General features: G+C 41.9%; 1 protein-coding gene across 1 annotated transcript; it reads right to left on the bottom strand.

Moving 5' to 3' along the window:
* Nucleotides 1-14661: 14661 nt before the first annotated feature.
* On the bottom strand, nucleotides 14662-91945 carry ssrp1a (structure specific recognition protein 1a). The gene is made up of 18 exons (XM_060927321.1): nucleotides 91899-91945; nucleotides 91501-91563; nucleotides 91176-91361; nucleotides 79031-79136; nucleotides 73636-73829; nucleotides 53180-53280; nucleotides 51612-51741; nucleotides 43554-43657; nucleotides 43240-43368; nucleotides 29705-29926; nucleotides 29466-29538; nucleotides 29132-29249; nucleotides 28920-28965; nucleotides 28678-28810; nucleotides 25655-25822; nucleotides 23241-23341; nucleotides 15332-15497; nucleotides 14662-15231 (listed from the first exon to the last, which is right to left on the bottom strand). The coding sequence occupies exons 2-18, from the start codon at nucleotides 91552-91554 to the stop codon at nucleotides 15154-15156; spliced, it is 2109 nt and encodes a 702-aa protein (XP_060783304.1). The 5' UTR covers nucleotides 91555-91563; nucleotides 91899-91945; the 3' UTR covers nucleotides 14662-15153.
* Between the last annotated feature and the right edge of the window lie 12419 nt (nucleotides 91946-104364).

The raw sequence follows: 104364 nt of genomic DNA, 5'->3' as shown, positions 1-104364 counted from the left end.
ATTTTGTTTTTTAAAACGAAAGCTGAAAGTTAGGTATAGAATATGTTTCTTACAGAATATGTTACAATGGTAGCTGGTCTTGTATGAATTTCTGAGCTATAAAATGAGTTGTGGTCTATTTTTTTACCGTAGCGTGTTATTTGTGTGCGGGGAAGGACACACATTAACAATTTGCATGTGTAGAATGGAATTTTCCACTCCAACAGTTAGAAGTTGATCGTGCTTCCATTTGCGGCCTTTCTGTTACACGGGCGATCTGTTCGGACGTTATCACTGAAAAGGTGAGTTTTGACAGTTTTATTTTGTTTTAGTCTTGCAGTATAAAGCAATAGAATGTTTCTTTTTCATCTTACTTTCATATTTCGCAGTGTTTGCGTATTTTTGGCCAATATTTTGCAACCATGGTCAATTTAGGTCGAACTTTTGATAGAATCTATGGCCAGTCATTTTGCCCCACTCCCGCCTCGTGTTCCATCCAGTGCGGTAGTGATATCCCGTTGCTCGCACGCCGCAGCAGAGACCCACACGACCTTCAGCCGGTACAGTCGCTGTTCTTTTACCACCGCCGTTATTCTCATTTTTCCGGTGTGTTCTTGATTTTTCCATTGTGTCCTATTTCGCCATATCAAATACCCAAAATGTATCATATGATTCATATTTAAGTGAGTAATCAATTCAGTCATCATAACTTGGCATTTTTAACCCAAGCAATCAAAAAGAGGAAATTTATTCAATATTTTCACTCATCTGTGAAGGAGGGGCTTTAATTCTTCGTGATGTAGTTATTTTATATGTAAATCAATTTTACAAAAGCATCTCATCTCATTATCTCTAGCCGCTTTATCCTGTTCTACAGGGTCACAGGCAAGCTGGAGCCTATCCCAGCTGACTACGGGCGAAAGGCGGGGTACACCCTGGACAAGTCGCCAGGTCATCACAGGGCCGACACATAGACACAGACAACCATTCACACTCACATTCACACCTACGGTCAATTTAGAGTCACCAGTTAACCTAACCTGCATGTCTTTGGACTGTGGGGGAAACCGGAGCACCCGGAGGAAACCCACACGGACACGGGGAGAACATGCAAACTCCACACAGAAAGGCCCTCGCCGGCCACGGGGCTCGAACCCGGACCTTCTTGCAGTGAGGCGACAGCGCTAACCACTACACCACCGTGCCGCCCACACAAAAGCATTTGAATTGTAATAAAAAAAAATTCCACAGTGGAGGCCAGATAAAGCAATATACTATCTTTATTCTTATTAATCATGACAGAAGAAACATTGAGTGTTAGGTAAATGCAAAAAAAAAAAAGTAAAATCAGAAAATTTATTTTTTGACCATCATGTCCCAAATGAGAGACCAGTTTCTGAGACGGACCCATATACATATATGCAAATCATCTTTCATCTCTCAAATTCACCCGAATGTGCTAAGTCAAATAACTGACTCACTGGCAAACAACAGAGTACTAAAACTGGCATCAAGTTAAAGGAGAAAAACTCTACACAAAAAATAAAGGTACTAAACCCGACCCTGATTATTTGAATAGGGATAATGAGAAATGAATGACCATTGCGTTAATAAATATGATATCACAGTGCAACAGTGCAGTTGAATTCTCTAATCAGAAGGTGCACATCCATTTTCTATAACAGCAGCTCTGACTGTATTTCCATCTGTTACCTGAATGAAAGGTTTATATGACTGTGCTAAAACAATGTTCTAATACGTGATCATTTCAATATTCGTTATCAAGCCTAATAAACATACGGTTTGTTTACAAAGTGTGTTGTTATTTAACAAAGAAAAACAGCTAATCATTGATGTGATTATACAGTGGTGCTTGAAAGTTTGTGAACCCTTTAGAATTTTCTATATTTCTGCATAAATATGACCTAAAACATCATCAGATTTTCACACGAGTCCTAAAAGTAGATAAAGAGAAGCCAGTTAAACAAATGAGACAAAAATATTATACTTGGTCATTTATTTATTGAGGAAAATGATCCCATATTACATATCTGTGAGTGGCAAAAGTATGTGAACCTTTGCTTTCAGTATCTGGTGTGACCCCCTTGTGCAGCAATAACTGCAACTAAACGTTTCCAGTAACTGTTGATCAGTCCTGCACACTGGCTTGGAGGAATTTTAGCCCATTCCTCCGTACAGAACAGCTTCAACTCTGGGATGTTGGTGAGTTTCCTCACATGAACTGCTCACTTCAGGTACTTCCACAACATTTCGATTGGATTAAGGTCAGGACTTTGACTTGGCCATTCCAAAACATTCACTTTATTCTTCTTTAACCATTCTTTGGTAGAACGACTTGTGTGCTTAGGGTCATTGTCTTGCTGCATGACCCACCTTCTCTTGAGATTCAGTTCATGGACAGATGTCCTGACATTTTCCTTTAGAATTCGCTGGTATAATTCAGAATTCATTGTTCCATCAATGATGGCAGCCGTCCTGGCCCAGATGCAGCAAAACAGGCCCAAACCATAATACTACCACCACCATGTTTCACAGATGGGATAAGGTTCTTATGCTGGAATGCAGTGTTTTCCTTTCTCCAAACATAATGCTTCTCATTTAAACCCAAAATTTCTATTTTAGTCTCATCCGTCAACAAAACATTTTTCAAATAGCCTTCTGGCTTGTCCAAATGATCTTTAGCAAACTGCAGATGAGCAGCAATGTTCTTTTTGGAGAGCAGTGGCTTTCTCCTTGCAACCCTGCTATGCACACCATTGTTGTTCAGTGTTCTTCTGATGGTGGACTCATGAACATTAACATTAGCCAATGTGAGGGAAGCCTTCAGTTGCTTAGAAGTTACCCTGAGGTCCTTTGTGACCGCGACGACTATTACATGCCTTGCTCTTGGAGTGATCTTTGTTGGTCGACCACTCCTGGGGAGGGTAACAATGGTCTTGAATTTCCTCCATTTGTACACAATCTGACTGTGGATTGGTGGAGTCCAAACTCTTTAGAGTGGTTTTGTAACCTTTTCCAGCCTGATGAGCATCAACAATGCTTTTTCTGAGGTCCTCAGAAATCTCCTTTGTTCGTGCCATGATACACTTCCACAAACATGTGTTGTGAAGATCAGACTTTGATAGATCCCTGTTCTTTAAATAAAACAGGGTGCCCACTCACACCTGATTGTCATCCCATTGATTGAAAACACCTGACTCTAATTTCACCTTCAAATTAACTGCTAATCCTAGAGGTTCACATACTTTTGCCACTCACATATATGTAACATTGGATCATTTTCCTCAATAAATAAATGACCAGGTATAATATTTTTGTCTCATTTATTTAACTGGGTTCTCTTTATCTACTTTTAGGACTTGTGTGAAAATCTGATGATGTTTTAGGTCATATTTATGCAGAAATATAGAAAATTCTAAAAGGTTCACAAACTTTCAAGCACCACTGTATGAAATATCAGTGATTGTGTAATATTTATGGAAGGAGTCTCCAGTTTCAGAAAGTAACATTCAGTTACTTTTCAGTACTTTACAGTAACATTTCACCACACTGGATGTATACAGTGGGGTCCAAAGAATTTAGCATTCAAGATCCTGAAGTTTTTCTAGTTCTTGATTTAAATGATAGCAAATTTGTGAGCTCGACCATGTCATGTCAAGTCAAGTCAAGTTGATCTCTAGAGCACTTTTAACAACAGACATTGTCACAAAGCAGCTTTACAGAAAATTAAAGACTTTAAACATCCATCCATCCATTATCTGTAGCTGCTTATCCTGTCCTACAGGGTCACGGGTAAGCTGGAGCCTATCCCAGCTGACTACGGGCGAGAGGCGGGGTACACCCTGGACAAGTCGCCAGGTCATCGCAGGGGACTTTAAACATATGAGCTAATACTATCCATCCATCCATTATCTGTAGCTGCTTATCCTGTCCTACAGGGTCACGGGTAAGCTGGAGCCTATCCCAGCTGACTACGGGCGAGAGGCGGGGTACACCCTGGACAAGTCGCCAGGTCATCGCAGGGGACTTTAAACATATGAGCTAATACTATCCATCCATCCATTATCTGTTGCTGCTTATCCTGTCCTACAGGGTCACGGGTAAGCTGGAGCCTATCCCAGCTGACTACGGGCGAGAGGCGGGGTACACCCTGGACAAGTCGCCAGGTCATCGCAGGGGACTTTAAACATATGAGCTAATACTATCCATCCATCCATTATCTGTTGCTGCTTATCCTGTCCTACAGGGTCACGGGTAAGCTGGAGCCTATCCCAGCTGACTATGGGCGAGAGGTAGGGTACACCCTGGACAAGTCGCCAGGTCATTGCAGGGGACTTTAAACGTATGAGCTAATATTATCCCTAATAAATTTATTTATCCCCAGTGAGCAAGCCTGTGGTCACGGTGGCAAGGAAAAATTCCCTCAGACAACATGAGGAAGAAACCTTGAGAGGAAACAAACTCAAAAGGGAACCCGTCCTCATCTGGGTGACAACAGATAGCATGATTAGAAATAACCTGCTTCTATAACTGTGCCTATATAGTCACAAAGTACAACTGTGTAACCAGGAAATTCATTATAGTTTTAGCATGAAGTCTATTTTGTTGAAGTTACCAACTGTTCACTGATGTGCAAAACTGTTCATGACAACTGCGGTCCTAAAGTTATCATGGTGATTGTAGTCCTCAGCCATCAGAGCAAAACTGTAAGTGTCCAGTTCCATCTTATAAGTGCATCTTTCGGCTGTCCATATGGGGCCGTCCTCCGTAGGAGCAATATGATGAGACTCCAGCTAGACGTAAGGCATCAGGATGGATTAGGCAGGTCCATGTGAACTGCTTTGTACAAAAGGTCAGATTTTCCTCATGTACAAATCACTTTTTTTGAAGTACGTGTTCAGATGACATTCTGATGGATTTGATCTAAAAATGGATCATAAAGTTTTGTACAAACCTGAAAGATAAATGAATAAATAAACAAGTGTTGCCAGGCAAAACAAACCTCGCCCGGCAGCACTTATTTTATACCTATATGTTGATAATGATTTTATATGTAGTATCTCATCTTTCAGATGTAGATTTTGAATCAGAATCGCATACGACATATATGTTTGTGAAAGAGAGCATTACAGTCAGAACCAGAATCACGTGTGTTTGTGAGAAAGAGAAATAGAATCAGAACCAGAAGGAAGATATCACGAAAAAACGATTTTGACCTTTTTGGTGACTTTGACCGGATGACCCTCAAAATGTTGGAGGTTCTATTTGAGACCAGTGAAGACTGGTCCAGCCGTTTCCCTGTAATGCTGCTAACAATAAAACAAAGAAACCCCACCAAAAATAATACCTCGCCCGCTGGTGGACTCCATCCCGGGCAAGGTAATTAATTAATAGATAGATAGATGGATGGATGGATGGATGGATGGATGGATAGATAGATAGATAGATAGATAGATAGATAGATAGATAGATAGATAGATAGATAGATAGATAGATAGATAGAGTTACGTGCCAAATACTAAGAGACCCTGAATTCATGTAAATTATCCAAAGATTTTACTGTTCACTTTAGTTGTTGGCTGGCAATAATATCATTTGCAATGAAAATAGTGTTAAATTAGAAAAGAATGAAAAATAGACACAAGCAGTGTCGAACTTGTGGAGCTCACTGTATGTGACACACATGTTGGCACATAATTGTATTATTATTCTATTGTCTTTATGGTACTCTGATTACTTCAGTTTACTGTATTGTATTACACTGTTATTTTGTATTGTATAACAATGCTGCATTTATTATTTTGATTTATTTCACCACAAGAAATTCCTTGAGAAATGCATCCTGTACTTGGTGAAAAAAATTCAGAGTGCAATATAATAATAATAATAATAATAATAATAACTCAGGATGCTTCAGGTCAGGACATTCATTCATTCATTCATTCACCCAACATTAATACCCTGGAGAATACCAGGTTCTAGTATTAGTATAATATTATAGTATTAGTAATAGTTATAGTATTATTATAATAAGTTTTACCCAATGAGCAAACTGTGTATTTATTGAGGACGGGGAATGCACTTCCACTTATACATTATGTTTGTGGTTATTTATTGAGCTGATTACATGTCAAAAATGCTTTCAAGTTACTGAAGGAAAGGGAGGGTGTCTCTGAAAGACCCTAGGTTCCTGTAAATTACAGAGCATGGATATTGCCATATGCACATTACTGACAGTAACACTGTAGTCCTGCCACACAAGTCAATGACATTCAACAATGTTCACCAGTCAAATGGATGTATAGATGGAGGGAGAAACATTAACATGCACTTGTTCCATTAATGGCATTATTTTTGAAATCCCATACCACAAGAGCTGAAAACAGGCAAAGAGGTTGAACACTCCCCCCCGACGTCCTCCAATTACATCAGCTCTGTGGAAAGCAAAAGGAAATGGCTCCATTTGCCTATTTCCATTAATTTATGAAAAAACCACACTCACTTTTACCATCCCATTTGCCCGTGACATATTAAAGAGCCCACCGGCTAATTCTGCCAAAGCATAGATTAAAAACCACACACTCACTTCTAACCTTATTTTGGTAAACTGGACAAGCTTTTATCTTTTATTGAGTTGCACTGATTCTCTCTCTCTCTCTCTCTCTCTCTATATATATATATATATATATATATATATATATATATATATATATATATATATCACATTCTCTAGCTCACCTTTCCAGGTAAGATCTGAAAGGGAGGAGGCTGTTTGCCTGTTTGGAGGCATGTGTTGTTGGTACCACAATATATAAATATGTATAATTTAAAGGGGAACTGAAGGCAAGTTTTTTATTATCAAAATTCTATTTATTTCATTTTATAAAATGTAGGCATTTCTGACAGCTGTTTTGTCACCGCTATAGCAAGTTGAGTGTTTTGAAATATGCTCTGTAATATATTAGTCCATATGTCAAAGCAATGGCCGTAAACGAGATTCGCTGAGACCTGTGCGAGACTTCGTAGGATGGAAGTAAAACGTACAGCGGAAATCAAAGTGACCAACATCTGCCAATGTTGTCAAAAGACGTGCACGCCCTCCTTCGAATCCTGACGTAATCAAGCCGGAAGTTTTCCCTGTGTCTGAAATCGCTCCCTACTCACTATATAGGGCACTATATAGTGTGGACGCCATTTTGTAGTGCTGTCCGAAACCTTAGTGAGGATTATGTGGGAAATGCGCTCAGTATAATATGCATTTATCACAAAAATACATGCATGTATTTATTATTTTGAAAACCCACCAGCCGCCTGATCTGGCACGTTTTAATTGTGCGACAGTAATGATGTAAATACCAGCGCGACGGACTAGTCCTTATCCTGTCGTCTTTCCAACTCTTCTCTACTCCACGTTGGTTCGAAGTTGTATGGAATAATCTCCATCACTGATGAAGCTGGCAGTTCTCAAAATTAATCTAAAGTGGAATGATCTGGCGATCTGGCCGCTGTGTAAACAGTTTTCAAAATGGCGGCGCTGACACTTCACGTTTGAAGTCTCGCACAAGTCTCGTGAAGATTGCGCGGATAAGCGACGCCTGCTGTGGACCATATGAACTACATTCAACGTGGCTAAAAACCGAAAAGGCCGATAAGTGTAATATAATATGCCAATACAAGTCACAATATAAGGTTAATAAAACCGAAAACGTAATTGAATAACACATTAATTAAGAAATAAAGCAAGTTTAAAAATGACTTCAGTTCCCCTTTAAAGCTGCTAAGACCCTGCAAGACATGGTAGTCACCGTGGAGTGTGCTCTGACCACCCAGGAAATGTGGCAAGTGGGTCACCTTGCATGAACAACCCCAGTGACCCACTGCCACAACCCTGACTCAGCCAGCCCCAGAGATAAGCACAACACAACCCTCAAACCTTGACAAACCCATGCCCACTGAATGGGACTGCACAGGTCCTCCCTGGACCAGCAAGCCCTGGCTAACCTGGTGCGCCATCCACTCACAGTCATCTGCAAGCCTCCATATGGTCACCGTGCCCCTTTTCCACCAAAGCAGTTCCAGGGCTGGTTCGGGGCCAGTGCTTAGTTTGGAACCAGGTTTTCTGTTTCCACTGACAAAGAACTGGCTCTGGGGCCAGAAAAACCGGTTCCAGGCTAGCACCAGCTCTTTGCTGGGCCAGAGGAAAGAACCGCTTATGTCAGCGGGGGGCGGGGCGGGGTGGAGTTGTTAAGACCAACAACGATCGCAAGACCGTGAAAGGTCGCCATTTTTAAGCGCCGAGAAGCAGCAGCTGTACAAACGTGAAGTCATCCATTATTGTTGTTGTTGTTGCTTCTTCTTCTTCTCCATGTTGTTGTTGCTTCGATATTCGTGCCAAGGTTTATGCAAACGCAGCGACGTAACTGACGTATACAGCGACGTAATGACGTGGCTCCCCTTAGCACCACGAGCTATGGAAAAGCAAACTGGTTCTCAGCTGGCTTGCAAGTTGAACGAGTTGTGAACCAGCCCTGGAACTGATTTGGTGGAAAAGGGGTACATGAGGATCAATGGGAACCTGTGATGGTGCTGCTGGACTTGGGGAGCACCATCACCCTGGTCTGGCCTTCTGTCCTCACCAAGTCTCTCCAGCCCTGCAGTAACCTGGTGGTAACCTATGTACATGGAGATGTCAGAAAGGTTCCTGCAGCCAAAGTCTGGATTGGTGGTTACCGTGGTGAGTGGCCACTGCTTGCTCCTGAGGCTGGTTCCTGAGCTGCCAATGCCACTGCTTTTTGGGAGAGATTGGCTGGGCTTTCCTGAACCATCTCCATCTCAGAGAGGAATGAGTCAGAAATCAGGTTGATGTTGATGCAATCAACAACTACCACTCGCACTGCCCTCCTGGCCCAAGGTAAGGACAGTGCTGCAGGCACTAAGGTGGAAGGTGAGCCTACCCCTCCCAAATATCTCTCTGTTCTGTCTCAGCAGGCTGCTAGGGAAAGGAGGGAGGTAGTAGAAGGCCAACATCCATCTCAAACATTGCTGGGGTCAGGTGCTAGAGGTTGACAGACAGTTGATGGACAGCCAGGTGCTAGAGGTTGATGGCAACAACCATAGTGAGAACTTCCAGCAACCTACTTCCTGGTGAAGAAAGGGATGCTGTATTACTGCAGCATCGGGGGGAGGGTCAAGATCCTCGACCTCCTTGTTGTTCCCCAGGCAAAGGTTGACACCATCATGCACCTGGCTCACACCCACTTGCTCAGGGGGCACCTGGGGACCCACAACACCTTGTAAAAGCTGTGAGACCACTTCCACTGGCCAGGCTAGGTAGCAGAGGTGACAAACTTCATCCTGCAGTGCCCCAATACCAGAGGACATCCCTACAAAAGCCAGCCCTGGCCAACCTCATCTCTCTGCCCATCATAAATGTTCCATTTGAGTGGGTGGGTATAGACCTGGTAGGGCTGATACCCAAGTCCACCTGACTATGTAGAAAGTCAAGATATAGAAAAACCTATGAATGAGTAGGTGTGTACAAACTTTTGTACTGCATTTCATCAGCCCACTACTAATGGCTGAATATAAGTTTGGAGTTGGGAAATATGCCACGGAAATACCAATTGTGTAGCACAATTCCGGAAACAATGAGGTGGAGGATAAAGTGCTGACTGAAGATGATTGAGTGAATTACTATGACTCAATACAGTGTATTGCCTCTTCCTGATTAGCTCCATTTTTGCACATTTGTTACAATGAACACTTTCAGCTCTTTTGACCAAACAATACTAGACAATGAGAATGCATTTATTTAAAAAAACATTTCATTCATCAAACAGAAAACAAATAACATGTAGTCATATTACCAGTGTTCTGAACCAACTAAACTGCACTGACAGTGTTCATGGCTTTATTCTTCCCTTTTCCTTCAAAGGAAACTCACAAGGTATCTACTGTACCATTTAACCAGAGGTAATGGGTTCAGTTGTGGGGGTCTGGGGTCCATCCATGGGGTTAGGTCTTCATAAAACAATATCACAAACATTTCAAGCTATTTTGTCTGTTTTTGTTTCCTCTCTGGCACCATTTGCTCGCTTCCTCAATCAAAAGTGAGGAAGGAATTTGAAAAAGTAAAGAAAAGAAAGGAAGAGGTGCAATCAGTGAAAGGAGAAGCAAACAACACGTAATTATTAGAGCTGAGGCCAAAAGTTTACATAACCCGAGGCTAAAACTCAGTGTTTCACAACACATTTCATACTAACATACATTTCCTGAGTTACATTAATTAGTGTACGACTTTATTTACATAAGAGGTCTTTAAAAAAAAAACAACCTAAGACAGATTTGTTTCAGTTTTTATTTACTATTCTATATATTGTACAAGTATTCTCTGGGATTTGTGATGGCCACTCCAGTACTTCCATTTTGTTATCTTTCAGCCATGTTGTTACAGCTTCAAAGGTATACTTAGGATCATTCTCCTGCCAGAAGACCCAATTGTGACCAAATTTTAACTTTCTGGCTGAGGTGTTGCTTCAGTATTTCTAGATAATCCTCCTTCCTCATTATGTCATTTATTTTCTGAAGTGCACCAGTTCTTTTTCCAGCAAAACACCCCAACAACATGATGCTGCCACCCCCATGCTTCACAGTTAGGATGGTGTTCTAAACAGGAGCGCTGCTAGAAACGTTGGGCCCTATGAAAGAATATAATATTGCCCCCCCAAAAAAAAAGAAAGAAAGAAAAAGACCCTTAGTTTTTTTAGTAGTATTAACATGTTAGGTTTTTTTTTTTTTTTAAAGATATTTTTTGGGCTTTTTTCACCTTTATTTGGATAGGACAGTGTAGAGACAGGAAATGAGCGGGAGAGAGAGACGGGGCGGGATCGGGAAATGACCTCGGGTCGGAATCTAACCCGGGTCCCTGGATTTATGGTATGGCGCCTTATCCACCTGAGCCACGACGCCCCCAACATGTTAGGTTAATAGCCACTGAAGGAAGGTCAGTGAATAAATGTATAGGCTACCTTTCTTTGGGGAAAAAAACAACTAGGTGACTAACTGTCAGCCCTTTTTCTCTCTCTCAGCTTTCTGCTGCCTCTCTTTACATTTTTGGTAACCCGACTTCTTCATGATAGTGTCAATCATGACCTAACGTGGTGTCATGCTCTGGCTCTGACTATGCAAGACCGTACCATGTAATGAATAGAGAGAGGGGTGAAATATAAAGACTATCTATTCTAATAATTCTGCAGAAAATGGAAAACCAAACCAGAAGGTTGTTGTATTTACTCAATATAAGATAAAATTATTTAAAAATGTTTTTTATTAAATGAAACAGCGGGCGGCATGGTGGTGTAGTGGTTAGCGCTGTCGCCTCACAGCAAGAAGGTCCGGGTTCGAGCCCCGTGGCCGGCGAGGGCCTTTCTGTGCGGAGTTTGCATGTTTTCCCCGTGTCTGTGTGGGTTTCCTTCGGGTGCTCCGGTTTCCCACACAGTCCAAAGACATGCAGGTTAGGTTAACTGGTGACTCTAAATTGACCGTAGGTGTGAATGTCAATGGTTGTCTGTGTCTATGTGTCAGCCCTGTGATGACCTGGCAACTTGTCCAGGGTGTACCTCGCCTTTCGCCCGTAGTCAGCTGGGATAGGCTCCAGCTTGCCTGCGACCCTGTAGAACAGGATAAAGCAGCTAGAGATAATGAGATGAGATGAAATAGCACGTGGTAATAACATTAATATTGCCCTCTGAGGGCCCTCTGTCAATGCTGGGCCCTTAGAATCATCCTACACCCCCCCCCACCCCCCCGGTTCTAAAGATTAAAAACCTCACTTTTTTTCAAACAGTTCAATTTTTGCTTTATCTGACCAGAAAACACACCTCCAAAAAGCTTGTGATCACCTGCAAACTTCAGTCAGACTTTGTTTTCTTACACCAGTCTTGGAGTACAGGCTTCTTCCTAGCACATCCATGACAGTGTAGGACTCTCTTAATGGTAGCTTTACATATTTGGTACCTAATGTGGTACTGTTCTTGTTGTCTTGGAATCTAGTTGGACTTTATAGACCAAATTTGTCTGTGTGGTCCTAACATTTTTGCATACAATAGTTTGCTTGTGTCATTTTGTATCATGGGTGGCACGGTGGTGTAGTGGTTAGTACGTACTGTCACCTCACAGCAAGAAGATTCTGGGTTCGAGCCCAGCGGCTGATGGGGGCCTTTCTGTGTGGAGTTTACATGTTCTCCTCATGGGTTGCCTCCGGGTGCTCCAGTTTCCCCTACAGTTAGGTTAACATGCGGTGGCCTTGGGCTGAAGTGCCCTTGAGCAAGGTACCTAACCCCTAACTTCTCCCTGGGCTCTAGGTATGTGTGTCTGCTCATTGCTCACTTGTGTGTGTACATGCATGTGTTCACTGCTTCAGATGAGTTAAATGCAGAGGATGAATTTCATTGTGCTTGAGTGTACAGTGGTGCTTGAACGTTTGTGAACCCTTTAGAATTTTCTATATTTCTGCATAAATATGACCTAAACATCATCAGATTTTCACACAAGTCCTAAAAGTAGATAAAGAGAACCCAGTTAAACAAATGAGACAAAAATATTACACTTGGTCATTTATTTATTGAGGAAAATGATCCAATATTACATATGTGTGGGTGGCAAAAGTATGTGAACATCTAGGATTAGCAGTTAATTTGAAGGTGAAATTAGAGTCAGGTGTTTTCAATCAATGGAATGACAATCAGGTGTGAGTGGGCACCCTGTTTTATTTAAAGAACAGGGATCTATCAAAGTCTGATCTTCACAACACGTTTGTGGAAGTATATTATGACACGAACAAAGGAGATTTCTAAGGACCTCAGAAAAAGCGTTGTTGATGCTTATCAGGCTGGAAAAGGTTACAAAACCATCTCTAAAGAGTTTGGACTCCACCAATCCACAGTCAGACAGATTGTGTACAAATGGAGGAAATTCAAGACCATCGTTACCCTCCCCAGGAGTGGTCGACCAACAAAGATTACTCCAAGATCAAGGTGTGTAATAGTTGGGGAGGTCACAAAGGACCCCAGGGTAACTACTAAGCAACTGAAGGCCTCTCTCACATTGGCTAATGTTCATGTTCATGAGTCCACCATCAGGAGAACACTGAACAACAATGATGTGCGTGGCAAGGTTGCAAGGAGAAAGCACTGCATTCCAGCATAAGAACCTTACCCCATCTGTGAAACATTGTGTTGGTAGTATCATGGTTTGGGCCTGTTTTGCTGCATCTGGGACATGACGGCTTGCCATCATTGATGGAACAACAAATTCTGAATTATACCAGCGAATTCTAAAGGAAAATATCAGGACACCTGTCCATGAACTGAATCTCAAGAGAAGGTGGGTCATGCAGCAAGACAATGACCCTAAGCACACAAGTCGTTCTACCAAAGAATGGTTAAAGAAGAATAAAGCTAATGTTTTGGAATGGCCAAGTCAAAGTCCTGACCTTAATCCAATCAAAATGTTGTGGAAGGACCTGAAGCGAGCAGTTCATGTGAGGAAACCCACCAACATCCCAGAGTTGAAGCTGTTCTGTACGGAGGAACGGGCTAAAATTCCTCCAAGCCAGTGTGCAGGACTGATCAACAACAGTTACCGCAAACGTTTAATTGCAGTTATTGCTGCACAAGGGGGGGTCACACCAGATACTGAAAGCAAAGCTTCACATACTTTTGCCACTCACAGATATGTAATATTGGATCATTTTCCTCAATAAATAAATGACCAAGTATAATATTTGTGTCTCATTTGTTTAACTGGGTTCCCTTTATCTACTTTTAGGACTTGTGTGAAAATCTGATGTTTTAGGTCATATTTATGCAGAAATATAGAACATTCTAAAGGGTTCACAAACGTTCAAGCACCACTGTACATGTGACAAATAAAGGTTTCTTCTTGTTCAGGGAATTGCTCCTAAGGAGGAACTGGTTTCTGAAGGTCAGCTATTTAATTAGCCATTGGCCAACTAAAAGGAATCATGGACATTTCTAGAATTTTCCAAACTGTTTAAAATGAACATGGTATGTAAATTCTTGGAATTAATTCTAGTAAATGAAAGTTGCTATAAATCTCTAGTATGAGTAAAGTAGATGCCTGGAACAGACTTGCCAAAAGAAACGCATCGTCACATGAAGCGTGAGACTGAATATCTTTCGCCTGGATGATGTACAGCTTCTTATTGGAATTTGTGTAAAAACCTCACACACAGTTCAAACTTTATTACAAAACATTTATTGATCTTGTGACAGGACAAAAACAGAACATCCATATATTCAAATCAAGCTGCGGTACAGGATCTTCATTAAAAAAAAAAGAAAAAAAAAATGGGTGAAACAAAAACAAGACACCGCTGCTAATGATCCCTGAAATTTTTTTTTTTTGAGTCAAATTTACCTACAAGTAAGAAAAAGATAGTAAAGGGCTCTAGCTGGGTTGTTCTCAGACAACAGAATGTATAAAAAGTTAACACAAAAAAGGTACCCGCCTCTCCATTGTTTGCATTTCTCATATAGTGAATGTATACCAGTTCTTGATGAGGCAGAAAAACTTGGTCCAAAGTTCCGTCAGTGTGTGTACATGCGTCTTATCAGCGATTGCGATGCCTGAGAGGATATGTAAAAAAAAAAAAAAAAAAAAAAAAACGTAAAAAGTAACAGTGATGTTCTGATACACATTGCTGACATTCAGCATGAGCCACTAAAATGCACCGTTTTCTCTGAACGTGAAAAACACCCACACACGAGGACAAAATGAGTGGAATTATAAATATCAAAAATATCACCGATATCTTTGTAAGAGCAATTAATTATTACACCAAAAAATGAGTTTTGTATTAAAAACTGGCTTATAAATGTTTAACCCAGGCTCTAAAAGCTTGATAGTTAACGTACCCCATTTATATTACGTTATGTTTAAAGACCTGGTCCAAATCTTAAAACAAACATTCTGACAACGATAGATTTTCTTTAGCTAATTATCATTTTGTTTCTAAGCAATGTTTGCTTGATTGAGAACACAGTGTCTAAATGATGTTCAGTGAAAACATGGTGCATAGTTTGGTAGTTGCAGCAGCTCCTGTACTCAGAACCCCAGCACACGTGTGCGACTTCAGTCAGAACCTTCCTCCTCCTCCGAGCTCTCTGGTGTCGAGACAATTTCTTCTTCCTCATCATCATCATCATCAGCCTGTGAGGGAGAGAGAGAAAAATATTACGGCCAGTCCTAATCAATTAATAATAAAAAAAAAAAAACTTCCGGTATTATTGCCAGAAGCCGTGTGTGTTACCTTGCGCTTTCTAGCTTTGCCGCGATCAGACTCGGATGAGCTCTCCTCGCTAGAAATGAACTCTTTGCTCTTAAAGCTGTCGTTGCCTCCTCTGTCTCGCTCCTTCTCTCCTCCGCTCTTCCTTTTCTTCTCATCCACTTTCCCGCCTTTCTTCTTCTTCTTTTCCCTGTCGCACAGCAACCTTACTTTCAATAAATTGTGTCATCGCTGACCACGAGGTTCGCTAACGGTATTCCTTGCACTAGCACAAACATCACTAGGGCATTACAATTTCTGTATTAACGAAGCTGGAGTATGTGGGGCTCCTCCCACCTTCAAAACATCCCAGTAGATGAACTGGTGATGTTAAAAGGAGAACTGACGTCATTTTTAAACTTGCTTTATTTCTTAATTAACGTGTTACTCAATTACATTTTCAGTTTTGGCAACCTTATATCGTGACTCGTATTGGCAACTAATCGCAATTAAATATTATACTCACTCATCGGCCTATTCGGTTTTTAGCCGTGTTGAATTTAGTTCGTTTGGTCCGCGGCAGGCGTCGCTCATCTGCGCGATCTTCACGAGACTTGTGCGAGACTTCGAAACATCAAGTGTCAGCGCCGCCATTTTGAAAATTGTTTTCCCAAACGAAATATTGCACAAAAATGAGTTTAAACGACGATTACTGCCTACTTTTTTCAAACTTTCCTGATTGCTATCAAAACAAACAAAACTTCCGGCTTGATTACATCAGCATTCGAAAGACGACGCGCGCGTCTTTTGACAACCCGTGACCGAAAATCGCTCCTTATTCATCATATAGGGCACTATATAGTGGGGACGCCATTTTGTAGTGCTGTCCGAACCCTTAGTGAGGATTTACACCCTATATAGTGCACTCAAAGTATCCCACAATGCATCACGAAAAGCAGTGTACAACGATGGTCACTAACCAAAGCAATATATCCCATCATGCATTGCGGTCGCACTGAAAGAAAAGTCTCAAATTTGATTTAATAAAAGGCAGCGGCAAAGAAGAAAGTATTCAGCCTTGATTTAAAAGAACTGAAAGATGCAGGCACTTTGTATTGATTAATGTGGGAAATGCGCTCAGTATAATATGGATTTATGACTAAAACGCATGCATCAGGCATGAAAACGGGTCGGGGTGAAAAAGGTGAGAAGGGTGCGCGAGTGGTGACGTGGCCTCTGGTGTTGTTTTATTTTGTTTGGGGGTCCTCCCCCAGAACAAATATTATAGCCTCCTTACTAAGTATACTGTATTGACATTTGCACAAGGACATACAGTACAAATACATGTAGTTATAGTGAAATTATGCCCTGGAAAAAAATGCGAATAATAGAACGAAGAAAGTGGAGAACACACAAGGAATCGTGATCATTTTTTCCTTTTATTTGCCTGGACCACCAGTGTCTCCATGGCCCGCTTTCGCCGAGTTGCCACATGTTTCAGCCTTGCCCGCTTCTCTCCTTCAGCAGTCGGTTTCTTGGCCTGCTGAGCACTGCAAGTTGCTTGAGAGCCATACTTGCTCTGCTGCTTTTCCTCCTTGTTCACCCTCTGCTGCTGTTTGTATGTGGCTGCTGCAGAGTTAATGTTCTTGCACAATGTTCTGTCCACTTCCCCAAACTTCACGTCCTCCCTTCTAAAGAGCTGCATAGCTGTCTTCCCCCTGGACATCAGCGTGTACTTGACCGTCTGTATTGCATTAAATGTTTCCACATTCATGTTGCCACTCCTTTGATCAATTACATCATTCATCAGACTAAATGAGGACTCGACTCTAGGTCCATGAAAGATGGAGAGGCAACACTTAATCAGTGCACCCAGGGAGGGGTACTTGTCTGGTTTGTCGAAGACATGACCACACCACTCCACGATGCTCTCTCCCTCCTTGAAGCTGGGGATGGTCAGGTCAACACTGAACCGCACAAGTTCCCTCTGGATATCCTGGTCTGCTGGCAAGAGGTGCCTCAGCATACCACTCAGCCTGCCAAGATATGGAAGTACCTGCAGCTTTCAGTTCTTTTTAAATCAAGGCTGAATACTTTCTTCTTTGCTGCTGTCTTTTATTAAATCAAATTTGAGACTTTTAATTTGATTTCTTTCAGCACAGACAGCACTACAAAATGGCGTCTCCACTATACAGTGCCCTATAGAGGGCTACCGCATGACGTCACCGCGCCGCGAGATTTTGTTAGGCGCCATATTGGAAGACCAAGTACATGCACTCACTATATAAAACAAAAGTACGAGCGAGAGTAAAGTGACACGATGGATGATAATTCGGGTTATGTGAGTACATTACCAGCTGCAGAAAGGGCACGGTATGTGGAGAAACTGGCTGTGATTGATGGGTTTGACCCATATGGTAAGACTCGGGGCAAGGGAGAATGGAAACATAAGGAGGACCGGACACCAATTCTGCCATCTGTTTGCTACCCAGACATTGTAAACTATTTGTTGTTTACACCCAGTGCCTACACTGCTGATGACTTGAAAGCCTATAAAGGGCTACAGGCTTACAATTATGTCGTTAGTGGCTTGGTTCATGATATTACAGCTGTTGTTAAGAATAACCTACACATAGTTATGGCCAAGGTAATCTTGTTGATATTTATCTTTTAATAATATATCTTTTCAGTTGAAAAATTAATACTTTTTGTTACTATTAAGGTATCCATAATTTAGGTTAATTTATCCAAATTATACATATGTATTTATGATATATGCCTACACAACAACTATGCTTTATTTATATAATAGGAGGGAGAGCAAGCCCCAAACCATCCTAAATTATTATTATTATTATTAAATTGTAGAAGTCTGGGAGGCTTGCTCCTCATACAGTTATCAACTTGGGGCCAATTTAGCATGTTTTAAATCTGAATTTCTTGCGTTTGCTTACCTCAAAGTGTCCGCAGATCATGCACAGACTTATCCATTATATCCACAGTTTTTTGCCAAGTCTCACACAGGTTTCTTTCAAGTCTACTGTTGGGCCAATAAATCATAAATAAAACAGCTCAGATTTGTTTAAGTCGTTTGCCACTCCACTTTATTCTCGTGGGTTCACATACCGCTGCCGTTATTTCCCCCTAATCACGAGTTTGTTGGTCTTCCAAAATGGCGCAGGGTCTGTTTACTTCCGGTTTCGGGTGACGTCAGTGAAATCCCTCTATAGTGAGTAGCGAGCAATTTCGGACACAGGGATTGTCAAAAGACGCGCGCGCCCCCTTTCGAATGCTGACGTAATCAAGCCGGAAGTTTTTTTTTTTTGATGGCAAATCAGGAAAGTTTGAAAAAAGTAGGAAATTCAGTCCGATGACTCAATCCAGCTTCCAGCGGTCTGGTCTGCACTCTGACTGATGTGTGCACGCTCTGGCCAGCAGGAGAAGAGGCGCGAAATGATGCTGCTTGCCCTTCGCAGCAAGATGTACTCGTCGCTATGGCGTCAATATCAAACACCCCCCCCAATTTTTTTTCTCTCATCGGATCTACACGATTCACATAGGTCACCCATTTTGGTTTCAAAACGGCGAATTTCGACGAAAGGTGAGGGATTTTCATGCATGATGCATGTATTTTATTTTGAAAACCAACCAGCCGACTGATCCGGCACATTTTAATTGCGCGCCAGTAATGACGTAAATACCAGCACGACAGACTAGTGTCCGAAAGCGTTTTTCGTTTTACCAACGAGCTCACTATATAGTCCTCTATACAGTAATTCCCTATAGAGGGATTTCACTGACGTCACCCGAAACCGGAAGTAAACAGACCCTGCGCCATTTTGGAAGACCAACAAACTCGTGATTAGGGGGAAATAACGGCAGCGGTATGTGAACCCACGAGAATAAAGTGGAGTGGCAAACGACTTAAACAAATCTGAGCTGTTTTATTTATGATTTATTGGCCCAACAGTAGACTTGAAAGAAACCTGTGTGAGACTTGGCAAAAAACTGTGGATATAATGGATAAGTCTGTGCATGATCCGCGGACACTTTGAGGTAAGCAAACACAAGAAATTCAGATTTAAAACATGCTAAATTGGCCCCAAGTTGATAACTGTATGAGGAGCAAGCCTCCCAGACTTCTACAATTTAATAATAATAATAATGTAGGATGGTTTGGGGCTTGCTCTCCCTCCTATTATATAAATAAAGCATAGTTGTTGTGTAGGCATATATCATAAATACATATGTATAATTTGGATAAATTAACCTAAATTATGGATACCTTAATAGTAACAAAAAGTATTAATTTTTCAACTGAAAAGATATATTATTAAAAGATAAATATCAACAAGATTACCTTGGCCATAACTATGTGTAGGTTATTCTTAATAACAGCTGTAATATCACGAACCAAGCCACTAACAACATAATTGTAAGCCTGTAGCCCTTTGTAGGCTTTCAAGTCATCAGCAGTGTAGGCACTGGGTGTAAACAACAGATAGTTTACAATGTCTGGGTAGCAAACAGATGGCAGAATTGGTGTCAGGTCCTCCTTGTTTCCATTCTCCCTTGCCCCGAGTCTTATCATATGGGTCAAACCCATCAATCACAGCCAGTTTCTCCACATACCGTGCCCTTTCTGCAGCTGGTAATGTACTCACATAACCCGAATTATCAGCCATCGTGTCACTTTACTCTCGCTCGTACTTTGGTTTATATAGTGAGTGCATGTACTTGGTCTTCCAATATGGCCCTTAACAAAATCTCGCGGCGCGGTGACGTCATGCGATAGCCCTCTATATAGGGAGTAGGGAACAAGTGAGCAATTTCGGACACAGGGAACGTTGGCAGATGGTCACTTTGATTTCCGCTGTACGTTTTACTTCCGTCCTACGATGTCTCGCACAGGTCTCAACGAATCTCGTTTACGGCCATTGCTTTGACAAATGGACTGATATATTATAGAGCATATTTCAAAACACTCATAACTTGCTATAGCAGTGACAAAATAACGATCAAAAATGCATTCCTATATTTAATAAAATGGAGATATAGAATTTTGATTTAAAAATTTGCCTTCAGTTCCCCTTTAAGTGTTAATATGCCCCTAGGTGTGAATAAATGCATGATGCTCTGTGGACAGGCAGGGGATTTTCATCGGACAGTCAGACCTCTACAAGTTATGAAAACGACCGAACTGCACCAGCATGACATGAGGACAAACTCTTCTAAAGGCTGCATGCTCAAACTTCAAAAAGGCTCGAGCTGCATTCTCCTCACGTACACGAGGACCTTCAAGTACGACATCTGGGACAGGAAATGTAGCCTTTATCATTTCTTTCAAAGATTACTCAATACAGTAAAACTCTTTGGTTAAATCAGTATCCTTGTAAACAAAGGGAAACTCCTTTGTACGCGCACACCGCGTACAAGATGATATTTTTACGAGACTGATTAACTGGTTAATTCAATTTACAGCGAAGCGTCTATATTTCCTTGTATGTGCCTTACGTTTCTAGTGCTTTCTGTGTAAACGGCCCCATTTCCCCACAACGATTTCCATAATTAATTACCGTGACTTGTTACAATACATCAGGAAGAGGCAATTTGTTCCACTGAATAATTTAAGCTCTATTCACAAAATCCTGCACCATGGCAACACATTTACTGAAAAGCTAAATCATTTCTCAAACACCCAGGAGCACCTTGATTACTCAGTCAGCCCATCAGATTATTGCTGTGTTCACACTTATACCGGTACGAAAGTGGTATAACTGGATCGATACAAAGTATACCGGTACAGTTTAGTGCATCTGTCCACACTAGCGAGAAATGTTTGCGGTTTTCTTTCACGGTAGTTGAAACGCGCGTGCGCGAAATGTTTCCGTGGTTACCGAGTAACTTCCTTCCGAGAATATGGCGGATGAAACAACGTGTGTGTGCGCTTTTTGTTGTCAATGTACAGTCTGTATTTCTGGTGGTCATTTATTCAGTCGAATTGTATAAAACGTAGCCTGGGAAATCCCATGCTGCTTTGCACAATCGTTCCGATCTGAAAAGACAGCATGGAAACTATGGTCTAAAGGCTCGCCTGAGTTAGGGAGCCAATCAGAGAGTGGGGAGGGGTGGAAAGACGGTGACGCGTACTACTCGACAAACGGAAGCTTGTAGTTTATTTGGGACTGTTTACAGATCACATTTAACATGGCGTCGAGCGATACGAACCAAACTTTCGATCAAGCTTTAGACACTGTTCTGAATAGTTTAGAGCGAAAGTTTGTTTTAAAAAAAGAACAGCGTTTGGCGTTACAGTCTTTCTTCGCCGCTCTAACTACGTCACCAGGTACAACTGCCATGATTGGCCATGGGCTACGTATACGCCAAATGATAGACATTCGCAACGTCCAATAAACGGCCGTTGACAATCGTAAACCACACCTCCCCTACGAGAAATTCAATAGGCGGATTCCAGACCATATTTCACTTGTGATATGGTCTGGTGTTAACCAGACTATATAAAACGCGCGAGGCAGTTGAGAAAGAAACAAACGAATCTCCGTTCTTCACTATTTTATTCAGAGAAGACATCGATTGAGGTGTGTGACTTTGCGCATGCGCATTATATTTGTATCGATACAGAGCCGCTTCATCTGTCCACACTACAGCGAAACGCTACAGTACCGATACTGTACCGGTACGAAACCCATACATTTGTGGGTTTCATACTTATGCAGTTATACCGCTACAGTACCGGTATAGTTGCGAGTGTGGACAGGTGTTGCGGTACGAAAGTAGTTTCGTATCGGTACAAAATCCCTAGTGTGGACAGGGTATATATTTAACCGACTCCAAATCAGCCGATTCAACTACGACAGCTATGCTGTAGCTGCATTCTAAACCCCAATCACCTGACCATTGGCGTGCTGTAGTTTCTACAACCATGCCATGCCACAATAAGAAGAAAAAGATGGGAGAAAACTGGCTTAAAGTGCATATCACGGGTAAATTCAGGAGCAAGATCAATGTAATTCTCCTATTTTATATTAAACTTTGGTCAAATATCTGTAACATCCTGCATTCTCTGCAAATTTTTTTTTTACCTTGCGCAATACCAGAAAAATTCAGTTGAAATCGAGCCATTTGAGGCGAATTGGTCCGCCTCTGAAAAAACTTGCCATTTGGATTTCCCGGGAAACATTGATTTTCGTGACGTCGCGTGCGGGACGCCTCCTTCTGAATCCTACGTCAGCGCTGGTTTGTTTATGAGAAAACAACCTGGTGGTTTTCTGCAAAATTCTTCAACGTTATCGCGTAATTATTAAAAAGGTTAACAGATGTATCGTAGGAGGGTGTAGCAACACCAGTCACGATGGGATTAGTACTTATTTTCCAAAAGACCGGACAATGAGGGAGAAATGGGAGCGCTTGGTCTACACAGGCTGTGCACTGAAACTGCGCAAGCTCTCTCAGCCTGCTGGAGCTTCCGCAGGTGACGTCACGAATCTGGCTCCAGACTCCCTTGGGATTTTTCCAGACGCGTTTTGTTATTTTATTTTTTTCTGCTGTAGACAGATGGCCTTGTGCAAAATTACCCTTCTGGATGAGTGTGTAAAGGGACATACTTTTATATTAAAAAAAAAAACGAAATTGGTCCAGAATATGCACTTTAAACATCTTGACGGGGTAATCATATCTAGAACCCTGAGACTCCATCGAACATAAGAGAAACTGATTTATGATTTTGTTTAGGAGTTACGTCATCTAAAAAGACCTGAAAATGATTCCATGCGACAAAAGTAGAAAGGAGGTGGAGGGCAAATACTTTTATACAACCCTTTGAGTCCAAGTAGAGAGAGAGTTCATGGAGATGTGGTGCATCGTGCAGAGACCTAGCACGTTAATAATTTATGTACATGTACTTATGCGTATGCAGTATATACAGTTCGCTCACTTGACCGCTGATGATGAAGCTCCTCCTCCTCCGCTTTCTTTATATTCTTTCATTGCTCGATCATATTGTTTTTTAGCTTCTTCAGCCTTCTTTTCCCACTCCTACACACACAGACAGACAGAGAGGGTTCAGGGAAGTGTGTTAGCTAGAAAAGAAATTCATCAAATCGGTTAGTGCTGTTAAACTCCACTGTACTCTTCCCCCAAATGCGTTTTGGTCAACCGAAGCTGGTTTGTTCCAGAAAGCGAGATCAGACAGAGCACACCCTGGAGCGTTTGTGGGTTTCAGTAGGCGGAGGCGCATTTTAGCTGTGCCATGCATTGTGAAATAATTATTCATTCGGGTCGTATAAGGATAACTTGGGTAAAATAAACAGCTTTTATTTGTAAAACATAACAGCACAGTGAAATTCTTTTCACATACGCCAGCTTGTTAGGGTCAGAGCACATGATACAGCGCCCCTGGAGTAGAGAACGATAAGGGCCTTGCTCAAGGGCCCAAACAGTGGCAGCTTGGCAGTGCTGGGGCTTGAACCATGACCTGATCAGTAACCCAGAACCTTAAAGGTCCCATGGCATGAAATTTTCACTTTCTGAGGTTTTTTAACGTTAAAATGAGTTCCTCTGACCTTCTTAAGTCACCCCAGTGGCTAGAAATTTCATAATGTGTAAACCAAACTATGCTCACCCTTTGTCAACATTTGAGAATGGCGCGTCAAAATGGCACGTTGATAGGCTCTTCCCTTTACTACGTCAGCAAGGGAGATGATCCCCACGCCCCCCCTCTGGATTCCCACCCACTGTATGGATTGCCCGCCCAGTTGTAGTGAGGAGACCATAGAGGACACAACAACATGGCATCACCTAAGCGAGCGAAACATGGAAATTGCGCTGTACATGGATGTGACAACACAGAAAGGAGTCTGTTTTTACTGCCGACGGGAGAGCCCCTGAAGACGCAGTGGCTTAATTTTATTTACTTCAATAACACGCCGTCGAGTCTACCTAAGACGGTGTATGTTTGTCGGAAGCATTTTCCTGAGGAATGTTTCCACAACTTGGGACAGTACAGGGCAGGTTTTGCACATCAACTGTCACTGAAGCCTGGGTCCGTACCAAGCATCCCTGCCGCATCAGCAACAAACACTGAACAAGTGTATAACTGTTAAGTCATTTTGCCGTGTTTTAAAATCGGTGCCACGTTAGCCTTGCAATGGCTACATTAGCTGTGCAGCTAACCGCTTCCTGCAGTTAGCCAGGTACTCTGCGCTACAAAACCAAAAAGCATGCAGCATGCTCTGTTATAACAGCCAATCAAAACAGTTTTTACAAAGACACCCACATTCTTTTTTTTAAGTCACTCGTTCATTTTATTTGTTTGTTTGTTCAGTAAAAACCCAAACATTTGTTGAATTTATTTTATTTCCTCGCGTCGCACCTTAATGACGTCAGCGCGCGGTATTTTTCCCTTCGCGGTTTGTTCCTTCTCTCTCGCCATAGTAAGACACCCACATCCGCTTGTTCTGACCCACTGGAGGTAGCGTCACAGTGCTGTTAGCCAATCAGAGGTAACACGTTTACATGTCATTAATATTAATGATAAGAGCTGAAATCCTGTCGCTCTCCCACCAAACTAGAACAGCCTGAAACAGGAGAACCACAGCATTTTTTTTTCACCAAAACCGGCTCACAGGGCATTCATTCATACTAGAGACCACCGCACAATTAATGAAAAAATGATGCCATGGGACCTTTAACTGTTGAGCCACCACTTCAATTACGTTTTCGGTTTTAGTAACCTTATATCGTGACTCGTATTGGCAGCTAATCGCAATTAAATATTTCCTTATCGGCCTGTTCGGTTTTTAGCCGTGTTGAATTTAGTTCGTTTGGTCCACGGCAGGCGTCGCTTACCCGCGCGATCTTCACGAGACTTCGAAATGTGAAGTGTCAGCGCTAGCATTTTGAAAACTGTTTTCCAAATGAAATATTGCACAAAAACGAGTTTAAATGACGATTACTGCCTACTTTTTTCAAACTTTCCTGATTGCTATCAAAACAAACAAAACTTCCGGCTTGATTACATCAGCAATTGAAGGCGGGCGCGCGCGTCTTTTGACAACGTCGACAGATGTCGGTCGCTTTGATTTCCGCTGTACGTTTTACTTCCGTCCTACGATGTCTCGCACAGGTCTCGGTGAATCTCGTTTACGGCCGTTGCTTTGACATATGGACTGATATATTACAGAGCATATTTCAAACACTCAGAACTTGCTATAGCAGCGACAAAATAGCGATCAAAAATGTGTTCTGATATTTAATAAAATGAGAAAAATAGAATTTTGATAATTTTAAAAAGAAAAAAAAATTGCCTTCAGTTCTCCTTTAGTTACTCTGTAGTATCATAGTACCAACCTCTTTGCGGCTCTTGTCGATCTGTTTCCACATCTCTCCGGCTTTCTTGGAGATCTCCGTGACGGAGATTCCAGGATTCTCGGACTTGATCCGCTCTCTGTTCGCATTCAGCCACAGCATGTAGGCGCTCATGGGCCTCTTCGGGGCTCCTGCGTCCTTCACCTTCTTCTGTTAGTGAAAGAGGCAACATGTTATTTGTGTTCGATCACTATGATTTTGTTGATATTTTCTCAGCTAGGCGTGTTATATTCAGGTCTTATTAATTATACAAGATCAACTGTGAGCTACTGCTCACTTACGTATCCCCCGCGCTCTTGCTTACATCAGAATGCAAGCGGTCGAAGGAATAGGACACTTATCATGAACGTTGACCTCAACAAATAATTAACCCTGAAACGAGTAAGTAAAGAGCAATGTTCTCCACAGGGATTTCACACAGCATCCTGGTAAACTTATTTGCTTCTTGAAATAGCGTCAAAATCCATCCTATATGTTTCGTAAATACATTCAGTCGGTAAACAGGAAGTTGATGTGCGACAGACCTGAAAACGGTATACACGGTATACTAGTGCATCTCAAAAAATTAGAATATTGTGAAAAAGTTCAATATTTTCCATCAGTTATTTAAGAAAGTGAAAATGTTATATATTAGACTCATTACACATAAACTAAAATGTTTCAAGCATTTTTCTATTTTAATTTTAATCAGTATGGTATACAGTACAAAAACATAAAAAAAACCATCTCAAAATATTAGAATATTTCATTTCGAGTTTGAGTAAAACAGTATGAACACAGTGTATCTCTCGGTCTAGTTCAGTACACACAACCACAATCATGGGGAAGACTGCTGACTTGACTGTTGTCCAGAAGATGATCACTGATGCCCTCCACAAGGAGGGTAAGCCACAAAAGGTCATTGCTGAAAAGGGTGGCTGGAAAAGGTGCACAAGCAACAGGGATGGCCGCAGTCTTGAGAGGATTGTCAAGAAAAGTTGATTCAAGAACTTGGGAGAGCTTCACAAGGAGTGGACTGAGGCTGGTGTCAGTGTATCAAGACCCATCACGAACAGACATCTTCAAGAAAGGGGATACAACTTTCGCATTCCTAATAATCAAGCTACTCCTGAGCCAGAGACAATGTCAGAAGTGTCTTATCTGGGCTAAGGAGAGAAAGAAATGGACTGTTGCTCAGTGGCCCAAAGTCCTCTTTTCAGATGAAAGTACATTTTGCATTTAATTTGGAAATCACGGTTCTAGAGTCTGGAGGAAGAGTGAAGAGGCACAGAATCCAAGGTGTTTGAAGCCCAGTGTGAAGTTTCCACAGTCTGTGATGATTTGGGGTGCCATGTCATCTGCTGGTGTTGGTTCACTGTATTTTATCAAGTCCAAAGTCAACACAGCCATCTACCAGGAGATTTTAGAGCACTTCATGCTTCCGTCTGCTGACGAGCTTTTTGGAGATGCTGATTTCCTTTTCCAGCAGGACTTGGCACCTACCCACAGTGCGAAAACTACTACCAAATGGTTTGCTGACCATGATATTACCGTGTTTGATTGGCCAGCCAACTTGCCTGACCTGAACCCCATAGAGAATCTATGGGGTATTGTCAAGAGGAAGATGAGAAACACCTGACCCAAAAATACAGATACGCTGAAGGCCACTATCAAAGCAACCTGGGCTTCAATAACACCTCAGCAGTGCTACAGACTGATCACCTCCATGCCACACCGCATTGATACAGTAATTCATGGTAAAGGAGCCCCCAACCAAGTATTGAGTGTATAAATGAATATACTTTTCAGAAGTTGGACATTTCTGTATTGTAAATCCTTTTTTTGATTGATCTTAGGGAATATTCTAATAATTTAAGATACTGGATTTCTGATTTTCATGAGCTATAAGCCATAATCATCAAAATTAAAACAAAAAAAGGCTCTAAATATTTCACTTTACATGTAATGAATATAGAATATATGAAAGTTTACCTTTTTGAATTAAATTATGAAAAAAAAAGGAACTTTTTCATGGTATTCTAATTTTTTGAGATACACTAGTTAGTAGAACCCCAAGTGGCTATGATTTGAGGTTGCTGAGGAAAAAAAGGGTGTTTCGGACAGATGGAGAGATATGGACAGAGGTATACCCCCGCTCCAAAATTTCCTGACAATGCCTTCTGCTGGAAGAGTCGTGTTTGTGCTTATACACGTCTACATAAAAACGTGCAAAAGATGGTTGATTTTTATTTGGAATGGAAAATCTAGCGAAATACAAAACCGAGAATAAATCAAAAATCAGTCAAACAAATGAGAAACGTAATTTTTGTACGATTTTATCATTTTCTTTGCGCAGTTTTCACTTTCTATGGTTTATACAATACCAACCCCAAGCCCGAGAGACAGAGGACACCTGTGTTGACTGTCTAGTAGAATAAAATATTTCTCACGTATATTTACATGCATATTAGATACTACATGCGTGCAGTCACAAAACGTCAAACCTAATGTTAAAGAACATTGTCTGTCCTAATATAAACAGTACATTGGTCAGTTTCTGAGGCCAGGAAAATGTGCTCATCTGTGCATCGCTAGAACTGCACATTTCACAACACACCAGGAAGTAATTATGCCGCACACATGGATTGTATTAATTAGGTTTTTATTTATTCCCTCGGACATATGCGGGGTTGTGTGCCCAAAACGCACAAAAAGAAGAATGGACTTTTTTTTTTTTTCTTTCTCCCCAGCTCTGTGGGAGTCTGGTGTCTGGGCATCATCAACACAGGGCTACGAAATGACTTGCAAACACACACACACACACTAGGTTAAACGGTAACAGATTTGGATCCTTTTCTTTCATTGAGTGTTCAGTGGTAAGGCCACCATGTCTGATCACAGCCAAATAACTGTTCCACTAAAATGACCAACACCACGACCATATACGGAGTTTGGACCAAGGAAACAATTCAGAATCAAAACGCGCACACACAAAATTTTCATTTGTTTAACTTCATAGAATTTACCTCTTTGCGTGGTTTTCTCTCCTTTTTCTCCTTCACGGGTTTCTTGGGCTTCTTCTCGACTTTTTTCTTCTTCCCTTCATCCTCGCTATCATCCTCTGCCTCACTGTTGCTCACCGAGGCATTACTGTCATATCTGTGAGAGCACGCATACACACAAGGGAGGAGAACAAAACAGGTTGTTAAGAAAACCCGATCAAAAGTAGTAAAGAAAACGAGTTAAAAATAAATAAATAAATGCTCACTCTTCAGCAATATCGTCATCTTCCTCACCAGGATTGAAGGACTCGTCTGCAGAAATAGATTTTTAACACAGCATGCTAGTCCGATTTAGCTACAGCTAATTCAAAGTATTGATATGGTCCGGAAAGATTTGCACGGAATTCCATAAATGAAAACACTCGTTTATCTAACAAAGCATGCGTTTCAAATGCGACACACCGACGGGGTCACTTACCGCTATCACCTTCGGACTCCCCCTCCTCTCTGATTTTACCCTCCTCCTTCATCCTCTCCAAATAAGCATCGTGTTCATCCTCGTCGGAGTCACTGTAGCCGTCGGCTGCCTTTATGTCCTGTACACACACACACACACTCAAAGACTGCAGTATACTACCCTGTCCATAAGACGGCGGTAAAGAGCTACAAGTCGTTCAGGATAACCGGTCCGAAAACGTTCCAACCCCTGAGGTGGTTAGATGGTTAGGTTCAGCTTTTATTGTCTCTAATGAGGCCAGGTCACGCACACACCCAGGCTACATCTGTTTATATACACCATGTGATTACTTTACCTCCTTTAAGCCTCTGTTTTTAATGCTCAGCTTCTTGGCATTAACAAAGTCGAACAGCTTGCCGTATTCCTCTCTACAAGACAGAGAAACACGACAGGCGGGTTTTCCACATTGGAAAATGGCAACATTATCCATTACTGATGCTTGTATTCGTTAAAAATAAATAAAAACACCATAACGTAGGTACTCAACATGCAGTACTGTACAGGGAATTCTAGGTACTATATAATGTACTGTACCTCTCTATGCTGCTGAATGTGTACTGGTTGCCCTGTTTAGTCTCAATCTCGAAGTCAAAGGAGCGCGTGGTGGTGGTGCCTCGGGCGAAGTTCACACAGGAGATCTCCTCGAAGCGCAGGTGCACTGGTGGTTTGTGAACATAAATAAAGCCCCTCTCCAGAGGATACAGCAACCCCGATGTAGCCTTGTATGAGCAGGTGATGCACTGAGCACCTGAATGACTGCGCAGAGATCGAGAGACAAAGAAAAAAAAAAAAGTATGAAGATAAACATCAAGTGACAAAATATAAACTATTACGATTGGCCAGAGAGGACCAGAAGCTGCAAGACAAATCACAGGTTTATAAATCAAGTATAAATTATGATTATTAGGTTTAATCATGGGCGGCACGGTGGTGTAGTGGTTAGCGCTGTCGCCTCACAGCAAGAAGGTCCGGGTTCAAGCCCTGTGGCCGGCGTGGGTTTCCTCCGGGTGCTCCAGTTTCCCCCCACAGTCCAAAGACATGCAGGTTAGGTTAACTGGTGACTCTAAATTGACCGTAGGTGTGAATGCGAGTGTGAATGGTTGTCTGTGTCTGTGTGTCAGCCCTGTGATGACCTGGCGACTTGTCCAGGGTGTACCCCGCCTTTCGCCCGTAGTCAGCTGGGATAGGCTCCAGCTTGCCTGCGACCCTGCAGAACAGGATAAAGCGGCTAGAGATAATGAGATGAGATGTTTAATCATTCTAAATTTATCCATTAGCCTAATGATAAAATGTGTCGCTATTTAACCCTTTGATGCAAAACATGTGCACACCCCTTCTAATGCACAACATGGGTCAAAAATGACCCGCATTCATTTTCCAGGTTATTTCATGCTGACTGAGTTTTTCTTTGCTCTATCTTTTGAAATCAATTTATTTTATGATTGAATATTCCAAGTATTCTTTAAATATCTTGTTTTTAATTACCACAAATCATTAATTTTTTCTTTCCTACTTTATGAACAAAAATACTTTTTATATATATTACTACACATGGGTCATCCAAGTGGGATTTAAAATTAAATGTCTTAATACTATAATAATAATTTGTTTCAAGTAATTACTTTAGCAGTGAACGGGGCCAGTTATTTATTTATTAACTATGCAGTTAGGGAAGCCAACTACAATAAAATTAGCTAACTAAAGTAGAATATGTCAACAGCTCGGTAGCTAATAGTAATTACTTGTAACTTTCTGACAAGTAATCTACTCACTCTCAAGGTAACCTAAACAATCAAATTTTTTCTAAGGTAATGTTAGAACAATTGAAAAACATTACATGTATTAGATGGGCAAAGGGCGCTGTGTGTGCTGAGCTGTGAAATCTCTGACACAAGCACGATTCACAGTTCCCACGAAACGCTGGAGTAAATGCATGCGGGTCGGTTCTGACCCGTGTGTGTAAACTTGATGTAGAATTACAAAAGCTGTGCTTGTTCATAACTTAAAGGAAAAATAAAAATGATGATTTGTGCTAAACAAAACCAAGATATTTACTGCATATTTGGAAAAGTCAATGACAAAATGAATTTATTTCAAAAGTATAGCATAGAAACACTCAGCCGTAATGAAATGAAATAACCTGGAAAATAAATGCAGGTCGTTTTTGACCCATGTTGTGCATTAGAAGGCTAGTGATACAAAAAGGGGTTTTATTCAAAAAGTAAGAAAGGAAAAAATAAAATAAGGATGGATGATGATCAAAAACAAGTTAATTGAGGAATACCTTGAATACTGAATGATGGAATTAATTTATTGCAAAGATATAGAAGATAAAAACTCAGCCGGGTCACTTTTGACCCATGTTTTGCATCAAAGGGTTAACAAAACCAAGACATTTATTCACAAAGGACTCTCCAGGGTCAGAGCTTTGTAACAGTCAGAAGTTTTTCAGCACTGGGAAAGTTTTCAGGATGCAGGATGTTGTGCTTGGCGGTTGCTTGGTAACATGACAAAGCTGTGGGGTATTTTTTTTTTTTTGTCTTCACAAAGCACAAGCGTGGGGGAGAGCTGGTGAGGGATTGAGTGCTTATACCAGATTTAAATATATTATTCGCTTCTGCATCATCTGTCTAGTATTAAGCACCATAATTAAATCTTTTTGGAGCCCCCCCCGCCCGTTTATTAGTTTCAGGGACATTTTGAGCACGCATTATTTTATGTTTGTTTATACTGGCCTTATGGAGAAGGTCTTGTGGTCTAACAGACTGCATAGATGACATTTCAGGGTGTACGACTGGAGACATGAAAGGAGAACTGAAGGCAAATTTTCTAAGATCAAAATTCTATTTCTCTGATTTTATTAAATATCAGAATGCATTTCTGATAGCTACTGGGTCACCGATATAGCAAGTTATGAGTGTTTGAAATATGCTCTGTAATATATCAGTACACATGTCAAAGCAATGGCCGCGAACGAGATTCGCTGAGACCTGTGCGAGACATCGTAGGACGGAAGTAAAACATACAGCGGAAATCAAAGTGACCGACATCTGCCAACGTTGTCAAAAGACGCGCGCGCCCTCCTTTGAATGCTGACGCAATCAAGCCGGAAGTTTTCCCTGTTGTCTGAAATCGCTCCCTACTCACTATATAGTGTGGACGCCATTTTGTAGTGCTGTCCAAAACCTTAGTGAGGATTATGTGGGAAATGCGCTCAGTATAATATGTATTTATCACAAAAATACATGCATGTATTTATTTTGAAAACCCGCCAGCCGCTTAATCTGGCACGTTTTAATCGTGTGACAGTAATGACGTAAATACCAGCGCGACGGACTCGTCCTTATCCTGTCATCTTTCCAACTCTTCTCTACTCCACGTTGGTTCAAAGTCGTATGGAATAATCTCCATCACTGATGATCTAAAGTGGAATGATCTGGCCGCTGTGTGAACAGTTTTCAAAATGGCGGCATCGACGCTTCACGTTTGAAGTCTTGCGAAGACTGCATGGATAAGCGATGCCTGCCGTTGGACCAAACGAACTAAATTCAACATGGCTAAAAACCGAAAAGGCTGAATGGTCAGATCTAATTGATGTACTCTCCGGCTTTGGTTTCGGTGTTTACTTTAGGCAATGGATCAAACTCTTATACTCAGGACCATGCGCAGAGATTATGACCAATAATATTTCCCAACCATTCAATCTCCATCGTGGGACCCATCAGGGTTGCCCCTTGTCCCCCCTGCTTTTTATTTTAGCGCTAGAACCCTTTGCCATCTCCATTAGAAAAATCAGCCTATTATTAAAGGAATTCAGACTGCAGATGTAGAGCATCGCATAGCTTTGTTCGCAGATGACATTACTTTTCCTGACGAACTTGGAACTGTCTTTCTCAGCCCTTGCTGACGTGATCAATAGGTTTGGGAAGTTCTCAGGATACAGAGTTAACGAAACTAAATCCTCTGTTCTCTTCCTCAATGAGCGGGAAAGACTCCATCCCACAGTCCGGCACCTGTTTATGAACGCGCCTCAAGGATTCAGGTATCTTTATTACTCCCAATCTAAACTCATTAATCTCTGCCAATGGAGCCCTTGCATGTGACGTCACAGCCGATCCAGATTGTGACAGACGCCATCTTGTCGGTCAAACGCCATATTTCTGCCTTCTACTTCTACCTTTTCTTCTGGAAAACCCTACTATATACAATTCTACTACAAAGGCTGCGGCTACAAGCTCTCCCTACCTGTGCACGTTTTTTATGTTTTTTGTGTGTATTTTTGCATGTTGTTCGTCTGTACCGGACTTCAATATCCATTACAACCGTATGGACTTGCTGGACATTGGTTTCCAGCAGAAAATGACGGTTTGTAGCGATTTCCATCGCATGCACAACATTCCGGACGAGATAGCGAGACCAGTGGGGTCTCTGTGGATTGTTATCGGAAGCAAAGCGAAGGAGGCGGCGTCGGGAGCGGAAGCAAAAGCGAGGCTGCAGAGCCGGCCTGTTGACTAAGCTCAGAAAACAGCCACTCAAACCTCCACTGCTAAGCCTCTACCTCTCCAACGCCAGATCCATGGTAAACAAGACGGATGATTTGGAATTACAGCTGGAATTACCTTATTCTATTCTATAATCGGCTGGTCAGTGCTATACTCAATACTTAAGTGACTTACCCGTCCAATGAGGATTGTTATTTTTCTTGTTTACAAGATGCCACATCTGAGTCGCTGACAAATCCTGAATTTCTGTAAAGATAACTGTCCAGAGATTTATAAGCACGCAGTGCTTCACCACTGAACAGCGAGGGAAAGTTAATGAGGTAATTATACACGTCCGGGTATTCTGCTGGCAGTTCAACATCCACTGACACGGTCGTGAAAACTACGTCCGGTAAGCCATAAGGGTCACTAATCTGTAGGTCGTTTATTTTAGACATATATCTAGTTATCTGTTCATTAGAAAAATGAGCCGTGTAGTCCGTCGGTTGAAATTGATCCATTCTGTATACGAGTGCAGCAATATTCAGCTGTGTTTTTTACCGACAAGATGGCGGCTGTTAACTTTCCGGTCACGTGACTGCAAGATCTCTATTACAACCCTGTTATTTCAAAAGTCAAGGAATCTCTCAGCAGATGGATCTCATGTCCCTTGTCTGAGATTGGACGAACAAGTGCTTTCAAGATGAACGTCCTCCCCAAATTTCTTTATCTGTTCTAGTCAATCCCACTCCCGCCTCCTCCTAAATTCTTCCAAGATATGAAAACAACTCTTACCAAGTTCATTTGGAAAAGTAAGCACCCGAGACTCCGACTTACACTACTATACCTTCCATTTGACAGAGGAGGACTAAAGGTACCAAACCTAGTATGGTACTACTGGGCAGCCCAGCTCAGAGCTGCCCGTTTATGGTTCTCGTCACATCCAGACTTACCTTGGGTAAAAATGGAAGCATCGTCCACAAGAGGGCTAGCGTTAGATTCATATTTATATTCTGACTCTCTTAATAACCTGAAGAAAAATACACTAAATCCATTTGTTAGAAACACCTTGATGATATGGCATGAAGCTCATAATGCTGTAGGTGACAATCCACCTTTGTCCTGCCTTGCACCTATCGGAGTTCAAACCTGGCACGAAAGACTTGGGATTCAAACAATGGCCACACAAAGGGATTAGAAGGATCATAGACCTCTATAATGGCGATACACTGATGTCCTTTAACGAAATCAAAGATGGATTCAACATTCCACAGGCTCACTTTTTTTTTTAAAATACCTACAGCTGAGAAGTTTTATCCACTCAAAAGGGGTGTTCACACGGCACACATTTGCATCGATGCTGCACTGATGTATTTTGTTGCGATATATCTTACACCGGTGTAAATTTTGTGGAGCGTTCACACGTCACAAACCTGCTTACTAGAGAGAAGCGTGTTAGCACCGGTGCAGCCCCACTTGCGTTCACACAGCCAGCAGTCTCAAAAGTAGCCGGTCACTGGCGGCAAATCGCCGGCTATGGCTTGTTATGCCGCCGGCTATTGTCAGTCGAGTCACAAAATTTAATATTAAATATTTCTGACAGAAAAAAAAAAAAGTTGTGAACGTAAATTACATCCACTATGTCATGTATGTCCGTTGCCGCGTCAACTGTGTTTACATCCTCGACACGAGTGCAGCCATTACTGCTGCCTGTGTTGCCAGATTGCACGTTTTCCCGCCTAATTTGGGCGGTTTTAAGTGCATTTTGGCGGGTTTTGAACATATTTTGGGCTGTAAAACGTCAGCAGTATCTGGCAACATATTTTTTTTACTTAATACAAGAAATTAATGGATGCCAACGTTTTTGCCAAAATGGTATTTTATTTTCCATTGTTTAGGTAGCTTCAGCATCATACTGTGAGATTCTGTTCAAATTGTTTTTTTCTTCTATGAATCCTGAGCCATTTATTTTTAGTTTATAATTATTGTTTAATTTAGTCTTCAGGAGAGACTGCCTGCACACAGTACTAGTATTAATAGTTTTTTTTCTTACATGAAAGCTGAGGCATTTATATTATATTTTAAGGTTCATGTTGTGCTGTGAGGTTCTCTGCACTTTAACTTTTGAACCAACAGGTGCATTTGGATAAGTAAAGCCTATTTTTCTGCATTTTTGTAGTCCTGGTAATCTTTTATATTGGTAAAGTTGTTTATAGGACCATTTCTCAGTGTCTGTTTTTTTAATCAATAGTTTTTCAGTAATAACTTAATATTTAACATATCACTCAATTTTAAACAACCCCCGCGCCTCCCCCATAGTCTCCAAAATTTCTATGGGAAACACTGGCGTGCGTAACAACGCTAATCAAGCTTAAGCTAGACGACCCGCCTCAAATACCCGTCCCGGGTAAATGTTATCCCAATTTTAGATGGCCTGTTCCAAACCATCCCGCCCCATGAAAAATTCGTACTTGCATATCTCTCTCTATATCTAACTATTTATATTTATATATATCTCCATCCATCCCTGCACGCTTTGCATGCATTATGTCTGCCGCTGGCAGACATTTTACCATTTTGCACCCTGCTGTAAATTATTTGTACCCTGCTATTCTCCCAAACTTTGAAGCCCCTGCACGGCAGTTTTTGCGACCGTGCTACACGATAGTAATAATGCGGAAATGAAATATGCGCATGCGTGAAAATGTACTTCCTTTTCCCGGTTGTCATGGCATCACCAAGCGCCGGGAAAACAACGTGGATGAAGACACCAGTGTTGCCAGATACTGCTGCAGCCCAAAATATGTTCAAATCTGCCAAAATGCATTTAAAACCGCCCAATCTGGCAACACTGGAAGACACGCAGTACTGTTGTTGTTGATATTCGCCATTTAGGAAGCGCAAAATACCAGGATGCAAATTATGCAATGCCCGTATGTAATCAACTCTCCTCACGCGTAGCGAGTCTACCCCTGTAGCGTTCAGACGTCCCATTTTATATCGGTGCTGCCCCGCAAACTAGCATTTACTCCGGAGTAAATTTCTTAAACCACCTCCCGAGCAGGGTTAGATTTGCACCGGTTTAAGCAGCTTTCAGGGGCTACACCGGTATAACTTTGTACCGTGTGAACGCTCTACCGGGGCAGCCCCGGTGCTACACCGGAGTAAAAGTTGCCGTGTGAACACCCCTCAAGTTAAATCACTCATCTAACTGTCCCTCTAACAGTGTTGGAACGGTTTGCAACCCAGCGTCAGCGAAGCAAAGGCCAGATCTCTACACTTCACAATATATTCTCAACTCATTCTAAACATTCATCTGACTCAAAGAGGAGGTTATGGAGTGAGGACTTACAGGAATGCGTGCTGGACAGTGAGAGGAGTCAAATATGCTCAAAGGCCCAGAGCCTCTCCATTAACTCTAGACTCAAATTAATACAATATAATTGGATAATGAGGACCAACATTACCCCAGTAAAGCTGAACAAATTTAACCCAGACATTCCAGACACTTGTATGAAATGACAAACTCATAAACGCACCCTCTTCCATTGCATCTGGGAATGTGAGAAGATGCAAAAGTTTTGGAAGGAAGTAATACATATAATTTCCCAAATAATTTCCAAACCCTTTCCTATCTCCCCTAAATTCTGTATCTTAGGCCTCTATCCTGAAAATCTTTCCTTAAAATCGCATGAAATCAAACTGATTAACAGGGTTCGTGCTAGGGATGGCGAAAACTAAAAAAAAAATCTCGACCGACCACCGAGCCTCATTAGCCGGTTAACCTACGGGTTTAAAATTCTAGAATTGGAATTATTAGAATCTATTCTAAATCTAACCGCAAGCATCCGCACATTCAGTCCCAGTCGCTGCCCTCCACTCACATTACCTTTTCTACAGCGCAAAACATTTAGTCAAACGCGGCACTGATGTCGAGGGGTTTGTATTGGAGCGGAGGACAAATGGCTCCAGCTTAGAGACGGTTTCAGTTGGCCATGATGGCGTTGAAAATAAAGTCAAGTGCTAGAAGAAGTACATAACATTCAGTGATGGGAATAACGGCGTTAAAATAAAGGCTGTTATAACGCCAGGTAATCTAATTAATTAGCTACAATCATTATAACGCCGTTACCAATATCAGCACGCCATTACTGCACGGTATTGAAGTTGCTCTGAAGCCGTCACCGACTTGGCTCACAGACATAAAAGCTGCGTTTGTCACTCCCCCTCCAGACACCGCTGTCATTTCATTCTCTCCCCTTCCCTCCAAAAGTCGGCATCTGCGCCTTTAGTTTGTGTGGAGAGTAGGGCTGTAACGATACACCCAACTCACGATTCGAATCGCGATTTTTGACCCACGATTCGATACGCCCACGATTTTTTTTAAATGTTTTTTTAAAGTAGTAAATTTGACTTAACATTTACTTACTTACATTAACTATTTAATAACAAATAATTCAGACCACTGCAGAGAATGAGTAATATGTATTCAAAAATGAACAAATGTATATCCAAAGATTGTTTTATTTCTCAAAATAATACTGTTGAGCCGGAAGCTCTGTTTTTTTCGGTTCTGAAAAAGTCATTTTTCCAAATCGTGTAAATCCGTTAAGATTTTTTTTGGGGGGGTGGCTCTCTCACTGTCTCACTCTCATAGGGCCAATGATTTTCTGTGATCGCGGAAAACAGATGGAAATTACGGAATTTTTATGGTGAAACATTGCTCGCGTGTCAAAATGTAACTGCCGCAGAAGGCTTCCGCCCAAGCAGACATGCCTTCAGTGTTGCCAGATATTGCTAACGTTTTCCACCCCAAAATATGTTCAAAACCAGCCAAAAAGCACCTAAACCTGCCCAATCTGGCAACACTGCATGCCTTTCCGGTCAAGTGATTGTGATTGGCTTGTGGCACACCTAGCCAGCCAATGAGCTGCTTGTTTACAGATTCGCTCCCCGCGTCGCAACCAGAATACGACCGCTTAAAAGAAATGAATGCTCTGCCAGTGGCGAGTGTGGACGTTGCGTGACTCGCAGAAGATTGTCGCAGGTCGGCGAAAAAACGACTTACTAATAGATATAAAAAAATAAAAGTAATTTAAGTAAGTTTAAAATGTAATTTAAATAAAAAGTAAAGTATTCATAAATTGAAGTTTGGAAGCGCCTCTGTTTTTGGGCTGAGGAGAAGTTTGAAAGGGTGTACCGCAATTCTGCCTTCTTGTATCGCGATACGGATCGTGGCTCTGCGTATCGCGATTTCGATACGCATATCATTACAGCCCTAGTGGAGAGATATGATCTGCAATAACATGCATTGTTGGCTACAGACCGAAACGTACTTTCAGAATGCACTGGCCAAGGCAGGACTAAACTCGATGTGCCTTCTAATAATAATTATAAAAAAACAAAAAAAAAACAAAAAAAAACAGAATAGTAATTTGTAAGCTAAAAAGTCTAGCCTGATACTTTATTTTTCACAAATACAGTCAACTTCTATCAAGGGTCACACAAAAAACAGTTGTTCTTGGAAATACATAGGCTAACAAGTTAACAGGTTTAAACAAGTTGAAATAGAAAACACTGGTCTACAAAATACCCCACTCCGAAAATCACCAATTTTTATTCCTAAACACAAGCATGTCTACATGCTCTGGGGTCAAACGCGTACGCAGGCGATTGACTACAAGGCCCGCAGCAGAGAAAACCCTCTCTGATGGAACAGAAGTCCCGAGGATGCAAAGGTGTCGCTCTGCCAAGCTTGCAAGTCTGGGAAAGCGCGACTGGTTTGCTCTCCACCAATCAAGTGGAATACTTTCGAGGGAGGGGCGACTGTCTTCAACTGGGGCGGGACATGACTGAATGGGTGTTTCTGATTTGTCAGCCGTCGTCCTTACACCGCATGGCATGCCCCAAGCGTTTACAACACAGAATTCCAGGTTCTCCGCTCCAAAATCGGCAGCTTCAAAACGATTGATTTTTTTTTTTTAACCGACAACCAAAAAAAAATTAACCAGTTGACGTTGATTCGGTCAACCATCGGTCAAGCGGTCATCGGTTAACATCCCTAGTTCGTGCAGGATTTTTCTGAAAACATTCAAGGACGTTTCAAGAACCAAAATCAAAATTTTTAAGGACCACATCACGATGGGTACAATCAGGATAATGAACATTTGATTGAGGAAAACTGGCGTTTTGGGTTGCAAAAACCTTTCCAAAATACTCCACAACCAGTTTCACAACCATGATATCGACATAGTTTGCGTTTATATTTCGTATTCTTTGCTTTTTGAGGTGTTTCGTTTTGGAATTTACGATCGTTAAAGTCGCTCATGGTTTGAAGCTTGGTAGCCGAGCCTTTTGTTTCGTTTGTTATTAGAAAAAAGCGCGGCCTTTGCACGGGTGTTACATTTTATTCGTTTCTTTTATTTTCGCTTGTTCTATTTTAAAACAGATTTCGAAAACAATCGTTAGAAACACGGTCACTGATATAATTGGAATCTGTTACATTTCAACAACAAATTTAAACATGGAAAACTTTCTAAAAAACTGTATACGGCAGAATTTGTTTGCAACAAACGGTCTCTATGTAATAGCAATGTAACCGTTGCGGCTAAGCGATTTGGTTCACTCAAAATTAAAAACGTTAACGCTTGAGCTTCTTCTTTAGCACCTCAAGTTTGTCGTTTAGCTCATTAGCCTCGAGTTCCATATCCTTTGTCCTCTTGAAGCGGTTAGCTTTCGTGACATGCACTATCTTGCGTTCTTGTTCTGCTAGTTCCATCAGCTTGTCAACACTCTCTTTCAGTTGAGACGAATCTCCTAGTCTCCTTGTTTGCATAGTGAAAATTTCATCGCTGACATCCTTGTTCATGCGCTCTTTCTTTCTCTCCTTTTCCATTTCTTGTTTCCTTTGCTCACTTCGATAAATGGATGACGCATTTCGTGCAGCATTTCTTAAATCCTGATCGATCTTCACATTTAACACCCCTCTACACTTCTGAATATGGTCATATATTGTGCACATTGCAATCATTGACTTTTCTTAGAAATTATATTGCATCAACTCACCGTTGATGCTAAATCCTCTTTCAACGCCCGCCTGGCCGTGGGATAACACGAGTAAGCATTGCACAAGCTGCCATAATTTGCAGAAATGACTCTTGCCTTTCAAAAGACTTGCTAATAGCGAGTCAATTTGTACATGTGCATGCCTGCACGCCCAATACATAGTTTTCACTGACGTCACGGCATTCCAGGGAAAGCCCTCCAGCCGCCATCTTGTGGGTCAAACAAAACGGACCATCGCCATTACCGGCTACGTTATCTCGGACGAATTTATGAAGTTATATAGTCAGTTTTCTAAAATAAAGATCAATGTCGGCAAAATCAAGCAAACAGAAGTATATAGATACATTGGACGACATCTCACGACAACGGTATGCAGCCAAACTGGCCTTGATTGGGGGAATTGACCCCTACGAAGTGGACAAAGATGCATTTTCAAGTGACTATGCAGGGCTGCCATCCATATCGCACCCTGATATTGTGAACTATTTCGTGAATAGTAAAAGTGCCTACACACTTGACGACCTCAAAGCATACAAGTCGCTGGAGTCATACAATTATTTTGTCTGTGGCTGGGTCCGTGAAGTCCACCATATAAAAACAAGTGACAGTCGTGTCCTAATTACAGCCAAGGTATGTAAACATTGGAAATAGAAAACGTGAAACGAGCGATATTAAGTGTACATTACAATGTAAACGTACACTCAGCGGTTCCAGTTAGGCATTCTCCAGAGATTGTTTACACGATGTTTTGGTTTCCAAAAACAAACTTAAACACAGTTGATTGTTTATTTAAACAACTTACCACTTATAAAATGATCGGAGCAGACTTTGCGGTGTTTGGAAGGCTGATAATCCTTGCGGTTGATTCTCGCAAGCCATAGATTTCTCCTTTGTATGCCGAGTTTCTTTGTTTGCTCGCCTTCGTGCTCCCGTACAGTGGGAATTCCATAAAAGCTCCACTTGACGTCATCATCTGACCTATTATGACAGCCGTGAATACAACAGGTGTGCACCATTGCTAGCTTTAAATAGCCTGCTTGGGTTCTTTTGAAGACTTTGTACTCGCGCGTTACAATGTGTGCTCACTGACCCGCACGGTAAGCTTGACCCGCAAGATGGCCGCCACTAGGGAATCCCCGACTCTGTGACGTCATGTGCAAACTATGTATAGGAGAATTCAACATGGCGCCAGAGAACCAAAGCGCATGTGCGAAAACACAGGAAGCCCAGAGTGTTCATTTTAAATGACAATCGCGTCATCGTTTTTCTATATTGATTCCGCTTCATTTCTCTAATTTTTCCTTTTTCATTTATTACACCTAAATACATGGGAAGAATTTAAGTATTTTTTTCAAGGAGTATTTACGATTTTTCAAGGAATTGTTCCTATTTTCAAGTGCCCTTGAAATGAGTTTTCAAATTCCAGCACTTTTCAAGGACCTGCACGAGCCCTGATTAATCTTTGCCTTGTCCGTTCAAAACGTCTAATTGCCATTTATTGGAAAAATATACATGTCATGTCCCCTGATTAGTCATTGGCTTAAAGAATTCTCATTGTGTCTGGCTTTAGAGAAGCTAACTTATAGTATTAAACACAGGCTTTGTGAATTCTACGAAACCTGGGGCCTTTTCTTGAAAGCGCGGATCTGCACTGTGCCCTTGACCCTTGAATTTTATTGCTCTACACTGGCTCTGTAATCGTCTGGGTGCTGTCGCTCTGTTGTCTGTGCATTTTTTTTTAGTGGCGTTGCACTGTGTTTGATTTTACGGCTCTATGTATTCTTACTTTTTCTTATTTCCCATTCGTTCATTTCTTTTTCCTGTTTTTTTCTTTCTGTGGACCTTGATGGATGAGATGCTTGATGGGTGGGGTTGTTCAAGTTCGTGTTCTGTGTTAATGTATACTCTGTATAGCTAACTCAAAACGTCAATAAACATGTTAAAAAAAAAACCCGAAAAGGCTGATAAGTGTAATATAATATGCCAATATGAGTCATGATATAAGGTTAATAAAACCGAAAATGTAATAACACATTAAGAAATAAAGCAAGTTTAAAAATGACTTCAGTTCCCCTGGAAAACAAAACTGATCAGAAACCAACCAACCAAAAGCCCTCAACATAAAAATGTGTGAAGACCCTAGCCCAGCCAGACTCGATTAGGTGTCTTCCACAAGGTCAAACCGCTTCCCTTCTGTCCCCAGGACTTCAGTCAAGTAACCCAGCTGGTATCAAAGACACCCAAATCCTCATCCCTAGAATTTTACTCAAGACTTACGACCTTGAGTGTTCGATTCAAAGCAGCTTTAATGTTTTTATAGAGCAGTTCTTCCTTAAAATAGGGGGAAAAACAGCACAGCTGACTGAACAAATCAAACATCTCTTATTTGCCCACTTCCTAAAGCTCACAAGCCATTAAAGAAAAAGCGTCTGCTTGCTTCAAGACGCCGAAACCGCAGCTAATGTTCTTATAACCATGGTGTGATGTGCCCGAGTGTGGGTGAGGACGCATGCGTGGTCTCACCCCTGAAAGTTTCCAGGCACTGTGATCTTTCTGTTGACCAGAGCCTTCATGACCCTGCTGACCATCTCGTACAGAGAGCCAGACATGTGCTTGTTCAGCTTTCCCTCAAAGCGCCTCTCCACCTCCTCCCTGCCGAGAGATCAAGAGAGAGATTAAAAAGAAACAAATTCTCTATGTTAGAGTCTTATGGAGCTAAGGTTTTAAGTATAGCTGACAATCATTTTAACTGTAACCAGGGGGCCTTCCCCCACCCACAGACCGGCAGACATAAAAGCTGGGTTTAAAAAAAAAAAAAAAAAAACCAAGCTACTCACTCGCTCATGCTGAGAGTGAGGTTAACATCTTCGTCTTTGGAGAAGAGGAGAATGAGGAAATGATAGCGTGTCTGGCCCTGCTTAATGGGTGGATCCAAGCTGATCTGAAAGACAGAGCATCAAAGGATACAGCACAGTAAGTGTGTGTGTGTACCGTAGGTCGCGTTAACCGACAATTGTCCGTCATTGACGGATTTTTTATTTTTTTTAGCTATGACGGAAAAATCTGAAGGCCGTCGGTCATTTTGACGGATGTTTACCGTTACCATTACCAATAACAATAATAGCCTAATAATAAAACATAATGAAACACACAATTGAAATGATTGGCAAGCTGTGGCAGAGTTTTCTTACATACAGTATACATCGTCTTCACTGTCGTCACTTTCGATCTGAGCCGACGTTGCGGCAGTCTTGATGTTCAGTGCATAGGCTACTCATGCATACATTGTAGCCACTGCGCAAGGCTGTTCCCCCCATCGCGCTCCTGACCGCGCTCTGACTTTTCTACCACTAGCACAGTGAGATGGATTAATGTTTCCCTTCTCTGCAGAAGACACGTCATTTTTGCTATTTAAAAAAAAAAAAAAAAATGCATTGGGTTGTGTCGTTTCCCTGCCTGTACGTCTTAATGCAATAGCGCTCATTTAGGCTAGTTGTTTTCTTGTTTTTAAAATGAAACAAAATGTCGATTTATTGTATTCTTCCCCAGCAAGCTTAGGAACATCACTGCTCGAATATCTGCTAAACTATCATTTTAATGAGAGCACGGGTAGACAAACTAACATTTAAACATAACTTCGTTTTATTTAAGACCTTCCGTGTCAGGTTCCAGGCTCTGCCGAGCCGAGGCTCTTGCCGGCTTCTGATCACTTCCCTGGGAGAAATGTTTCCCGACTTCAGAACTTTGGCTGAAGTGGCGCTGGTTATTCCAGTCTCCAGTGTCGCAGCAGAGCGCGGGTTCAGCCTTCAGAATAAAATTAAAACGTCAATGAGAAGTCGTCTGTCCGAGGCAAAGACGCAAAATTTAATGACAATTGCCTCGGCAGCAGCATTGTCGACTTTGATTATGCGCAAGCGAGCTCCCAATTTAAATCCATGCGGGCCAGAAGGAAGGTTTGAGCTCACGCAAACAGGTCAGATTAGATTGTCACTTAAATCGTTGTCGTGGACTGTTCATATTTTAACTGCAATTGTCTTGCTACGTTGTAAAATAACATTGTTCATATGCCCGTTAAGGCACAACAGCCGCAATGTTTTTAGCGGAGGGACAATGGGTTCACAAGTGACCGAACGTCAGAATCTCTGTTCATCTTTTTGCATCATAAATACATAAATAAATGATTAAATAATACAAGCTTGTTCTGTGAATTAATTTTTAAATGAAAAGGAGTCCATGAAAACACAACTTATTAAATATATAGCATTTATAGCCGATATACATGGTCATTTAAAAGCTAAAATAAAAATGACAGATAATAATGCACAATGACGGAATTTTTACGACCCTGTCCGTCAAAATGACGGACAATGAAAAAGTCTAACGCAACCACTGGTGTGTACACACGCACACACGTGTAGGGGTGTCAAAGAAAGGCACGCTGCGATGCCATAACCATTCAAAAATCTCTTACGGACACTCCGGCATCACTTTCCACACCTCAGTGCTTACCTTTACGTTTAGCCAGCCTTCCATTTCCACATGATGCACTACATAACGTTAACTTTTAACACCTTTTATGGCCTCAAAAAAAAATTTCTGCCCCCCGAGTTTCCGTTTGCCCTAAAATTTTGCGGTATTTCGGCAAGTTTTCGAGTACACGGTTCAAGGCAATACTGATATGTTTTCTAGGGGTATAACTGAGTTATTTAGACAAAAGTACATGTTTTTAAAATTTTTCAACATCTATTTCTGCAACAGAAGAACACAAGTCCTGAAAACATGAAACATAAATCAATATCATATACGCAAGGACTTACATACGGTACGAGTACATAATACATCTTTTTATATAGAGTTTAGGACACAAAAACACACTGTTTTGCCTAGAACAATTTTGCAAAGATGAATTATAAAACGAAAAACATTATAAAACAGGAGTCTGTACTGCAGTACTGGCTTATCATTCAGTTTGCCGTTGCATTTAGGAGGAAATTAAACAACCCGTCCTGCTCGTCTACATCAGCTTCCTGTGCAGCCTCTGCAAATTGTGGGTGCCGTTCATGCTGTCCCTCCGTCCACCATAGGTAGACTGCCCTCTCAGCATTATATGCATCAAGATTCCGGGCCCTGTAGAGCAACCTTTTCTGCTTTAAGGTCCACCTGTTCATACTTGTACCGAGTCGAGGCCCATTACAAAAAGATCCCCAATTATTTTGGCTCATCTATTCTATTAGAATTTAATAAATCTATTGTAAAGTGTATTAAATGGGATGCAACCTCACTCCCTGTTACAGATGGGAATTTTGTAGGTATTGTATTTAAAACTAAGGATGTGTCAGAAGCCAAACCATGCATGCAGGGCATTCTCAAAAGGGATTAATGATCCAAAAGTGGAGTCTGGTCCATTAACACAAGAACTTCTTGCCATGTTTGGACAACCCCAATTCCAAAAAAGTTGGGACAAAGTACAAATTGTAAATAAAAACGGAATGCAATGATGTGGAAGTTTCAAAATTCCATAATTTTATTCAGAATAGAACATAGATGACATGTCAAATGTTTAAACTGAGAAAATGTATCATTTAAAGAGAAAAATTAGGTGATTTTAAATTTCATGACAACAACACATCTCAAAAAAGTTGGGACAAGGCCATGTTTACCACTGTGAGACATCCCCTTTTCTCTTTACAACAGTCTGTAAATGTCTGGGGACTGAGGAGACAAGTTGCTCAAGTTTAGGGATAGGAATGTTAACCCATTCTTGTCTAATGTAGGATTCTAGTTGCTCAACTGTCTTAGGTCTTTTTTGTCGTATCTTCCGTTTTATGATGCGCCAAATGTTTTCTATGGGTGAAAGATCTGGACTGCAGGCTGGCCAGTTCAGTACCCGGACCCTTCTTCTACGCAGCCATGATGCTGTAATTGATGCAGTATGTGGTTTGGCATTGTCATGTTGGAAAATGCAAGGTCTTCCCTGAAAGAGACGTTGTCTGGATGGGAGCATATGTTGCTCTAGAACCTGGATATACCTTTCAGCATTGATGGTGTCGTTCCAGATGTGTAAGCTGCCCATGCCACACGCACTAATGCAACCCCATACCATCAGAGATGCAGGCTTCTGAACTGAGCGCTGATAACAACTTGGGTCGTCCTTCTCCTCTTTAGTCCGAATGACACGGCGTCCCTGATTTCCATAAAGAACTTCAAATTTTGATTCGTCTGACCACAGAACAGTTTTCCACTTTGCCACAGTCCATTTTAAATGAGCCTTGGCCCAGAGACGACGTCTGCGCTTCTGGATCATGTTTAGATACGGCTTCTTCTTTGAACTATAGAGTTTTAGCTGGCAACGGCGGATGGCACGGTGAATTGTGTTCACAGATAATGTTCTCTGGAAATATTCCTGAGCCCATTTTGTGATTTCCAATACAGAAGCATGCCTGTATGTGATGCAGTGCCGTCTAAGGGCCCGAAGATCATGGGCACCCGGTATGGTTTTCCGGCCTTGACCCTTACGCACAGAGATTCTTCCAGATTCTCTGAATCTTTTGATGATATTATGCACTGTAGATGATGATCTGTTCAAACTCTTTGCAATTTTACACTGTCGAACTCCTTTCTGATATTGCTCCACTATTTGTCGGCGCAGAATTAGGGGGATTGGTGATCCTCTTCCCATCTTTACTTCTGAGAGCCGCTGCCACTCCAAGATGCTCTTTTTATACCCAGTCATGTTAATGACCTATTGCCAATTGACCTAATGAGTTGCAATTTGGTCCTCCAGCTGTTCCTTTTGCGTGCCTTTAACTTTTCCAGCCTCTTATTGCCCCTGTCCCAACTTTTTTGAGATGTGTTGCTGTCATGAAATTTCAAATGAGCCAATATTTGGCCTGAAATTTCAAAATGACTCACTTTCAACATTTGATATGTTGTCTATGTTCTATTGTGAATACAATATCAGTTTTTGAGATTTGTAAATTATTGCATTCCGTTTTTATTTACAATTTGTACTTTCTCCCAACTTTTTTGGAATCGGGGTTGTATACAGCAAACAAGCAAGTTATTAAAACCAAGAAGTGGATCTAGAAACCACTCAATGGGATTAGATCCTTACACATTAACAAAGTAGGATTTTTCCTACGAAAGAAAAAATTGCTACCTAAACTTGACATCAGTAGAATAAAATTTGATCATATTGTAGCCGGAACTAAATACAAAGACGATAGTTAAGCAGTAGGGCTGTAACGATACACCCAACTCACGATTCGATTCGTATCGCGATTTTTGACCCACAATTCGATACGCCCACGATTTTTTAAAAAATGTTTTTTTTAAAGTAGTAAATTTGACTCATTAACATTTACTTACTTAAACTATTTAATAACAAATAATTCAGACCACTGCAGAGAATGAGTAATATGTATGCAAAAATGAACAAATGTATATCCAAAGATTGGCTTGTGGCACACCTAGCCAGCCAATGAGCTGCTTGTTTACAGATTCGCTTCCCGCGTCGCAACCAGAATGGCGACCGCTTAAAAGAAATGAATGCTCTGCCAGTGGCGAGTGTGGACGTTGCGTGACTCAAAGAAGATTGTCGCAGGTCGGCGAAAAAACGACTTACTAATAGATATAAAAAAATAAAAGTAATTTAAGTAAGTTTAAAATGTAATTTAAATAAAAAGTAAAGTATTCATAAATTGAAGTTTTCTGATTCTGCCTTCTTGTATCGCGATACGGATCGTGGCTCTGCGTATCGCGATTTCGATACGCATATCGTTACAGCCCTATTAAGCAGACTATTAATTAACTTAATGTGAAGATAATTAACAGATTAAAGTTTTTTTCCCCAAAAGATTGTGTATATTTTAGTCTTTTGTATCTGTACATGCCTGACCCCACCACCTCTACTGATCAACTTACTGCGTTTAAGTAAAGTTATTCATTCGTTATGAATTGGAAAATTATCTATGCATTGAGCTCCTCGACATCTCAAAGTACCTGGTGCCGCAGACATCGTTCGACATGGACACACAGAAGAAAACCTGGAACAGTATGAAGGAGAACAACGTTTTATATGTGGCTGGGTTAAAAGATCTGGGGACCAGGACACTACAAGGTAAACCCTGTATCGTTTTTGCCCGGGTAAATAGGAGTTTGAGCTTTTTGCCCGTGTCTTTACGATGGTTGCTAGGAAGCTACAAGTTTTGGTATCGGGTGTAAACAAACGACTGCCACTCAAGTCCCAATTCTCCCTGCTCTTCTCTTCCAGCAGGCATCACAGATTCATATAATTACCCACAAACGTGCATCTCTCTCTCTGTACGCATGCATGCTCTGTGTGCACGATCTCCAGTCACTTGATTCTTCTGACAGCTGAGAATCCCCAGTCACAGATGCTACTTGATCGGGGGATGGTAAACACTATATGCACCACTTTAAGAACGCGCACACAAATGCGCCTGAAGCGAGCCAATCAGAATCGCCATTACAAATCGGGAAGAAAAAAACAAAATGATCACAGGGGAGGCCAGGATGCTGGTTAATACGTCTTGTTTTTTGTAACATACTCGTTCGAAAATCATTCATCTCATCTCATTATCTGTAGCCGCTTTATCCTTCTACAGGGTCGCAGGCAAGCTGGAGCCTATCCCAGCTGACTACGGGCGAAAGGCGGGGTACACCCTGGACAAGTCGCCAGGTCATCACAGGGCTGACACATAGACACAGACAACCATTCACACTCACATTCACACCTACGGTCAATTTAGAGTCACCAGTTAACCTAACCTGCATGTCTTTGGACTGTGGGGGAAACCGGAGCACCCGGAGGAAACCCACGCGGACACGGGGAGAACATGCAAACTCCACACAGAAAGGCCCTCGCCGGCCCCGGGGCTCGAACCCAGGACCTTCTTGCTGTGAGGCGACAGCGCTAACCACTACACCACCGTGCCGCCGTTCGAAAATCATTTTTGTGCTTAAAGAAGCAGACCATAGGTGTGCCCGAATGGGCCTAACTCGCTAAAATATTTCTGCCTGGCATTCGGGCAATGCCTGGTGTTGAGGCGAGCACAACATCCATTTTAACCCTCACAGCAGCAGCCATTTTTAAAAATTTATTTACTGTTGGTTGTTCATTCTCCCCTAGACAAGTGATACTTCTTTTCATGTTGCTCAGATCAAATGTCATTATTTTAAAACGTATCCTAAAGTAGTATTCGGAATATTTTTAGAAAACGTGAAGACTCAATAGCAAAAGACACCTTTGGCATCTCAATTACCACCAGCGATTTAAAAAAAAAAAAAAATCCTACAATTTTATTTCAATAATTTTTTTCTTTGCTCATAAGAATGAGCAGAACGTACAAATTCTGAACTTTCAACGCATTTGTGTTTTTAAGCAGACGAGATTATATTCCATCAGGAATTGAATTTCCTTGAAAGGATTGCGGTGTGTACAATCTTATGATCCAGAAGTTGATCATTTTAATACTTTTTTTTTTAAATGGATCAAATCCAAAATGGTAGTTTGTGAAATACAGCAAGAGCTGTAAATGACCCCTATCTAAATGTCTGTTATATGGGGGGGGGGGGAGATTTCAACAAAATCAAAGGAAATCCGGTAAAGGCATAGATAGTTTCAATACAAGTGAGGGTTTTATTCACAACTATTTAAAAAAGGTACAGTAGTCAATGTTTTTAATTGGTTACTAGTGCAAACAATATGTATGGAACAATATATCACATTATGATAAATTGCGATACAAATTTTACGTACACGAGACGAGGCAATAAAATAAACCAATCACATTCATCAGGCCGAGTACTCTTAGTTTTTCCCGAGGCAAACGACGCAATAATGCAAAATAGCAGGAATATAAGACTTCACTGTAGGCGGAAGGAACACAGCTCTAATGCTGTGAAAACGCACCAGAACAGATCTAAACTGAGAAGGAGTTGCAATGCAAATGACGGTACAAATAGATTGAAGAAGAAAGGAGAGCTCTTTTTTTTTTTTTACAGACTGCAGGAAGCTTAAAAAGGAGAAAACAGTTGGAGGTAGTACAAAAGCCGATTTAGAAAAAGCCCATTTGTTATTAACTTTAGATAATAGGTTATTATATATATATTACTCTAACCTTTACAAATATGGGGGAAATTGTTAAGAACATATTTAACAAAATAAAAAATTGTTAAATTAAAAAAAAAAAATTTTTTTAAGTTGATAAAAACGGAAAATAAAATGACATTTTATTGCCCCCAAAAAGCACTTCATCTATTTATTTTATTTTTTTTTAAACTCAATATTGTGAATCGAATCTTGACCAGAATGTTCGTTTAGCTTTTGACTGGCCTCTTGCCAGTCTTCGTGCTAACTCTAGTTGAACCAATGTAAGTTTTGGGGTGGAGCTTTGTGTACATGGGGGCATTCGAGACATTTTGTCCTCCACAAATTTTTACCTAATGCACCTTTAACCCACCTATACATCTGTGAACATTTACAAACGTGATTCTTTAAACACGCATACTGACAATTTTGTTTTACGTTCATTCTAGGCTACTAGCAGCTGTATAGCTTACTGCATTGACAAAAAGATCAGAGTTCTTGCTGTTAAAGGTGAATTAAAAACATACCAACAAAAAAAAATACCAAAATCAACCCAGGAAAAGTACAAGGACTACAACGAAACAGCAAAAGGCGAGACACGTGTCGTGTACACAGACACCCGAGTTTCTTCTTAGAGCCAGCAGGTGGCAGTAAAGCCACAAATACATGCTTAATTTCTATTAATACCGTCTTCAACTGTCATTCGGCTGCCTATGAAAAAAAAAAAAAAAAGACATTCATCAGTTTTCTAGTATGGTTTTAACCAGTTAATATCGACACTCACCACAAAGAACATCTGTCTCTGATCCTTATGTGGCAGCAGGAAGAGGCGCAGGACGGTGGTGTAGGGAATCTTGTAGTCAAACGTCTTACCATGCAGGTGTAGGAAAGTGGGATAGATGCGAATATCGTATCTGGAAGGGAGGTGAGAGACAAATGCACACGGGTCAGTTAGTAGCGAGTGGTATAAGGGTGAGAATGAAATGCTAGATGTGTTTCAATTCAACTTCTACACTGATTAAGGGGGAAAAAAAACCCATCATATTTTCCTTAAAGAAGAACTGAAGGCAAATTTATCATCAAAATTCTATTTCTCATTTTATTAAATATACGAATGCATTTTTGATCACTGCTATAGCAAGTTATGAGTGTTTGAAATATGCTATGTAACATCAGTCCATATGTCAAAGCAATGGCTGTAAACGAGATTCGTTGAGACCTGTGCGAGACATCGTAGGACGGAAGTAAAACGTACAGCGGAAATCAAAGTGACCGACATCTGCCAACGTTGTCAAAAGACACGCACGCCTTCCTTCGAATGCTGATGTAATCCGTGTCCGAAATCGCTCCCTACTCACGATATAGTGCGGACGCCATTTTGTAGTGCTGTCTGAAACCTTAGGATTATTTACACCCTATATAGTGCACTCAAAGTATCCCACAATGCATCACGAAAAGTAGTGTAAAACCGACGGTCACTAACCAAAGCAATATATCCCATCATGCATTGCGGTCGCGCCGAAAAATCAAATTAAAAGCCTCAAATTTGATTTAATAAAAGGCAGCGGCAAAGAAGAAAGCATTCAGCCTTGATTTTGAAAAAGAACTGAAAGATGCAGGTACTTTGTATTGATTAATGTGGGAAATGCGCTCAGTATAATATGGATTTATCACAAAAACACACGCATGTATTTATTATTTTGAAAACCAACCAGCCGCCTGATCTGGCACGTTTTAAACGTGCAACAGTAATGATGTAAATATCAGCGCGACGGATTAGTGCCCGAAAGCGTTTTTTTTTTTTCATTTAACCAGTGGTTCGAAGTCATATGGAATAATCTCCATCACTGATGAAGCTGGCAGATCTCAAAATTAATCTAAAGTGGAATGATACGGCGATCTGGCCGCTGGGTAAACAGTTTTCAAAATGGCAGCGCTGACACTTCACGTTTGAAGTCTCGCACAAGTCTCGTGAAGACGTTCGAAGTCTCGCACAAGTCTCGTGAAGATCGTGTGGACAAGCGACGCCTGCCGTGGACCAAACGAACTAAATTCAACATGGCTGAAAACCAAAAAGGCTGTTGAGTGTAATATAATGTGCCAATACGAGTCACGATATGGAGGTTAATAAAACCGAAAACGTAATTGAATAAACGTTAATTAAGAAATAAAGCAAGTTTACAAATGACTTCAGTTCCCCTTTAAATTTCTAAATGGTGGACGTTACTGGTGATTTACGTACTGCAGGGACAGTCAAATAAGATCATTAGAGCACATTTCGGTACAAGTGGACGTCAGGGTGCAGTTACAAACCAAAAATAAAAGAGCCAGGTAGGCGCATGTTTTTTTTACCTTCCTCTGGGTGTAAGGCACTGCAGTTCTTTGAAGATACACACAGCATCTCCGGTAGCTTGAATAACATCTGCCTGAGAGAGAATATTCTGGGAAAAGACCTGAGAGAGAGAGAGAGATCCTATAACTTCATTCCAAATGAGGATTTATTTATCTGTGCCGAGTGTCCGTAGCCTCTGCTCAGAGGTTCTAAAGACAAACAGTCATGGTATAATGAGGGAAATACAGCAGGGGCCTTTTTCCACTTTAAGCAGGTTCCTATCAAGCCCTTGGGGAACTAAAGGCTTCCAAAAGTGCAGGGCTCTACATTAACTTCTGAAACCACTTGTCCTGTCGGGCAAGTTGAAAGGAAATTTACTTGTCCGAATGTGAAGTTGACTTGTCCGAAGAAATATTTGAGGAAAAAAAAAAAAAACAACACTATTTGTAACCCAACAATCTTTATTGAATTTGTTTCCAAATTCACAACTTACACTACGTTCAGACTGCAACCTGAAACGACCCATATCCGATTTGTTGTGAAATCCGATTTTTTTTGTTAAGCCGTTCACATTACCAATTATATGAGACTTGTATGCGATCTCCAATATGAACGGAAAACGACCCAAAAGTGTCCCACATGCGCAAACTGACACGTAATGCAGTCGAGCAGGTCGTAATGTGGACATGTCACATGACACCGGCCGCTTCTTTTGTTGGCATCCTTAGCTTCTTTATATTTAGCACGAAGGCTCTTCACCTGTCGCTGGCACTGAAGCCAGGACCTCGTGTACCCGCGCTCGGCCAGTGCTTTCGCTATCGTTTCAAAAACAGCGCGATTTCGGTATGACCCCTCCAATTTCGCCTGCATAGCTTTATCCCCCCAAATGTTAAGTAATTCAAGCACCTCACAGTCCCTCCATTGGGTGCCCTCGGAGGTTTCTGCAGCATCTCCATGGCCGCCTGCCGAGTTGTCGTCCGCCATTGTTGTTGTTTTCCACCAAAGAGGCGGGATTAGCCAACGTAGAATAGTGACGTTTGTCTCTTGTTGATGACGTGTAGGTCGCATGAATGCGACCTGTCCGGTCAGACTGCAGTCGCATGTGAAAATAACGGATATGCATCGGAATTAGGCCCACATATCCAAGCGGCCTGGGTCGCATGTGGAAAAAAAAAAAAAATCGGATCCGTGTCGTTCAGATTGTCAATAACAAATCGGATACAGGTCGCATATGGGGAAAAAAAAAAAAAAAAAAATCGGATATGGGTCGTTTCAGGGTGCAGTCTGAACGTAGTCATATGCATAATATCTATGAATCAAAAGTAATCAATACTTGATATACTGAGGCAAAAATTCAAAAATATAGTAAAAACAGACTGATTGATACCATAATTCACCAATTATTCTGCTGAAGTTCAGAAGCAATATATTCCAATAGAGTAGAAATTATGAACATAAAATTTTAAGAACAAAATAAGTGAGATCCAGAAACACGAACCATTATATATACACAGATCAGTACTCTGCAGTTCAGTAACAAATATCACAAAAACTAAACATTATCATAAAATTTATGACTTGATGAGATATCACTAGTTTGGACAAGAGAAACAAATAACAATGCTACAAATAAAAACTGATAAAAATCTATTCACTGCAGAAAAATTTGGACTCCATCAATCATTAATTTATTTATGAGAAACTGAAAACCAGAAAATTAAAATTATATATACACACATTTTCGTTTTTAAATTTTTAACTTTGAATATATATCCTCCACTGATTAATTGTTGTCCAATTATTCAGTGTGGCTCCTGTATGGTATTTAATGGTCAAAAAAAAAAAAAAAAAGATTAAGAATTTCAAATAATCCATAATTTTATATATATATATATATATATATATATATATATATATATATATATATATATATATATATCTTATAGAGCCCTATGTTTCAAATCCCTAAACTCCCATTACTAATTAGTTAATTAATACAGCCGGTAACCTAATTAGCAGCCATTCGACAGCTTGGTATTTCATAGATAACTTTCCCCACTCCTACCGCACTCCCCGTCAACCCACACGCATGCAAGCGCACATTCCAAGCCCAGCACACCCCGCCACACGCTCGGCTGTATAATGAACACCATCAACAACAATTCAAAGATTTGGAAATTACCACATACTCAGCGTAAATATACAGTTGAAGAATGATCCCACCAACAGAAATGTCAACAAATCCATGTGTATGACACGATTAAAACCAATCATAAACGACCGTTTACATTTCAGCTCAAATACAGGAAACGGTATTGGCCGGTTTCGCAAGTGGAATATTGCGCATGTGCACATTGCTCTTTCCGAATAGAAACATCCGGCAATTCATCAAAAACAATATGTCGAGTGAGATGCTTCGGAAATCATGTGAATAGACTGATCAATTTGATACGTAACCCGAATATCGGCATATTTTAGCACTTGTCCGATCGGACAAGTAACTGAGACGATGAACTTGTCCGACAAAGTATCACTTGTCCCGGACAAGCGTTAATGTCGAGCCCTGAAGTGTCCTGAATTAGAACAAGACCATCTTGGAGGACTTCCTGTTTTACATTTCATACCACGACCAGCAGAATGTCATTCGTGGTGATTACATTTCAGCATGCGGCTAAGCTACAGGAACATGTTCAGAACTGCTCATTTTGCTTTACTGTAAGGAAATCACGCTGACTAACATAAGTTTCTTTTTTTAAGGAAGTCAATTTCCACCACTTTTTTGGGGTGGAGTGGGGGAAAGAAATCACATCATAATAATAAGAATGCACCTGTGGGTGCAATCAGTTAATTATTGATATTAAGTGATCAATCTCGTTAAATCAGTCTCATTAAATTTTGAAGGTTAATAATTAAAATGAATCAATCCCATTGAATCGTTTAATTTGACTCGTTTGAATTGAATCATACCATAGAATCAGTCTCATTCAGTGAATCATTCAATGAATCGTTTAGTGAATCATTTAGTGAATCGTTCAATGAATCGTTTAGTGAATCATTTGGTGAATCGTTCAATGAATCGTTTAGTGAATCATTTGGTGAATCATTCAATGAATCATTTAGTGAATCATACCATTAATCCTGGTGCTTAATAATAAGTTACCAAACAGCTAAATTATGGTACATTTCCTAATTATTAAGATCACTTACCATATAACATTTGCATATGCACCCTTTTTGAATTCTTTGAGAAAATTGGGGACTTCAGATATTGTTGTTCACACAAATAAACAGTTTGTTTAATAAATGAATTTATTATACAAAGATAAAAAGGTAAAATAATAAATCAATATATACAAGCAGTGTGGTGTGTGTGTGTGTGTGAGAGAGAGAAGGACTTGACCATGTGTTTAGCCTCGTGTAGCTAACTACACGTGGTGGAGGCCTAGCTTGTTGGTAGCTAAACAAAAGAATGTTATCTAAACAGAACAAAGGATTAGCTCTGTGTTTAGCCTTGTGTTGCTAGTGTGAGTTTGCTAAAGGCCCTATGGCCTAGCTAAAGTGTGTTTGTTAAGCCTGGTGAGGCCTACTGAGCACGTGTTGCTAAAGACAAGGGTATTAGCCGTAGCTAACTAAAAGCTAGCTTGTGGATTTCTAGCTGAGGTGTGGTTTATCAGGCCTGATGAGCACATGGTAGGCCTTGATTAGCTTTGTGTTGCTAAGCAGACAAAAGGGAAGCTGTAGCTAACCCACTAGCTCATAACCATGCTGAATCCACTGAAATCTTGAGATCAAGATGTATAATAATGAAATTATATTGTTAGTAAGAATAAAAGAGAGAAGCATGTGCAGCCTATCTATTAAACAATTGAGAGAACATAGAACCAAAATAAATCAACACGCTGCGTGTCTAACAGTGTAACAGATAAACCTGGGTTTAAATTCACACTATTTCAAATAAAAGCAAATTCCTAAGACTATCCTAATTATGCCCAAATGCCAAAATCTTACTTAATCCTGCCTTTAGCAAGATATGAAGAACTATTCGCCGGTGTCGTCTCGGGCCTCGCCGTGGGAGCACGTGAGCCGCTCGTGATGGAGGCGGAGAAAACTTTCGGGTCCAGCGGAGCACTTGGGTGGGTCCCGTGGAAAGCAGAGGATTCTTGGTCCGAACCTCAGCGTTCGTGAGGAAAAGTCTCTGACCAGAATAAGATGCACAGCGCTTTTGAGTTAAAAAGGATTCAATCGCTTCTTAACTTCTGACTGCCTGGGCTGCAGTCGTGACGTCACTTCTAATGCAAGTTGTAACTCAGGTTGAGTTTAAAGATCGCGCGACTCTAGAGTTTACCTTTGCCAAGGGTAAGAAGGAAAATCGCGCTGAGTGATGGATCTTGCAAGAAAGAAGACGTCTTTTTGGGGTGGAGAGCGCCTCTTTATACGTCCAGATCCATCGGAAGCCAGCCGTGAGAGACCAAGATGGAAGCGTTGTCCCATTGTTTTATGTTTCCTTGTATGATGACGTAGATGATCCCGCCCACGCATGACGTAGGTCACACGGAAGTGGACTGGGAATTGTAGTTCTGACACAAGATGGCGGCATGATACCTACAGTCCCCCTTTTGGTCTCAGGGGTATGACGGAGTCGTAGCACTGAGAGCACCTTATCGTATCATCGCCGTGTCCATAGTCCTTGAGGTAGACTTGTCCTGTGCAGTCCATGGTGTCCTGTGAAGACTGTAAACTTGTGAGTTCCAGTAAGACAGTTGGAGACAGAGGCATTTTGGGCATAATATAATCACTATGGGCATTTTGGGCATATAATCACTATCTAACTAACTAGATCAAAACCACATCAAAAAAATTAAACATGGAACATGAAACATGTAGTGTTCAATTTCTTAGGCATAAAAAAAACAAGAAAAGAGAAGAAATGAAGGAAGGAAAGAAGTATTAGTGTTTGGGTTGGCAAACCTAATCTTCTGGGAAGGTGATAGCAGTGGGGGGTCTGGCTAGAAAGCGTGCGCTACTGCGGCTAGCTGTCGGGGACACAGACCATCTTATCTAGCTAGGTGTGTAGTGTTATGTATGGGTTGCCTGGGCAGACCCAGTGGATGTCTTTCGTGAAGGTGCACATCTCTAAGTTTTGTGGATTCACAAAAGTGAGGACAGCACTGCCAAGACTATATGCCAGGTGTATTTGCGATGAATACACACTAGTAATAATGGCGGATTTTAGTATTTTATCTACCATGTTATACTGAAGGGTTATTACTTCATTGGGTTGGTGAAGTCTGACCGGGAATGTTAGTGTACGCTTATGGTTGAGTGATGCGTACAAGCTAAGTGGACAGGATGGGCCTAGCTGTCGTCCACCCCCTTTTGGAGTGAGGACTGTTCAAAAGGTTTGATTCGATTATCATGGAAATCGATATGAAAGCGTTTGATTAGGCCTAGATGTCCTAATGTGATGCGCGACGGGGAACGGTTTTCCCACGATCGAAAGGTCTCGACCAGGGTGGTAGGAACTTCTCTGAGATTCGGGTGTAGTAGGCTTTGTGTCCTTCTACTCTCGAATCGAGATTCTTTTGGGCACCTGTAAAGGTTGACTGTAGGTGGCGTTGTAGGTCGGCGACATGTTGATGTGCGGTGTATGCAATCGCGACGCTCATGGCCTCTGGTTTGTATAGGAGATGCGGGGGAAGAACCGACTCTCGCCCAGTCATCATCCCAAAGGGTGTGCCTTCAGTGGCGCAATGAGGGGTGGACCGAATGGCCCTTAGCACCAAGGGAAGTTTCACGTCCCAAATTTTACCATGGTTTGTGATATACTCTCGCAGCATGCTCACAATGGCTTGAATGGCTCGTTCAGCCTGACCAGAGAATTGAGGGTGGTACGCGATATTGAATTTCACCTCGACGCCTAACATGTTCCACAGCGCAGCCATTACACCAGCGGTGAAATGGGTGTCTGTGTCTGAGTCGATGGATAGAGGGAGATTTTTGCCACTAGGGGGAATCGCGATGTCGGGTGTTTCGACACCGGACTCGGTGCGCAAAGACATGAACTGAAGTTCATACGAAATTTGATCTCGCGTGGTGCTTGGTTGATCAGTGTTCGCACTAATCTCATCGCAATTAGTTTGTGCATGTTTTGTGGGATCCAACGACTGTGGGGTTTTGTTTTGTGTAAAGCTGACTAAGTTTATGTCGCAGGGCTTGGTTGGGATTGGGTCGCCTTGTGAGAGCCGTGTGTCTGAGAAATGGTGGTGAAGACTTTAGCGCACATGAGAGGTGCGTCTTGTGTGTTTGCCTTCGCCACCAGGGGGGGCCCTACATCCTGACCCTCGCCTGCTGTTTCAGAGGGATCTCCTTCCCCCTTTTACGAGATATACCCGTGGTTCCTGGCCTAGTCATGCCAGCAAATAGCTTTTTGCCATTTTTCTTGGGCTCTTTTGTTTTATCTGTTGAGGGGTCTGACGTCTCCTGTAACAGTTCTTTAATCTCAGCCAACTGGGCTTTTAAAGAGTCCAGCTCTGAGTGGAACTCACCAGGTTGGTCTGAGTCACTGTGTTGGTCGTCTCTACCCTTACGTTTAGAGCTACGGTCGGAACGCTTCTGCCATTTCTGGTCAGAGCGGGGATGACGGTTTTGCTGCCAACCGTTTTGTTCCCTACGACCCTTTTCATGTGATGGGCGATTGCCATCGTCACTGTGGACTCGCCCTCGGTCCCTCCTGGCCTTACCTTGTCGATTTTTCCACTCACCATTGTGATGGTTCGGCAAGGATCGGGCTGGACCGGAATTCTTCCAGGTGGGTCCCCCTTTCGGTGCTTCACCTCCTAAGGTTAGCGGGGGCTTGTCCTCACCCTGGAGACTAAGGACTCTGGGTTCATCATCATTTCCGTTTGCGGTTTTGACAATGGTCTCCCAGGTCATTTGGGCTAGTTGCCTAATTTCCCTCATCGAATAGCGACCTTGTCGACACGTCAGTGTGACATGGGTCCGCACGCTTGGGTGGAGGTTATGTAAGAAGAGAGATATGAAACCTCTATCTTCTTCCAAACCTGGTGCGCTACTACCTTGGAAATAGGCAGTACGTAGCCGTCTGTAATATTCACAAGGCGCCTCAGACCGTTTTTGTTTGATTTGTAATGCACACAATATCGCGGAGGTTTCGTCCGTGTATGGCGCATATTCTTCCCTCATGTAATTGCGAAGTTTCGAATAACTATCGCGAATGTTTGGGGGTAGTGTCTCTAAAAGGGCACGAACGCTACTACTGGAGGTCTTCCAGATTAGTCTAAGTTTTTCACGTGTTGTGGCGTTCGGCAGGTCCATCAGGCATCGATCAATTTCTCGTAAATAGTTATTTACATTAGTTCTTTGATTGTCGGGATCGAATCGCTCGACATCTTGGGCAAGTAGGTCAATTTGCCGTAAGCGAAGGGTTTGGTGCACGTCCTTGTGCGACCTTCTTGGCTCTTCTGAGCACTCACTATCTAAGCTACTCTGGTGTTGTTCCCGTTTCGCACTAGATTCGTGGTCTGATTCATCTGAAGATGGATCAGGGAGACTGAAGCGCACTGACCTAGGTGTGCTACGGGCCTGGGCTCGGGATGAGCACAGGGCGGCTCCATCCTGGCTAGACGACGACGGAGTCGTGTAGCGAGTTGATGGAGTTTGGCAGGATGTCTGGTTCTCGACCAGATCATTTACGGTGTCCGGTTCGGACGCCTCTTCCCGCTCCGAGCTTTGGCGCATTGTTGGGGGTCTTTCACGCCCCTCGCGCTGCTCTCGGGGGGTCTGCTCCTGGGCAGCCCTCTTAGCAACCATTTCGGCTTTCTCTAGCCGTTTGGTGCAATTATCAAGGGAGGTCTTCAAGAGCTCACACTCCCTATGTAAATCATTATGATCGGCTGTCAGCTTGGCATTGCTGGTGGTCAGCCTTTCAACCTCTCCGCGAAGGCATCTGATTTCTGAATCAGCATTTTGGAAGTATGATAGGAATAGCTTACCTAGTGCCGCTTGGACACTAACAGTTCTTTTTGGATCTCTCATATGTTTGTTTGAGTTATCTAAGTTGTTTTGGCATTCACTCTCACTCGTGTACTTAATGTTTGCCGTTTCGGAGGCAGAGCAGTGAATGAGGTATGCGATGACCTCAAGGAGAGACACGTCTTGAGCGTTGTCTTCCATTTTTGAGACATGAGGGGATGCCATTTTACTTAGGCTGGATGCTAGATAATTAATCAAGTTAATTATTAATGTAATCATTATTAATTAACTATGTAATTAATTAATAAGGTTTATTTGGAAATGCTCTCTTATCCTAAGTTGAATAGGTTATGAGTATTGGTGATATGGTTATCACACTACTGTTAACCGTTTTAACACACCTGGGGATATACCTTAGCAGTTGCTGAATTAAACTGAGTTTATTTGTTGTTGAACAATAATCCAGAAGTCAACAAACCAATTTCCTCACACGGGGCACCAATTTAACTGTGGGTGCAATCAGTTAATTATTGATATTAAAGTGATCAATCTCGTTAAATCAGTCTCATTAAATTTTGAAGGTTAATAATTAAAATGAATCAATCCCATTGAATCGTTTAATTTGACTCGTTTGAATTGAATCATACCATAGAATCAGTCTCATTCAGTGAATCATTCAATGAATCGTTTAGTGAATCATTTAGTGAATCGTTCAATGAATCGTTTAGTGAATCATTTGGTGAATCGTTCAATGAATCGTTTAGTGAATCATTTGGTGAATCGTTCAATGAATCATTTAGTGAATCATACCATTAATCCTGGTGCTTAATAATAAGTTACCAAACAGCTAAATTATGGTACATTTCCTAATTATTAAGATCACTTACCATATAACATTTGCATATGCACCCTTTTTGAATTCTTTGAGAAAATTGGGGACTTCAGATATTGTTGTTCACACAAATAAACAGTTTGTTTAATAAATGAATTTATTATACAAAGATAAAAAGGTAAAATAATAAATCAATATATACAAGCAGTGTGGTGTGTGTGTGTGTGTGTGTGTGTGTGTGTGTGTGAGAGAGAGAAGGACTTGACCATGTGTTTAGCCTCGTGTAGCTAACTACACGTGGTGGAGGCCTAGCTTGTTGGTAGCTAAACAAAAGAATGTTATCTAAACAGAACAAAGGATTAGCTCTGTGTTTAGCCTTGTGTTGCTAGTGTGAGTTTGCTAAAGGCCCTATGGCCTAGCTAAAGTGTGTTTGTTAAGCCTGGTGAGGCCTACTGAGCACGTGTTGCTAAAGACAAGGGTATTAGCCGTAGCCAACTAAAAGCTAGCTTGTGGATTTCTAGCTGAGGTGTGGTTTATCAGGCCTGATGAGCACATGGTAGGCCTTGATTAGCTTTGTGTTGCTAAGCAGACAAAAGGGAAGCTGTAGCTAACCCACTAGCTCATAACCATGCTGAATCCACTGAAATCTTGAGATCAAGATGTATAATAATGAAATTATATTGTTAGTAAGAATAAAAGAGAGAAGCATGCGCAGCCTATCTATTAAACAATTGAGAGAACATAGAACCAAAATAAATCAACACGCTGCGTGTCTAACAGTGTAACAGATAAACCTGGGTTTAAATTCACACTATTTCAAATAAAAGCAAATTCCTAAAGACTATCCTAATTATGCCCAAATGCCAAAATCTTACTTAATCCTGCCTTTAGCAAGATATGAAGAACTATTCGCCGGTGTCGTCTCGGGCCTCGCCGTGGGAGCACGTGAGCCGCTCGTGATGGAGGCGGAGAAAACTTTCGGGTCCAGCGGAGCACTTGGGTGGGTCCCGTGGAAAGCAGAGGATTCTTGGTCCGAACCTCAGCGTTCGTGAGGAAAAGTCTCTGACCAGAATAAGATGCACAGCGCTTTTGAGTTAAAAAGGATTCAATCGCTTCTTAACTTCTGACTGCCTGGGCTGCAGTCGTGACGTCACTTCTAATGCAAGTTGTAACTCAGGTTGAGTTTAAAGATCGCGCGACTCTAGAGTTTACCTTTGCCAAGGGTAAGAAGGAAAATCGCGCTGAGTGATGGATCTTGCAAGAAAGAAGACGTCTTTTTGGGGTGGAGAGCGCCTCTTTATACGTCCAGATCCATCGGAAGCCAGCCGTGAGAGACCAAGATGGAAGCGTTGTCCCATTGTTTTATGTTTCCTTGTATGATGACGTAGATGATCCCGCCCACGCATGACGTAGGTCACACGGAAGTGGACTGGGAATTGTAGTTCTGACACAAGATGGCGGCATGATACCTACACACCTCATGAGTTTGTCGCTGTGTCCGAAATCACTCATTAGGGGTGTTCACACGGCAACTTTTACTCCGGTGTAGCACCGGGGCTGCCCCGGTAGAGTGTTCACACGGTACAAAGTTATAGCGGTGTAGCCCCTGAAAGCTGCTTAAACCGGTGCAAATCTAACCCTGCTCGGGAGGTGGTTTAAGAAATTTACTCTGAGTAAATGCTAGTTTGCAGGGCAGCACCAATATAAAATGGGACGTCTGAACGCTACAGGGGTAGACTCGCTACGCGTGAGGAGAGTTGATTACATACGGGCATTGCATAATTTGCATCCTGGTATTTTGCGCTTCCAAAATGGCGAATATCAACAACAACAGAACTGTGTGTCTTCCAGTGTTGCCAGATTGGGCGGTTTTGAACATATTTTGGGCTGGAAAACGTCAGCAGTATGTGGCAACACTGTCTTCATCCACGTTGTTTTCCCGGCGCTTGGTGATGCCAATGACAACTGGGAAAAGGAAGTACATTTTCACGCATGCGCATATTTCATTTCCGCATTATTACTATCGTATAGCACGGTCGCAAAAACTGCCGTGTGACCGCAAGTGGGGCTGCACCAGTGCTAACACGCTTCTCTCTAGTAAGCAGGGTTGTGACGTGTGAACGCGCCACAAAATTTACACCGGTGTAAGATATATCGCAACAAAATACATCGGTGCAGCATCGATGCAAATATGTGCCGTGTGAACACCTCTAATACATAGTGGAGTATAAAGTGAATTTGCAATTTTGTAGTGCATAATGTACAGTAAGAATTATTATACCTTACATAGTGGACTCAGTATCCCACAATGCATCGTGAAAAGTCATGTAATGGTCACTAACCAAGCAATATACAGTGGGGCAAAAAAGTATTTAGTCAGTCAGTCACCCATTGTGCAAGTTCTCCCACTTAAAAAGATGAGAGAGGCCTGTAATCTTCATCATACCTGTAGGTATACCTCAACTATGAGAGACAAAATGAGAAAAAAAAATCCAGAAAAATCACATTGATTTTTAAAGAATTTATTTGCAAATTATGGTGGAAAATAAGTATTTGGTCAATAACAAAAGTTCATCTCAATACTTTGTTATATACCCTTTGTTGGCAATGACAGAGGTCAAACGTTTTCTGTAAGTCTTCACAAGGTTTTCACACACTGTTGCTGGTATTTTGGCCCATTCCTCCATGCAGATGTTCTCTAGAGCAGTGATGTTTTGGGGCTGTCGCTGGGCAACACGGACTTTCAACTCCCTCCAAAGATTTTCTATGGGGTTGAGATCTGGAGACTGGCTAGGCCACTCCAGGACCTTGAAATGCTTCTTACGAAGCCACTCCTTCGTTGCCCAGGCGGTGTGTTTGGTATCATTGTCATGCTGAAAGACCCAGCCACGTTTCATCTTCAATGCCCTTGCTGATGGAAGGAGGTTTTCACTCAAAATCTCACGATACATGGCCCCATTCATTCTTTCCTTTACACGGATCAGTCGTCCTGGTCCCTTTGCAGAAAAACAGCCCCAAAGCATGATGTTTCCACCCCCATGCTTCACAGTAGGTATGGTGTTCTTTGGATGCAACTCAGCATTCTTTCTCCTCCAAACACAAGTTGAGTTTTTACCAAAAAGTTCTATTTTGGTTTCATCTGACCATATGACATTCTCCCAATCCTCTTTTGGATCATCCAAATGCTCTCTAGCAAACTTCAGACGGGCCTGGACATGTACTGGCTTAAGCAGGGGGACACGTCTGGCACTGCAGGATTTGAGTCCCTGGCGGCGTAGTGTGTTACTGATGGTAGCCTTTGTTACTTTGGTCCCAGCTCTCTGCAGGTCATTCACTAGGTCCCTCCGTGTGGTTCTGGGATTTTTGCTCACCGTTCTTGTGATCATTTTGACCCCAAGGGGTGAGATCTTGCGTGGAGCCCCAGATCGAGGGAGATTATCAGTGGTCTTGTATGTCTTCCATTTTCTAATAATTGCTCCCACAGTTGATTTCTTCACACCAAGCTGCTTACCTATTGCAGATTCAGTCGTCTTCCCAGCCTGGTGCAGGTCTACAATTTTGTTTCTGGTGTCCTTTGACAGCTCTTTGGTCTTGGCCATAGCGGAGTTTGGAATGTGACTGTTTGAGGTTGTGGACAGGTGTCTTTTATACTGATAACGAGTTCAAACAGGTGCCATTAATACAGGTAACGAGTGGAGGACAGAGGAACCTCTTAAAGAAGTTACAGGTCTGTGAGAGCCAGAAATCTTGCTTGTTTGTAGGTGACCAAATACTTATTTTACCGAGGAATTTACCAATTAATTCATTAAAAATCCTACAATGTGATTTCCTGGATTCTTTCCCCCCATTCTGTCTCTCATAGTTGAAGTGTACCTATGATGAAAATTACAGGCCTCTCTCATCTTTTTAAGTGGGAGAACTTGCACAATTGGTGGCTGACTAAATACTTTTTTGCCCCACTGTATACACCATCATGCATCGCGGTCGCGCTGAAAGAAAAGCTGTTTCATAAGGAGCGTTAAGTTTTTGAGATTGAGTATAGCAGAAGTTCGTTTTTCCTTATGACAACGGGCACGAGATATAAATTTATAAGTTACGGTATGAAAATGGCAATAATAATATAGCAGTGTTTTCCCCAGAAAAAAAAAAATTAAAGCCCTAAATTCTGGCATGATAAAACACAGACAATTGAGCGCCGAAGGCACGAAGCAAAACTACAGGGCGTCCAGGGGCATGCCCCCCCCCGGAAAATTTTTTTAAAATAGATGCTCTCGGGTGCATTTTCAGGGTCTCGGAGAGGTTTTAGATACATGATTATAGAATAGATTTTACCGGTGTTTCAATGATTTCTGACCTAAATAGTATTAATGTATACACATTTTAAATTTCACCTTAAAAGTTCAACATGCAAGTTAAACTGTTTTGTTATAGATTACTGAGGTATACGATAGATTTTCAATCTACGGGGATTCCTTAATTATCTATAATCAAGTAGTGTTGTCACAAAAACGTGCATGAAAATATAAACAGTGGTTTGCTCCATCTTATGCAATCCAATGAAGAGAATCGATCATCATGACCTACCACCTTAAAATAAGTTGCTGTATTACTAGAACTGTAATAACTTAAATATTTCTGATGCAATTACCGTAATACATGTATAACTAACATACACTGAAAAGTAAGGCAACTGCATATTATAAAGTTTAAATTTTGGCACTTTATTAAATGGACTAGATGAAGATTAAACAGGGATGTGATTTGGGGCTGGTGAAATTATCTGAAAATTTTAGCCGGGGGTCTGGGGGCCACAGGCCCCCAGCTGGTCCAGGGCAGCACCCTGGTGAGGGGACAAGGGGGGAAGCCCCCCGAAGCTCCTGGGTTTTGGGGTTTTCTGACTTAAAAATTGTACTAAAATGGCAAGCAAACACACAAGAAAAAACTTGTCATGATTAACAAATTCAAGCCAATTTAATGGTCAACATGCAACTCTGACACACACACACACACTCTCGCTCACTCTCTCACTCGCTCGCTCTCTCTCACTCGCTCGCGCCCTCTCTCTCGCCCGCGCCCTCTCTCTCGCCCGCGCCCTCTCTCTCGCCCGCGCCCTCGCCCTCTCTCTCGCGCCCTCGCTCGCGCCCTCTCTCTCGCTCACGCCCTCTCTCTCTCTCACTCGCTTTGCATCTTTACGCTCGATCACGGAGGCTGCCATCTTTCAACTCTGTTTGAAGCGAGCTTACGTACAGCTATCTAACAAGCGCGTTCATTGGTTGTTACAGAGCGATGGGCCAATCACGTATCTCGTTTCATCTCAATGACGGAATTGCGTAAATGACGTAATTACGTCAATGAGATGAAACGAGGTACATGATTGGCCCATCGCTCTGTAACAACCAATAAATGCGCTTGCTTCAAACAAAGAGTTGAAAGATGGCAGCCTCCGTGATCGAGGCGTAAAGATGCAAATCCGAGGCTGCCATCTTTCAAACAAAGTCGGAACGAATAGGATACGAATGTGGATTTGAGGGAAAAATCGGAAGCATTTTTTTTTTCAAGTTTTGAGGTGAAAAAAGCGGAATTCCGCGAATTCGCGGAAAAATCACATCCCTGATTAAAACATATTTAAAGGAAAAGAAAACTTAATTCATACATTTAAGTTTGCAGAAAGATTATGTACTTATAAACACATCCATGAAGAGAATTTGTTAAGTGTCAAATGTAGCATCATTTCAAATAATAAATCATAAGCATTTTTGGCAGCGTGATGTCACTGTGAGCCTTTAACAAAAGAATAATCCGGAGCCGCCTTTTGTTAAATGGATCCCAGGGACATCACACTGCCAAAAATGCTTATGATTATTATTTGAAATTATGCTGTATTTGACACATTTGGACAACTTCACTTCGTGAGAGTGTTTATAAGTACGTAATCTTTCTGCAAACCCAAACTAATGAATTAAAAGTTTTCTTCTCCTTTAAAGCAGATTAAATCTCCTTGGCTTTTGCTTGGCCCAATGTTAGCCAACCCTCTCATAGTCCATCTCGCGGTCATCCATGCTGATGTGGATCAAATTGTCCAGCAAGTCTTCTCCTAGCTTATTAAAATCAGTCGGCTTTGTCCGTCTGGTGAGGGACAACATCGGCAGTCAATGAGATCGCTTATAACGAATCGGAAAATGGGATGTCTGACGTTTTCTTTCGATATTTTTATTGGACGGTTTGAACACGTGATCTTGACATAGCCAACAGATTACAGTTTGTTTACATCATACCACGCGGATGTATTACTTTGACAGAATCAACACAAACATTGGAAAAAAAGACCGCTTGTTTAACACATATATCAATCAGTATGTAAATGGATCTGTTATTTGCTCTATGTATCTAGTTACTTGTGGGTAGGAAATTTAACGTATCGGTATAAATCTAAGCGTATCGGATTTTACTTAATGCGACTAAGTGTATCGGCAGGCAGAGCAAGCGTATCGGGCCCGACATGCTAAAACGCTTTGGGGAAAACCATGCTGTAGTGTGTTGGGGTGAATGGACGGAGGAAGAAAACACATTATAAATGGACATTCGAGTATAATTAAAAGTAGTAAGAGAATAGAAAATAAGCTAAAATAGAAGACAAAATACAAGAAAAGTTGCAGTGCAGAGCGAGGAATTAATCGAAAAGCCTCAAATTTGATTTAATAAAAAGGCAGCGGCAAAGAAAAAGTATTCAGTCTTGATTTAAAAGAACTGAAAGATGCAGTAGACCCAAAGTACTTTGTATTTATTAATGTGGGAAATATGCTCACAGAGGTGCCAACCTTTGCGCTACGTTCACACTGCAAGGCTTAATGCTCAATTCCGATTTTTTTGTGAAATCCGATTTTTTTTTGTGAGGTCGTTCACATTAACAAATATATGCCACTTGTATGTGATCCTCAGTATGAATGAAAAGCGACCTAAAAGTGTTCCGCATGCGCATTGCAGGATACAACGATGTCACACGCAGTGAGCATGGCCAGTGTTTACGGAAGTAAAACCGCCCGGTTGCGGTATGACTCATCCAATCTAGCTTGAATAGCTGCATCCCCCCAAATGGAAATCAGCTCCCTAACCTCTGCGTCCTTTCATTGAGAAGATTCAGAACCTTCACAGCCCGAAGCGTCCCTCGCATTGATGTCATGCACAGGGGCGCAGATACGTTTTTTGAACTGGGAGGGACAAAAAACTGGGGGGGGGGGGGGGGGGGGACAAAGCTGCCAGCAAACCAACCCCAAACCCCGATATGCCTGTCAAACTTGTTGTTAGTAACCATAGCAACCAAGCTCGAGCTCGCAACCTGTGCAGTCTGCGCAGCTCAACCAACCGAATATCAGTCTTTGTTTTGTTTTATGTGAGTTGTTGCAACTATGTATACACTGCCGTGCACCTCAATAAACCGAATGGTAATTAGTCTTTTGATTTTTCCGTGAGGTTTGCCTTATGCAAAGAAAGACAGCATCTCCCTATAAGTGGGGGGGACCAAGCGAGGTGAATTTAAATCTGGGTGGGACGAGTCCCACCCTCTATCTGCGCCCGTGATTATGCGCCATGTTGTTGTAACTTTTTTGAGAGACCCGCCGCCTACTTCAGCGCAGAATAGGGACGTTTGTGGCTTGTTGATGACGTGCAAGTCGGATGAATGCGACCTGGCGGTTCAGACTGAAGTCGCATATGAAAAGAGCGGATAGGAATCAGAATTAGGACCACATATCCAAACGGCCTGGGTCGGATTTGAAAAAAAATCGGATCTGTGTCGTTCATATTGTCAATAAAAGATCGGATACAGGTCACATATGGGCGAAAAGATCGGATTTGAGTCACTTCAGCCTGCAGTGTGAACGTAGCCTTAGGTGATCCCATATCATAATGATCCAACGTGAACGGAGAGTGCGGATTACATCATTTGCTTAATAACTTTATGTAGCTATTAGAAAAAAGTAAGAAGGGTCATCTTTATTTGTCTGTATCAAAAATTATAGTAACAATATTATTGACATGTCACATTACAAATGATTGCAACAATTTTATATCTAAAATCATTATACAGCCATCGTCCCCCCCCCTTTTTTTTTTTTTTAATATTAGTATTTTACTCACAGCAGACATATAATAAAATAGTAAACTGCTGAATTATTTAAATGATTATTCAGGGCATTTGCCTATTCGGAGGGTGTAAAATATGGTTCAAATTGACGAGATCTCCCACCCCGGACACTTCTAATTGAGCCTAATAATTGCTAATTAAAATCACTGAAAAAATTGAATAATAAACTGACCTTTTTCGCGATCTCTGAATCAGAAAACATGTTCTTGAAAAGTTGTCCAGCGTGGTCTGCAACGGCAATGGGCAGATTATGTTCCACAATGAAGAAGTTTGTGAACATAACCTCTGCCTTTGTCACCTTGGCATCCAGGTCACCGTTGGACTTCACGAAAATATCCGATATTCTCTTATTGCTCCCAAGAGTTTCGGCGTTACCCTTGTGTCCTTCGGTATTAACATGCCGTCGTATGTCGCACGGGATATAGATATGTCTACTCGACATGTCGAGCAGAAAGCGTGGTGAACTGACTTCTTAGAAGGGATGATGAAATTTAATTTATCAGTGTACTCCTTACGGAACTTTTGGTTAACTGTTTTTGTTGGTCTACCGGCTTTAGGTTTACTATCCTTTTCGCTCGACATAATTATACTTCAAAAATTTAAACTGAAAAAGAAATCCCATGACTTGATAAACAAGCAGCATGGCGTCCAGACTCACGCTAGATATGCAAGATCGAATTCTATTGGTCAATGGTTATTGTGGATTTGTTTTTCGACCAATAATTGTAAAATTATACTACTCTGGGGGGGAAAAAAAAAAAATGCGGAAGCGCCGGAACGGTCAACTATGATGTACCCATGTAAGAAACTCTCAATATCGGAACAATTAGAGCCAAAATCGTAATTGCAGAATTTACTTTGAAAATCGTAATGATTGGCACCTCTGCGTTCAGTATAATATGTATTTATCACAAAAATATTATTTTGAAAACCCACCAGCCGACTGATCCGGCACGTTTTAATTGTGCGACAGTAATGACGTAAATAACGGCGCGGCCGAGTAGTATCCGAACGTGTTTTTCTTTTTTTTTCCTCCTCCATTTTACCAATGAGCTCACTGTATAGTCCTCTATACAGAATTCCTTATAAAGCGAGTAGGGAGCAGTGAACGAGCGAGTGATTTTGGACACAATTATGCATCTCATAATTACACAATACTCTTATGACAAAGTGCAAATATTATAATGGCTTACTAGTTTGTAAATAATAATAATAATAATAATAAAATATTATTATTAAGTTCAATTTATAATCAGCTTTTCTCAAAACCCATGGTCGCTTTACAATTATTGGGGTGGGGGGTTTCCACCAAGGTCAAGATGTCATTCCAATGGTGTAGCAGCCACAGTCCCACCAAAAGGTGCACGAAAACAAGTCCTACACCTCCAGCACAGCCACCGCGACGGCACTGGGCAACACCGCCCGGAACACCACACCATGGATCCACAAAGCGAGCACAGAAGCAACGCCACGCCGAGCGCTGGTATGTCACAAACCGCCTACACAGCTGCCACGACGCCACCGCTTGGAACATCATGGCAAGCACTAAAGCACTGCTGCACAGAGCGCTGGACAACCACGATGTTAAAATGAGCAACGAGCTCACTGCAGTCCATAACTAGGAGCACAAGCATCGCCCACGGCGAACCAAGGCCTGGAGGGAACTGACACCCAAAACTGGGTCTGGAGCTACACCACAGCCGGCAGACAAAAACACTCAAACACACAAAAAAAAAAACCCAAGAGAGAAAATAAAATACAAAGCTCTGATGAGAAGCGGCAGCCAGAATGCACACGGCATACTCTCAACCGGAAACAGAAATGAGATTCTCAAAATGATGACACGCATGATGAGATCATGGCATTATTATCAGACAGTATCCGACAATAATAAAATCCTTGGGCGATACGGTGGTGTAGTGGTTAACATGGTCACCTCACAGCAAGAAGGTTCTGGGTTCAAGCCCAGTGGCTGATGGGGGGCCTGTCTGTGTGGAGTTTGTATGTTCTTCCCGTGTCTGCGTGGGTTTTCTCCGGTTTCCCCCACAGCCCAAAGACATGCTACTCTAAATTGCTCATGGAGCACTTGCATGTGACGTCACAGCCGATCCAGATTGTGACAGACGCCATCGTGTCGGTCAAACGCCATATTCCGCCTTCTACTTCTACCATTTCTTCTGGAAAACCCTACTATATACAATTCTTCAACGGCTGCAGCTACAAGCTCTCCCTACCTGTGCACGTTTTTTATGTGTATTTTTGCGTGTTGTTCGTCTGTACCGGACTTCAATATCCACTACAACTGTATGGACTTACTGGACATTGGTTTCCAGCAGAAAATGACGGTTTGTAGCGATTTCCATCGCATGCACAACATTCTGGATGAGAAAAAAAAAAAAAAAAAAAACATTCCGGACGAGATAGCGAGACCAGCGGGGTCTCCGTGGATTGTTATCGGAAGCAAAGCGAAGGAGGCGGTGCCGGGAGCCGAAGAAAAAGCAAGGCTGCAGAGCCGGCCTGTTGATTAAGCTCAGAAAACAGCCACTCAAATCTCCACTGCCAAGCCTCTACCTCTCCAACGCCAGGTAAACAAGACGGACAATTTGGAATTACCTTATTCTATTCTATTATCGGCTGGTCAGTGCTATACTCAATACTTAAGTGACTTACCCATCCAATGAGGATTATTTTCTTGTTTACAAGATGCCACATCTGAGTCGCTGACAAATCCTGAATTTCTGTAAAGATAACTGTCCAGAGATTTATAGGCACGCAGTGCTTCACCACTGAACAGCGAGGGAAAGTTAATGAGGTAATTATACACGTCCGGGTATTCCGCTGGCAGTTCAAAATCCGGTCGTGAAAACTCCATCCGGTAAGCCATAAGGGTCACAAATCTGTAGATCGTTTATTTTAGACATATATCTAGTTATCTGTTCATTAGAAAAATGAGCCGTGTAGTCCGTCGGTTGAAATTGATCCATTCTGTACACGAGTGCAGCAGTATTCAGCGGTGTTTTTGACCGACAAGATGGCGGTTGTGTACTTTCCGGTCACGTGACTGCAAGATCTCTATAGGCGTGAATGTGTGAGAGAGAGAGTGCGCAGAAAGGAACCGCCCACCATACTACTGCAATTCTGGCCACGCCAACCGGATCGGGGTTGGCAGTGATGATAAAGTCATTATTATGAGAAAGAAAGTCATTATTATGAGAAACTAAGCCGCAATTCAAATACAGTACGAGAATCTGAAGTCATGAGATAAGACTTCATTGAGATAGCACAAGGAAATTCTCATTACTGTGAGATTAAGTCATAATTATGAGATAATCTTAAAGCACGAAATAGGATTTCATCATTACGAGACAGCAAGCCATAATGAGAAAAAGTCTCACTATGATGAGATCACGAGAAACCTCGTCATTATTATGGTGGCAGAAACAGGACTCCATACCCTTTCCTGTAACGCCTCAGATTAAAACCATACTACCAAACACACATTCGCGTACCTCTACAGGATCCGTGCCGTCGTCTCCGGTGCTGGGCGGGACGTAAAAGCGGACCTCCATGAGTGACACTTCGGCATCGTCGTTCTGATGGAACTCCACCGTGACCTCGTTCTTTCCTGTGGTGCACTGGGATACGTTGGCCAGGGGGATCTCGAACGCGGGACTTTCGTTAACGTCGAATGACAGCAATGGCCCTGAATGCAAAATACGCAGAAACAGGTATAAGACTGATCAACAATATTTTTTGTCTATAACTGGAAGGTATGATTGCGTTACCTGTGTCGCGTGCAGCACTACACCTGCGAGATCATAACATTTGGCTGGAACACAACAAGAACGTTATGCTCAAGAAAGCAGAACGTTGCACTCGTTAGAGAGATTCATAACATTTGGACCACGTGGCGATTCGGAGCAAAACCTCATCCGAGACAGACAAAGGAGCAGTGTACCGCATGAGCACCCTGCTGTCTGGGCCTTCCCGGTTTCTCGGTGGTTATGAGGTTCATCGTGCTTTCAAACTACTGTAACTCTCTACAGGCCTCATTAGAGGCTAGCGATGATCTTCAAAGACTCCTAGGTCGACCCCCCACTCCATGTCTCCTTTGGTTTTCATATTTTCATTCTTCCAACTTTTAATGCTCGGAAGCGGAGGTAAAACATCTTGATTCAATAATCTCCCAGATTTCTCTCGTTATAGAGAACGTATTAGAATTTATGACGGATATAAAGGACTCTCCCCAGCACAAGCAAGTTATTTGGTACTAGTTTGAGTACTTGGTTGTTTAGGCTCTTTTAACAGTTATTCCACAAAATCGAGTCGTATATGAGCCGATAGCTGACAAGGCACGTAGCGCCGAGTTAGCTATAACCCACGTACGATGAGATTGAGTGGAACAACTTTTATTCTATCCAGGCTTGTAGTACTCGAGTCCGACTCGTGCCCTAATTTGAAGGACTCGCGACTCGACTTGAGCACCGATGACTCGGACTCGTGCATTAACTGCACTGGGACTCATAAATTGGAGATGAGGACTCGGATTTTTTTCTTTATTTTTTTTGTAACATTCCATAATAGTTTGGCATAAAATATTTATATCTACGTTAATTTTTGTACTAATTTCATGCAAGACCGCCACACCTGCGCGCCTTGGCGTGTGCATCAGATAGACTCTCGGGTGCGCTCCGGACAGCACACACGCGTCAAGCGGACTCTCGCACCTGCACAAGATAAAGGCGCAATCAGCGTGCCTAGATAAAAACTGTGAAAACACACTCACTCACTTTGCGAAGTATTGAGTTGTGTTGCTGACACATTACCGAGCCTTATTTCCTTGTCTGGTTTCCTGATCCCTGATTTCCTGCTTCTCATCTTTGATTCTGCCACGTCTACGATAGCCTGCTTGTGCATCGCTCGACTTATTGCCCTTTTCACCGTTTTATGATTTTGCCTGCCGTTCTGGATTGTTTACCATTTTCACGTGTATTAATAAAACACACCTTCCGCACTTGCATCCGTCTCCCAACCATCTCTGACAGAATACTTCGCACTCCCTGATAAAGAGAAGCACATTCACCTGTTCATACGTCATGTTCAGGAACAAACTAATGTTAATGGCGCTGAAACAGCCACGGTCAAACGGTGCGGTTGGAGTCTTGTTCTCGGTCTCGACTTGAAATTTTTTAATGACTTGGACTTGAACACTGGGGACTCGAGGTTTAGTGACTCGACTACAACACTGATTCTATCCACATTCACTGGATTTTGAGAAACGGCGCATTTTTATGTTTTGCAAATTCAAAATAACTTTATACAAAACGCCCAACAAAATCATTTCCGCATAGATTGTTAAAAAAACACGCACACAAAAAAAAGATCGTAGCAAGTTGTGAAAAATGCTGTAATACTTCTGGGGGGGGGGGTTACCATCAAATACTTTTATTCCATATTTTGTTGCTTTTTTTGTATTTTCTGCGGTTTTATTTTTGAGGAGAGTTTTTATTTCATCCTCGGTTCGTTCAGCAATATGCTCCACCATTTTCTTTGTCTTCAGCAGCGATGGGAATAACGGCGTTACTTTTTTTTGTAACGAGTAATCTAACTAATTACTTTTTACATCGTTATAACGCCGTTCCCGTTACTTACAATAAAATACTATGCGTTACTTTATTAAAGCTGTTTTCATCTGGCACGCTGCTCGTTCAGCCTTTCTTTACTCTGCTTTAGTGTGGGGCGGGGAGACACGAGACAACGGCACAGTAAGCCAATCAGAGTAGATTTGGACAACATACGTACAGTAGGTAGGCCACGCCTACTGCGCGCTCTTTCAATCAGAAGACACAGCGATGGCGAGCAGTCAGCCCAACACTGCGCTTTCACATTGGAAATACAGCCATTGCTTTTCATTACTTGAAATAAAAGGCAAGAGTGTTTACGTGCAATGCACATTATGTCAAGGAACAAAGCGTTTGTCCTCGTCATTCATTCATTCATTCATTCATCTCTAGCCGCTTTATCCTTCTACAGGGTCGCAGGCAAGCTGGAGCCTATCCCAGCTGACTACGGGCGAAAGGCGGGGTACACCCTGGACAAGTCGCCAGGTCATCACAGGGCTGACACAGAGACACAGACAACCATTCACACTCACATTCACACCTATGGTCAATTTAGAGTCACCAGTTAACCTAACCTGCATGTCTTTGGACTGTGGGGGAAACCGGAGCACCCGGAGGAAACCCACGCGGACACGGGGAGAACATGCAAACTCCACACAGAAAGGCCCTCGCCGGCCCCGGGGCTCGAACCCAGGACCTTCTTGCTGTGAGGCGACAGCGCTAACCACTACACCACCGTGCCGCCCCTTGTCCTCGTCAATGGCCAGTAATTAGTAACAATTTTAATAACTACAAAAATATATTAAATTTGATAGATGTCTTCTCACATTGTCCCACAAAAATATTAATATAGTGTAGATAATGTTACTGATTGGTTCTGTTAAGTGTCCATTTCAGTCATTAAACACATTTAACATTCACTTTTATTATGATTACACTAACTGAATTTGATTTTTTTTTTGGGGGGGGTAACAAAATGTAACGGAATAATTACTTTCCCTGGTAATTAGTTACTTTAATGACAAAGTAACTCCGTTACTAACTCAGTTACTTTTTGGGAAAAGTAACTAGTAACTATAACTAATTACTTTTTGAAAGTAACGTGCCCAACACTGGTCTTCAGGGGTTTTTGCTGGTTGGTAAACGGATGTAAAGGTGGATTACGTGCCACCGACTGGGCTGGAGTGTGGAACAGGAGATACTGGGAGGAGGACTATATTCTTTTAGCCATTTCTTTTAAATACTTGATCATGACATACCTGACTTGATGTGCTCCGCCATTTTGTTTTTCTCTACTCACGGTATACGAGCTGATATCCTAGTAGTAGAGTAGCCAATCGGAGTGCACAATTGCTCATATTCAATGAATGTGGATAGAATAATAATTGATTTCCACCCAGGTGCATTAGCCAGCTCCGTTTGTTTCTCCGTCTCGAGTAGGGTTGCAGCAGAAAGCTGGTTTTGTTTCACTTTAGAAATCATTTCTCTATTACATTTAATGATTGAATATTAATACGCATCCAAAAGTTGCTGTGTGCGCCAATCTACTGAATTTCCAAAAAGTTAATAAATATTCTTCAAAGTAAGGTTATGGTTATAAATCAAAGGCGCAGATAGCTTTAAAGAGAAGATATAGCGCTCCGTGCGTTTTACGTCAATGAATTCACTAAACCTGTTGGTTTGGCTCTGAAGCGCCATCTAGTGGATATTGCTTTTAGGGTGTATTCAGACCGGAATAGTTCGATAGTTCACTTGCTTTGGTCCGAACCAAATGTTTTTTTTTTTTCATTTTGGTGCGGTTCGCTTTCACACTGTACATTTTAGTAAGCGGACCAAAATCTGTCAACAAAGCCACGCGCCCTGAGGTCGTTCGGCTATTGGTCAGAGACGACACGCGCACAAAGCGTTAAGTTCAAAAGTAGTCATGGAGGCTTTCCGTGCTGTTATTCTTTTTAATGTCATCAAAGCTATATGTTTCTTCCAGTTTTTACTGTTTTCACAATTGTGCGATTACTATGCTGTTGTACAAGTAATTTATCAACGACGACTTCAAAGGGCAAGGCGGCTACGGAGGATAGCGCTGATGAGCGCACATCATGTTGTGACAGTTCTGGCTCTTCACGCAAGACGGAGGAGGTACGTGTCGGGATATTCGCCTTATCCATCGTAATAGATGAATTTCTTTTTTGCGCCGCTAGTACCGCCACTTTTTGAAAGGACGTCCCTGATTTTAATGTAGGTCTGACGGAGTTTCTTCACTTTTAGCCGACATTGTTCTGGGGAGCGCGTGAACCCCTTCTTCATTTTCTCACTGAATACAGCAAACACGTCGGCATTTTTGTGCGTTCTCTCCAAAAGCTCAGATATGTGGACATCTGCCCATATATCCACAAGGGTACGCGTTTCTTCCTCGGCCCACGTTTGCCCCCTACTCATTCTTTGTACTCTGTAGTCTAGCCTACCACTGGTCTGAATGACTGTTGTAAGGTTCCCTTGACAACCGAAACAGTGCTTGCGCTTTGCGGTGGAGTGTCAAGACTCTGTTTCCCATAATGCTCGACAAACGACGGAAGCTCCCGAGGTACAAAAAAGCAAAGCTGTCGGATTAGGTCCGGTCTGCTTTCACACCTCCAAAAGATCCGCACCAGGGTTCCTTTGGTCCGGACCGAGTCCGACCTTGCAGCTCGGTCTCGGTCCGCTTGTTTGGTCCGGACCAGAGTTCGGTGGTTTGTATTCAGACCAACCCAAAAGGTCCGGACCAAGGGAAATTTGGTTCGTTTAGTCCGGACCAAACAACGTAGGTGTGAATACGCCCTTATTCCTCCAGCTGTATTCTACTGTAGGTGAACATGTGAACGATGTGGCTCACGCCATCACTGCTTGTGCACGTATCCAGCATAAACCAGGATCAAGAGCTGATATTTTCACTCAGCTAGCACTGTCTGTAGGTATTTTTTTCTTGCCTAGCTTGCGCCTTTGTTCGCTGCAGTGCGCCATTAGGAAGAAACTCTCTACGCTGAGTTTCTCCAAGTTACTCATTTTGTAGGAAGATGCTACAATTCCTTGCCGAGCACAGGTTGCAGTACGCATTGTTTTTTCACTTTATTGATCGCAAATTATGTATCATTATTTTTTGCACGCCTGGTAACACGGCATCAGCACTGATGATGCATCTCAACGTTTGTTTGCACTTGACCAGAGGTTTCGCACAGATGCTTTGAGCAGAATCAGGAGTATTGAGTATTTTATTTATAACACTCAATAAATAATGGAGTATATTTACCTGAGAATTTTGCAGTCCCCCAGTTCCAGCCTTTCACACACATGTCCTTTTCCGTCAGCTCAACTCTGTAGTTGGCTTTAAAAAACGCAGAGATTTTCTCAAAGTCCTGTAGAGCAAAGAGAGTGCAGAAAGAAGTAGTAAACAGAATTAATTTTTTTTTACTCTCCCCCCCCAAACAGCTTCATTAATAAGAGGTCGGCTGATGGCGCTGCACCCCTCTGGGATGGTGGAGGTGTGCGTAATCCGGCCACAGGCTCATACTGAGCGCGCCCAATCAGACTGTTTATTTATCCAGCACTGCACAATCGCTTCCACATGTCACACCAGTGCTGTGCATGTGTGTCTGAGCAAGACAAGAAGAGGAAGAGAGAGAAAAAGGAGAGAGAGAGACAGACATCGACGCTCTTAGCGATGCTTTGCACCTAATCCACCTCCTCTTCTTTTATACACAAACCTGAACTTTCATTACTGCACTCCTTTTCCGTTCTTAAAATTAGCACCCCCCCACCCCCTTCACTGTAAACTTGCATAAACATCAGGAATCAAAGTGAGCAGCTGAGCCATATATTTAAGTGCAACACACACATACACATGTGCGTAACAGTAATGGAGGTCAGATCATGTCGCCTTCGTTTTTGTCACGAAATGTTGCACATTTTCCCGGAATGATGGTGCACGAGGAAGCTAATAAAACACACTCCCGCTAGGACACCACACACACACAAGCTGAAGCCACTGATTAATCCCGGAGAGGCTCAAAGCGTCCTTTTCCTGTAGTATCTTGAATTACAGACATAAACACTCAATGTGTTACACACACACACACACACCGTTTTGGTTTCAAATACATCTACTCAGCACTGCACTGAACATTACATCAGATCTTCTTTAGTCCAACTTCAACATGACCGTGTGTTTGATCAGGGAAATCGCCAGTCTCTGACTCAACTCCGCAACTTGAGCACCATTTTTGGGAAAACTCTGTCTATCTGTCTCTCTTTCTCTCTCCTCCCCCCATATCTGTCTGCCTGTCTCTCTGCCTCCCTCTGTGTGTCTGTCTCTCCCTCTCCGCCACCATCTGTCTGTCTGTCTCCCTTCCTCTCTTTGTTTGTCTGTCTCTCTCTCCCTCCCTCTTCCCACCACCATCTGTCTGCCCATCTCCCTCCCAGTTTGTGTCTCTCTCTTTCCCCCTCCATCTGTCTGCCTGTCCATCTCTGTCTGCTTCCCTCCTTCCTTCTCTCTCCATCTGTCTGTCTGCTTGCCTGCCTGTCTCTCTCCCCCCCCACCTCCCTCGGTGCCCCTGTGTCTGTCTACCTCTCTCCCTCTCTCTCCATCTGTCTGCCTGTCTCTCTCCCTCCCCATCTCTGTCTGTCTGCTCGCCTGTCTCTCTCTCTCTCCCCCACCTCCCTCAGTGCCCCTGTGTCTGTCTACCTCTCTCCCTCTCCCTCCATCTGTCTGTCTGCCTGTCTCTCTCCCTCCCCATCTGTCTGTCTGCCTGCCTGCCTTCCTCTCTTTGTCTCTCTCTCCCCCTTCCCCTCCATCTCTCTCCCTCCCTCTTCCCATCACCATCTGTCTGCCCATCTCCCTCCCTCTTTGTGTCTCTCTCTTTCCCCCTCCATCTGTCTGCTTGTCCATCTCTGTCTGCTTCCCTCCTTCCTTCTCTCTCCATCTGTCTGTCTGCTTGCCTGTCTCTCCCCCCCCCACCTCCCTCGGTGCCCCCGTGTCTGTCTACCTCTCTCCCTCCATCTGTCTGCCTGTCTCTCTCCCTCCCCATCTGTCTGTCTGCCTTCCTCTCTTTGTCCCTCTCTCCCCCTTCCCCTCCATCTCTCTCCCCCTCCCTCTCCATGCCACCATCTGTCTGCCCATTTCCCTCCCTCTCTTTGTGTCTCTCTCTTCCCCCTCCATCTGTCTGCCTGTCCATCTCTGTCTGCTTCCCTCCCTCCTTCTCTCTCCATCTGTCTGTCTGCTTGCCTGTCTCTCTCTCTCTCACCCCCGCCTCCATCTGTCTGCCTGTCTCTCTGCCTCCCTCGGCGTCTGTGTCTCTGTTTACCTTTTTCTCTCTCTCTCTCTCTCTCTCCCCCTCCTCCAATTGTCTGTCTGTATCTATGTCTATATCTCTCTCTCGCACCTTCTCTGTCTCTTTCTCCCTCCATTGGTCTGCCTCTCCCCCCCAATTGTCTGCCTAGCTCTCTTGTTCACTCCTTCTCTGTGTCTTTCTCTTTCCCCCTCCATCTGTCTGCCTCTCTCTCTCCTCCAATTGTCTACTTGTCTATCTCTGTCTGTCTGTCTCCCTCCCTCCAGCTATCTGTTTTTTGTACGAATAAATGAGCACGGTACTGGATCGATACTGGTATCAAATGCATCCCGAATAAAGTCTTCATGATTTATGTAATGACTTTGTTAAAATCAGAAAGGCTTCAAGAGAGACAATATTCTGTGGTACAAAGGCATCATGAGTCTTACCATGAAATCATCACTATCCTAGAGGAGTTAAGATGATAAATAAATAAATAAATAAAAATCCAGATTAGCATTAAGACCGGGGGGATCTAAAATTTGGAAAGATCCAACTACATAAACTTCTTTGCTTAAAAAGCTCCAGCTCTTCCAAGCAACTAACATGACTGAAGGGTGACAAGTTACCTTTTAATTCCATTAATAATTAGTTAAAGGAAAGACTTTTAACTACAGTAAATCCTCTAATATAGGCCGGGGCCTTTATTTCACTCAAGTGCATCTTGGTCCAGGCCATTATTGGAAGGAGGCCAGAATTAGAGGCAGGCCTCTATTTCTATTTGAGCAAAACAGACTACCAGTGGAATGAATAAAAACGAGATTTTGTGTCTATTTGAACCTATAAACTGCGTGCTGCAGTTTCTATGAAGAGTCGATCTATAGGCTTATACACAAAACAACGATAGAACTTTAACTTGAAATTGAACAATAGCCTTCCATGAACACAGGCTGATATTTGAACAACATATGTGAACTACACACGACAATAAACAATAAACTCTTTATAGCCTCGATTAGAATCTAGTGAACTTGCTCAGCACTACCGCACGCACGACTCTGACACACACTGTAGCGCAACGTGGGGTACATAGACTCGCTGAAAAACTCCTCGGGTATTTTTCTGAGTTTACCGAAAATCAGAGTAGAAGGAGCCACCCACCCTCTGTCTGGTTTGAAGCGGTTCTGTAGGACATTGAGCTTTACAGAGTCCGGTGCACATTTTAAGGCATCTGGTTGAAGTTTACCTGTGTCTGATAAATCTGATGTCAGTGATAGCGGGCTGACTCGTGGCTCATTAGTAAAGCTATCTGATGGCTCATTTGTCAGCAAGGTGGAGCAACCATCTACTTCTGATCGTAAGGGACATGGGGAGATGTAGGTGTTCTTATATGAAATTCACTGGATGTATGGCTAGTTTCAAACTCAGAGGTAGATGAAGGCAATTCCCTCAAAGGAACTGAGCTCGCATCCAGCTGCAGCGTACTGCTGCTAGGTTGCGGAGGAGTGGAAGCTGCCGGTGCCGTGTTACTAGCTGATACTGGAGAAGACTGGCAAGCAGATGACACCCCTGGATCACTGCTTTTGGACTTTTTCGTAAAAGTCTGAAACAAGCTCGTTTGTTTCAGGGTTCGTTTACTCATTTTTGACTCGCTTCTCAATAAATTCTCACACAAGCTCTGACTACTGACGACTGTCTGTCTCCGTTTCTCAAAACTGGAGAGAATCTCAGTGGTGCAAGAAAAGTATATCTGCATTGACCAATGAGCTTTCTTGGTCACGCACACCCCGCCCAATCCTGAAGCACACAAATGCGCCGGCACACACGCGTCTCTCTCTCTCTCAAATTATGTTGCATTGCCAAAGCATTCAGGTAACAATTATAATTAAAAAAAAATCTCTCCCCCCAAGGTACGCCTAGTGCGTACAGCCATACGCCTGGCGGCGCCACTGATCACAATTGTCTTTCAGATCGGAACGATTGTGTAAGGCCACTATGATCTCAGAAACATCGTTGGTTATAGCCCCGGCCTGTATTAGAGTCCGGCCATTATTTACCTCCTCCGACAGCGAGACCGGCCAATATTAGAGTCCCGGCCAGTAATGGAATACAGGCCAGTATTAGAGGATTTACTGTAATTATGATTTTTTTTTATGCGTTCTTCCTCCACTGTTGGAAAACAAGAGCGCTCAGAGCATACTGTAATATCCCCCGCTGGCAACTATGTCATAACTCTGGTAAAATGCGACTGAATTGAACAAAACTGCAGTATACGTATTACTGACACAGGGGCTTCAAAGTTTGGGAGAATAGCAGGGTACAAATAATTTACAGCAGGGTGAAAAATGGTAAAATGTCTGCCAGTGGCAGACATAATGCACGCAAAGCGTGCAGGGGGGGGTTCAAAGGGGGGGTGCGCCCCCCTTTTTGGCACAGAAAATTTTATGAAATGCACTGAGAAATGGTGGCCTCTGGTAACTTTTAACAGTGAAAATAAAGGGTAATCAATACTATTTGGAAACTTGAAATATGAAACCATACCTCAGTCATTTTATCATATTTCAGAAATATTTGCATACAAACAAAGTAGTCCGATTGAAATCCACATATGGATGATATAATAATTTTAAGTCTGATGTGCACTTTGACTAAGCTAAGGTGACAAGTTTCTCCAGATTCTCTAATACCATTGAAGAATATGGTGAAACCTTGAATACAGATGAAGAACAAAACAACTTCAATTATAATCAAAATGTTTATTTTTTGGCAGTCAAACTTACATAAAATGCAGCTACATGCACTTCATCAGCTGACTTCATCGTTATTAAAAAACAACAGCTAGCAGCACTCATTTATATTTATTTATTGTGTATATAAGTGCTGTCAAGCGATTAAAATATTTAATCGCGATTAATGTCGCGACTGTCATAGTTAACTAGCGATTAATCGCAATTTAATCGCACATTTTTGTCACATGAAAAACCATTGTAATTCTCTTATCAGCATAAAAAAGTGAATGGGCTTGCTCACCGTTCGAACTACAGGGGTACTTGGGGATCCGAGATCCCCTGAAACAGACATGAGATCCCTTGAAAACATGATTTGGGAAATGTTGGGGGGGGTCTCTAAAATATTGGCAAAATGATGTTTATTGACATAGCAATCGTGTGTAACGGGAAGCATTTGCATATCCGAAGTGAGCGCGCGATGGAGATCCGCGCTCTGAGACAAGCGCAAGCACCCCCCCCCCAAGGGGGAAAAAAAAGGGACCCCCCGAAAATATCGGCATAGTTCGAACACTGGTTGTACCAATGGTTTTTTTTTTATTGCAGAGCATAACACGTCTTGTCACAGCCACTGCAAAGTGGGGCTGGAGCCGCCGATGGGAAAACGAAACCTAAGCCGAGCACCGTGGCTCTTCGGGGGAGGGCAGAGGACTCTGGCTGTGCAGGGCGTGGCATCATGTCACAGAGCGTTAATCTCGCGATAAAAAAAATGATCGCTGTTAAAATTGAGTCAAGTTAACGCGTTAATAACGCGACATTTTTGACAGCACTAACACACACACACATATATATATATATATATATATATATATATATATATATATATATATATATATATATATATATATATAAAATCAAAGAGAGAGAGAGATGCAAGCATGAATTTTTCATGGGGCGGGATGGTTTGGAACAGGTCATCTAAAATTGGGATAACATTTACCCGGGACGGGTATTTGAGGCGGGTCGTCTAGCTTAAGCTTGATTAGCGTTGTTACGCACGCAGTTTGTTTTTTCGAGCAGCTGTCAAATGCAGAGTCAACTTTACGATCTGCGATTATAATGTCTTAAGCAAGGCTGAGAAACGGTGGACTAAGACGTATTTATTTTTCTATATCAACACAATGACAGAATAAATTTGCGTTCAAAACGTACTTGCCTTTCCCTCTAGACCTTTTTCGCCACGCATCCAGCATGGAGCTGCTTGCAACTCTTTTCGTTGCCATTTGTGAGTCACATGATGGTATGAATCATTCACAGTCCATGGAACACTAAGCCAATCAGAGTACGGCTTACATATGGCACAAGGGGCAGTAATGGCTGCACTCATGTCGAGGATGTAAACAAAGTTGATGCGGCAACGGACATACATGACAGTGGATGTAATTTACATTCACAACTTTTTTTGCCGTCAGAAATATTTAATATTAAATTTTGTGACTCAACTGACAATAGCCGGCGGCATAACAAGCCACAGACAGCGATTTGCCGCCGGTGACCGGCTACTTTTGAGACCGCAGCTGACATAGAACAAAGAATCCTGTCAAGTTTGGTGAAATTCCTTCAAAAATTGTGAGAGGAGTTGATTTCAGAAGGCGAGTACCCTTCCTGGGATGGACGTCACCACGACATAATCCCCCTTCAGCCAACGGGGGATAAAAATTGTGAGGGAAGTTGATTTCAGAAAGCAAGCACACCTTGATGAAATTGCCAAAGTACAAGGTGGTTAATAATCGAGGGCATAACTCTAGGAAAATGTGCCCAAATGAAAGGAAATTTCAAAATGCGTATAACTGTCATATAACAAAGCCTTTTGCCAAGTTTGGTGAAATTCCTCCACAAACTGTGAGAGGAGTTGATTTCAGAAGAACCTACACCCTCATGAAATTGTCAAAGTACAAGTTATTTAATCAAGGGTCAAAACTCTGGGAAAATTTTCACAAACAAAATTAAATTGCAATATGCATACTACCGTCATATAACAAGGCTTTTTGCCAAGCTTTGAGAAATTTGTGCAAAAACTGTGAGGGGAGTTGACGTCAGAAGGCAAACACACCTTCATGAAATTATGAAAGTACAAGGATGTTAATCAAGGGCTGTAACTCTGGTAAAATGCAACCGAATTGAACAAAATAACGTGCGTACTACTGACATATAACAAGGCTTTTTACCAAGTTTCATGAAATTCCTCCAAAAATTGTGACAGGAGTTGATTTCAGAAGGAAAACACACCTCATGAAGTTGTCAAATTATAATTTTGTTAATCAAGGGCTGTAGCACTGGTAAAATGTGACCAAATTTAACGGAATTACAATATGCGTATTACCGACGTATAACAAAGAATCCTACCAAGTTTCATGAAATTCCTCCAAAAACTGTAAGAGGAGTTGATTTCAGAAGGTGAGCACCCTTCCCAGGATGGACATCGCCATGACATAATCCCCCTTCGGGCCTTTCGACCAGTGGGGAATACATTTAAAAAAATAAATAAATAAATATATATATATATATATATATATATATATATATATATATATATATATATATATATATATTTAAATAAATATTTTTAAAAAAAACCTAGCCACATTTTTGGCTCAATACTCGACTAGAGAAAGTAAATAAAACGAAAAACATATGAACGTCAGTGAAAATGCTCGCTATAACGTATCCAGTACCGTAGCTAACCTTTGATCCGATGAGCTGCCTTCAGCTAAATCATTTACATAAACGCACATGATTGGATAAAGATGTGCTCCAGAAGTCATTATGGTTCACATTTAAAGTTGCTGAACTATGGACAGGGTTTTTTTTTCCCTACTTTGACTGGATCTTCTTAAGTACTCAGTTTCCTCTGAAATCCAGACTGCTGGGTCCAGATGGCGTTCGGCCTGTTTAAAGGTTTTAGTGTGATGTACAGCTGCAGAAACGATGACCGTTTAATCCATAGTTCACTTACAGCTATAAATGTGTTTGTATACATGCTAGAAATATGGTTATTGGATTTTGCCCCAGTTATTGAAGTAAGGCTGATTTACATTGTACAATAACAGCAGCTGAACATGTTTACTGTGTGTCCACTGTACAAGATGCTGCCAAAAAAAAAAAGTTGAAAATGATCTCACAATAGACCAACAATGTTTTATGAGATTTTGGTTTACAATCTGCCAACAACTCTACCAGAACTCATGTCTTGGTTACAAATGCGTGATATAGAGATCTTGCATGTGACATCACAGCCGATCCAGATTGTAACAGACGCCATCTTGTCGGTCAAACGCCATATTTCCGCCTTCTACTTCATTCTGGTTCTCCTTCTGCTTCTACCTTTTCTTCTGGAAAACCCTACTATATACAATTCTACTACAACGGCTGCGGCTACAAGCTCTCCCTACCTGTGCACGTTTTTTGTGTGTATTTTTGCGTGTTGTTCGTCTGTACCGGACTTCAATATCCACTACAACCGTATGGACTTACTGGACATTGGTTTCCAGCAGAAAATGACGGTTTGTAGTGATATGGTAAAATAGATGATATTTTTTACCATATTAACATGCCATTGTTGTGTGTTATGTCTGATGTAAAGACTCTCGTCTCTGCGAGCCTACCACACAGATTTAATACTTGTCATTTTTAGGGCATACCTAACAACCTGTTCTGCCCCTCGGACCTGCTTGATCCATCCTGGTGCCCTGTGTCTGGTCGGAGTTTTATCGCACCGCTCCTGTGAAGGACAGCCCCATGAGGACAGTTGAGGGTTATACCTGTTAAAACTGTTAATGTTATAGTCATGCTGTCTGTTGTTGCCCAAATGAGGATGGGTTCCCTTTTGAGTCTGGTTCCTCTCGACGTTTCTTCCTCATGTCGTCTGAGGGAGTTTTTCCTTGCCACCGTCGCCACAGGCTTGCTCATTGGGGATAGATTAGGGATAAAATTAGCTCATGTTTTAAGTCGTTCAAATTCTGTAAAGCTGCTTTGCGACAATGTTTATTGTTAAAAGCGCTATACAAATAAATTTGATTTCCATCGCATGCACAACATTCCGGACGAGATAGCGAGACCAGCGGGGTCTCCGTGGATTGTTATCGGGTCTGGCAGGCGAAGGAGGCGGCGCCAGGAGAGGAAGCAAAAGCGAGGCTGCAGGCAGAGCCGGCCTGTTGACTAAGCTCAGAAAACAGCCACTCAAACCTCCACTGCCAAGCCTCTACCTCTCCAACACCAGATCCATGGTAAACAAGACGGACGATTTGGAATTACAGCTGGAATTACCTTATTCTATAATCGGCTGGTCAGTGCTATACTAGATACTACTGATATATCTAGTATCAGTACTAGTACTCAATACTTAAATGACTTACCCGTCCAATGAGGATTGTTATTTTCTTGTTTACAAGATGCCACATCTGAGGGCGGCTGACAAATCCTGAATTTCTGTAAAGATAACTGTCCAGAGATTTATAAGCACGCAGTGCTTCACCACTGAACAGCGAGGGAAAGTTAATGAGGTAATTATACACATCTGGGTATTCCACCTCTTGCAGTTCCATATCCACTGACACGGTCGTGAAAACTCCGTCCGGTAAGCCATAAGGGTCACTAATCCGTAGGTCGTTTATTTTAGACATATATCTAGTTATCTGTTCATTAGAAAAATGAGCCATGTAGTCCGTCGGTTGAAATTGATCCATTTTGTACACGAGTGAAGCAGTATTCAGCGGTGTTTTTTACCGACAAAATGGCGGCTGTGTACTTTCCGGTCACGTGACTGCAAGATCTCTATAAAGGGATTAAATAAAGTAAAACCATTAATGTGAACCAACTGAATCATTGTGAAGAAAACCGTATTGTTTAAATTATTCAGTGAAAACGTACTGTAATCTAATCTCTTCTTATTTTCACACTGTGCACAAACAGAATATAAACGAGACACAAGTCACTACGGATTAAACATCAGCCGAGAACAGGACAGCAGCATGATGTGGAATTTGAAAATCAACAACGTGCCAATGAAACATTTTACCAGTAAAACACCCTCGGTGAATCATTACCAGATTTTGTAGTTTATATAAACTTAAGAGTAGTGCGTTAAATTTTAGAAGCATTTCTTGAAATTCCTTTTCAATCCCAACAGTGGTGAATAAATTAAATGATTGGAACAAAAAAAAAAAAAAAAAAAAAAAAAAACATTCTTGGTCATCTCTCTCATGGACTCCTCCACCAGCAGAAATCAGGCAGTGCACATTCACCTGTTTTGGAAGTGTGGGATTTTTTTCCCCCCATTGGACACTTTCAAAAATCTAGCTTACTCTTGTTGGTTTCGCTAACAAATTACCTATCCTAGCTTTAATGTAAAAGTTTAAAAAAAAAAAGAAAAAGAAAAGCATCCACATTCATCCGTTTTCCAAATAAAAGACAAACCGTACACTTAACCATTTATAACAAGGGAAGCCATGACTTAAAGTGCATATCACGGGTAAATTCAGGAGCAAGATCAATGTAATTCTCCCATTTTATATTAAACTTTGGTCAAATATTTGTCACATTTTGTGCGATTTTTTTACCTTGCGCAATACCAGAACAATTCAGTTGAAATCAAGCCATTTGAGGCGAATTGGTCCGCCTCTGAAAAAACTTGGCATTTGAATTTCCCGGCAAACATTGATTTTCGTGACATCGTGTGTGGGACTCCTCCTTCTGAATCCTACATCACCGCTGGTTTGTTTATGAGAAAACGACCTGGTGGTTTCTGCAAATTTCTTCAACGTTATCACGTAATTATTAAAACGGTTAACAGATGTATCGTCGGAGGGTGTAGCAACACCAATCTTGATGGGATTAGTACTCATCGTTTTCCAAAATAACGGACAATGAGAGAGAAACGGGAGCGCTTTGTGCGAGGCGCCTGGAAAAACTGGCTACATGCTACAGTATTATTTGCGGTGCTCACTTCACAAGGCCTGACGACTTTAAGAACTATTTGCAGTGGGAAATGGGCTTCGCGAGGCAACTTGATCTGAAAAACGACGCAGGTCCATCCAGTGACAATTCCATATTTCAATGTAAAATCGCTAGCTGCTAAACTTGGGCCCAATCCCAATTCTAATTTCTACCCCTCCCCCTACCCCTTCCCCTTGAAACTGAGCTACAAGGGATAGGGCTTGAAATTCAACCCCTACCCTTCAACGATCGCATACGTCATCGCGTACCTCCGTCAGCGTTTACGTTAGCAAAACGCGACCAAATGCGTCATTGGCTGCGACCAGCCGCTACAGTCAGAGCCAGAACCAGAAATCTCTGCTGGCAGGGTGTGATTTGTTAACTAACACCACTGAATGGGATATCTTTGGCGCTTCGTGCACCACATCCGACAGAATGTGGTGTCAGAACACTCATGTAAACAATAAAAGCGAGAATAACCGAACAAAACGTACGCAGTCAAGCAACCGAAAACAATACTCACTCCCAAAGCTTTTTAGCAGCAGCTTGGATTTCAGAAATCGCTGCTCATTCTCAGCTCGAAAGCGAATCAAGCGGCGTGTTTCCTCTGGATAACAACTTAAAACACATAAATAATGGAGAAAATACATTTATGACAATCTTTCACCGCGGGAACCGCCATCTTTCTGAAATCCGCATGAAATCTCGCTGAAATCCGCATGGCATTGTGGGAAATCACTCAAACCCCTTCGTTCGGAGTCAGCTCCAGGAAAATCTCCGTTTGGAGGGGTACAGAAGCCCTACCCCTTCCCCTACCCCTCCGCGTTAACTGGGATTGGGATACCCCTACCCCTTCACGTGAACGCGCAAAATGGAGGGGAAGGGCCAAGGTGGTCCAAGGGGTGAAATGGGATTCGGCCTTGGTCTACACAGGCTGTGCACTGAAACCGTGCAAGCTCTCACAGCCTGCTGGCGCTTCCGCAGGTGACGTCACGAATCTGGCTCCAGACTCCCTTGGGATTTTTCCAGACGCGTTTTGTTATTTTAATTTTTTTTCTGCTGTAGACAGATAGCCTTGTGCAAAATTACCCTTCTGGATGAGTGTGTAAAGGGAAAGACTTTCATATTAAAAAAAAAATTAACAAAACTGGTCCAGGATATGCACTTTAAAGCTTAGAAAAGCAGCTTTAGGACCAAAAGGTCACCAGTTTGATTCCCTGGACCAGCTGGAATAGCTGACGTGCCCTTCAGCAAGGCATCTAACCCCTAACTGCTCTCCAGGCTGCTCTGGGTATGTTGTACGTCGTTCTGGATAAGCGCGCCTGCTAAATGCTTGTCATGTAATGCAACTATAAATACAATTTTGTTCACACACACACACACACACACACACACGCGCTCAGTTCGTTACCGTGTCTTTGAAGCCATCATATTTGTAGACGTGACCGTTGCTCGTGGCTAGTTTGATCCCGTGTCCGAGACAGACACGACGCCACTGTGCGAGAGACAGATCAGGAGCAGGGATGCTGTCCACTTTTCCCGTCTTACTGCTTTTGTAGACCACAGACTGTTTGCTGAACCTCAACCGGCCGTCGTTCTGTAAAGGACAAGAACACATAACTAATTTCTTTTTAAAAAAAATCAAATATACAGAGAACTTAGGTAAGCTTTAGGTGTTAAAAGCGAACACTGTGTTTGTGAGATAAGAGGAGAAGAAGAAGAAGTGTGTGTCTCACCCAGCATCCTTTCACCTCCTGGTAAATCTCATTGAACTCCAGTGTGTCTCCCATCTCTGCTGCCTGATTAACACACAAACACACCCTTCAGTCACTGTGAGCTCGAGTCTGGATCACCCTGCTGTGTTTACTCAACCCACTTTCAAGTCTAAATCACATCTGAGCACAGACTCCTGTTATCAGGACACAGGCAGTGATGGATGCTAACTCAGCTAAGCTAACTAGCCAGCTACATAACGGTGCTAGCCTGTTTTTCATCAACACACAATAAATAAACACGTTTCATTACTCCAGGACGAAAAAACTCGCAATATCATTGTAATAACCTGCTTATGTGAGTTTATTTCTCAGTTTTACGTCATTAAAACAGAAAAAAAGAGACAAAACTGTTGCCATACCTCTGCCTGTGCTCCCCCTTTTCCCGCGTGAAACGTCCGGGAACAGAGAACAGTAACCCGGAAAAAGATTGTGCAGTTTCCGGTTTTATGACCTTCTCGCTTAGAGAGAATATAAATATAAATATTAATGTGTGTAATAGACGTTGCCTCACAAATAAGCACCTTTATGTTGAATAGTATTTAAAACAAGCTTTTAAATTTATAACGCTTATAAAGTATTTAGTATATAAAATGATTTAAGCTGCATTTAAAAAAAGGTATAGATAGATAGATAGATAGATAGATAGATAGATAGATAGATAGATAGATAGATACTTTATTAATCCCAGAGAGAAATTAAAGGTATCCAGTAACATTTCTGCATTGCAGAAGATCAATACAAAAACTAAATAGCATTATACTAAATTAAAATACAAATATACTATAAAATACCATACGTCAACCTTTGGTCAATCAAACCTGTATAACCAACCTCCAAAATCCGTATTTCCCTTATAAAATCCGTATAAGATGCAAATTAAAATCTCATTCATCTCATTATCTGTAGCCACTTTATCCTTCTACAGGGTCGCAGGCAAGCTGGAGCCTATCCCAGCTGACTACGGGCGAAAGGCGGGGTACACCCTGGACAAGTCGCCAGGTCATCACAGGGCTGACACATAGACACAGACAACCATTCACACTCACATTCACACCTACGGTCAATTTAGAGTCACCAGTTAACCTAACCTGCATGTCTTTGGACTGTGGGGGAAACCGGAGCACCCGGAGGAAACCCACGCGGACACGGGGAGAACATGCAAACTCCGCACAGAAAGGCCCTCGCCGGCCCCGGGGCTCGAACCCAGGACCTTCTTGCTGTGAGGCGACAGTGCTAACCACTACACCACCGTGCCACCGCAAATTAAAATAATTTACCTAAAATTTGAACGATAATTAACAATGATGTATCCCAGTTACTTTTTATTCAATATTAATAACAATAAACCTTCAGAATGAATACAAAGCTCCAATGTTTGACAAAAACACAAAGTGTTATCAGCGTAGTTACGAAGGAAATACTTCGTTGTTTGGAGACAGGTTTAACCGAGCGGCTATTATGCACGAGACTTCATATTAGCCACAAAGTCAGAAAAATCTGTTCGTAAAATTACATTATAATGACCAAATACAATGAAAAGTATTTTTCCAGTCTCACCTGTGAAAGGTAATCCCATGTGATCTCGTTTGGACGGTAAACCTGTTGGTACAGTTAAACGCAGCACATGAATGAGGCATCTTTATTCTCGGCTACTGTCTAGACGCTATACCAGAGACAGTTGAAGAATCTCCACTTTGCCACATCCAATATGGCAGCGAGGATGACGTATGATTCTACGCAGAAGGCGGCTTCTATGTTTATATGTCTATGACTTCACGGTTGGTGGGATTCTCACAATGCGGTGTGCGCATGATCAAAAGTGGAACGAAGTCTCGCTAGCAGAAGATAACGCGCGATTTCATAAGACTCTTTACTGGCTGTCTGTGGTGTACAGTACGTTTGTAAATGTTATGCGCTCTTTTATCATCGTGGGAATTGATTATAGCTCTAAATAAATATTGAAGTTTTTTTAAAGAATCCGTATAACTTTATTTATACGCCCGTATACTACATTTATTGAATCAAATCCATATAAAATACGGACATTCCGTATAGGTTGACATGTATGAAATACTAAAAAAAAAAGCCTCACTGACAATGACACAAACATACTGGTTGCAAGTAAATTAATTATTAGCTCATAGAAATGTTATGATAAACATATTTTAAAATAATCCAATGTTCAGACAGAGGCCTGTCCAACACTGTCGCCTCACAACAAGAAGGTTCTGGGTTCGAGCCCAGCGGCCAGCGAGGGCCTTTCTGTGTGGAGTTTGCATGTTCTCCACATGTCTGCGTGGGTTTCCCCTACAGTCCAAAGCCATGCAGGTTAGGCTAATTGGTGGCTCTAAATTGACCGTAGGTGTGAATGGTTGTGTGTCTCTATGTGTCAGCCCTGCGATGACCTGGCGACTTGACCAGGGTGTACCCCGCCTCTCACCCATAGTCAGCTGGGATAGGTTCCAGCTTGCCTGCAACCCTGTAGGACAGGATAAGCAGCTACAGATAATGGATGGATGGATGGATGTTCGGACATTAAAAAATGATCATCACACCCATGTGTGGTTCTTCCGCACAAAGTTAAAAGCACACAATTGTCTAGGACGTCGTCGTACGCTGAAGCATTACAGCAGGCGTGCCTACACTTTTCTGGCATGCAAGCTACTTGTAAAATGACCAGGTCAAAATCTTCTTCTTTTGGCTGCTCCCGATTAGGGGTCTCCACAGTGGATCTTTCGTCTCCATTGCTCCTTGTCTTCCGCATCCTTCTCTACCACACCTGCCACTTCCATGTCCTCTCTCACCACATCCATGTATCTCCTCTTTGGCCTTCCTTGTTTTCGTGTATCTGGCAGCTCCATCCTCAACATTCTCCTTCCAACATGCTCTGCATCTCTTCTCAGGATGTGCCCATACCATCTCAGTCTCATCTCTTTTAGCTTAATTCCCAAGCTCTCCACATGTGCTGTCCCTCTGATGTGCTCGTTCCTTATCCTGTCCAACCTTGTCACTCCCATCGCAAACCTTAACGTCCTCAACTCTGCCACCTCCAACTTTGCCTCCTGTGTCTTCATTAAGGGTACGGTCTCCAATCCATACATCACAGCTGGTCTCACTACTGTCTTATACATCTTACCTTTCACTTTTGCTGGGACTTTCCTATCACAAATGACTCCTGAGGTCCTTCTCCAACTGCTCCACCCTGCCTGCACTCTCTTTCTCACCTCACTATTACAGACCCCATTTCCTGCATAGTTGACCCCAGGTCAAAGTAATCAAAATGATCTACCTGCACTAAAAAAAATTGCTAAATATATATTTATTGAAAGGTGGCACAGTTGTGTAGTGATTAGCACTGTCGCCTCACAGCAAGAAGGTCCTGGGTTCAAGCCCAGTGGCCGGCGAGGGCCTTTCTGTGTGGAGTTTGCATGTTCTCCCCGTGTCCGCGGGGGTTTCCTCCGGGTGCTCCGGTTTCCCCCACAGTCCAAAGACATGCAGGTTAGGTTAACTGGTGACTCTAAATTGACCGTAGGTGTGAATGTGAGTGTGAATGGTTGTCTGTGTCTATGTGTCAGCCCTGTGATGACCTGGCGACTTGTCCAGGGTGTACCCCGCCTCTCGCCCATAGTCAGCTGGGATAGGCTCCAGCTTGCCTGCGACCCTGGAGAACAGGATAAAGTGGCTAGAGATAATGAGATGAGATGAGATATTTCTGGAGTATACTTTACAGTTTCCCTTCACTGGAACTAAGAAACTCAAACCTGTTCCAGCATGACAGTGCTCCTGTGCACAAAGCAAGCTCTATCTATGAAAACCTGGTTTGCCAAAGTTGGAGTGGATAAACTCGAGTGTTCTGCTCAGAACCTTGACCTCAACCTCACTGAACACCTCTGGGATGAACTGGAACACCGACTGCACCCGAGGCCTCCTCACTAATGCTCTTGTGACTGAATGAACACGAATCCCCACAGTCACACTCCAAAATCTAGTGGAAAGCCTTCACAGAATAGGAGAGGTTATTAAGGCAGAATCAAGTCTGTGTTATCGTACATGGTTTTGGAATGGCCTTATACAGATATGATGGTCAGGTGTCCATACATTTTTGGCCTTTTAGTGTTCACAAACTATTTTAAAATGCAAAAATCTGAAAATGGAGGAACTTATTAAAATTGTTTAAATAATTGTTTTATATGCAGTATGAGCCCCATTTATCTCATCTCATTATCTCTAGCCGCTTTATCCTTCTACAGGGTCGCAGGCAAGCTGGAGCCTATCCCAGCTGACTACGGGCGAAAGGCGGGGTACACCCTGGACAAGTCGCCAGGTCATCACAGGGCTGACACATAGACACAGACAACCATTCACACTCACATTCACACCTACGGTCAATTTAGAGTCACCAGTTAACCTAACCTGCATGTCTTTGGACTGTGGGGGAAAACCGGAGCACCCGGAGGAAACCTACGCAGACACGGGGAGAACATGCAAACTCCACACAGAAAGGCCCTCGCCGGCCACGGGGCTCGAACCCAGGACCTTCTTGCTGTGAGGCGACAGCGCTAACCACTACACCACCGTGCCACCCGAGCCCCATTTATTTATAATATAAACAAACAAATATTACATTACAGGCGTTTAACAGACGCTCTTATCCAGAGTAACATATAACATACCCAGAGCAGCCTGGGGTTAGGTGCCTTGCTCAAGGACACTTCAGCCATTCCTGCTGGTCCAGGGAATCAAACCAGCAACCTTTTGGTTCCAAACCTGCTTCTCTAACCATTAAACCATGGCTTCCCCTAAATGCTATTGTGTTTACTATATAAATACTATATACTAAATAAATACTACTGTAATCAAGTTAGGCTTCTGAGTGTTTACTGTGTATAGTGTAGTTCATTTTCTCTATTCTTTATTGTACAGTTTACAGTTTATCATCTATTCTCTCTATTTGCTGTATTTTTGACTTTTTTTTTTACAGAAAAAAGTTTGTATCTGAGCAGCATATTCCATAAGAGAGCACTTTTCAGATTAAAAAGAAAACATAATGAAGGCTACTGGGTTTTGGTGCAAAATGAAGAAGCGAGTGTGACAGTCAAAGTGTCCAGAAGAACTGTGGCTGGATCTGGAAGATGCTCAGTAAAACCTACAGCTCATTTCCGCATAAAACTGCACTCATTGGACCTGAGACCACCACTATTGTTTTTTAAAAGCAAAGTGTCGTCTCACACCAAATACTGACTTTGTTTCATGTATTATGGCTTACTGATTATTCTTTATAGTATTTTTTTAAATGTTGAAACATTTCGTTTCATTACTTTTAAGCCATTTTTGGTCTACAGCATTTCTTTACATGTGCCGAAGACTTTCGCACGGTACTGTACATCTTGAAAGAGAATAAAAAACAAAAATATGGAGCACAAGTTTTAATTAAATTTTGGTCTTTTAAAATCAAAACAGGGTCAAAAATGTATAAATGAAATGATTGGGCGGGCTTTTTACAGCCCTGTGACTGGCACAGATGACAGATTTTTTTTTTCTTTTTATTGTCAGAGCATTTGAGTTATTCATTGCTGTCAGAATGTTAAAGAGCTTCTCAAGAAATATAACTAAAATGCTTCTAAAAATTACCTGCCCTAGCTTGAAGAAAACACACACACACACACATACCTGACTATCTGTACACCATCACTCACTACGGACTCATGGACTCTTGCACTCCTCATCCCTCATCACATATTAAATATAATGCTTTCATTGGCCTATGAATATTCATCTCATCACATCTCATTATCTCTAGACACTTTATCCTGTTCTCCAGGGTCGCAGGCAAGCTGGAGCCTATCCCAGCTGACTACAGGCGAAAGGCGGGGTACACCCTGGACAAGTCGCCAGGTCATCACAGGACTGACACATAGACACAGACAACCATTCACACTCACATTCACACCTACGGTCAATTTAGAGTCGCCAGTTAACCTACACTGTAAAAAAAAATCTTGTCAAATTTACAGTGAAAAACTGGCAGCTGTGGTAAAAAATACAGTGACAGTGTATATAGCTTTACGGTAAGGTATATCAACACTTGTAAAAACAACAGTTTGAAAATGTTCAATTTTACAGGTATTCAATGTACAATAATCAGTACATAACTGTTAATTTTACGGATATTCATTGTACAATAAACAATGATTCAAAATGATGGTTACAAGCAATGATCTACTAGACAGATATATATTTTTTTAGAATTTTTTCACCTTTATTGGATAGGACAGTGCAGAGACAGGAAATGAGCTGGAAAGAGAGACGGGGAGGGATCGGGAAATGACTTCAGGTTGGAATTGAACCCAGGTCCCCAGATTCATTGTATGACGCCTTAGTTGACTGAGCCACAATGGTGGGCATGTTTTTGTTTTTTTAACAGGGCAATGATGTAATTTTAACCATCACATTCTGTTTTAGTCTTACAGTTTGTCTGTGTTTAAACTACAACAATTTGTAAATTATACAAAAAAATATGATCAATTCAACATATTCTTACTGTTAAATTAACAGTGGCATTTGGTTAGGAGTTTTACAGTATATTGATGTAAATTACACACTGCTTCATTGTTTTTGTATTTACAGTTTTTTTATGTCATGATTTTACATAAATTCACTGTTAATTCTACGGACATTTTTTACAGTGTAACCTGCATGTCTTTGGACTGGGGGGGAAACCGGAGCACCCGGAGGAAACCCACGCGGACACGGGGAGAACATGCAAACTCCGCGCAAAAAGGCCCTCGCCGGCCACAGGGCTCGAACCCGGACCTTCTTGCTGTGAGGCGACAGCGCTAACCACTACACCACCGTGCCACCCCCCTTTGAATATTGTATAGTCTATTTACAACCCCGATTCCAAAAAAGTTGGGACAAAGTACAAATTGTAAATAAAAACAGAATACAATAATTTACAAATCTCACAAACTGATATTGTATTCACAATAGAACATAGACAACATATCAAATGTTGAAAGTGAGACATTTTGAAATTTCATGCCGAATATTGGCTCATTTGAAATTTCATGACAGCAACACATCTCAAAAAAGTTGGGACAGGGGCAATAAGAGGCTGGAAAAGTTAAAGGTACAAAAAAGGAACAGCTGGAGGACCAAATTGCAACTCATTAGGTCAATTGGCAATAGGTCATTAACATGACTGGGTATAAAAAGAGCATCTTGGAGTGGAAGCGGCTCTCAGAAGTAAAGATGGGAAGAGGATCACCAATCCCCCTAATTCTGCGCCGACAAATAGTGGAGCAATATCAGAAAGGAGTTCGACAGTGTAAAATTGCAAAGAGTTTGAACATATCATCATCTACAGTGCATAATATCATCAAAAGATTCAGAGAATCTGGAAGAATCTCTGTACGTAAGGGTCAAGGCCGGAAAACCATACTGGGTGCCCGTGATCTTCGGGCCCTTAGACGGCACTGCATCACATACAGGCATGCTTCTGTATTGGAAATCACAAAATGGGCTCAGGAATATTTCCAGAGAACATTATCTGTGAACACAATTCACCGTGCCATCCGCCGTTGCCAGCTAAAACTCAATAGTTCAAAGAAGAAGCCGTATCTAAACATGATCCAGAAGTGCAGACGTCTTCTCTGGGCCAAGGCTCATTTAAAATGGACTGTGGCAAAGTGGAAAACTGTTCTGTGGTCAGACGAATCAAAATTTGAAGTTCTTTATGGAAATCAGGGACGCCGTGTCATTCGGACTAAAGAGGAGAAGGACGACCCAAGTTGTTATCAGCACTCAGTTCAGAAGCCTGCATCTCTGATGCTATGGGGTTGCACTAGTGTGTGTGGCATGGGCAGCTTACACATCTGGAAAGACACCATCAATGCTGAAAGGTGTATCCAGGTTCTAGAGCAACATATGCTCCCATCCAGACGACGTCTCTTTCAGGGAAGACCTTGCATTTTCCAACATGACAATGCCAAACCACATACTGCATCAATTACAGCATCATGGCTGCGTAGAAGAAGGGTCCAGGTACTGAACTGGCCAGCCTGCAGTCCAGATCTTTCACCCATAGAAAACATTTGGCGCATCATAAAACGGAAGATACGACAAAAAAGACCTAAGACAGTTGAGCAACTAGAATCCTACATTAGACAAGAATGGGTTAACATTCCTATCCCTAAACTTGAGCAACTTGTCTCCTCAGTCCCCAGACGTTTACAGACTGTTGTAAAGAGAAAAGGGGATGTCTCACAGTGGTAAACATGGCCTTGTCCCAACTTTTTTGACATGTGTTGTTGTCATGAAATTTAAAATCACCTAATTTTTCTCTTTAAATGATACATTTTCTCAGTTTAAACATTTGATATGTCATCTATGTTCTATTCTGAATAAAATATGGATTTTTGAAACTTCCACATCATTGCATTCCGTTTTTGTTTACAATTTGTACTTTGTCCCAACTTTTTTGGAATTGGGGTTGCACATACATACATACACACACTCACCGGCCACTTTAATATGAACTTGTTCTTGATTCTAAGATTCCTGTTCTTGGCTGGCAGGAGTGGAACCCAATGTGCTCCTCTGCTGCTGCATGCTGAGATGCTTTTCTGCTCACCACAGTTGTAAAGAGTTGCTATGAGTTGCTATGTCCTTCCTGGCAAAAAAGATCGAACCAATTTGTCCATTTTCCTCTGAGCTCTCTTATCAACAGGGCATTTGTTTCCACCCACAGAACTGTCGCTCACTCAACTCAATGTTTTTTGTTTTTCGCACTATTCTGTGTAAACTCATGTGGAACTGACAAAAATGAAATTAATAGACATGACATGATTTCTTTATGTTACCTCTCTGAACATATACTATAAATCATGTAGAACTGATTGATTTCTGAGGAATGTCAAATCTATGAATTTCAGTCATGTTGGGAGAAAAGAAAAAAGTTATGTTTTGCTTAGTAACTCCGCCCATTTTGAAGACGTCAGCAGCGGATGCAGGTGCACGAGCTAGGCAAGGCCAGACATTTTCAAGTTCAGTCCACCACAGAGTATTAACTTTAATCCAACAGGGAAGATATACAAAACCAAGGAAAAAAAAACATTTGGCTTCAACAAGTTAGTTACAAATGCTGAGCATGCAAATCAGTCACGTTAATTTAACATAGGATAATTAAATACAGCTAACATAAAAAATCCTCCATATTAGCAAATAAAACATGTTTGATTGACAAAAAAAATCTTTATGTTAACATGAATAAATTATGTTTGTTAAACATGACAAAAGTTGGTACAGTGAACCTGACTAAATTTGGTCAAGTGAACATGATTTTAATGTGTGCAACCGATATACATGATTTTTTCATTTTAAATCCATCAGGCCTAAATCCCACTCCAACCAGATTTCCTTTTCACTTGCCTTGATTTATGTAGGGACTATAACACCTAGTCCTATATTGAAGACACAGCCTATTTTTTTCAGTGTAGAGACGGTTGTGTGTGAAAACCCCAGGAGATCAGCAACTTCTCATTGAAATACTCAAACCAGTCCATCTGGCTCAAACCAACACCCATGCCCCAGTGAAAGAAAGTCACACTTTGAGATCACAATTTTTCCCATTCTGATGTTTGAAGTGAACATTAACTGAAGTTCTTGATTTGTATCTGCATGATTTTATGCAGGGTCGCACGGTGGCGTAGTGGTTAGCATTGTTGCCTCACAGCTAGAAGGTTCTGGGTTCGAGCACAGCAGCCGACAAGGGCCTTTCTGTGTGGAGTTTGCATGTTCTCCCTGGGTCTGCATGGGTTTCCTCTGGGTGCTCTGGTTTCAAAGTCCAAAGACATGCAGATTAGGTTAATTGGTGGCTCTAAATTGAGCGTGAATGGTTGTTTGTCTCTATGTGTCAGTCCTGTGATGATTTGGTGACTTGTCCACGGTGTACCTCGCCCATAGTCAGCTGGGATAGGCTCCAGCTTGCCTGTGACCCTGTAGAGGATAAGCGGTTACAGATCATGGATGAATATACAGTATGTAGCTCCTTGTATCTGACAAATAAAACTTGTAACAAGACAAACAATAGCATGACTGGCAAAATGTTCATATCATTCAAATGTCTATTCAGTTAGTTTATAATTAGCTTGCCTATAATAACTGAAGTATACATTTAACTAGGCTATGATGATGGTGATGCTGCTGCTGATGTTGATGATAAGTTGAACATTAGTTCATCCTGATGTCACATGTAACAAACAGTCAAAACATCACAGATTCACTGGCTATATTCTCATAAATTAAAGTACCGAACTGTAATTTCCTTGTTGCTGATCTGCTTCCATCAAGGGTGCATGATTTACAACCCCGATTCCAAAAAAGTTGGGACAAAGTACAAATTGTAAATAAAAATGGAATGCAATGATGTGGAAGTTTCAAAATTCCATCTTTTATTCAGAATAGAACATAGATGACATATCAAATGTTTAAACTGAGAAAATGTATCATTTAAAGAGAAAAATTAGGTGATTTTAAATTTCATGACAACAACACATCTCAAAAAATTGGGACAAGGCCATGTTTACCACTGTGAGACATCCCCTTTTCTCTTTACAACAGTCTGTAAATGTCTGGGGACTGAGGAGACAAGTTGCTCAAGTTTAGGGATAGGAACGTTAACCCATTCTTGTCTAATGTAGGATTCTAGTTGCTCAACTGTCTTAGGTCTTTTTTGTCGTATCTTCCGTTTTATGATGCGCCAAATGTTTTCTATGGGTGAAAGATCTGGACTGCAGGCTGGCCAGTTCAGTACCCGGACCCTTCTTCTACGCAGCCATGATGCTGTAATTGATGCAGTATGTGGTTTGGCATTGTCATGTTGGAAAATGCAAGGTCTTCCCTGAAAGAGACGTCGTCTGGATGGGAGCATATGTTGCTCTAGAACCTGGATATACCTTTCAGCATTGATGGTGTCTTTCCAGATGTGTAAGCTGCCCATGCCACATGCACTAATGCAGCCCCATACCATCAGAGATGCAGGCTTCTGAACTGAGCGCTGATAACAACGTGGGTCGTCCTTCTCCTCTTTAGTCCGAATGACATGGCGTCCCTGATTTCCATAAAGAACTTCAAATTTTGATTCGTCTGACCACAGAACAGTTTTCCACTTTGCCACAGTCCATTTTAAATGAGCCTTGGCCCAGAGAAGACGTCTGCGCTTCTGGATCATGTTTAGATACGGCTTCTTCTTTGAACTATAGAGTTTTAGCTGGTAATGGCGGATGGCACGGTGAATTGTGTTCACAGATAATGTTCTCTGGAAATATTCCTGAGCCCATTTTGTGATTTCCAATACAGAAGCATGCCTGTATGTGACGCAGTGCCGTCTAAGGGCCCGAAGATCACGGGCACCCAGTATGGTTTTCCGGCCTTGACCCTTACGCACAGAGATTCTTCCAGATTCTCTGAATCTTTTGATGATATTATGCACTGTAGATGATGATATGTTCAAACTCTTTGCAATTTTACACTGTTGAACTCCTTTCTGATATTGCTCCACTATTTGTCGGCGCAGAATTAGGGGGATTGGTGATCCTCTTCCCATCTTTACTTCTGAGAGCCGCTTCCACTCCAAGATGCTCTTTTTATACCCAGTCATGTTAATGACCTATTGCCAATTGACCTAATGAGTTGCAATTTGGTCCTCCAGCTGTTCCTTTTTTGTACCTTTAACTTTTCCAGCCTCTTATTGCCCCTGTCCCAACTTTTTTGAGATGTGTTGCTGTCATGAAATTTCAAATGAGCCAATATTTGGCATGAAATTTCAAAATGTCTCACTTTCGACATTTGATATGTTGTCTATGTTCTATCGTGAATACAATATCAGTTTTTGAGATTTGTAAATTATTGCATTCCGTTTTTATTTACAATTTGTACTTTGTCCCAACTTTTTTGGAATCGGGGTTGTATTTTTTAACTTTATTATGTATCCTTTAACAAGGAATGTGCATGTGTCCCTTTAATTAGCTTTTACATTAGTGTTCCTGAACATCCACTGATATGTCTTAAATTATTTTTTAAAGATTTCCAAGTATAGATACTAAAAATAGAAAACATATCCCCTTGATTAACCCATTCCAGTCACAAGGAATAGTATAGTTTGAAACTTTTATTTCTGAGAGTGTACGCTACCCGGCTACTTTATTAGAAACATCTGTACACCTGCTCATTCATGCAATTATCCAATCAGCATCAAAATGTATAAAATCATGCAGATACAGATCATGAACGTTAGTGAATGTTCACATTAGACTTCAGAACGAAGGAACATCTGATCTGGACAAATGAAGTTTGAAAAAAAAAAAGACCAGACGATACTTTTTATTAGTGTGAAGTTTCAGTGCTCAGTGTGATCTCACTGCTGAGATTCCTGTTCTCAGCTGACAGGAGTGGAACAGAGAAATCTGATGTGTTGTGTATCCTGAGATGCTTTTCTGCTCGCCACGATGTAAAGAGTGGCGATTTGAGTTACCATAGCTACCGTAGCCTTCCTGTCAGCTCAAACCTTTTCATTTCTTGCACCACGCTGCGTAAACTCTAGACACTGTTCTGTGTGAAAATTCTGAAAATACTCAAAGTACCAACAATCATACCCAAGTCAAAGTGACTCAGATCACTTTTTAAAAAAAAAAATCCCATTCTGATTTTTGATATAAACATTAACCGAAGCTCTTGGCCTAGAAGAAGAAGAAGCTTTTATTTGTCACATGTACAAACACAGTGAAATTCCTCCTCTGCATTTAACCCATCTGAAGCAGTGAACAC

This window comes from Neoarius graeffei, chromosome 8 (assembly GCF_027579695.1).
Source record: "Neoarius graeffei isolate fNeoGra1 chromosome 8, fNeoGra1.pri, whole genome shotgun sequence".
NCBI classification, from domain to species: domain Eukaryota; kingdom Metazoa; phylum Chordata; class Actinopteri; order Siluriformes; family Ariidae; genus Neoarius; species Neoarius graeffei.
This window is presented reverse-complemented; position numbering and strand designations above follow the sequence as displayed.

Bases quoted from the DNA above. Each gene is read 5' to 3' on its own strand.
- ssrp1a (XM_060927321.1), bottom strand. From the start codon at position 91,554: ATGGGAGACACACTGGAGTTCAATGAGATTTACCAGGAGGTGAAAGGA. The intron at 28,966-29,131 runs GTAAGTGACCCC...CTATTTCTGCAG, and splicing joins GGAGTCCGAAGGTGATAGCG to ACGAGTCCTTCAATCCTGGT. The intron at 23,342-25,654 runs GTTGGTACTATG...CTGTGTGTGTAG, and splicing joins TCGACAAGAGCCGCAAAGAG to GAGTGGGAAAAGAAGGCTGA.